The sequence below is a fragment of the Lissotriton helveticus genome, chromosome 12 (genome assembly GCF_964261635.1).
Source record: "Lissotriton helveticus chromosome 12, aLisHel1.1, whole genome shotgun sequence".
NCBI lineage: Eukaryota > Metazoa > Chordata > Amphibia > Caudata > Salamandridae > Lissotriton > Lissotriton helveticus.
In genome coordinates, this window is record NC_136073.1 from 87548305 (window position 1) to 87692483 (window position 144179).

The window sequence follows — 144179 nt, forward strand, 5'->3', positions numbered from 1 at the left end:
TCACCCCCAGTCACATATCTGGGTTTAATCAATCGTTATTTTGCTCACCAAGCCACCCCAGTTCAGACATGGCCATATGCAAATCAGTCTTGACCCTGTGCCCCATGGGAACAGCCCAGCCCGAACTGCCAAGCCATGTCTTCCCTGGACAGGAATCAAGCATCCTAGGACCGGTTTCTGGCTATCAGCCGTTTTCAGCCAGGATAGCTTGACTCCAGTGGCTTAGTGAGCATGTGTCCCACATCTGAGCATACCCTTCCCACATGGGGTGAACAGCAAAACACACAAGATGATGGACGGAATGTTGCACAATGGCAAACATTTACCCCCAGTCACATATCTAGGTTTAATCCATCGTTATTTTGCTCACCAAGCCACCCCAGTTCAGACATGGCCATATGCAAATCAGTCTTGACCCTGTGCCCCATGGGAACAGTCCAGCCCGAACTGCAAAGCCATGTCTTCCCTGGACAAGAATCAAGCATCCTAGGACCGGTTTCTGGCTATCAGCTGTCTTCAGCCAGAATAGCTTGACTCCAGTGGCTTAGTGAGGACGGGACCCACGTCTGGGCATACCCTTCCCACATAGGGTGAACAGCAAAACACACAAGATGATGGACGGAATGTTGCACAATGGCAAAACATTCACCCCCAGTCACAGACCTGGGTTTAATCCAGATCTGTGACTGGGGGTGAATGTTTTGCCATTGTGCAACATTCCGTCCATCAATTGTTGTTTTTGCATCTGTCACCCCGAGTAGGACGGGTATGCTCCGGCATCAGTCCCGTGCTCTCCATGCCACTGGAATCAAGCTATCCTGGCTGATGAAGGCTGATAGCCAGAAACCGTTCCTAGGATGCTTGATTCCGGTCCAGGGAAGACATGGCTTGGCAGTTTGGACTGGACTGCTCCCATGAGGCACAGGGTCAAGACTGATTTGCATATGGCCATGTCTGAACTGGGGTGGTGAGGTGAGCAAAATAACGATGGATTACACTCAGATCCGTGACTGGGGGTGAATGTTTTGCCATTGTGCAACATTCCATCTATCAATTGTTGCTTTTGCAGCTTGAAAAACCTTTACACATTTTACATGCCAGATACACCTTGGCTTATTTTTTGTTTTTTACCAAAATTCAACCACAATACATCACTACTGTTAGGTTGCAGTGTCTTCAATCAAAAATATCACTTTGGGCATTTTTTATGTTGTCAAAGTTTGAAAAGCCAGGTAATCAAGCCAACCAAAAACTATTTTGTAATATAGGGGCAGACCTATGATGACTCTTGAGTTATTGGAACCCACTGAAGTGGAGGAATAATAATTGGTCAATGAAGGACATATGGTCTTGGTTGGCAGACACAATGGGAACTTTCTCATACTAGTTTCCAGCCATGCTGCACTGTCATCCAAGTGCTGGTATACTAGCACTGTATAAAAGAACACATACACAACATTGGTGGGGGCACCCATGACCATGGCCATTCTCTAGATTTACTGTTTGAGCATGAGTAAGAAAATAAATACAAAATAGTTTACTTGGACATACAATCTTCACAGTAGAGTACCTGTCCTAAAACTAGTTCTCCTAGTCTTACAGTACCAGTCCACAAGACTGGAGAGGAACAGCGTACTGACAAAGCAGAAGAAAGCAAGCTACAGACAGACTAGTACAGACACGAGGCAGGCAACTACAGAAAGCTGAAATATAGAAAATAACTAGGATAACAACCAGGACAACAAGAATTTAACAAACACTAGATAGAAATAGAACAAAAAGGAGCTGGGGTATAAAAAGCCTTAGGAGACAGGCACAATAAAAGAAATTAAAAGGGAAAAGTATTCTAAATGTGGAGTGGTAAAAATGAGGCAAGTAATATTAAGAGTCGAGCTTACTGGGGCAAGCAGATCCGCTGGCATAGGCTGTGGCACTGGTGTTAGTGGTGGAGGAGGAAATTCCACCTGCTGCAGCTCTGGTGGTGGCACCCCCATCTACCTGACCCGCCTTTATGCTGCTAGCCGTCTTCTTGCACCTGGATGTTGATGCAAGAAATAAAGGAGATAAAATAAGAAACATTAGTGATATGATTAATAATCTCCCCAAAAGTATTTTAACAGGCAAAGTCAAGCACAGTAACATTGTACTTTTATATTTCATATTGCCTATACTATTACTAGTATCGAGTTGACCTATTCATAATTTCTTAACCCTAAGCCATAGTCAAAGAATTCCTAGATTTTGGGACTACTAATGCATTGCAACAAAAGATCTTTGCTTCTCATTCTGAATTTCAACCCCCTTTGATGGGCCAATGAACTCAGGGCCTCATTTACAATCTTGTGGCATAGGGCAGTGCCACAAGCCTTCCTTCTGCACTGCCCAACGTCAAAAGAAAAGGGCAGGAATGTGATGATCTATCAGATATGGCACATTCCTGTCCTTTCCCTTTCCTTCTGCCCCGAGTTCTTGTGCACACACAGGCGTACCTTCCCCCCCAGTAGTCGGCGCTCCCCGAGGCCATATCCACTGCCAGATTGCAAAAGGGGGGTTGACCCATGTAAGTCACTGGGACCTGGGTAATTAATGAAAAGAGCTGAAGGGGCCCCAGTAATCACACACAGAATTGGTAAGACGTTATTCTAAGCATTATAAAACCACAAGTAAATGAGCTGACATTGTTTTATTACAATGAAGCTGATCAAGACATATTTGATAACAATTAATTTGCAAATTAGATAAATTCTAGATATCAGTGCCCTGGGAGGGGGACAGGGAAAAGTGCAATGAGTGAGTGTAGGGAGGGTTACCTGACATATACACAGTGGCCAAAAGGGCCACACACTATTCTATACAAAAATGTTACAATTTTGTCGAGATAATGACCATAAGTTCTGTTCTTTTTTTTTTAAGTTTGAAGTTTATTAAGGCATAAAGAGAAAAAAAGACAGTACATGAAGAAACAGTCAGAAGTGATAAAAACAAGAAAACTCTCTTACATTACAATGGAATTGTTCATAGAAATAACGTAAAGTAGAACAATATATGTTAAGAAAATCAGAAATATTGAGGGTGAGGGAAAATCATTAGAACCATATATCTTAAAGGTGGCAAAAAGAAAACATAGCTTGTACCAACAAACTCATACATAGTAGGATAAAACAATCACGGTGGCTTTTGAACTTCGACATTACGTAATGGAGAAATGGGAGATGGTCTGGAAATCCTGGATAGATATTCGGTAAGGGGGATCCATAGAAGGTCACGTTTAATTGCTAGGGAAATAGGGGAAACGAAATTGGTGTCTAGACGATGGTTAAAACACACTGCGTTCCACCATGCAGTGAAGGAAACGTCGTTAGCCTGTTTCCAATGCGATGTAATATGATGAAAGGCTATGGCTATCAGGAGATCGAGTAGTTTGTGTTTATGGTGGGGTTCAGGAAGAACAGGGGAAAGGGAACCTAGAAAAATGTGAAGGATTGAAAAGGAAAGAGTGATGTTGAAAATTCTTTGAATTTGGGACCAAACTAAATGCCAGAACTGGAGAATGGGAGGGCAGTCAAAGAGCATGTGTTTCAAATCAGCTATAGGACAAGAACAGGACCAACAGGCGGAAGGGGTGTCCAAGGAGAAAGAAGACAGAATTAAGGGAGTATATAGTGTACGATTGTAAATAAAAAATAATGTTTGGGTAGTATTGGCAGCTCTAGATGTACTGTGAATTTTAGACCAAATTTTATCCCAAAAATTAGGAGGCCAATTTTGAGACAAGTCTTTCTCCCAAGCCAACTCAACCTTAGATTTAGTGCGTTCAGTCGAAGAGTGGAGAGCTTTATATAGAAAAGAAGCAGAGGGGGACTGGTCAAGGGCATTAGAGATGGAAAGGTGAGGTAGAGGAACAGAGTTGGTAGTGGGAAGGGAGGAGAGATATTGGACAAGGGAAGGGATCAGCGATAAATATTGTTTACGAGAAGAGGAAGGTAATGAAAATTGGGTTTGGAGAAGGTGAAAAGGAAGAGGACAAGTAGCAGAAAGAAGTTGAGAAATCCATTTTAAACCACGAGAGTGCCAAGACTTCCAATAAAGTGAGCGATTTCGAATTTGAAGGGACTTATTATGCCAAATAGGTTGGGTGTGAACAGAAGAAGCAGAAGGGTAGGAGGATAGCAAGTACGGCTGAAGAAGAGAACGTGTGTGAGAAATGATAGGAGATCGGAGAGAAGAGACATTAGAGGAAAAAGAAAGAACTTCGTTAAAGTCATAAGGATGGAGGAAGGATGATTCTAGAGTTAGCCAGAGTGGAGGATAATACGGAAGGTCTGAAGAAAGCCAACGAAAGGCTTGTTTTAAAGAGAAAGCAGTATGATACGATTTAAAATCGGGAAATTTGACCCCACCCAAAGATTTATCCTTCTTTAAAACAGAAAGAGCTATTCTAGATTTCTTACCCTTCCACAAAAACTTCAGCAGAATAGAATCTATTGACTTGAAGTAATGAGTAGGGATGTGAATAGGAGTCATAGAAATAGTGTAGAGGACCAAAGGAGTCAGCATCATCTTTATGGAATCTAAGCGTCCCCACCAAGAAAGAAAGAGAGGGTTCCAACGGTTGGTAGAAGTAGTGAGTTTAGTGGAGAGAGATTCTAAATTAAATTTGAGAGTGTCAGAGAGACGAGGGGCGAACCATACACCTAAATATTTAATCGTAGAAGGTTGCCAGGAAAAGCCAGAAGTGTCGAATAGATGCTTGAGGCATAACGGATTCAGGGGGAGGATTTCACATTTGTCCGTATTAAGTTTATATCCAGATACATTAGAGAAAGCAGATACTTGATTAAGGAAGGAAGGTAAAGTTGTGTGAGGATCTGAGCAGTAAAATAAAATATCATCAGCGTATACCGATAACTTAACTTGTTTTTGGGAATCATACTGAAAACCAGAAATATTCTCGTCTCGTCTAATTTTGGTTAAGAAGGGTTCTAAGGCCAGAATAAACAGAAGAGGAGATAGAGGACAACCTTGACGGACACCTCTGCGAAGAGGAAAATAATCAGAAGTGATACCGTTAGCAAAAATGGAGGCGTGGGGACTGGAATAAAGTAAGGAAATAAGAGAAATGAATTTGGGTGGAAAACCAAACCAACGAAGAGATTGGAACATAAAATCCCAGCCTATCCTATCGAAGGCTTTTTCGGCATCGAGAGAAATGGCAGCTAATGGAGAGGGAAGAGAGGCAGCTCTGCTCAAAATGTTAAAGAAAACACGAGAATTATCTGATGACAAGCGACCTTTAACAAATCCGGATTGTTCCGGACCGATAAGTTCTGGTAGTAGAGGGTCTAATCTAAGAGCTATAATTTTGGCGAAAATTTTATAATCAGTATTTACCAAGGAAATTGGGCGATAATTTTTACATAACGTATGATCTTAATCTGGTTTGGGTATGAGACAAATTAATGCTTCTTGAAAAGTACCGTGAGAAGAGCCAGATTGGACAAAGGATTGAAACAATAATAAAAGTTTAGGAAGGAGAAGAGAGGAGAAGTGGTTGTAAAACTCAATAGTAAACCCGTCCGGTCCTGGGGCTTTGCCTCTACGAAGGATCGAAACAGCTTGTGAAATTTCAGAGAAGGAAATGTCCAAATCTAATGATTGAAAATCAACATGAGAAGATTGAGGGGAAGGGATATTCTGGAAATAGGATAGAAGGTCATCAGGATCAGGGCTAGACTCAGGAGTATATAAAGTTTGGTAAAAAGAAACAAATTGAGCCAATATGTCCTTGTCTTTGAACAAGGAAACACCAGCAGGATCCAGTAAGGACTCTATCTTTGTTTTTTCCTTGCGTATTTTAAGGTAATTAGCTAGAAGTTTGCCCATTTTGTTTTGGCCTCCATAATAGCGGGAATTGCATTTAAGGAGAGAATTTGAAGCCGCATTAGTAGTAAACCTATTGAACTCAATTTTGGCAGAAATGAGTGCATGAAGAGATGATTCAGAGGTAGAATTATAATACGTATATTCTAGTTTCTTAATTCTATCCAAAAGTTGAGTTGATTTGGTAATCGACTGTTTTTTCTTTTGAGAAACAAAATTGATGATAAAGCCTCTAGCAGCTGCTTTGAAAGAGTCCCAAACTGTGACAAAGGAAGACCCAGGAAGGTGGTTTAGTGTAAAGAATTCAGAAGCAAAATCCATAAATTTAGTAGAGAAAATGGGGTCTAGGAGTAAAGAATTATTAAATCTCCAGCGTCCCGAATGAGGGGAGAAGGGAATAAGGTCAATATCTACGAAAACGGGGGCATGGTCTGAGATTAAAATGGAGCCAATATCTGAATGGGTGGTTAGTTGTGCCAGGGATTTGCTGAGGAAAAGGTAATCAATACGAGATTGAGAGTGGTGGGTGGGGGAATAAAACGTGTATTCTTTAAGGTCAGGGTTACATAATCTCCATATGTCAACTAGAGCAAAGTTCTGAATTGCAGTAATAAATTGGGAATGCATCTTGGAGGGGACAAACTTAACTTTGGAATTCCTGTCAAGAAAAGGGTCTAGAACTTGGTTGCAATCACCACCAAAAATAACATATTGTTCATTAAGAGTAACCAACTTGTCAGAAATAGCAGGCCAAAATAACTTATCAACACCTGTAGGAGCATAAACATTAAAGATAACGATAGGTATTTTATCAATGAGGAGATTAGAGATAACCCATCGGCCATTATCATCATGTTCGTGAGTTACAACTGAAACATTTAACTTTTTATGACATAAAACAACAGTACCATTTTTCTTACCTAAAGCAGGAGAGTGAAAAACATGTCCCACCCAGCAACGTTTAAGTTTAGTAGCTTCTGCGTCCGAAAGATGGGATTCTTGTAAAAGAGCTACATCGGCTTTAAGCCGTGCCAGGTGAGTGAGGACACGTTGACGTTTAATGGGGTTATTTAACCCCTTAACATTCCAAGTAACTACCCGGAATTTGTAACTTCAGTAAATTGATATGAGATAAAATACATTAAGAGATGAGCGATAGAATGAAGAGAATCATAATGAAAATGCGAAAAACAGGAAATGTAAGAGAAAGATAAGAAAGAGAGTGGAGATGAAACAGTAGAGGAAGAGAAGCGAAAAAGTTGAAATAAGGAAGAGAAAAAGAGAAGCAATAGAAAAAATAGAGCAAAGAGTATAGAAAGAAGTAACATCTTAACTAATAGCGAACAAGTCAAGGGAACTGAGGGATGACGACGCCAGAAGAGGACGACATCAACAACAGAGACTCACATCGTCGAACACCTGAGGAACCAGCGGAGGAACAAAATGAAGGGAAATACGGATACACCGGGATGAAGAGACACGAGGTTCGGATCTGTAAAAAGATAAAAATTAGAAGAAACATTAGAGATACAAACGGAGAGTAAGATAAAAAAGAACACAAGAACAATATCACAACAGAGGTAGGATATAAATAGGTAGGAGATATTCATTCAAATACAGGCATTAGAAACAAATAACTACAGGAAAACACAGAGGTATATAAAAATGAGAACACATGGCAAAATAAAGATGGTTAAACAGATCTTGCAGTGTCCATGTTGACGGCTTCGTGACGACGAAGGAACTCTTCAAGGACGAGCGGATCATCGAAAGTAGTTGTTCTGTCCTTGTATGTCACCTTGAAGAGGCATGGATGTAGCAGTCCATAACGGGCGCCAAGGGCTCTCAAACGTGGTCGTAAATCAAGGAACTGTTTTCGACGATCAGCTGTGACTTTAGCAACGTCTTGAGAAAGGTATAGCCTATGACCTTCCCATATGATTTGTTTTTTAGTCTTTGCTGCAGACAACACTTGAAGAAGATCAGTATACTGGAGGAACAGCATGATGACTCCGCGGGGCTTGGTGGAGACTTTAGGGCCAAGTCGGTGCGCACGTTGAATATTAAGAGAGGTGGAGGGAGGAAGACCCAAAATTTGTGGCAAAAATGTTTGGAAGAAAACTGTAGGGTTGGATCCCTCTGTAAGTTCCGGAAGATTATAAAGGCGAAGGTTATTCCTCCGGTTGCGATTTTCCAACTCTTCCGACTGTCTCTTCAAAAGAGAAATATCCTTTTCTAAGAGTGTAATTTTTGCGCAGGAAGACTGAAGTGTTTCTGTAGATTGTTCCACCAAGAGAACCCTCGACTCCAAAGTAGACCATTTGTCGTGAAGAAATTGTAAAGTTTTAGTTGTCTCAGCCATGAAGGGTTTGAGTGCACGAAGCTCCTCCAGAATAAGATCCATTGACGCAGAATGTGCTGAAGAATCTGGAGAAGGAGGGTGTGTTTTCAGACGTTTTATTGAAGCAGGTTGTTGAAGCTTACTGGTTGCAGTAGTTTTAGGAATTGCGCCGTGGACAGCAGATGGTTTGATGGGAACAGAGTCGTCCATAGTGTGTGGCGCAGAATCAGAGTCTGAGGAAAGTTGTGGTTTGGTCTTTGAAGCTGGAAGCTTGAGGTTACGAAGCTTCCCCATAAAGAACAGGGGAAGGAAGCGCAATGACACCACAACCAGCAAATGAGAAAAATGTTGTAAATGTGATGCAAGAAATATTCCTTATGGTGAAAAAAGCACCACGAAGAGTGATGAAATGCAGCAAAATGAGCGTCACCAAAACATATACGGTCTCCTCATAGAAACCAGGAAGAGCGTTGAGAGAGAGTATTACCTCATAACAGGGAGAAAACAAACTGAAGCGCTAATATGACTTAGGAAGGTCATAAAGTCCATGCGGAGCAAGGTGACATTTTGTTATGTAAATAAGGATGTCAAGCATGAGAAAGTAGCGCTAGTTAGGCTGAGAGAAAAGACAGTTCCGTTTCTTGTCAAAGAGGCAATAGACAAGCATCACAAGTGAAACGATAAGGTGTCGAGGAGACTAGTATGCCAAGAATTCGGTGTTTGAAAGTTCCGCATTATGCGCGCTGAGGTGAAAAAAGCGGCGTTTGTTGAAAGGGCAGGTTGCGCGGTGAAAATTGGTTAAGATGGCGGCCGCTGAAGAGCGAAGCGCGTCACAGGTGAAAGCAACTCACACCGCCGGTGTAGAGGAGAGCAGTTTAGTTCTCCCTGCTCACCTCATATTCCGACGGCAGAATCTGGCATCAGCGCTGTCCTTTGGCAAGGAAATGCGGAAAAAATCGCCGGCTCCGGTGAACGGCTGACGGAGCTCCGAGGTCAAGCCGCCATCTTGTACGGCGTTCAAGCCACGCCCCCCATAAGTTCTGTTCTGACTTCAAGACAAGATTTGTAATTAATCGAGATGCTCGTTTATGAACGGTGGAGGAAGAACTAACCTCTGAGGTGTGTGGTCTGGACACAGATAATGTACACAACGCACTTGATGATGGCGAAGGATTGGCACCAAGGAGAAGTATCTCACTAAATGAAAACGAGGGGAAATTACCACAGGTACTGAAGCTACCGTTTTGTCAATTAAATAGCTGGACTGCGAACTTACAATTATTTCAGAAGATTAATCGGAACGGGGTCCAAAATCCCAAATGGCCGCATGTTGTTAACAGGCTAGGCACACGAATGTGCGGGCATCAGAAAGATCGTTACTCTATGTTGGCGTTTCTGTGAATGTAAGATCACAGAGGGTAAGTAATTACAAACAATCAATATATATTACAGTCTAGTCTAGATACTAGGTTATTAGTTACACTTTTGAAGTCTGGTTGTCTTGAAGTCAGAACAGAACTTATGGTCATTATCTCGACAAAATTGTAACATTTTTGTATAGAATAGTGTGTGGCCCTTTTGGCCACTGTGTATATGTCACGTAACCCTCCCTACACTCACTCATTGCACTTTTCCCTGTCCCCCTCCCAGGGCACTGATATCTAGAATTTATCTAATTTGCAAATTAATTGTTATCAAATATGTGTTGATCAGCTTCATTGTAATAAAACAATGTCAGCTCATTTACTTGTGGTTTTATAATGCTTAGAATAACGTCTTACCAATTCTGTGTGTGATTACTGGGGCCCCTTCAGCTCTTTTCATATCCACTGCCAGTTCTGCTGCCAGCATGGATGGGAGGTGCTGCTGCACATAAAAAACTAGAGCAGCCACCTCCACCTCCAAGAAACTAGTTTGGGCTGCACCCCTTGGTGACGCCAATGACTGCAAGGTGTGCGGCTAACAGCTTCCCTATCGCCGCCACTCCCTTTCTCGCCTTGCTCTGCAATGGCACTGGGTTGGCCAGAAAATAACAACAACAAAAAATAGGCGAAGAAAAAATGAAAAAGTAAAGGGAACCTTAGAAAGCAGGATGCAGAGAGTAAAGTCCATTCCTCTCACTCCCAGGCAAAAAGCAGCAGACAGCAGTCCAACACAGCTAAGCAAACAGCAGAGTCATCCGGGCAGTACAACAGCTCTTCTTCCTGGCAGAATATCCTCAGTCCAGAAGTGGTCTGTGAATATGGTGTCAGAGGTCCAGTACTTATACCCATTTTAGCCTTTGAAGTAGGGAGACTTCAAAGAAAGGTCTTTGAGGTGCACAAGACCCTGCCCTTCCTGGCCCTGGCTCCAAACACACTACAGGGGGGTATGCATCTCTTTGTGTGAGAACAACAGCCCTATTCAGGTGCAAGTGTCAACTCCTACTACCACTCTAGCTCAGGAAGAGCCAGGCTGGAATGTTCCCATGAGGCACAGGGTCTAGACTGATTTACATATGGCTGGGTCTAAACTGGGGTGGCATGGTGTGCAAAAGGACGATGGATTTAACACAAATCTCTTGACTAGGGGTAAATGTTTGATTTGCTCTGAATTCCATCCATCAACTGTGTGTCTTTTGCTTTATAATCAGGATATTAAGAGCACACCTCAGCTGCTTTTGTGTATAACTATCTAGAGACAATTCACAGAGCCCAGCTGTGATCCTGACCCAAATATGTATTCTAGGGACAGGCAGAGGCACAGAATTGTTAAAGTCAGATAATGACAACTTTCTAAAAGTGGCATTTCATACCTGCAATTTATAAACCAACTTCACTTAAAGATGTGTTTTTAAATTAGGAGTTCAGGGACACCACACTCAAATTTTCTATCTGCTTCCATTTGGAATAAATGTGTGTAAAATGTTACACGGCATCTCCAGTGCTAACCTATGGGAGAGAAATATGCCACTCATGGTAAAACCAAACACTATTCCATTTAAGTTACAGAGCACATGCACTTTAGCACTGGTCAGCAGTGGTAAAGTGTCAAGAGTCCCAAAACTACTAAAAATGAAGTTCAAAACACAGTAAAAAACAGGAGGTCAGAAGCAAAAAGACTGGGGAAACCACTCCAAAGATACCTCTAACATTAAACCTGCATTCAATTCACTATGCTCTATTGCTAAGTCACAGTTTTACGGAGTCCATCAGCAGCCACAAAGGTTCCATCATTACATGCTCACACAACACTACAAAAGCAGCCTGGGATTTCTTTATGATTCAACAAACAGCGGGTAACAAGTTCTGTTACGCACTGTTGCTAAGTCATAGCAGTGAATTACTGGCTTTAGACTCCAATTATTCACACTAATATATCTTGAGAGCCATACATAACAGAATACTACACCATCAAAGCTCACAAAACATTGTCTATCATTTGTAGGTCATACATCATATCATTAAAAGTAGGATGATTGGAAAGTGAAGGTGTGGCACAGAAAAGTTTCTCTTTCTGCTTTTCAGCCATTGTTTGCCAAATTTTCCCCATGCACCCAGCTTTTACACTTAATCCGTTTTTTCACATACACAGGAGTTTGCTTGCTATTTTTTTTACATTTAGTGCAAAGCAATGTAGGCATTTTCATGCAACAACCGTGTGTGTTGTATGTAAAGCATTCTTGGCACAACCAAAGTACACATATGCAACACCAAATCGCACAACACAAAATGGACCACAGGCAGACACATAGCTTTATTACATGCATCACACAGGCCAGGCACACATATGTGCCTTCCTGGTGTACCTGGGCACCTGCATGCACTGGCTGTGCGGTGCATGCATGCATGTTTTGCTATGAATTTTGGCCGATTTTTGTTGCATGTGCATGCCTGACTGTGTCTAAGCAAGTGTGCTCTATGCACACAGATCACCCAAAGGGCTGTCAGTATTTGCATGCACTATAGGAAAACCAGTCTTGTGTTCAAATGGCATGTATGCCTGCATCTGTTGAGATATATAAGGCGAGTAGTGACATTTAGCAAATTTCAGAAAAAAATGATTTAAACTATTTTGTGTACTTTGTGCCTAAAGAACACTATTTTACTCAGACAATGTCTTGCTGACAGCTCTCTTCTGCTCAAACCAATCTCCTAACGGTAGGTATTTCGTGACTTTTCTGCACAATGTATGTCTCCATGTGAAAAAAAAGATAGCTGCAAATCACATTTGAGCTAAATGCTTAATTTCATGAATAGTGTGCAGTTTTCCAGAAATTTTGAAAAACTGGCTACTTTGTATACATACCTCTACTGTGTAATTCCATTTTCTAAAATCAATGGTCAGTTTATGTATAATTTATGTCAAAATATATATATACTTCCACATTTCTTGTAAGGTAGTATGTACCCTTGAACAATTATTGTTGTGTGTATTCATGCTGCTCGCGTAAACTCAACCTCAGACATGCCAGTGCTTAATTTGAGCCAATGGTTGCAAGATGGACCCGGTGACCCAAATTTTGGGGACTGGCCCATTTTTCTTCAAAAGACATTGATCCACAGCCAAGGATAGGCAAACATACAAAAGAGGGAATGACGGAGGAAGAGAAAGATTGAAAAACTGTATCACAATGAAAGGAAGGATGAAAAAGAAGCTGCCAGCTAAATGAAAGAGACAGGAAGCGTGGGGTGGCGGATGGAAGACTAGGCCTGCTCGGTTGTCGCATCGCCGAGATTCGGCAGCGACGGCCAGGGGTGTGTGAGCAAAAAGTTGGGCCCAGGAACTTATTCTTGTGCAAATGAAATACTTAGGCCATATGTAACATTTTTACAGCTGGGTCTTATACTTGCTCTGAAACACCAACCCCAGTTACCTCTACCCAAGCCAATCCTAGAAAAAACAAATGGTGAAATAAAATAAGTAACAGCCATTTGCAACACTTAATAACATGTTGCATGGAAACCTGTCAAACATAGCTTCAATCATAGTTTAGAGACGTGAGCGAACCTCCCAAAAGAATCCAGCATTCCGCATAGTCACTGTCACCAAGTTATGTGGAAAAAGCATTTAGTTCTTTAAAGCAATTTTCTTTTTTTCCAGTTACAGTTCTTTATTAATTTTCAAACAATTAGAGTACATGCCTGGCTGCTGCCTGCCTCCGCTCCCACGGGGACTAGGATTCACATAAAAGAGGCTGGTCTGGGTCACACCGCGCCTTCCAGCACTGAGGCACCCACATGCAACACACACAGAATAGCATTCATAAAACACGGAGACCGTCAGAGAAAACAAGCGGTGAGTAGCGTCGCGGACCCCTGAGGAAAACTGAAGGAACAGGCGTAGAGGGCGCTGGATCGAGAGCCACTGGCGGAGCAGGTGGGAGAGTCTGCTAATATCAGCGACGCCCTGAAACAGGCCATAGAGCCCTTCAAGGGCCTCGGAGAGCAGGCATGTTGAACCGACCCAGGCGCTCACATGACGCAGGCAAGGCATATTTGTGCCCTGGAACTAGCAAAGAACTAACAAAGAGCAGGGTTGACAGTATCCCAAACTAACTGAGAGATAAAGAAGACCCCCCCACACACACACACATCCAGATTCACCCCTAAACAGAAGACGTTACAGGAGCCTAAACCCACAGAGACACTTAGAAGCAGGCATGGAACCCAGTATCGACAGAGACACGAGTAGAGAGCAGACAGCACTGCCCTGACTTCAATGAAGACATTCACTCTGCGACATCATTGGAAGTGACACGGTCGCTCATCCTCGGTGTCCAGGACAATATGGCGCGTTAGGAGTGAGTATCGTAATAGACAAAACAGGTGTGACCTCCGTCTTCCTCTGCGGCCACCGTAGACGGTGCAGCACGGAGGACGCAGATTCAAACCCCACCGGCGGTGACCCCAGCGACCTCCCACTCAGAAACAGGAATATTCATTGCGGTGCCGTTTAGTGCAGGTAGGGAAATGTGTAAGGGTCTGAGAAATATACCTAAATGGTGCGCGCTGAAAACGGAATTGTGTCTTGGTGCTTTAGTAAAAGGTGTCAATGATGTTCGACCTCGAGAGGATGAACGTTGGAAGAGGTCCAGTGGAGATTTACGCTTGTGAATAATCATAGGCTACCACAATTTTTGCTGTAAAGCTAGGACCTAAAATATGATTCACAACAGTTTATGACAAGGCATGTAACAGTGGGTGCTGGGTGGTAGTGTTCTTAAAAGAGAGATGTCTTCAGTTGTATTCAAAATTGTAACAGGATTGAAGTTGGCTTCATATTGACTGGCAAACTGTGCTAGGCCCGGGGCATAGATGGGGATCTCCTGCCCTCTGATTTGTTTTTTCTTGCATTTTTTTGTCTCCAGTGTGGTGATATCCTGTCTGCATTTGTGGTATTGGCTCACATCTTGCGAACAAAAAGAGTGAGGATTCTATGCCAACAATCTGTTACTGTGAGGACATCAAGTTTATAGGTTTTCAGAGAATACCTCATTCATTAACTCTGTACAGCCAGGCAAATGCTGTTAGATCTACCTATAGTAAGAGCTAGGTTAAGATACTTGGATGAGGCAATGCAGCAAATTCTTGATCTGTAGATGGTGTGATGTTGGGCACAGTAAAAACAGTACAAAAAAATTAATGTAGCTATTGATGATAAATTAAATTGGAGGGCCTGAGCTGAAACAAAGGAAAGTTGTCTTAGCTGTGTAACATATGCCCTATGAAGGCTCAGCCTTTGATTAAGTAGGCCATTTACGTCATCCTCCAATAAAGGTATATCCTGCAAAGATTAATCTAGTTTTCACTAGTGAAACTCCTATTTCATTCTCTAAGGAGAATGTACCTATCAATAGTCCAGTGGTGCTTGGTTTACAAAAGATGCCAGGGATAAGGTGTAGTGAACTCCTCAAATTGATTTAATTGAGACTTGGCCACAAATATAGCCAGACTGGCTTGCTAAATTCCAGTCTATTCAGGTTCATAAAAAGTAAACAGAGCTTCTACAAACATGTAATTGTACTCAATCGAGGGGATGCTGTCAAGCGTTGGGCAATGCAATGGGAGAGGATGTGGCCGAACGGGTCACGGCGGTCGATCTCAAATGTGAGGAACCGGGTTTGAGTTTCGACAACGACGCTCAACATCCTGTGATTCTGGGCAAATAACTTAATAACTTAATCTCCCCTTGCCTAACAAAAATTAATGTGTCCTTATGTAACGTAACTGGTGCTCATGTAAAGCGCTCCGATACCTTCGGGATCAAGTTCGCGCTATTTAAAACTCCGGAAAAAAAAAGTTACAGAGAATTTTGCCAACAGTGTCTTTGCTAATTAGGAGTCTAAGACATGTTGCTGGGCTCTTCATTCTGGTATATTTCACTTTAGAGGATTGTTAAACAAGATGCAGACACAACAACCTGAATCCTTCTCAGTAATATTGAAGGCAAGCATATCTGATGTATTGCTCTTTGTTTCTCGGTAGGCATTAATGAACATTTGGTAGTTCCGCAAATGCTTATACATTTGGTGTGGATAAGACATGGCAATATTCCGCTTTTGGAGATGACAGGAGTATGTTATGTTATGTTATGTTTATTTTGGTAAAGCGCAAACAGCTGCCCCGGCAAAGAGGCGTCCCGGCGCTAGGGAACCTTGTAAACCTGCTAAGGAGAAAAGGGAACTGGGAACAGGGCCAAGCAAAGTGGGAACAAGTGAGTTTTGATAGCCTTTCTGAAGGCGGACAGACTGTTGATGGAGCGAATAAAAGGTGGAAGGGAGTTGGCATTATGTGGGCCAATATATCAACTGTAAAGATTGTTTACATTTCCGATTTGAACATCATGGCTCTAGGGGTACCAAAGAAGGGCGATCATGAATTTTAATTATAGATTGAGTCTGGATGCATTCATTGATTAGCGTGATGTCCCGTATTGTTCATTGTTTTAAGTTTTTTAAATTAGGATCTTTGAGGTATTACATTTTTTTTTATAAATGAGACTGTATTTCAGTGATTTATTTACTGATTGTGCGATTTGTTTTTAGTAATAATAAAATGTATATGGTTTTTAAAAACTTTTAATAAGCATAAGTAAAATAATAAAAATACAATCCATAATCTTAGGTAATTTTTTACGGAGACAGAATACTTGCATATAGAAAAGTAAAAGTGTGCCAAACAGTTGTGATTTCTGTAGCCAGCTCTATATTTAGATGCGGCTGTACAGTTTTAAGTATGTAGTAAGTTACATCCAATGTGTTGCATTTCCTATTTTGTGTTGCCCTAAATTGTCTCTAACATCTCTTCTAGCACACCACTGGATTTTTTTAGGAGTAATTTAGGCATCACAAAGAGTAAGTGAGGCACCTTAAGTAATTGCAGTTGCTTGCGAATCATCACCAAACTTACAGGTAGATTCATCAAGCATTTTTGCGAGCGCAAACGGTGCAAATCGCAAAATTCGGCCGTTTACGCCCGCAAAAATGGCATTTGGAATTCATCAATGGGTCATGAACTCGCAATTAGAAAAATCGCAAATAATTGCGATTTCTCAAATTGCGATCGCATTTAAGGAATCTCAATTAGAGATTCCTTAAATGCTATTCTTGAACCTTTGAAAAATTGCGAATTCGCTATTTTTTGCCGCGATTTACCGCGAAGTCTGACTTCGTGGTAAATAGCGAAAACTCAGAAAAATGCACTTTAGTGAATTTTTCGAAGTTGTATGTTACACACACACATGTCCTTGGGACATGTGTGTGCATAACACCAGCGTCCATTATCATTTCAGTGGTGCAACAGGGTGTTCTTTGGACACCCCTGCACCCTTGAAATCGCAAACTCAAAATGCGAATCGCTAATAGCGATTCGCACATTGATATGTCTTCCCATTCATTCCTATGAGCCTTTAGGCCCATAGGAATGAATGGGGAGTTATTCCTTATTTGCGATTAGCAATTAGCTAATCGCAAATAAGGAAGCTGTTGGAATCGCAAAATAAATTGCGATTTGTACATGAATCCCGTTTTGCGAGTCTGTAATAGCGATTCCTAAATAATCGCTATTACAGACTCGCAAAACGGGACTTTGATGAATCTAGGGGTTTGTCTGGCTGAGCGTTCTTCGTATTTACATTACATTCTACTAGGAACTCATGTTTTTTTTCTTGAGGTATAAAGTAAGACCTAACGAATAGAGGGAAGAGCACACTATGCCAGTGTTCATGTGTTTGTGCCTATTTCACTGCGTGTACCATGTCTAATTTACACAAGTGTCACATATAAGTGTGTCTTTGGCATATGTGAAACATATGCTTAAAAACTCCTTTGTGAATTGGACCCAAATGGAGTGTAGGTAGCCCTATGGGTGTTGCATGCTGTTAAAACGAGAGGAAATATTTTGATTTCTTTGATATTGAGACACACATTTCCCTAACATTTTGTATGTTGCAACATTTTGTTTCTTTCTAGTGCTGATGTTCCGATCTATAAAACAACAGAGAAATTAATAGCCCAACCCCTGCAGAAATGGCTGACAAAGGTCCAAGTTCACATTAGCAAATGATAGGGCTGCTGGCTGGAAGAATGTATATCAGCAGATACCTCCAGCCTTGCCTCAGTCTCTTCTGGGCCCTGGTGTCTTTGGCTGCAGCGCAGGATAATTTGCCCCAGTGCCATCTACAAAGATTCAGTGTGGGTGGCTTTTCCAGGGATGGAGATATCCTAATTGGTGGAATCTTCCCCATCCATGATGGCAGCTTGCACAAGGCTTTCACTTTCACAGAGGAACCTGCGAAACAGACGCCATGTGAGGAGTAAGTCCACTACCTATTGCACATAAATATATCCAAGGGTGTGGTGGTGTTTCTCACAAGCAGGCAACTTTAGTGTTGCTGGTGGTCATGCACGTGGCCAAACATTCTGTGGCACAGACATTCTTTATCTATCCCTAGGACTGCAATTTTCTGGAAGTCGTTTGTCTTTCTATTTCTGCTTCTGTGTGATGTCCTTGTTATTTATTGGTTTTGCAATATTGTAGAGCTTGTATATTGCCTTCCTGTTTTTTCAGACTATATGATATACCTCATGGTGATGCCATTGTCACCAGGTGTCTTGCAGCTTTACTTGCTGTGATGGCATCAATGATACTACAGTATTTGCCAGGTTTCCTCTGCTAAAGCTAAGTTTTCACCAACACAGAATGACGTGTTACATAAAGTTGTCACCTGCTCCAATCTGTGATCACGAGGGGCTCGCTTGGGTGGCTGGGGAATGTATGCACGTCTGTAAAGCTGCAGTCAACCTCAGTCTCTCAACTGGTCACTCACAAGCCACTGATGACCCTCAGGTAGGTGGTGAGTTGAAAACTAGAAGGGGAGGAATTACTGAAAATCCTGACTAATCAGCAATTGAAAATGATTGTAAAGCACGGAAACCTCAAGGTGTCTTTTCAGCCCTCCACCACTACCTGTCACTAAACATGCCTACTGACTGTCCCACCTCTGTCTTGAGTAAAATCCAAACTGGTGGTTGTTGTAAGGGAAGGATACATCGTTATACAAGGCTTGTTGCTTAATTAAAAGGACATTTAATAAGAACTACAGAGATAAGCTGATGTCCCATAAAAGCTAACCGGAAAACTGACCTGGCAAACAGCATACATAGAATACAAGTGACACAAGAATCTAAATGGAACATTCACATTAAATGGAAAGACCCTACACAGGTGATAGGTGAATACAACATATCCTCTTCACTTCACTTTTTAAGAAAACAATTTTATGTACAACCTATTAAAATAATGATAATAAAACAAGCAAGTTACATATCAATATAATAAAAAAAAATTCCATAACAAATAAGAACATCATGAATAATCACACAAGTAATCTTTTAAATAACCAGGAGGACGCCTGCATCTCTGGTTAAAATGATCTCTATTAGGATTTGGTAACACCTTGGTATTATCTTCTTTACCATGCTTAAGAAATCCTTTAGCTCCATGTCCCCCCTTTGGAGACATCATGGTATCTCCATCACTATCAATCCGATGAAGTTTTTGTCCCACATCCGCCTCAAGCTCTCTACCAATGATGTTATTCTTCTGGTATAAGGCAACCCTTCTTAAGTTCCAATGTTCTCCATTAAATAAGGTTACAAAACCATTATGAACAGATTTAACTTTAAATGGGCCCCTAAACTTTGTCAAACCACACCCGATGTGTCCCGGTTTAACCTTCACCAAATCATTTACCGATATTTTGCTAGTCCTTTCTTTGTTACCATCCACTAACGCACTATCATTTCTTAAATTCGTCAATCCAATGCAATCCTTCATCCATGCCGGCATGAGTTTAGTACCAGCAGAACGTCCCCGCATCATCTTGAACGGAACTTTCCCACAAATCCTATTCTCAGAGGTGCGGTAGGCCCACACCAAATCATCCACCATTTCTTTAACCACACCACCACTCAACACAGCCATTTGTATTGCACCTTTCACCATTCGATTTGCCCTCTCAATAATACCGTTCCCTTGTGGGTTATACGAAGAAGTCCTACAATGAACAGCACCACAATACTTCAAATACTTGACCATCTCATCAGATGTCAATTGTGTTCCATTGTCCGTTATCAGCTTCACTGGGAAACCCTCTTCCCTAAAAAATTCTGACATCAACCTAATAGTACACCTGGTAGTTATCTCTCTACAAAACTTCACAGTCAACCACTTTGAGGTAACATCGATCATCACAAGTGCAAATTTCAAATCTAAACCTAATCCATTAAACCGTCCTATAAAATCCATACACACCGTATGCCAGGCTATTCCTGGATCATCAATCTTTCCAAATGTAGCCTGACTACTACCCACTTTCAACCTTTTCTCACTTTCAAAACACTCCGAACACCTTTCAACCCACTCTGTGATCTGTTGATCCATTGTCGGCCACCAAAAATACTCCCTCACACGCTTTTTCGTAAGGGACTGACCAAGGTGCCCTTCATGTGCTAACTTGAACAGTGCAATTTTTAAGTCCTGTGGCGGAACAAACTTATCATCCTTCATTACAATATTTTCATCTTTATCTAAAATCGACAAGTCATCCAAGACCTTCAGGTATGGCCTAACAGAAACGGGAAGCGTGCTCTCTCGCCTCGTGCCCTTAACAATCAATTCTTTTACACACCTCATAACCTCGTCCTTTGCCATACCCTCATTCCACTGTGTCCTACCTATCGCACCCCGACATAACACCACAATCTCATCAACAGCCGCAACAGATCCCTCACATTGGGATAACTCCACACCAGATTTATCTACCTCATACCACGGCAGTGGTAACCTAGACAAACAATCCGCTTGTGCATTCTTCCATCCAGGAACATAATCAATCTTATAAATGAATTCCTGTATCCTTGCTGCCAATCTTGCCAACCTCGCAGAACCTTTCCCTGCACCACCAGGTGACAAGATCCTCAATAAGGGTTTATGGTCAGTTTGAAGTTTGAATTGAAAACCCCATAAGTACATTCTGAAGTACTCGCAACCCCAGACAGCTGCCAATGCCTCCCTTTCAATTATTGAATAATTCCGCTCAGAACTAGTAAGAGATCTCGATGCAAATGCTACTGTCTTAATCTCAGTGCAATGTTCTTGTGCTAAAACTGCCCCATACCGACTGCACTAGCATCTACATTCAGCACTGATTTCAATTTCGTGTCAAACAGAGTAAGTATGTTCGCTTCACATATCTCACGCTTAATTTCCTCGAAAACCTTTTCTTGCTCCTCTTCCCACTGGAACTTGCAACCCCTTCTTAACAATTTCCTTATCCCCTCGGTTTTATTTGCAAAGTTTCGTACGAATTTTGAATAATATTCTATCAGACCTAAGAACGATCTTATTTGGTCTCTATCAACAGGTGTAGGAGCCTTTCTTATGGATTCCAATAAATCTCTCTTCGGTCTTACACCATCTTCTGAAAGCATGTAACTCAGATATTCTACCTCCCTCACACCAAATAGACATTTTTCTTTCCTCAAGGTTAATCCTGCACTCTCTATTTTTTTAACACCTCATTCAAGATCATATTGTGTTGCTCCATTGTTTCCCCAAACAACAAAACATCGTCCTGAAAATACACAACATTGTCCAACCCCTTCAATACTGTACCCATCATATGCTGGAAAACTCCAGCTGCAGACGGTAATCCAAATGGCATCCGCCTAAATTGGAACACCCCTTCAGGAGTTATAAATGCAGTTAACTGTTTTGATTCTTCATGCAAGCTGATCTGATGGTACGCACTGCGTGAGTCTAATTTCGTAAAGAACTTTCCCCCCTTTAACATCAAAACCAATTCGTTGATATTCGGTAACGGAAAGTTATCTACAATTATATTCTGATTAAGCGTGCGTAAATCCACACAGAATCTGTATTTTCCGTCCGATTTGGTCGTGATAACCACTGGCAAAATCCAGTTCGATGTCTCAATTTGTTCGATCACACCTTGCTCTAACATCTCACACAAATTTTTTTTCCACTTCCTCTCTTGCTATTATGGGTACTTTCCTCACTTTGTGTTGCATTGGTACTGCATCCGGTTTAAGGACAATTTTGTGCACATTCTCCTTCAGTTCACCAATCTCCTCATTGAATAAACTAGTCATTCCTTCCACAATTGACTCAGTTGTCATCTCACTCACCACCATAACCTGGTCTTTTGCCCTGGGATTAATTATAATGTGTAAGTCGTACTGATGACCCCACCCCAAAATCGGTGGTCCTGATTGAGCTACATACACCTTCCCCTTCACTACTCTTCCTTTAAAAACAATGTCTGCTAACATATATCCAATTATATCTATTCTCTCTCCTTGGTAACCACTCGGATTAATATTTTTTGGTTCCAAAATTACATATGGCCAATTCCACTTAAACAAGTACTCTGGAATAATTGTCCAAAATGAACCCGAATCAAACATCAACTCAGTTTCCTTCCCATCAATAACAAACATAGCACTTGGTCTCTTCCTCCTCCCTGGCTCCATTTCCGACTCTTCATCACTTATGCACAATATTTTCCTATTTTCCTCAACACTGCACTCTGATACTTCACTCACACTCTCTCCTTGAACTACAGCTATTTTCGTTCTACCACATTTTATAGAAGTGGCCTTTCTTTCCACATTTCTTAAATTCCTTTTCAATAGCAAAACATTTCTTATAATCAGCTGTGTGATATGTGCTTCCACACCTGGTGCACTATCTTCCCATACTTCTATACTGATCTGAGTGGTTGAATACACTATATCTCTTACCACTTTTCTCACCCTTTTCTCCGCTCTTTTTACTTTCTACAACGGCTACCTCCTCTTCATTTTCCACACAAGACACATTCTCTTTCACCTTCTCCTTCTTCTCCATCTCCCTAATGCATGCATCCGACTCTTCCACCACCTTTGCTATTTCTATCGCACTTTGCAAAGAAGGGTTCTTTGCCGCCCACAATTTCTCCTGCATCTTCTTATTTCTGCATTGTACTATCAGCTGGTCCCTAATCATCTCATCTCTAATTGTTCCAAAGCTACATTTTATCGACAGCTCTCTCAAACGTGTCACACATTGGTCTACAGTTTCATCTTGTCTCTGTGGCTGTGTATAAAATGTGTGTCTTGCCATAACGATATTCACCTCCTTTGAATACTGTTTTTTAAGTCTAGCCTTAGCTTCAAGATATACATTCGAGATATTTCTCCCTTCAGCGTTCGTGCCAGTGGGTAAAAACTTAAATGCGCGCTGCCCCTCTTTCCCTAACGTGCTCAACAATAATGCCTTTTTCCTTGCTGCGCTGAAGTCTTTCCCATCCAATGCTTCTATGTAATTTTCGAATATCTCAATCCATTCGTCCCACTCTATCGGCGGATCTCCACTTTGTTGTAGGAATAATGGAGGTGTAATTACATTGAGATTCTCCATTTTGTTCTATTTCCCTTAATAGTCTTATAATACAACGAGATTAATTTTCTGGTCGTGTTACTCGCATTAGTTAGTTCTTTGTTTTTTCGGATATCACATCTGCTTACTGCCCGTTACAATATCCTGAATATAAATTGTTCACTGCGCTTTTAGTTTCGTGAAAGCAAAGTTAAGTTCTCCACACACCGTCAATCTTACCGATCTCACACGTTGTTTTTATGCAACCTTTCCTCTTGATTCCCTTTCTTGTAGGATTCCGTTGCTTTCTTTTCCTGCACCTCCGACTCGATCCAGCGTCGCCTGGCAACGCTTGTTATTTCAATATGGCCGCCATGTTGTGCGTAACACGTCACTCCGTAAACTCTGTTCAACGTTGTCCTCGTCACTGCGCCACTTCCGACCCTTCTTAGTGACGCTCTCGCCTTGCTCTGGCGCTTTTGGGTTCTACTCCTCGTCACTGTCCTCTCGCTCGAGAACACACTTATGCTCCAACCGACTCCCAAAGTTGCATCTTCCAAATCTTTCAAAGGTAAACCACTGTCTCCAACATTATTCTTCAATTGCTAAAAATGCTTTTAAAATGAGTCGCTCTTCCCTTCACACGTACCTTAAGCTTTTGTCACACGTTTTCTTTTCTTCAATTTCGTCAATTTTCAAACGTCCGTTTTTGTTAATTTCTTCCTTTGAAGTATAATGTCTTTCACTCTTGTGCCTTAATTTCCTTTCAGACACTCCTCTTCACTTTTCATCATATGCCACGCATTTTCCTTTATCTCCTTTCTTCTTTTTTCAATTTTCAGGCGTTGTTCCATCAGCTGGTTTCCTCTTAAAACACTCTGTGCTTATTTCCTCTGTTACCCATCGTCGCCATATGTTGTAAGGGAAGGATACATCGTTATACAAGGCTTGCTGCTTAATTAAAAGGATATTTAATAAGAACTACAGAGATAAGCTGATGTCCCATAAAAGCTAACAGGAAAACTGATCTGGCAAACAGCATACATAGAATACAAGTGACACAAGAATCTAAATGGAACATTCACATTAAAGGGAAAGACCCTACACAGGTGATAAGTGAATACAACAGTGGTCCTTGCCAAAACCAGAGAACATCCTTTCTCTGGGCTTTTCTTCATCCATCATGGCTCATCCTCTTCCCTCCAGGATTTGAAAGGGCGATACTGCTGGTAAACAGAGACACAAGTCTGCTCTATCTGCTGTTAATGCTGGGAGCTTTCCCTACAGTATTTGATTAGGGGGTGATGTGGAACTCCACAGCCAGCCCACTCCCCCAACCAGGATAATATTATCCCCCCCAAATGGGCCTTTCCACTACTGTATTTATTTTGCCAAGTGGTGGACCCATTAATAATTCCCAGCTAACAGGCAGTCCATAAGGGGATTTCAGCAATGTTTGACTCAGAGAAATATACTTTTACACTAATGTATTAAGGACATCATATATGCTGAAGCTGACATCAGGTATGCATTCCAGACCCAGCAAATGTTTAACAGATAGTAACTCTTATCCTTGTGCCATCCAAAGATACAGTTTAATGCCATGTTAAACCTCAAGTGCCCACAGTGAAAACCACTAAATATTGAAAACTTTACACCAAAAGAATGCTGCAGTTCCTTTGAGAACCAATTGAATTGTAAGAATTTAGATTGGGCCTACCTGCTGCACAGCTACCAGTGCCCTGATGCCAGGCTGAGTCTTCCTCGTTCATGCTACACCTGTGCACGTGCAAGTTAACACTAGTCATTGGAGCCTGATCCGTGACCTTTACTCCAGCTATCCACAACAGTTAACACTACAAGTTAAAAGTTCAAACTAGTTAATAAGAATGTTGTACAGTGAGTAAAACTCCATCAGGGAGTCTTACATCATGACAATCTACAAAAGCAATACAAAAATAAGGATTACCAGGATAGAAGCCACATCCCTTACCATGGGCAAGAGAGGAGAGCCTGACCAAGTGACCAGGTATTCATTTTTGACCAAATTTAAGAAAGCCCTAACCATTTGAGATTTGCAATGGGTGTGTACTTAGGCCTCTTCTGAACTTTAGGAAATGTTTTTCCAATCAAGCATTATCTTTTGTGGGAATTAGGAGAATGGAAGAGTGAGATAAAAGGGCAGGGATTGTCTGGTAGTGGATTACCGAGGCATCGGGTGGATTTAAGACCAGGCCGCTTTTGTGCTGACATTTATTTGCTCTGACAGCGGGCTTCAGAGCAGAGCCCTCGGCACCGGCACTCCTCCTTTTACAAATTAAACACTGTTTAAAATCATTCCAAATACAGCATGAAGAGTGTCGCTATTAGACCATCACTGCTGGGCCATCACAGTTGCAGGGAGATACAGAACAGGCCGGAAGAGGTCATTACACTTTTGATCTGAAAAACAGCACAGAACACCTGACATATGACAACAACCCCTATTCTCAGAAGAGGGACGCACCTCGTGGGAAATTGAGCAACATTACTCTTTTGCTCAAGATGGCATGAGTGAAATAAGAAAAAGGGATAACTATTTGTACTGATACTAGCTATTAGAACCCTCATTATGCGCTGGAAGTCGAGCAAACCCCCCACTATATCGCACTGGTGTACAGAGATGAAACGATGGAGTATTGCAGAAGGTGCAGCACTGCGCAGAGAGGAAGTAAGAGGGTTACATAAGGTACCGATATCGCTAGAATGGGAGGCTATGTTGGAGGGGTTGAAAGCGTCCAATGTAGACCAGGCTGACTGACAAGTTTCCGAAATGTTGCAAAATTTATTGACCATGCCTTAAACTCAGGTGAATTAAGCGTGAAGTTGTATGTATACATATGTGAGATACAAGTTACTGTAATGATAACAATGGTTCTACCTCTGTATTACAGCTCAGGAACTGCAATGGGAAAGTTGAGGGTGGGGGGAGTTAAGGGGATTAGCTTAAAAATGGAGAAATGTCATTATGTCATATAACATACGAACACAGGTATAAAATGCACCACTATAATGTATATGTATTGTAATTCACTGTTAGAGTTACTATGGCAATGTTGCCTTTGTATGTATATTTGACCAAAGATTGTAATTGCCACGAACACGAGGACAGTACCAAAACAATGCGATACCTGTAGTATGATCCAACTAACACCTAATAAAATCTGTTAAAAAAAAACAAAAAAAAAAAACTATATGTACTGATACTCCCCAAAGCGACAATATGGAAATAGCAAGGAAAGATCTTGGACATGAAACAGGAGACGAAACAATGAAGTATCTGGATACACTCCTCCAAAAGTAAGCAGTACTTATCCTCAGAATAGAGCCGAAGTCTTTCAATATCAAAGGGATCGCTCAGAGCCCTACACAGAAAAAATGGGTAGCGCTCCACAGTTCACATAAACAAAAATGACTGTACTCGAGAAGTAATAGGAGAAGCTGATTGACTTGTAACTAGTTGACAAGTGCTCTGCAATTTGTAGGAGGGTGTATATCAATGTAATTGTGAGGCTGGATTCCTCTTAGGACAAAGCCATTTAGACCACTGATCTCTCTTAAAAGCAAGAAGGCTTAGGGTTCCAGGTAACCAGTTTTCAAGAGACTAAGGGGCTGATTACGATTGCGGAGGTCTTACGACCGCCGCACTCATGGTGCAGCAGAGGCAGTACACCATCTGCCAAATTACGACTTTCAAAGTTGTGCTGGCGGTGGACCACCTTCTACGCCAGGGAACCTCCATTCTCTGGCGGTGGCTCAGCAGAGGCCCAATGTAACATGCTGAGTGGGACACGCACAGTGCTGCTGATCATGTTACGAGTTCCTCCACTACCAGCCATTTCATGGAGGGCTCCCCGCCATGAAAAGGCAGGGGCTGGAGGAAGACAGGGGGACCTCTAGGGCCCCAACACCCCCCTCCATGGGGATGCATTCAAAGGGGCACAACCTTTTGGCTTGCACCCCCAGTTCCAGCATGGCATGGACATCACTGTCGATGCCGTGCTGGAACATTGCTGCCGTTCCCATTGCAGTGCCTGTTTTTTCTGTCACCACCAAGGGAATAGCAAAGAGACTGTCTGCCTGCGCGATAAAAACTCATAAACAGGCAGGCGGTCTTTGTGCAGCTTTGATGCAGCAACACTGGCACAACTTACCCAAAGTTGTAATCAGCCCCTATGTCTGCCAGAGAACATGGACCCTACCCAAGACGCATTAACACTTTTGGTCGCAACGAGTGAGCAGTCAAATCTTACCTCAAGGGAAGGGGGAAATGAGAGACAAAAGCCAAGTTACAACACAACTCAATTATCATAGTTGCAATGAATTTATATAGCAATTCTAATAATATTTCACTTATATTAAACATATGTGCGGAATAAACAGCCACCAGTAATTAAACAGTGAGAGTGGTAATCTTATCTAAAACCTGGTAACAGTTAAAGAAGGTAATGATATACTGCACTGCAATAATACCAGGAACCATGGAAGAGGAATTGGGGACGTGGTTGTTGTGTGTGGGCAGCACTTATCCGACATCTTGTAAACTCCACATTACATAGAAGTAAATAGCTTACAGATAGCCCTAATAAATGGTGTACTCATTGTTGGAGCAGCCCTTTGTTGTGGCTAACTTGTTTAAATGTTTGTGAAGTGTTACATTAACCATGACTGCATATAATGCTTGCACACATTATATTTAGTAAAACAAGTAAACACGAAAGGGCTTTATACTGTCCCAAGTCACTGCCCCCTCCACTGGATGCGACTGGGCACCCCAAAATCTATGATCAAGCTCCATCAGCCAGGGACCTGACATAGGGGATCAGGGAATGATGCCCTTTGGGACTAAGTGATGAGGCGACCGATGTAGTCTATTTCCTCACAGGGCTCACTGGGGGTGACACTGAAGAATACTAAGCAGCAGGGCGAGGAGTCCCTATGCACTAGAGAGCCCCAAAAATGCTGCAAAATCGAACCACTCAGGGCACCTTTTTGATGAGAGGGCACATTCGATAAGTGTGTTGGGAGCTTTCAACCTTCCAATAACACCAGATCCCAAAATATCCATTACAATTTCTCCAGTCTTAAAAACCCTGGAATGCTGATTTATAGATTGCGTACGTGTATGATTTATCTGGTCTTTTATGTGGCAGAAGACCTTTAGGTCTTCTAGGAACCCCTGCCAGGATGCTTTTCTATCTTCTACGTGATTTACAGAAATATTCTGACTCATAATGCTGAATGGAAACTTAGCTCTATTGGATTATATAATGTTGTCAATAATCATGTCCTTTTTAATGCAGTAAACTTGATTACATAATGACATGTTGAACTGGATCCAGTCTCTACTTTCAAAGCACAACCAGGGCATCCACAAACCATCTTTTACGAGTGTCTCTGTTCCTCACATCTCTGTGTTACCACATGGTTCATTTCTCTTGCACATTTTCTGGAGAGCTGAATTTCATTTGCTAACTGCTATCTGCAGAATTATTGAACCTTTCAATTTACACTTAAGCCAAACTGTGGCTCACTCAATCAATGCCACTTAGTGCCAGTCGTCCCCGAGCCTGTTTAGTTAGTTTTAATTAAGCCATTCACTGTTAGATCCTTAATCCTTGGGCAGTGGAGATGCTTGCCTGTCAAATGCCAATTTGCCAGGTTGTTTTTCTTACAGGTGCTAACTTTTCTTTGGACAGACTGATGCCTCGACTAAGGATTGTGTTTTTGCTACAACGGAACTCCAAAAATAATTTCTAATCAGCATCACCATTTCCCTGAAAGCTCCAGACACACATTCATCCGTCAGTGGGGCCCATAACACTGCACATTTACTCTGTTCACTTAATTCGGCTTCAAGGATTGGTGAAACAAAAAGGAGTAATACTGTAACATTTTGCGGAGTGTCTAAACCTATTTAACCAGTTATTATTTACACCTACAGTTTTATACGATTTACCATGGTTTTAACAAACATGAATTTTATTCAGACACACCACCATAGTGGCAATGGATCTGCTAGAAAGAAAATGAGGCGTAGGAAAAATTATAAGACCAGCTTTAATATTCCATTTTCCTAATTTTATTAAAAGCAAAACTTTAATATGTCTGACATTTAGGCATTAATTAATTCGTTATTCAGTAAATCTTAAACTTTATTTCAGAATGATGATTTTATTTAGAGCTCAGAAAATAGTCATTTATTTAGAAATCAGTTAAAAGTTTAGCAAAGAAGAGATAGTTCCAAATTCATTCTCTCCTAACATCCCTAACTAACACCCTCATCTTATCCTTCAGTCCTGCAAAGCAAACAAGAAATAAATCAAAGTATCTTACATGCAGGAATCGAACTGCAATCCGACAGCACTTTGAGATGAAATCGAAAGAGCAACCCTCTCTAAGCAAAATCAGGGGTTTTTATACACTAATTTCCTAACTTAATCTATCTAAAAAGTATCTAACATCACCAACTCAGGTTCTGATTGGACAAATTTGGGATGGGTGAGCATCTTCTCACTATTACAACATCATATTCACGGTGAATCAGCAGTTTAATAAAGGGGTATTGTTTAGGACAGTCTTTGGCCTGGTCACTTCCTTGACTTGTAACTTCACGTTTCTTTCCCACGTTCAGAACACTTGAGTGTCCATGTCTTGGCAACCATCCTGACTTCCAGGGCACAGTAGCCTTGAACTTCCCATCCGAGCACAGGCAGTTCACTCTCACTTGCAGGCTTTGGGTGCGCATGCGCAGTCCAGCACTTGCTCGCAGTTTACCAGAGCAGCCATGTTTTCACTAGGCCTCAGAGGCCACTTTTGGAACTATCATAGAAACAAACACAAATTCTTGTTAAATATGGAACTAAAGCCCTTCTGTTTACCACCCACCGCACTAATGTTTCCCCATTAGTTATTACCCAGCAAGTAAGCCACATAAATGCGTTTCATACATACATATCCTATGACTTTCTTGCACAATAACGTGTACAATAAGCACATTCATATTGCGTTTATTTATATTTAAGCTGTGCATTAGTTCACATCACAATAACAGTACAAATTAGTTAATTATATTGCTTCATGCAGGCAAAATTAGTATTCCCACGTGTGCATTTGTGTGCATCTTATACTATTGTTGGTTATTTCACCACAACACACCATTATCCATTTAAAACTTCAGCGGCAAAACAGGAATGTGTTCAATGATTGATTCTCACCTCTGTATTGTTTGTTGTCCGAGAGGCATATTAAGCTTTAATTATTTTGCAATTTTATATAGCGTGGACATGGCCCATAGGCATCAGAGCACTTTACAATAAAGCAGGATGTATTAATAATTAATAGAAGACATACAGGTAACTTTAAAGGTGGAGAGCAACCCCTGGTATCATTCCTGTGAGGCACAGAGCTAATTTGTTTTAGTAAAACATAGCAGTGACAAGCAGGTGGTACAAAATGGGTGCTTACCAAAAGGCAGAGTGTTTCAATAATAAATAGAAAATATAGATATAATATTAAAGGTGGAGAGAACACCAGGTTGGCCTCCCCATGAGGTAGAGTGCTTTGCATGTATACATTGTAAAACAGAGTGGTGATAATTAGGTAGTACAGTACCTCGAGCTCGGCAACCATAGTTCATGCAGGTTAGGCCAAGTGTCGTTCAAAAATAAGGGCTTTGCGGTCTTTTTTTTGAAGGTGATACAACATGTGGTCAGGCCGAGACCACTTAAGCAAATGTGCTTGTGCTTTGTAGATTGCGTAATGATGGCCTGTGGTTCTTGGGGCAAAATGTACTGACTTTTGGCACAAGTCAGTACAGCATCCAAAGTTGCTTCACTGCATTGCATTCAAAGGGAGAGAGAAATATAGTAATATGAACTATCCTAAGATAGAAACCCTCTAGACCTACATTTTTCTTACATGTGGCTTACAAACAACTCACATTCGGGGCACACCAAAAGATATTCCACTACACATAGAACAAGAAAAAAATGTTCATTTATATATTTTTTATTTTAAGAATTTGTATTTTTATCAAAAAGTATTTTTGTTTGTATATTTGTAAACATTGATAGATCCATACACAGCTTTATGATACAAATTTTACACAAAAACCAAAAGTAAAGATACAAAACAGCACAATTCAATTATTCTATACACAAATCAATTGTATCAACAAATACAGGCTCACAAACATCCCCATACATGCACACCTCTTATTCTTCTACATGCGCATCACTTGCACTCACTACAAACATACGTGTACGATACAGACGCCAGAGACGGAAGTAGGGCACCGCCCTTGAAAGGTCGGCAGTCCGCAGCCTCCTCACAAGCCGCAAAGGCAAGAGGAGGCCACGCACCATCGCAAGAGGGAGTACTATCAAAACACACAGAGCGACAGCAATAAAAGCTCATCATCCCTCACCAGCCTGGAAGTAATTAAAAATCTGCGATACAGATAGATTTACCAGCAGGTTGCAGAGAGTACAGAAGTAAAGATGCGCATGGTACCTATTACAGTATAGCATAACGCTGAGCAAAATCCAAACCCAGCATGGCCCTTGGAGACTGTAATCTGCACCGTTTTGTCGGACCATAGGACTTTAAGCCCCCCCACAGAAGATTAAGAATTCCTTATGATCCTCTCCTCCATCCAGCCCGCAGTATCTCTTCGAAACAATGGGTCCTGAAGAAGGTGGCAAAGAAAGAAAAAGTAGCCACTGAAACGTGCGTTGGCCGGTTTGTGTGTCACACCCTAGCTCTCAGCACAGCATTGGAGGGCTGAGTTTCTCACCCCCATGGTTCCATCTGTGTATGCAGTGTCGTTCTGGGGTGCGTAGTATGTTTGTAGTGAGTGCAAGTGATGCTCATGTAGAAGAATAAGAGTCGTGTATGTATGGGGAGGGTTGTGCCCTCTGCCATGACCGACTCCAACAAAAATGTGGTGTGAAGATGCACCTAAAAGAAGTCTGGGCTTTTTCTAAGGTTGTGAAAGTATACACACATTTCGACAATTCTTTGATAAAAGAGACTCCAAACAGATTGCCTCCCTCAATCGAGCCTGCCTCCAAGGTCAAATGCTTCCCCAGCTTAGGGTCAGTTTTTATCAATAGGGATTTGCGGTGTTCCATAGAGAGCACACAGTTCACGTTCTCTAGCAGGATGATGGCCCTCTGGGTCCAACTGTAGTGTAGTTACTGTATTCCCAATAGGCTCTGCACATTGGAATAATATATCCTATAGATTTAGATGTAGGGCTGAGGTCGACTAGGTCTCTATCGAATATATTAGACTTAATAGTGAGTGCCAGCTAGCTCAGTGGTCACTTAAAACTTTCTCGAATACACAAGAAGGGATTAGTTTCTGACAACCGCATACACATGACAACTTTGTTTCCCAAGAATAAGAAATGTACCTCTAGAGTCACGGAAACAATAGATAAGGATTTTGCTCAGTCATTCGTGCATGCTTCGTTTCTACAGAGTTGTAGAGAAATAGAGAGACAGGCGTTTTTCAATAAAAGGATTTATTGAACAGTCTTCTTTCTCATACAGAAGAAATGAACTGCTACAATCGTAATGCAGGCTGCAAAGTATAATGCGTACAGCAAGAACAATATTATGAAATAATACTGTAAGAGCATTGTATGGTTTCTAAGCCATATAAAAATACATACATAAATAACAATGACTAAAAATACTCAACTGGTGTTTCTAAAATACGCATACCCCGATGCACCTAACCTAAGTCTAGTACGTGGGAAGAAGTAAGTATTGTGTAGCCTAGGTTTAGTTTTCTTTTGCCAAGAATCTATCCAAGATTTCTCTTAGGTTCTAATCAGCTCCATACCTAATTTTAGAATGAAGGAGGCCTGGTATCTCTGTCTCGGGACTCGATTTCCCAATACCCCACAAGAGGTGTTGGGAACCATCTCCAATGGGAGGTGGACCTCCGGAAGGTCTCCAATGCCTCCAAAATCACCATCACCATCTGAAGTTTTGGGCGAGTCCCTGCCTTCTCCATGGGAGCAGTGAAGGAGGGGCCCCCTAGCAGGTCTCGCTGGGTGGAGGTGAAGGGCAGGGACTCCATGAACGCCTTCTTGAGCTGATCAAAAGCATCTAGGTCAATGCTGCTATCCACTCCGCGCTTGCCTTTGCTGTCAGGGTTCAGTGTAGGCTGCCATTGAGGTATCGGGGCATGAGGCCCTGCAGGTCGTTCTCTCTGGTCAAGGGGTCTGAGGCACTCAGCCTGTAATTCTTGAATTCTCTTGTCCAGGGGTGCCACTACCTGGGAGACTGCCCTAAAGAAGGACACAACCATTATCTGACAGAGGTCCTCATCAGTAGGTTAATATTGGACTTCATCCTCTTCAAAGTAATCCCCATATTCCTCCATTATGCTATGCCAAATGAAGATAGTGGGGTTAATAGGGTATAAATGTACTATGGTGACCCAGGAATTAAGGATAAGGGCTAAAGGCCTGGGGACCAACACTCCCTTGTAACTTAAAGGGATTTACAAACGTAAAAACCACCTGGGCGAGTCCCCACTTGTCAGCAATTTATCTTACCCACAGTGTAGGTGTTACTCACCAGTCGATGGCTCTCCGACAAAGCCCAGACTTAATTAGGCAATATATCTTCATCCTGTCAGACTTCACACACACTCTTCTGGACTCTCTTCACTCTCACTGACCTGTGTCGGGTAAAAGTGACGAGCCGGGAGGGTCAGATTTGCAGGGCGTATAATCGAGAGAGTGGGCAATCCCCTAGCGGTTAGATGACGGCGCAGTGCGTAGAGCCTGAGAGAAGGTTACCCTGATTGTGAAAGATCATTAGGATCATTCCCTTATTTGCATTGCGGGGCAGGCACAATACGGCTGCAATTAACAAGATCGATATGTGGATAACTCTAGCAACACAATCAATTCACACTGCAATTAAAACCAAATCATAACACAGTAAGATGAAACACTTATCTGTGGCTGTTTTAGCAGCAAAAAAGAGGGGGGTTAGAGCCTCTACAGACACTATTGAAGGATTGAAGCTGTTATGATTGGTGGACATACTTTGTTTTTTATTCCCATGGTTTGATGGATGGGAAATGTAGTGCTTTATGAATCTCTTAAAATGGCTGCTGGTGAAAATAAAGCATAGAAAGTAAAGCCTAATCCTTGCCTCTGGACCTATCATAGAATTTGAGTTAAATGTACAAGGTGTTGTCCCAAGCTCGGGATATAAAGAGTCTAAAACATAAATTGTATTCTCTCAATACATTTTCCAGATTAATCTCTGATTATTACCAGTGGTTTCAAGCCATGGTCTTCGCCATCGAAGAGATTAACAATCACTCCAAGCTCTTACCCAACATTACTCTGGGCTTCAGAATCTTTGACTCCTGCATGATGATACAACATGCGCTCAAGGGCACCCTATGGATGCTGACGGGGCTAGAGGAACCAATCCCAAACTACCAGTGCTGGAGGACACGCCCACCTGTCGCCATTATAGGAGAGACAACATCATCAATTTCAGTTGTGATGGCTCGTATCCTTGGTCTGTACCATCACCCTCAGGTAAGATACAGTGAGAGCAAATTAATAAGAATCAGAGCTCAGACGGAAAGTGTGTTACTGAAACAAACCCTGGGTCATCCACTCTATTGTTACCTACAGCTAATAGAAACAAAGGGTCAGACGAAGAGGGCTGTAACTGAGCATATGTAAACAAAGAAAAACATTTTCTGTCTGCTCCATGGGGCGATAGCCGCCACACCATGCACATTTTTTTTAAGGAAAACCTCTTGTAACTTAGCTCAATTTTGTTTATTTTTCATCAAATCTATCTTATGTGGATATGGCCAATAAGTGGTAAAGATCAGGTTCTTCTGGACCTACTTTGGTCAGCATTGACCTAGAAGCTGTCCAAGGCAGATCAGTGCCCGGCCTCCAGGAACCCCTTCAGAATGAAGGACACAGCCTGTACATTGCCAAATATAACATACATTGTCAATGCTTGTTGATTTAGATTCATTCAGCCTGCTATCAACTGGCTCTTGCTTGAGAACTATAAACATGTCCATCCAGGGGTGTGGAACTATGGGGTCCTATATAAAACCCAGAAATTATTTGTTCAAAAGAGGGATTGGACTTTCACCTATGGCAGACAAAAGGGTCTATTTTCTCCAGAAAACATGCTACAGAACTGCCTAGATGCTGGTATTGCTACGTTTTATTCAAATCTTTACTGAGTACAGAGACGTATCCCTGTTATAAAGGGTAAACATTTTAGAATTTCTCTTTATTACTTGCTGCAGTGGCATTACAACCAAGTTTCCCATGTCCATGTTCCAATAGTTGATCCAGTTCAGGTTTTTTCTTTGCATTCACCCAATTATTAATTCAGGATAACAAGTAACAAGCTAAGAAAAAAATCTGGACTGGACCAATTGTCCCACCTGGACTTGGGAAAAAAGGGAGCTCTGCATTTGAGTACCTTCAACAGCTTCAAAGCTATCTGTTTTGCTGTACTGATTTGTAAGGTGCAGCTTACAGCACATAGTGGTTCTTGGTGCTATGAAACAACCATACGGAGCTGGGAGAAAGCTGGGAATGTTTTACCTAAACAAAAAGGTCTTGGAGGCTTTTCTAAAACCCTCAAGAAATCTGCAAAATATGTATTACTAACATGAAGTCAGGCTAGTGGAAACTAATCCGAACTCCCTAAAATGATCAAACCTTATGCAGCAAAAGTCACTGTATCTCTGCGTGCCTTATTGCTCTTATCTGCAAAAACAACAAGGTTATGGATGACATGCTTGAATTGATCACAACAATTGGCAGTTGCTCGGGCTGCATTCCAATCCATCATTTTTGACTGACCATGCTACCTCTGTTTGGGCCCAGCAATATGCAAATCAGTCTTGACCAGGTCCTTCCTGAACCAGAACACAAGCAATTCAGGGCCAATTCAAAATAACTATAGCTCGTGATGCAGCCTGAGTAATTAACAGTGACTGAGATTAATGCAAGTATTCCATCACTCACTTTTATTGTATACTTTAGTGTGTCACCCTTAGTGGGATGGGAATGCCCAGACGTCGGTCCCATGCACAGTGTCACTTGAACCAAGCTGTACCCAGCTGATGAGCCCATGACTAGGGTGAAACCGGTCCCTGATTGCTTGTTTTCAGGCTGAGGGAGGGTCTGGCTTGGCAGTTCGAGTGAACTGTTCTGAATGGAGCAGGATCAAGACTGATTTGCATATGGTTGGGTCAAATTTGAGGTGCCATGGTGTGCAAAATAATGATGGGTTGGAATGCGGCCTGATTAATTATAAGTGGCTGAGATTATTTTAATAATTCCATACATCACATTTTTGTAAAATTCCGCTTATCTGGAAAAATAGAAATGTTCAGATATAGGTTAAGCACCCATATTAAGTACTGCAATCAACATTTATAATTGTATATACTTGTTATGAAATGCCATTCACAATAGAAAAATGGTGCATTTGTGTGGAATTTGGGGAGAGAAGTCAAGTTTTAGTTTTAAATCCAGATCCTGTGCTCCCAACCAAGTAACCAAAAGCAGCACTTATCTAATACATCTGTATTACATATGTTATTTTGCTTCCAGATCAGTTATTCTGCATCAAGTTCACTACTCAGTGATCGCAATCAGTTCCCTTCCTTCTTTCGGACCATCCCCAGTGATGACTTCCAGGCCCAAGGGCTGGCCCAACTACTAATACATTTTGGCTGGACCTGGATCGGCCTTCTGGCTGAAGACAGCGATTATGGCCAACAAGGTGCCCACATTGTACAAGAAGAGCTTACCCTGGCAGGGGCTTGTGTTGCCTTCTTTGAGACCATCCCTACAAATAGAGTTAAAAGTAACACCTATCACATTGCCTGGGTAATCAAAAACTCAACCGCCAATGTTATTGTCATCTTCTCCACGGACTATGTCATGATACCACTGTTGGATGAGTTGGTGCGGCAGAGAGTAACTGGGAAGACTTGGATTTCCACTGATGGCTGGACAACCTCTACTGTGCTTGCAGATGAAAAGTACTCAGAAATCCTTAGTGGTACCCTCGGATTTGATATCAACAGTGGACAAGTACATAACTTAGGGGAGTATTTCACCAACATTAATCCTTTAAACTCTCCAGATTACTTTTATATCAGACAGTTCTGGGAAGTTGTGTTTGGCTGCAAGTGGCTGGACCCAGAAGTGCCACTAAACATGCAAAATAATAACACAACTGCAGTGTGCACCGGGAATGAGAAGTTGGACAGTGTCTATGGGAATCTTAATGAATTTACAACCTTCCGGATCATATACAACATCTACACAGCGGTTCATGCTACTGCAAATGCGCTGCAGGATATGATGTCATGCAGATCAGGAAGTGTACCCTTCAATATTGGAATTTGTGTAGACAGTGGCGATTTTCAACCATGGCAGGTAATAATCGGGATTGCCTGTATATTCTGTATTTTCATTGTATATAGTGACTTGCGACTATGCATTGAGGCATTGTGCACTTTGAATCAGGTGAACTCATTTCCTCATCTGATGGGTGCTGGCCTATGGTAGAGATAGTTTATTAATTGGAGTTTGCCAAAATCCAGAGATGATGAGTTGCATAACTGGCACCCTACATTTTTGTTCCAGTAGGACTCCCCTGAGCTTACTCCATTAGCGCATATCATTGTTTATAGACTGCCTAGTCACGAATTACACACACTATAGCAGAAGTCCCGGAGAAGGATATAATATGCACATCCCCACTTCTCAAAATGATCTGTTCTGGTATCCTTCCCTGCTTCAGGACCCCAACTGTCCATTACTCTACCTTGGACCTGGAACTGCAGATAGACCACAGCAAGTATGTTCTATTCCTGCCTCTGCTCAATATCAAGAATGTTTCTCTCTTTTGATGTGACAGTGAATGTATACTATGATTACTGAATGGATTACTGGAGTGTTTACATGATAGCAATAATAGTGGCAGCATGTTCAAAAAATTAAATTTCCTTCACAGAAAGAGGTGAAGTAGCACAGAGATATGATCATGGACCAAAAAATGCATGATATAATTTCCACTGAACCTGGTAATTTGAAACAAGGAAAGAACATCCATTGCAAGAATGATTATTTTAGTAAGTGTTGGACTTGGCCCCTTTTTGCAGGGTCATCCCTGAACTTTTTGCCTTCCTCCTAATCGTTTTTCTGACCTGGTGTTGGTGGTTTTAGGACTCTGGACACTTTAGCACTGCTGTGCATTGTAAAGTGTGTGTGCTCTCTATTGTAAACATGGTAAGATTGGTCAACACCTGTTTGGCATATTTAATTTACCTGTCAGTCCCCAGTAAAGTGGTATCTCAGATACCCAGGGACAGGAAATTAAATGCTACTAGTGGGCTTGCAGCACTGATTGCGCCACTCACCAAAGTAGCCTTTCAAACCTGTCTCAGGCCTCTGCCATCGCAGGGCCTGTGCGAGCAGTGTTACTGCCGCTGTGACGTGGCCCCTAAAGTGTGTGCCATGTCTGTGACCCTCCCTTTTACTGCATGTCAGTCACCCCTAAGGTAAGCCCTAGCTAGCCCTATGGGCAGGGTGCATTGTAGGTAAAAAGTAGGAGATGTACCTTAAGTGTGTGTCATGTCCTGGTAGTGACAAACAGCCATTCGGGTTTCTCACTGCTGTGAGGCTGCATCTTGCATAGGAATGCATTGGGGATTCCCTGATAAGTGTTTTAGTGGTGATTACAGATAAGAGAGGAGCAGCGTGGTCAAGTTTGGTATGTTTGGAATAGTGATAATAAATGCTGCGTAATGGTGAGCACAGATTTATGATCACTATTTTAGAAATGCCAGTTTTAGAAGTTGGCACTTCTGTGTGCTATGTGTCTGCCTGCCTGATGTGTATTGCATGTTTGGCCCAGGAGTGACAGGGGCTGGTGAGGTGTGTGGCTCCAGGGAGGGCAGGGTGAGTCAGCGCTAGGCTGAATAGGAGAGCTGCATTTGGAGTAGTGGAAGGAGTAGTCCCCTGACTCTGAATAGGTCTGTACCTGCCTTGGTGAATGCTGGCTCTGCCTCCTTGTGGCGAGTCTGATGACAGAGCCCCCACCTGACAAAGGGGAGTAAAAGAACTGTACACAAAGTGCTCCACTACCCCTTAGAACCAGTTGAGACTGGTTCCCCAAGCCCTGTGCCAGGCCAGAACAAAGGAAAATCTAGTATATATACTGGGGTAGTGACTCCATGAAAGGTGTGCTGCTTTATGGTGCTTGCTGGTCCCCAGGAGGAACCACAACGAGGGACTGCCCCTCTAATAGACGGCCCTGTGAGCTGGCCTGCCTTGGCCCAGCTGTGCCCCTTGAAATTTCTGGCACCTAGCGCCTCGCGAGCGCTACCTCTTTCCAGCTGTTCCAGGATGAGAGGAGGGCTGGTGCCCTGCAGCGAAGTGCTGCGAGGTCTGCAAGGGGAATCCTGGCATGGGGACTCCCCCGTGCTGCTGGAAGGTCAAGCGGGAGGCTACCCGCATTTTTGATGCCCATTCGGAGCTGGAGCCCACCCAGCATTGCTGATGCCTTCTGGAGGCTAGCGCAATCGGCTGAGAATTCGCTCTGCATGCAGCTGCCGAAGGTCAGGCAAGCTGCCTGGTTGTTGGCGGGCCGACCGGCAGGAAGGAAGTAACTGGATATCAGGCAGAGCGTGCCTGGAGGAAGGTGGGCCCCCATGGACCAGTGGGAGCCCGACGTGTGGCCAGAAGAGTGGGAGCCTGGGGGGCTCCATCTCGTGGAGCAGAAGCCAGGCAGGAGCCTAACCCACGCTGGCAAGCAGGGACAAGACGACAAAGATTCACCCATGAGTAGAGGGCCGGGAGAGGAGCACCATCAGTGCCATGGACGCCCACTAAGTAATTAGCCTGAGGAGCCCCGGTGAGGGGGGCTCCATGAAGCATTGTTGGTGCCAGGAGTGGCACCGAACAGCCCCGGTGAGTGGGGGCTGAACTCAGAGCATTGTTGGTGCTCTTAGGGCAAGGTGGGTGCCAGTGTTCCTGCTCTGCCACAGCTGCACCGCGAGAGCACGGGCAGCTGCACCAAAGGGGCAGTTGTATTTAGAATTCCCGGAGTGGGGCTTCCAAGGCACAGTCGGTGCCAGTGCTTGTTCTCCACAGCTGCACAGTAGGAGTGCGGGCACCTACAACGTGAGGTCAATTTTGTTTTAGGAGTCCCAGAGTGGGGCTTCAGAGGCACAGTTGTGCCAAAGCCAATTTCCTTAGCTGCACCGCAGGAGCACGGGCAGCTGCAACAATGGGGCATTTCTTTTGTTTCTTGAGAAGGAGGGGGTGAGATGCACCCCACGCCCCAGTGCATCCTGCACATTGTTTTTGTTGCCAAGGCAACCAGAGGCCCCCAGATAGAGCCCTGACTTTTTGGGACAGAGGGCATTTGTGCCCCAAAAAAATGGCCAGTTACCCCTACGCTATCCAACGCTTTCCCTACTGTTTCACTCTCTGGAGTTGAAATAGTAATTTTTACCCCTATGCTATCCAACGCTTTCCCTACTGTTGCACTCTCTGGAGCGGGAATAGTAATTTTTACCCCTACGCTATCCAACACTTTCCCTCCTGTTGCATTTTCTCTTTTGTCTTACACTATCTAACGTTTTCATTACTGTAGTTTTTTTTGTACTTTGAATAGTAGTTTTATTTATTTAGCTATTTAATATTTTTGTTATTATTTTAGATAATGTAGTATATAATTAATTAAAAAAATTTCGAAAATATATTTCATTTTTTTAAGTTATTAAACATAATTATTTACTTTTTATTTATGTTATTGTTTTATGCATGTAGATGTATTTGTAATTGATAATATTTTTTAATGTATACGTTATTAAAATAATTATTACAACTTAATATTCAGTAAGTATATAATATATATTTTATGTATATGTTTAATTAATGTTTTATTATTGTATATGTATTATGTATTAATTTTAAACATTAATAAATATTTTCAACTATGTTTATTTTGTTTATAAGTATTATTTACTTTATTTATTTATTTATTTATTTTAACAGAAAAATCCGATATTTTTAATTACGATATTTTTAACATCCATATTTTGGTTTCAATATTTTTGTACTTACCATGTTGTAGATAGGATGTCGATATTCTTGCCTTCGATATTCCTGCATCGATATTTCTGTAGGTCGATATTTTGTAGGTCGTTATTATGTCAGTGATCCCATCTAAACATTTGTACCTGTCCCTAATTAATGCCTAACCCTGCATTATCCCGGGGAAGGTAGACATTGGAATTCTCCTAAAATTGGGAAGGGTACTGAGAAGGGTTGCGGTGCCTTACTGCAGATCGTCACTGAGATTACAATTATGTAATTACAATTCCTATTGAATTGTGCAGATGCCTCTTGGCCACACAGCCACAAATGTGGGTGCAAGTGAAGTGTTGCTTGTGGTTCGCTCTGAGGGGTGCTGCTCAGCATGCCTTGACATTCATATACCCTTATTCCATCAATTTGGCTGAAGATCTGTGAATAGGCTGAGTAATTGTTGCAACTATGTCATTGTTCTGTTTCCTGCTGCTCCTAGTGTATATCTATACATTTCCTTAGACTTTCTTTGAATACCTCCTATTATCTGGAAAACAGCAAAGATCAGGCAGTTCTAGCAATGAGACTAAGCAAGAGCAAAAGAATCCTGAGCATACAGAACTCTTAGCAAGTATTGTAGAATACAGAGAATTTGTATTTAAGCGAAACTTGAAGAATAAAAGTAGTAAATATTGTTGGAAATTATGATCGTTTATGTGGTATTCCCCAAGATATGCTTTCCTTCTTTGGTGACCCCATTATTGTTGGCCATAGGACATTTCACACTTTACTCCTGCTAATCACTGCTAAAGTGATTGTGCCCTACGTTTTAGGCATGGTGAAATTAACATTAACCTAATTGGCACAGTTAATATACTTAGAAGTGCCTAGTATATGGTACTACATGTACCCAGGACCTGTAAACTAAATGCTACTACTGGGCTGCACCACTCATTGTGTCACCCACTAAAAGTAGCACAGTAAAGCATGACTTCAGGCCTGTCCCTGCAGTCTTAATGTGCAGCATTAAACTTCCACTTCAGCCTGGCAAATGTAATCCTTTCCAGTCTTAAATGTTCAATTCCAGTCCTTTTAGTCACCTCTAACACACACCCTAAAAGCTCATAGGGCAGGGTGCAAGATTAGTAGGCATGTATAGTTAATTATTACTAGGTCTGGGCATAAAATTTCCCTGGCAGAGTTTGTGTAGTTCGGCAACTCTGAGTTCCGCACAGAATGCAGAGTTACCAATGAACTCCGCACTCCACAATGGAGCTCTTTTTTGTTAGCACGCTTGAAATTTCCTTTCACAAATGCGTGAGTGACTTGCCTGGTCTCCCAATCACCCACAAGATTTCCAGATCTGTTTGGTGAGTGCCACAAGATTTTCTAGCCGGCTGCATGCTCTTGTGAGATTTTGCGGTCGCCAATACTTCATTCAGGCGTGCCAGCTACCTCTGGAGAATTTGTTCTGATGTACGCAATCCTGAACGCAGAGGATCTACTGCAGCTGCAGTCTGGGGAAGATTCTCCCCTCAAGAACATCAAAATATAGCTGAAATGATGGTGGAGTCAAAATCCTCGTCAAATGGACCTTTGGTATTGTTTTTTTGTGTGAGGAGTCCTTTTTCTTTTTTTGCTTGTTTCCAACTGGAAGGAAATGCCCCAGTGTCTCCAACATCCTGTTCCTCTCCAGCAGGCTCCTCCCAGTGCTTTGTCATCTCCTGGTCACTTTTCATTTGGATTTGGACCTGAAAGGATTAATCTTTGATGTTTCACAAGTAAGTTGAAAAACTGGTGTTTTTTGTTTTATTGGGGACATTCACCTGAATTTACTTTTAATCAATTTAAAAATGTATTGTGGTGGGTTGCCTGCAGTTTCAGTAGGGGCCTAGTTATTTCTTTGCAAGTACTATTTCTTCTTTTATAAAGGAAAAATGTTGCACAGTTCACTACATTTTCTACATTTTTTTAAATACATTTGCAATATTGAGTTAATTTGCATAGTTTGCCAATGGGCCTTCCAGTCAGTAGGCCCAGTGCTAGTCACTGGTGCATAAAACAATTACTGTGGTGTCAGTTGCATCGAACCATAATATAGGACATGGATGGATTTGGAATAAAATGCAAAAATAGTTTTTTGTGGTATTTCACATTTTTTTTTCCTTCAAACAATGTATAGGGTGGGGTAATGTCTTTAGAGGATGTGTGTTGTTGTAACTTGTAAACATGATTTGCCCTGTTCATTTTCATTTTTGCTATTGTTGAATTAACACTGTATAATCTTTGCCATGCCTCCTTTGTCTGGCCGGGGTGTGAGTGTGTTGCCAAAGGCCACCATGTGTCTTCGTTCCCCATGTGGCCAGAGGCCATTTTGTATAGTCAATGTCATAAGCCTGCATGTGTTCTTTGTTTTCCAGTCCTCCTGCTTGTTGTGACCATGTGGCTGGTTGGCATTTTGTGTGGCCAGCCAGTGTGCTTTTGCCAAAAGCCTACATGTCTTCTCTTTGTTCCCCATACGTTCTTGCTTTCTGTTTGACGATGAGGTTGGTGGCTATTTTGTGTAGGCAGTCAGAATGCTTTTGTCATAGGCCTGCATGAGTTCTATGGTTTCCAGGCCTCCTGCTTGTTGTTGTGACCATGAGCTTTAGCCATAGGGCTGCATGCCCCCTCTCTTCATTCCCCATGCCTCCTTGCTTGCTGTTTTAACATGTGGCTGGTGGCCATTTTGCATGGGCATCCAGAGTGTTTTTGACATAGGCCTGCATCTGTTGTTCATTTATCATTATGATGTGGCCATGCCTCCTTGCTTGCTGGTTCACCATGTGGTCATCGTTGGCCATTTTGTGTAGGCAGCCAATGTGCTTTTGCCATTGTCCTGCATGTCTTCTCTTTGATCCCAATGCTTTCTTCCTCAGTGTTGTTGTCGTTGATGACCATGTGGCAATAGCTGGCAGCCATTTTGTGTGTCCTGCCAGAGTGGCCCTTTGCGATATGCATGCATGGATGGTTGAGCAGTGAAATAGCAGTCTAATAAATGAAAAATATAATATTGAGGATTATTTCACTTATTTATTATTTGTTTATTTTAATTTTTTCAAATTTAGTTTTTAATGTAAATTGAATTTGTATTTTTTAATTTTTATTATTTGTAAATTGTATTATTTTTGTAATTTTTTTAATGTTTTAAAATGTTTTAGCTTTTTTTAATTTGAACGTTGTTTCTATTTTTAGACTTTATTTTAACCATTTTCATTTCACCTGGCATCAATGAATTAACCCCATGTCTGCTATGGGTGCACAACATTCATTGTGTAAGGATTTTTCCATTCTCATTTGTCAGCTGCACCTCCATGCGTGCCACATACCACATGATGCATATAAAGCAACCAGTTTATCTGTATGTTTGTTTGTTGTTACTGTTGCTCTTTCTTATCCTTACTTAGTGTACACCATGAAAGTTTATGTTGGTGTGGTTTTCTGTTTTACGAATGGATATACTGTATTGTTAATTATTTATAATAGTAACCAGTGACCCCACTAAATGATATTGTTTGTTTGCACTAATATTTGAACTGCAACATTGCCACATTTCACTGATAATCATCTAGCATCTTTGCTTTTAGGTGCACAAGAGAAGAGATATCACCACCGTACTGCCAGACAGAAGGCCTGTGCGCTAGATGACACATGACCACACATGACAGACATCTCTTTAACCTGTGAAGCTAAGTGCCACTGCTAACTGACCACTTCAAGATGGCCCATAAGAAAGTGGCTAGTGAGTAGAAGAAGAAGATTATCACCACTGGTATGTTGACCCAGAAATTTTTCAGGAAATAAAACTGTGCCTGCTGCTCCATCCTCCGGAGGGCATGCTGGGAGCAGCACCCCACATCAGCGGACCCACCTCAACCTAGGCCCAAGTCCAGGGTCGGTTTGGGATCCTAATCTGGCCCAGGCACTGACGAAAAAAGTGGCCCACATTCATGGGGTGTGGCCCACAATCACAGGGCGTGGCCTACATTTGCTTGCCGTGGCCCATGTTCATGGTGCATGGCCCACATTTGCGGGCGTGCCCTTTCATGAAACACACAAGGAATGTAAGTGGGAGGATATTGTTCTTGGGAAGGACACAGGGCCAAGGTGACAATGTCCTACAAGCTGAGCAACTGAAAAACAGCGAGGCCCCTTTCCATTACAAAATTATTCCCCAGCCCTCCAGCGCAGGAGCACCTGAAAAACAGCGAGTCCCCTTTCTATTACGACATTTTCCCCCAGCCCTCCAGTGCCGGAGCACATGAAAAACAGCTAGGGCCCTTTCTATTACAAAATTATTCCCCAGCCCTCCAGCACAGGAGCACCTGAAAAACAGCAAGGCCCCTTTAAATTACAAAATTATTCCCCAGCTCTCCAGCACAGGAGCACCTGAAAAACAGCAAGGTCACTTTCTATTAAAAAATGATTCCCCATCCCTCCAGGGCAAGAGCACCTGAAAAACAGCGAGGCCCCTTTCTATTGCAAAATTATTCCCCAGTCCTCCAGCGTAGGAGCACCTGAAAAACAGCAGGCTCCTTTCTCTTAAAAAATTATTCCCAGCCCTCCAGCACAGGAGCACCTGAAAAACAGAGAGGCCCGTTCTCTTAAAATATTATTTCACAGCCCTCCAATGCAGGAGCGCCTGAAAAACAGAGAGGCCCCAGCTATTTGTAAATTACTCAGCCCTCACCAGCCCTTCAGTGCCTCAGGGCTATGGCATGGCAGGAGAGGGGATAAAGCAAAAAACACAGCTGCTGGGCCATCCATAGGAGTGGGGGGGAGGCTAAGATGGTGTGAGTTGCAACATCACCTGGCCCTCACAGCGAGACCCATTCTTCCTCACCCACTATGCCCTGAATGAGATGGGCTGTGGGCGAGGTGTTAATGCAAACACTGTTTCTGGGCTGAGTGGGCCCCAGCGGGGACGAGGTGAAAATGGCCCAGAGGCCTGAGAAACACCTGGCCCCCAGGGAGGCCGATTCTGGTAAACAATCACCCCTCCCCAGCCCACCATCAGCATGATTGCTTGGCAGGGCACGGGGTCAAGGGGAGGCCAAGCTGATCATCGCTGAACGGCCGCCCAGCGAAGCTGCTTTCATCTCCCTGTCAGTGCTCTCAGTGGACTGGGAGTGGGGAAATAAACAGCCCCACAGAGTGCACTGAGGCATGCCTGAGTGCCAACGGTGCCAATCCGCCCCTGCCCAAGCCCCTGTCTGTCACAGATCCAGCAAGTCTAATCAAGGCAAGGCCAACAAGCATTGACATTGAAGTTGACTCGCTATAGCAAAGTAGTACCCAATTGTTGCAGGAAACTGAGAGAAGTGGACAACAACTACAGCTGCAACCACCAATAGAAGTTCCTCCTGAAGTAGGAGCAATTTAGGAAGTTGAGCTTCATGCTGAGGACGTAGAGGATCCATTGACTTCCAGATCTCTAGCAAGAAAAATGAAGGTTACTACACACTCCTCTTCTCCAAGCCCAACTTTTGATGATCCAGACACCACTTGGATTCCACCTCAGTCTGAGAGTAAGACACACCACGAGAGGCTAGGGAAAATGAAAGTTCCTGAAAGCCCTAGACTTATAGATGCAGATGTAGAGGAGGAGGTTTATGATGAGCCAGTCATCATGGATATTAGCCCAGCCCCAGTGGAGACTAACGTTACCCCATCCCAACTTGCTGTGAGGGATTTGGCATCATAGATACCACTACCACCACCTCCACCAGCTGCCAAATTTGCAAAGTCCCAGCTGTGACCTACATCCACAAACACCTCAATAAAAGTTGGTACTTCAGAGAGTCGAATGTCAAAACGCCCACCTACCACCAGTTCATACGACATTGGCAGTGGCATCTGCATCAGAAAGTTGACCTACCCCATTTGGGGCTTCTTTATGGTTAGCAAAGACGGAGGTGAACATTGCCATATGCTCCATTTGTGGAGCAATGTTTAGTCGCACAAAGCTTGGTACAAACTATGGTACCGGAGGCAAAACATTTAAGAACATACCATATGATCCAGTGGGAGTCGCACCTTAGCAGCCAAAAAGGGGTTTTGATGAAGGGGGTGAAAGGCTGAACAGGGAATCCAATCTGATCACTGTGGAAGGTGAAGAAGAGGAAGACATTTTCATTCCGCCAAGCAGCTCTGTCCCCAGCCGTGGAGTAGTTTTGCCCACATCAGCAACATCGCAATGGCACAAGATTCGGGTCGAGTCACCAAGGTAAGAGAGTACAATGACTGCCCCGCCGAAACGCACATTGAGCCTACCAACGTCTGCTCTCAAGTAGTCACCTGAATCAGTGGCACTAAAAAAGAAAAAAATCCAGGCTACTATTCCTGCCATGTTTAAGAAGGAGGGGCAGTATGAACACAACCACCTAATGGCACGTTTGTACAACACAAAGCTGGTTAAAATGTTAGCGCCTGACCTCCTCATTTTTCTTTTGTGGAAAGGGTGGGGTTTCTTGAATTTGTGGGACCCATCTGCCTGAAATGGATGGTTCCCAGCTGGTCCTGTTTTGCCAGAGTTGCTGTAACAGTGCTACATCACGATGTGCTGGGATTGCTTGGACAAGCTTTCCAGCAGAGTGCTCTTCACACTATCCACCTGATGGCAGACATGTGGACCAGCTGCCAAGCCACTGATTACATGTGCATCACTGCACACTGTATTTATTTTGCAGGGGTTAGAGAAAAGACATCTGCAGGTGTTGACACTGCTGAGATGTTTAATGGCGCTCAGAAGCATGCCATGCTCACCATGGACAAATTCCATAATGCTGCAAACATTTTGGAAGACTTTAACAACAAGGTCTTCGAATGGCTGGGACCAAGAGGGCTTAACATTGGATTTGTTGCCAAGGACAGTGGATGTAATATAGTTAAGGCCATGGCCGATTATGGCAATTTCTGGGTCCTGTGTTTGGCGCACTGCATTAACATCATTGTACAGGACTTTCTCATAAAATAATACCAAGTAAGAAACTTACTGTCCACCTGCAGAAGAATCGTCACTCATTTCAGCCATTCATTTAAAGCCTGGAAACATCTGAGGGTCATTCCGCATGATAATAGAATGCCAGTTAAAGAACTTATACCGGAGGGGCCAACACGTTGGACCTTGACTTATTACATGCCTGAACATCTGTTTGAGCAGTACAGACCGATCAATGAATATGTCACGCAAAGAGGGGATGTAACTGTGAAAGGCATTATGATTGAAATAGACAATGGGGCCTAGTCAAATACCTGACATAGTTGCTGATTCCTTTTGAGGTGTTCATATGGCAAGTCAACTAGGAGGACAGTACCATGGGCCATGTTATCCCATTGTTTCACATACTACATGAACATCTAAAGGAGGTGTCTGCAATGTACGCGGGTTTGGAGGAAAAAAGATGCATATGAGTTGATGGAGAGATTAGTCCTTTGTTTATCTGTTAATGCGAGGGTGCAAAAAGACATTCTGTCATCCAAACATTACACCCGTCCCACAGTTCGTTATCCAACCTGCAAACCATTATTGCCCACTTTCATTCCTTTTACAGACTGGGATGTTTCAATATACAAAACATGAATAGCTGAGCAAGCCGGTGAGCTAGCAAAGAATTGCCAACAATTAGAGGCCTGCTCTTCCAGGGCACAAGTTCTGTGGGGCAGCCTTCAAGTTCAGAGCCCGAGGGCAGTACTGTTGGGTCACAGAATCCAAAACCAACAACAAGAACACCATCAACAACAAGAACAAGAGCATCAGCCCCAAAATCTGCAAATGAAAGATTTCTACTGGCAGGGCTTACGTCCAGTGCAGAGGCAAAGGCAAAAGAGGGCAAGCAAGGTGTCACACCAATGACCATTGAGCAGATGGTCCATGCCTCTCTGGATGACCGAATAGAGGTCTACCTTAATAAAAACCCATTGGTGTATTGGAATGGGAAAAGGCACCAATGGACAATGCTCAGACGACTGGCAATAAACTATCTGGGCTGGGTGTGTGTGTTCAGTGCTGCCTGGATCACATTTGAAGCTAAGTGGTGGTTGGGTGAGGGACCTGTTGTTGAAGATAACGGGAGATGGACATTTAGTCATGAATGATCATCACATTATGCATGTGCTGTTCGGCTACATATTATTTTTATGATTCATAATGATGAGTTGATGATCATGACAGTTGTGAGTTTGATCAGCCCGATACCGATAGTTACATGCGGCCAGTTTTGTGTGATTTTTGATTGCTGTAAAATTGCCCTCAACTAATTGTTCACACACCATGCATAAAATGAATGACTATTCTTCTCTTCTCTCCTGCACTGCCTCTGAGTCTTCTCAGTGCACACCTTATGAAGTTTAATTTCTTTCTTTCTCCTTGATTTTACAATACCATTTTTGGCTTTTAATCCACATGCCCTCTTACCCTGTACCAATCTGGAAAAGCGACATAACACACACGCTTAACTTATCGGACCACAGGCGCCGGGCACCAAAGATCGACAATACTTAACAAAGAAGGGAGGTAGAGTATAAAGTAGGATTCCTACTCCACGGGCACTGATAATTAAACAAGAAGAATCCTACTACCTGTGTAAAAAGGAAAAGGAGGGTGGAACACTCAGTGTTGTGTAAAATACCCCTCACACACCAACAGGCCCCTTGGTGTCATGCTTCATCATCGGGGTCTTCGCACCCCGCTAAGGGGATGCGGCACGCTTCGACCTGCAACTACGCGGGAGCGTTGACAATTCAGACTATGTGTGGTGTGTGTTGAGTGCAAGTGAAGGGTTTGGATGTGAGTGGGAGGTGTAGTGATAAGTTTTAAAAAGTACCTGGCTAGTGGGTGAAATAAAAACTTTATTAAATACCCCTGGCTGGTGCTGTTAAAAAAAGTGCAAAAGAACGAGGTTTTCGGTCTTAATTAGGGACAGAACCTCTGGTGTGCGTCGACATGTTTCGGTACGGGTGTACCTTCTTCAGGACGGGGCACAACTCCCAACCCTACTCACGTTTTTCTAAAGAAAATGGGTTTTATTTTGTTTTTTAAAAAAGTGATTACACTCATTAAAGACGGCTACAATGTGCCTACAGCGGTTCTCTGGTACATGTAATTACATGTCCTGAAAAAAGAAAAAAACATTAGGTTTGGTTACCATATAGGGTTGGCTCAGACAGGTGCAGTCACCTGGAGCCCCAAACAGTTCATTAAACCTGTAAAGGAAAAAAGGACATACAAAACACAACACATACAAACATATAAGGCACACTAAGGGTTTTTGTCTTTTTGTTTTTTGACATACTTGTGGTCTTGGTTGGCTATTACCTCATGAGCAAGTCCTGGGCATCAAGGTAGGTAGGTGGATCCACAATCTATAAGAATAGAGGAGTGGATTCAGTGTTGTTGTTTTTACTCACTTTTTAACTCCTTCTGAGGCCCGGTTTCGTTTAGAAAAATACTCACGAAATCCGCCTATATTGGCCTCCTTCTACCACCTTGTGCTGCTCCGCCGTGAATGGAGTGTGGATGAGCTAGGCGGTATATAAAGGGGATTAAGGTGTGTTTTCATTGGCTAATAGGCGGAAATGGTAAATGACCATGTATGGAGGATACCTGTGTGGCCGCCCCCTCCACGCATGTGGTCAAGTCACATGTTGCATGTAAACCTCTGTTATTCGTTTATTACCGGGTTCTGGTAAGTCCAAATATGGACTTTCCGCTCGTTATCCACTCACTGGCTGTTACCGTGACTCGCGCTGATCAGGAGCCCATGCGATGTAGCTGCCGCGTAGTTGTCTTCCCTTCGCGCATGTGCACTGCCGGTGCTCCGGTACTCTCTAGCGCATGCGCAAGAGCCGAATGTCGACTGAATATGCGCGTTAATGTTAGGAAATCGGCGCTAGTCACTAAGGATGATTTGTCTTCATTTTGCCAAGGTATATCCTCATTCTTGGTGCACCTGGTCGATGATTTGTCAAATCATTTAAATAAAGAAATAAAAGCATTGGTTTCAGTTTGCAAAAGCCATGTCTGCTTATAATTTTTCAAGGATTCTGTGTAGATGTATTCAATACTGTAACGACATAGTATCAGTACAGAGAGTGCTACATGTGATGGCCCAACGATTCAACGTTGATGGTAAAAGGAGAGGGTTCTTAGGCTTACACTAATTGGTCCTCGCTTGTTGCGGGGGTTATCCGGAGACTTGGCTCCACGGTATGTCATCATTAAGTCCCGTGATATGAGTTGCCAAACGGAACACCCAACGTTGTTCCTTTTGGAACAGGCCTGTTTCCGACGGTAATCGTTCGATGACAGTCCAGCGTAGATCGTTGATGCAGTGCTGGTACGACAAGAAATGTGATGCCATCTTGGTTGTTGTTTTCTTACAGCGTATGTTACTTTTGTGTTCCCCTATCCTTATCTTGACGGGTCGAGTGGTCATGCCCACATATTCCAGTCCACATGGGCAGTTTATTATGTAGATCACATTCTTCGTATTGCAGTTTGAAAATTGGCGTTGTTCCCATCTCGTGCCATTTCTGAAGGTTAGATTTTTGCTCTTCTGGGTTTGATGGCAACAACTGCAATCTCCACATGGGAAATGACCCTGTATGCCAGTAACATTGTGTCTCGCCGTCTTGTTTTCCTGTGGTCTAGTGTGGACCACTATGTCCTTTATGTTTTTGCCCCTCCGATGTGCATGCATCGGTTTCTCAAAGCTTAAATCTCCACAGTTCAATATACCCCAATGTTTATCAATGACCTTTGACACCTGGTTGGATATGGTAGAGTAGGTTGTCACACAGATTGGCCTTTTATTTGTTTCTTTTTCGTGGAGATTTTCTTGTATAAGTGCCTCCCTGTGATTGTTTTTTGCACGCTTCATCGCTTTTTCGATGGTTCTGGTGGGATACTGCCTCTGAATGAGTTTAGTTTTTAAGTCTTTCGCTTGTCGGTTGAATTCACTCAGTTCTGTGCAGTTCCTCCGCAGTCTCAGAAATTGCCCATAGGGCAGGTTCTCCCTTAGATGTCTGGGGTGGAAACTGTCGTAGCGTAGCAGACAATTTCTGGAGGTCGGCTTGAAGTGGGTGGTGCTTTTCAGCCTCCCGTCCTCACTGTAAATGTTCAGATCTAGGAAGACCATCGATGTATTTGAAACGGTACTACTGAATTTTAGATATTTGTTCTGGTTATTCAGCCAGGTTACAAAATTCAAAGCACTGTTGACATTGCCGTTCCAGATGATAAAAATGTCATCAATGTACCGTCTCCAGGTGCCAATCTGTAAACGGTAAGGGTTGCTTCCATGTAGAATCTTTTGTTCCTCCAAGTGGTAGACGTATAGTCCTGCCAAGCTTGGAGCAAAAGTACTTCCCATACTTGTTCCATGGGTTTGTAGATATAGTGTCTCCTTGTACTGAAAAAAATTGTCTTTCAGGGCCATGGTGATACACTCTAGGACCAGGTTTCTTGGTGTCTGGTATTTCCAAGTGTGGCTGAAGAGTACTTCCTCAATGATCTCTAGTGTCTCTTCATGGGGCAGGCTTGTGTACAAGCTCTCCACGTCGAGGCTTACCAAGAGCTGTGTGGTTGGATCAAAAGTTGTGGCTTCCAGGAGTTGTAGGACAGATTTGGTGTCCTTCAGGTACGTATTTGTTGCTTGTACCATCGGTCTAAGAAAGGCGTCTGAGAATTTTGATAGAGGCTCCAGGATAGACCTAATCCCAGAGACTATTGGTCTTCCGGGTGGGTTGTCGATGTTCTTATGTATCTTAGGGATACAATAAAAGTATGGTATCCTAGGGGTGGGTTGTTGCAGGAAATCAGCTTCCTTCTTACTGATCCAGTCATGGGCTAGTCCTTCCTCCACCATACCTCCAATCCTAGTTCGAAGTCGTTCTGTTGGATCACTTTCCAATATTTTATAGTTCCGTTCGTCGGACAGAAGACGTAGGCATTCTTCGTCATATTTCTCAAGGGTTTGTAATACTATTGCTCCCCCTTTATCAGCAGGTTTGATAACGAGCTCCCGGTTGGCAGTTAAATCTCGGAGGGCTTGCTGTTCTTCTCCACTGGTATTATGGAAGACCTTCCTCCCTTGTGTGTCCAATTTGTTGACCTCTGTGATCACTGCCTTCTCAAAGGTTAGAATCTCTACGGGGACGCCTGAGTCTGGAGGGGTGAAGGTAGATTTTAGCCTCAGACCCGTGTCTGTCTTCTCTTCTGGTAACGGTTTGTCCTTGAAAAAAGCCTGTAGTTTCAGTTTCCTGAAGAAGTCTTGGAGTTCCACGTTGAGTTTGAAAACATCCGGTTTTTGAGTGGGTACATACCCCAATCCTTTGTTCAGGATTTTCTTCTGCATCACTGTTAACGTGATGGGTGTGAGGTTTACTACTAGGTCCCCCTCTTGCTGGTTGATGGTTGGTTGGGTAGTGATCCCGTCATGCTCCGAGTTGTTCGGGCATTGGGCGGCCACACAGGTATCCTCCATACATGGTCATTTACCATTTCCGCCTATTAGCCAATGAAAACACACCTTAATCCCCTTTATATACCGCCTAGCTCATCCACACTCCATTCACGGCGGAGCAGCACAAGGTGGTAGAAGGAGGCCAATATAGGCGGATTTCGTGAGTATTTTTCTAAACGAAACCGGGCCTCAGAAGGAGTTAAAAAGTGAGTAAAAACAACAACACTGAATCCACTCCTCTATTCTTATAGATTGTGGATCCACCTACCTACCTTGATGCCCAGGACTTGCTCATGAGGTAATAGCCAACCAAGACCACAAGTATGTCAAAAAACAAAAAGACAAAAACCCTTAGTGTGCCTTATATGTTTGTATATGTTGTGTTTTGTATGTCCTTTTTTCCTTTACAGGTTTAATGAACTGTTTGGGGCTCCAGGTGACTGCACCTGTCTGAGCCAACCCTATATGGTAACCAAACCTAATGGTTTTTTCTTTTTTCAGGACATGTAATTACATGTACCAGAGAACCGCTGTAGGCACATTGTAGCCGTCTTTAATGAGTGTAATCACTTTTTTAAAAAACAAAATAAAACCCATTTTCTTTAGAAAAACGTGAGTAGGGTTGGGAGTTGTGCCCCGTCCTGAAGAAGGTACACCCGTACCGAAACATGTCGACGCACACCAGAGGTTCTGTCCCTAATTAAGACCGAAAACCTCGTTCTTTTGCACTTTTTTTAACAGCACCAGCCAGGGGTATTTAATAAAGTTTTTATTTCACCCACTAGCCAGGTACTTTTTAAAACTTATCACTACACCTCCCACTCACATCCAAACCCTTCACTTGCACTCAACACACACCACACATAGTCTGAATTGTCAACGCTCCCGCGTAGTTGCAGGTCGAAGCGTGCCGCATCCCCTTAGCGGGGTGCGAAGACCCCGATGATGAAGCATGACACCAAGGGGCCTGTTGGTGTGTGAGGGGTATTTTACACAACACTGAGTGTTCCACCCTCCTTTTCCTTTTTACACAGGTAGTAGGAATCTTCTTGTTTAATTATCAGTGCCCGTGGAGTAGGAATCCTACTTTATACTCTACCTCCCTTCTTTGTTAAGTATAGTCTATAGGCAGCGCGCAGCTGTGGGAGCCTTTTCCCTACAGACATACCTTACAACACACACATAAAAAGACACACACTTAGGTATAAAAAAAGAAGCCAGCGGTCCACCCATAATGGAAGATGAACATGGCCTCACTTTTGCTGAGGACGAGATTGATAAGATTCTAGCAGACAGCAACCTTTTTGAGGGCTTGTGCAATCAGGATACAGGCCCACAAACCAACGATTGGAATGAACTGGTGAACCTCAGACGCAACCAAATAAAAGCAGCACTGCACGGGCTATTCATGACCCAATACCTGCGTAACAAAATGGCACCACCAGGCCTGATTGTAAAGAACGAACCACTGATTTTTCAACACAATATGATTTTCAAGAAAGAGTGGTCATTAATCTCTTGGCATTGTTCAAGAGATTGGTTAGTCCTTATAATCAAAACAGCTGCCAGGATTACACATGAACTCAAAATCGAAATAAATAAAATTGAGGTCCAATTGAAAACATATATGTCAACCGAAGACCTAAAAACCAGACTCGAAGAACTTAATCAACAAATGACCGACTTCGAGTTTAACCTAAAACAGAGCAAAACCAACAAATTGACTAAAGATGTGGCGAAGTTCACTCCTGAGAGTGCATATCCTTACACTAAAGCGGATTACGTTGCAAAAAACAACTACAGCGACGCTGACAGCGACACTTCAGACACTGGCTCGTCAGGTTCCAATTCGAGTGGCAACAAAGGCAACAGACAACGTAGAGGAGGATGGCGACAGAGACGCCAACAGTTCCCCAGACAAAGAGGATGGCGGGGATACCAACCACAAAACCATTTCCAACAGTTCATGGGTCCACCACAATTCAACCCCTTCCAGTTTGGACCAGTGTGGAACCAGGAATACAATGATGGTTATTACGGGCAACAACAACCCTATGGAGGGCAACAGCAGCCTTTTTTAGGGGCACGCCAGAACGCACGGGGGAGGAACCGGAAAGGGAACAATGTAGTGTGGGAAGACCAGGAGCAGCCCAATGCCCGAACAACTCGGAGCATGACGGGATCACTACCCAACCAACCATCAACCAGCAAGAGGGGGACCTAGTAGTAAACCTCACACCCATCACGTTAACAGTGATGCAGAAGAAAATCCTGAACAAAGGATTGGGGTATGTACCCACTCAAAAACCGGATGTTTTCAAACTCAACGTGGAACTCCAAGACTTCTTCAGGAAACTGAAACTACAGGCTTTTTTCAAGGACAAACCGTTACCAGAAGAGAAGACAGACACGGGTCTGAGGCTAAAATCTACCTTCACCCCTCCAGACTCAGGCGTCCCCGTAGAGATTCTAACCTTTGAGAAGGCAGTGATCACAGAGGTCAACAAATTGGACACACAAGGGAGGAAGGTCTTCCATAATACCAGTGGAGAAGAACAGCAAGCCCTCCGAGATTTAACTGCCAACCGGGAGCTCGTTATCAAACCTACTGATAAAGGGGGAGCAATAGTATTACAAACCCTTGAGAAATATGACGAAGAATGCCTACGTCTTCTGTCCGACGAACGGAACTATAAAATATTGGAAAGTGATCCAACAGAACGACTTCGAACTAGGATTGGAGGTATGGTGGAGGAAGGACTAGCCCATGACTGGATCTGTAAGAAGGAAGCTGATTTCCTGCAACAACCCACCCCTAGGATACCATACTTTTATTGTATCCCTAAGATACATAAGAACATCGGCAACCCACCCGGAAGACCAATAGTCTCTGGGATTAGGTCTATCCTGGAGCCTCTATCAAAATTCTCAGACGCCTTTCTTAGACCGATGGTACAAGCAACAAATACGTACCTGAAGGACACCAAATCTGTCCTACAACTCCTGGAAGCCACAACTTTTGATCCAACCACACAGCTCTTGGTAAGCCTCGACGTGGAGAGCTTGTACACAAGCCTGCCCCATGAAGAGACACTAGAGATCATTGAGGAAGTACTCTTCAGCCACACTTGGAAATACCAGACACCAAGAAACCTGGTCCTAGAGTGTATCACCATGGCCCTGAAAGACAATTTTTTTCAGTACAAGGAGACACTATATCTACAAACCCATGGAACAAGTATGGGAAGTACTTTTGCTCCAAGCTTGGCAGGACTATACGTCTACCACTTGGAGGAACAAAAGATTCTACATGGAAGCAACCCTTACCGTTTACAGATTGGCACCTGGAGACGGTACATTGATGACATTTTTATCATCTGGAACGGCAATGTCAACAGTGCTTTGAATTTTGTAACCTGGCTGAATAACCAGAACAAATATCTAAAATTCACTAGTACCGTTTCAAATACATCGATGGTCTTCCTAGATCTGAACATTTACAGTGAGGACGGGAGGCTGAAAAGCACCACCCACTTCAAGCCGACCTCCAGAAATTGTCTGCTACGCTACGACAGTTTCCACCCCAGACATCTAAGGGAGAACCTGCCCTATGGGCAATTTCTGAGACTGCGGAGGAACTGCACAGAACTGAGTGAATTCAACCGACAAGCGAAAGACTTAAAAACTAAACTCATTCAGAGGCAGTATCCCACCAGAACCATCGAAAAAGCGATGAAGCGTGCAAAAAACAATCACAGGGAGGCACTTATACAAGAAAATCTCCACGAAAAAGAAACAAATAAAAGGCCAATCTGTGTGACAACCTACTCTACCATATCCAACCAGGTGTCAAAGGTCATTGATAAACATTGGGGTATATTGAACTGTGGAGATTTAAGCATTGAGAAACCGATGCATGCACATCGGAGGGGCAAAAACATAAAGGACATAGTGGTCCACACTAGACCACAGGAAAACAAGACGGCAAGACACAATGTTACTGGCATACAGGGTCATTTCCCATGTGGAGATTGCAGTTGTTGCCATCAAACCCAGAAGAGCAAAAATCTAACCTTCAGAAATGGCACGAGATGGGAACAACGCCAATTTTCAAACTGCAATACGAAGAATGTGATCTACATAATAAACTGCCCATGTGGACTGGAATATGTGGGCATGACCACTCGACCCGTCAAGATAAGGATAGGGGAACACAAAAGTAACATACGCTGTAAGAAAACAACAACCAAGATGGCATCACATTTCTTGTCGTACCAGCACTGCATCAACGATCTACGCTGGACTGTCATCGAACGATTACCGTCGGAAACAGGCCTGTTCCAAAAGGAACAACGTTGGGTGTTCCGTTTGGCAACTCATATCACGGGACTTAATGATGACATACCGTGGAGCCAAGTCTCCGGATAACCCCCGCAACAAGCGAGGACCAATTAGTGTAAGCCTAAGAACCCTCTCCTTTTACCATCAACGTTGAATCGTTGGGCCATCACATGTAGCACTCTCTGTACTGATACTATGTCGTTACAGTATTGAATACATCTACACAGAATCCTTGAAAAATTATAAGCAGACATGGCTTTTGCAAACTGAAACCAATGCTTTTATTTCTTTATTTAAATGATTTGACAAATCATCGACCAGGTGCACCAAGAATGAGGATATACCTTGGCAAAATGAAGACAAATCATCCTCAGTGACTAGCGCCGATTTCCTAACATTAACGCGCATATTCAGTCGACATTCGGCTCTTGCGCATGCGCTAGAGAGTACCGGAGCACCGGCAGTGCACATGCGCGAAGGGAAGACAACTACGCGGCAGCTACATCGCATGGGCTCCTGATCAGCGCGAGTCACGGTAACAGCCAGTGAGTGGATAACGAGCGGAAAGTCCATATTTGGACTTACCAGAACCCGGTAATAAACGAATAACAGAGGTTTACATGCAACATGTGACTTGACCACATGCGTGGAGGGGGCGGCCACACAGGTATCCTCCATACATGGTCATTTACCATTTCCGCCTATTAGCCAATGAAAACACACCTTAATCCCCTTTATATACCGCCTAGCTCATCCACACTCCATTCACGGCGGAGCAGCACAAGGTGGTAGAAGGAGGCCAATATAGGCGGATTTCGTGAGTATTTTTCTAAACGAAACCGGGCCTCAGAAGGAGTTAAAAAGTGAGTAAAAACAACAACACTGAATCCACTCCTCTATTCTTATAGATTGTGGATCCACCTACCTACCTTGATGCCCAGGACTTGCTCATGAGGTAATAGCCAACCAAGACCACAAGTATGTCAAAAAACAAAAAGACAAAAACCCTTAGTGTGCCTTATATGTTTGTATGTGTTGTGTTTTGTATGTCCTTTTTTCCTTTACAGGTTTAATGAACTGTTTGGGGCTCCAGGTGACTGCACCTGTCTGAGCCAACCCTATATGGTAACCAAACCTAATGGTTTTTTCTTTTTTCAGGACATGTAATTACATGTACCAGAGAACCGCTGTAGGCACATTGTAGCCGTCTTTAATGAGTGTAATCACTTTTTTAAAAAACAAAATAAAACCCATTTTCTTTAGAAAAACGTGAGTAGGGTTGGGAGTTGTGCCCCGTCCTGAAGAAGGTACACCCGTACCGAAACATGTCGACGCACACCAGAGGTTCTGTCCCTAATTAAGACCGAAAACCTCGTTCTTTTGCACTTTTTTTAACAGCACCAGCCAGGGGTATTTAATAAAGTTTTTATTTCACCCACTAGCCAGGTACTTTTTAAAACTTATCACTACACCTCCCACTCACATCCAAACCCTTCACTTGCACTCAACACACACCACACATAGTCTGAATTGTCAACGCTCCCGCGTAGTCGCAGGTCGAAGCGTGCCGCATCCCCTTAGCGGGGTGCGAAGACCCCGATGATGAAGCATGACACCAAGGGGCCTGTTGGTGTGTGAGGGGTATTTTACACAACACTGAGTGTTCCACCCTCCTTTTCCTTTTTACACAGGTAGTAGGATTCTTCTTGTTTAATTACCAAAGATCGACAGACAGTCCAAAAGGAATGCATTGCAGATGCAACTCCCAATTTGCCAATACAGTATTATTTTTCCTTTTAATAATTATTAGAACTGTGTGTGTTGTTCACTTGACCCCTACATAATTTGTAATATATTTGCTATCTTTCAAAGTGTGGTAACACCGTACATTTATATATAATATAACTTGGGTCTCTCTGGGGGAAGGCAGACAGTGTTGTTTGCTTTACCTGTACTCATTCTTTCCTTTTCCTCCCATAGCAGATCTATGATGGTTGGCTGCTCTTTGCCTAGAACCTTTTTCCAAATCCCCCTTCCCATCCATTTATCGAACCTCTAACTCTCTTCCCCCAGGCTGTGTGATTTATTGAAGTGTGACTTAATAATTTACAACATTAATTGATGAAACACCTGGTGGGGCAGATGTAGTGAAAGCAACAACAACTCAGTGCAGGATCTTGAGCTCTAAGTGAAGCCCACTGGCCACATTTACCCACCCACACATAAAAACAGTGTGCAATAGTTTCAGAGGAACATCATTGCCAGCACCATCATTCAGGCACAGTGTTGCTTTGAAGCTTACCCCTGTCCACTTCAGAACTCGAGTCCACATCATTTAGTAACTTTTACTAGCTCACCATTGTTCTGAATAATTACATTTAATATTGCCTATTTATATTTTTCTATTGTCTCTCTTCTTGTGTACTAGTAGTCGAGTCTGGTGACTGTCTCCATTTTGTTTTAAAGCTTGCATATAATAATATATAACTGGTATTAACTCAGTTTTTATTTCAATGTAGTTAGTTACCTTAGATGAATAGTCCTTATCCTACAGCTTGAGTTCACCTAGAAGGCAGTAGAACCTGGTTCTGATGCCTTCACTCTGTTAATGAGCTAGCATGCTACTACTCCACCACTATGGCCATTTGGGAAACCATGCAGCCCTCACTTAATCTTTTCAGGTAAGAGAACTGTGGTTCATCATTGTTTTACTACAATATTAATATAAAATGGAAAATCACCCCACCACACACCTTAGGGGTTAATATAGTTGCAGACTGCAGAGACTAAGAGGAAAGAGTAGTAGGAAAAGGGAGGGTACAGTATAACTAATCTGTTGTTATACACTATGAGCAGATTTTAACGCCTTAACTGCGCCGGATTTTTCTGCCGCGGTGTGGGCATTCTAAAGAGTGGGCGGGGCTGCAACGGCCAACAATCCATGCTCTGGGGAGGGTGCATGGAAGTGGTTAAAAACAGGCTGTGGCAAAGGCAGCAGTGTCAAGTAAAACAGCCCAAAAAAGATTTTAATCATAATGTAAAACTATGAAATATTTGTTCCCCTAACAATATAAATATGCTTTTCTGTTTCTATTTTTTGTAAAAAAATAGCGGTTATCAGTGGTTACATATTTTTGCGCCATTAAAAACAACAGAAACAGTGTTTTCCTAGTGATTGTGGAATGTTTTGCTTTTGATATTGCTTCCTTTTTGCACTGATAGTGCATGTGTATAGGCAGTGTGTGTACAAGATTTATGACGTCCAAATACATTTTTACAAATCAAAATTATTGATTATGGTAGTACACAATACTTTACTTATTTAGAGAGTCTTTTGTCATGTGCGCTCGCTCTTTCCTTCCCATGTAAAAGTTTATCTGCGAAAAGGCCCTCTCAAATTGGCACTTGAGAGCGGCAACGCCAAAACAGCCAGTATACAATATGCCAACTATGGCCACTGACATAGGTTTCCATGTATGTATGTATTGGATTTATAAAGCGCAGTAATCACCCACGAAGGGGTATCTCTGTGCAATCTTAGCGGGGAAGTCAGATGACCATGTGCAGATAGAAATTACACTCTGAATAGTGCAGTTTTAAGGAGTTTCCTAAAGTGGAAGAGATTGGAGCATTTATGGCGGTCCATAGGTAGAGATGTTTCAAAATTTCAAGGCCAGATGGACAACAGTTTTGCCACCTGTCCTAGGTTTCTTGAATCATGGAACCACTAACAGCCTTTTCCCTTCCGACCTAAGATGACGATTGGGACTGTAGACTGCATTTTTTTGACAGATAGCTGGGGCTCTTGCCATACAGAGCTTTATGAGCGAGGCAGCCAAGCTTGAAATTAATTCTTCGATGGATAGGGAGCCAGTGAAGCTGTTTTAATAAAGGGCCTGCCGAGGTACGAGGAGGTTTGTTTAGAGTAGTTAGCGCTGTTTCCCTCGGTAACAGCGTCCCTTCAATGCACTCAGAAGAACGCGCTCTTTGATTACTTTAATAAAGATTTCTTGAAATTGATTTGTACGTGATCTTTTTATTTTTTTTCAATGTTTTTCATGTTCCACATTATTCATTCATAATGTATTCTTTCTTGTCAGCCCAATGCATTTCGGGCGTTCGCCCTTCATCAGGGGCCTTAATTCTGAAAGCAACCAAGTAAGGTACACATTTAATATGTAAAAGTACGGATGCTGATAATTGTTAACTAACATCATGCATTAAATAATGTTTGTCGATTTTATCATGCAAAGAACGAATATCAGGCTGGATTTTGGTTAACAAATGAATCTCGGTGAAGGAAAACAAAAAGGAAAATGTTAAATTTCAGAAAATTGTGAAAAATTGAAGATAGAGAAAAGGTGGTCAGTTCAGTGAAAAAGTGCCAAATGAGAACGTGGTTATCCAGACTAGGTACACCTATATGTGTGTGAAAACAATGTACGCTGTGATTAACAATAGCGTGTGACTCATGCGCTTGTGCATGTTGGATAAACCTGGTCAATCCATTCAATCTGACCTGTTACTGATGCGTAAGGATGCGTTCAGTGCTGTATAAAGATCGTAGCTACCGTCTGTAAAAGAAGTAAAGACGTGATGAGACTAATTCGATTAAAATGACCTGATCACGAGGTTTGTTTAGAGCCAGGCGCGCAGCCACGATTTGAACAATCTGCAGTCTGATGAGAAGGGACTCATTAGCAGATGCCAGCAGACCATTGCAGTAGTCCAAGCGGCCAATAATCATTGAACTGAGCAAACCGCTGCTCAATATCCTCAGAGTCTTTATCAAAGGTCCGAAGTAGCTGGGTATCGTCAGCGTAAGAGAAAGTGGTAAAACTTGCTTTCTGATAACCTTGGCCAGGGGGGCTGCATAGATATTACATAAAATTGGGCTTAGACAGGAGTCATGGGGCACCCCCTTAGTAAGTTTCAAGGTTTGTGAATGGAAAGGGCCCAAGTTGATGGTCTGAGTGCGCATAGGTTTCCATGACAATACTGGTGTACCTGAAGATTACGATTCTCTGGGACAGGTTCTGCAACTTATCCATTGAACTAGGTGCATATGCCCTCAGTTAATGAAGTGGTCAAAAAATGAAGCAGTACTTTTCAAAGTCTGGAGAAACTTCCTCTAAATGGAAGAAATCTAGAATTTGTGAGGAGTATCTCAGTGAGGCTTCATAAAGTTCAAATTCCATTGTTGGTGAAGGCATCATGCACTGTAAAATAAAATTTCCTGAATTGCTTCTCACCATTTCTTTGTTTACCAAGTAGCAAGAATTCTAACTTGGAACATGTTGCAGTGCCAAAGTCACTAAAAGTGTCGTCCAGCCTACTCTAAAGGAGATGTTTCGCATTTACACCAATTACGATCAACACTTGGTAGACAAGGGTGTTTTCAGACTCTGGTTTTTTGATTATGTCCACTACAGCAGTCATGTTTTCCTGTAACAAATCAAAGAATGCAGTTGAGTGTACCTTTTTAAACATCACTAGCAATATTCTAACAAAGATCCTCATATTTCTTGCCTTTGGCATTATCACTAAGCAAATATTCTGTAAACAGCTGCCACATGGATAATATAGCATTCATGGTCTCTAGGACTGAGACCCACTGGCTAAATGACACAGTTGGATGACTCTTTCTTTGATGCCACATAAAGCACAAAATGAGAAATATTTGCATTTCATTCCAGCGCATAACAAAACTGTGCACCAGAATGGACTACAAAGTCAATAGCATTCTTCATTTACTCTGAAGATTGTAAAAATGCTTTCAGCATAACATCTAGCAAGTGGCAAGGATCTCTTACAGGGAAAAACTTCAGCTTAGGTATCGATTTTGACAGGTCATCACACAAAATGTTCATATACATAGCTGCATTACTGCAAATACAAACAATATCATTCCAATCTTTGTTTAACTTGGTAAAAACTTTTTGCAGCAGTATTCCAAGTTACTCTTTTCACATATACCTTTCACTACACCTTGCATTGAATGTTTAAAGACTATGGTGTTTAGCAGTCACCTACTATCAACATTGACTCGCTAGAAAAAGGCGATGATGTATTATTTATAATCCAGCCATTTTACCTATTAGTGAAAGAGTCAAACGTAGCCAAAATATCAAATATGATTTTGATAGTTCCTGTTTCGCTACACTTTATAAAAAAATGTAATACGTTCCTAAATATGGTTCGAAACCCGGCATCTTTAGACCTAAGACCACAAAACTGAAAAAAAAGCAAAAGGAAGATGAAAAAATATTTTAGTGACATCCCTAAACAACAAAACTCAAGCTGAATAATGTTAACCCAATCTTTCTTGCTGCTGCATTGTATAACAAAGTTACATTGTATTGGCCCCTCATGAAGAATTAAAAATGACCCTTTTACTTACCTTTTCCTTTCTTTGAATGGCATTTAGTTTGTGGATGTGAAGAATTTTTTCCTTTTGGTGGGTTTTTATCAGTTATTATAGGTCTAAGCCTAACACAGGATATCTTAAATATACACAAAACCCACAATTGGGCCCCCTCTCTCCCCGTCACCAACCAATGTCTCAAGAGAAAGTTGTGTCCAAAGTAACTAAAGAAAGTTTCAAAATGATATTGTCCATAAAACAATCAAAATGTCTCAATTCCCTCATCCCCACCTTCTCCCCACAACAAGTTCAACCTACCAAACAAATTATTAAGACAGGGGCAGAAGAGGACACTACTGGCGGGCTAGGAGCTTCTTCATGTGCCCCTCCATTCTTTCCTGCCTGACTTCCATGCGCACCACCTCTGCATGATGCAGCGCTAAAATGTGCAGAAAGAGGGAGGGCAGCAGTGATGGAATGGCGGTAGGCGGCTTACATCAGACTGCTGTACTGGTGGACTGGAAGAACTGGGATCTGGCTGGAGCCCAGGGCATCTGCTGCACCTACTGCCGCTGCCTCCTCCTCCAATCCCACCAGCCACTGGCATTCTGCTCTGATGTCCTCCAGTTTCTTCTACCGTGTCTGGGTTGCTATCTCCTGCCTGTTAGGACCATCAGAAGTAGCTATATCAAGATGGACAAAAGACAAATGGCAAGCAATACTCTTAGCAGAACACATACCATTATTGATTTGCTCACTTTTTAAAGGGACTTAAAGACCCATTTGTTTCCAAGGGTAGTGTAGTTCATGTAATAGATGGTTCTGGATCGGTCTCAGCGCCAGGATGCCCTTTGGGTGACAGTTGCGCTTAACAAGCAATAAAATACATACATACATTATTGGTATGCAGCGTTTAGAACGCAAGCATTACCACGGAATACCTTTACAACGCGGGTGTAACAACGAAAGTTGTTACCACGCATTGCGCTGGGGGGCGCTCAAGGATAGTAAATGATTTAATTTACTATCCCAACACCTTCCCTACTATCCACGGGGACTGGTGTTGGAATAGTAAATTAAATTAATCAATTTTGCGCCCCCCAGCGCAATGCGTGGTAACAACTTTCGTTGTTACGAACGCGTTGTAAAGGTACGCGTTGTCAATGTATGCGTTCTAACGTCATACATCCACAATTATTTAGTGGCACAGTAGCAGTACATTTGCTGGTATCCTTGCACCATTCAATTTTGATGTGCTTAGAGTTTCAGATTATGCACTATGGAGTACACAAGTATGAGTCTCTTTCTTGTTGAGGTAAATTAATAGAGGCATGCTAGCCAGCTGGTGCCCTTGTTATGCTCGCATTACGTTGCTACTGTCTGCAGCAGAGGGGCAGCTGTACTGGACAATTATCTTATTCCTATCATGTCTATGCTCTTTTAAATGCCTTTCAATTTCACCCTGACTACAAGGCAGATGAATACCATGAATGATATACGTCACAAGAGGTACTATAAACTCAATCATGCAGACTTCCTCCTGTATGCCCATTAGTAGACGGTTGAAAAAGAAAGGCACTAGAGTACATGGTAAGGATTAAGGGACAGGATATTGCCTTTGGGACATTCATCACAGTCTATCCAATCCGCAAATGTCAGGGTACTTACCCTTAGTTCCACATTACACCCTGGCCTCACTCTCCATCACCACACTTTGAAATTACATTTTTCCAACAAAATAGATTTGTTTGTCAGTAAGGAAAATAATTATAAACCTACTATACTACGGGTAAGTGAGAGGGATTAGGACATTTCATTGATCATCACGACCAAGTGCCTAAGCATTTACTAGTAGTGAGTCACTATGTTTGGCAAAGGTTGAAAGGGAAAAAGTTTAACAGATGTATTCTATTATGGAACCCATAATAAAATATCTCACTTGGCCAGCAAAAAGTGGTGCACACAAAGAATAACAAAATACAACCACAAACATCACTACAATTCAGTTACAGTATCCTCTATCAAAGAATATAAGGTTGGGTATTTTGTTGGTGGCTAAGACCTCTCTCTGTCAGAGATTGCGTGATATGTGGATATGTGATGCAACAGGTTACACCATGCTTCGCCCATCCCCAACAGCGAGCGGCGAGCACTGGTGGAATCAAACCGAGCTATTTTACCTCACTTCTGCTGTGGGGAAATTACCTCCCCTCGATCCTTGACCTGAGACCTGCCCAAGATGCATGTGTCCTCTGGGGCAGTGAAAAGCGAGGAGCTAGTGTGGCAAGCCATAGTCAGCAGCTGTGGGAGAGCACACTTAGCCTCCTGCGGAAACAGTGTGGTTAGATCCCGGTACAGCCTGTGGGAGTGCTAGGGAGACGTCACTCGCATGGTTTCTGGAGCAATCAGCACTTGTAAGGACAAGAGCGCTGCTCACCCAGTCCCAAAACCTTTTTAAGGGGTCCTTTTTGTCCATTTGACTTCTGAGGTGATCCTGAGGTGATTCTGACCTCTAGCTTGATGGAGTGGTGATCTATCAACAACCTGCCACCAGTGAAAATCGCATCAAACAATCACATCAACGATTGAGGAGAAAGGACAACACCAACAAAGGTGAGCCTTTGCAGCCACTGCAGCCAATGTACCAATGAGGTAAATAATCCCAGCCTGAGGGAAAAGGCAGGCTAAACCACATTTTTAGTGCTCCAAGACCTAAACCCCCTGCCATAAGCGCGGCCTTTTGACTGCCACTCCCAGAATAGCGTAATACTTTTGAAAGGGAAGGGCATAGGTGCTTAGGGGGATGAGTTGCATGGGGCCAGATTCTGTTGCCTCTTTGGCCGGCTGCTTGGCCCCTAAATGAAAAATCCATCGGAAAATTTCCAGAACATTCAGCAAAGTTGAAGAGCCTCGGAGGCATCTTACTCAAGAATTTTGGAACCCGGGCAGTAAAACCCCATGAGATGAAAGAAATAAGCAATATACAGTAAAAAAGCAAATCAAGTCAATACCAACCTGCGCACATGTATCTCCACACAGGTATAACTCCAAGCTCACCAGCATCTGCATGAGATGGCAAAATGCCAGAAAGACAAGATGCTGTAATCTCGAGGAGGAGGTGGAGGGAAACAGAAAATGTGGCCAAACAATGGAAAGTGCGTGGAGGAACCAATAATTATAATATCGACCCTACTAAAACACAAGCACAACATTAAATATTATATAACCCCATAAAGTATGAAGCCATAAGATATGAGGCCCTCAGAGCAGTTGCCCAGAAGTAATGACCTTAATGGATGTATACAAGGCAGTGAGGATCAAATAAGAACACCACCACCACCAATTCCATTAACACCGGAAATAATTATGGCAGAAAAGGGGTCAATGATAGGAATACTAAACCCAGACATACCAGTGAGAATAGAAGGGAAGAGCAATAAACCAGAGGAAACCCCAATTGGGATTGAAAAGAAAATTGGGTTTGAGACTGCATTTGTAAGGAAAACAATCATGAGCCCCCAGTTCTTGCCTCCTCAATCAGTCTAATTAATATGACGGGCAGTATCAATGAGATAAGAGCACAAAACTTCCAGTCAACACCGAACTTTAAAGAAATCCGGCCCAGCCCCAGGCCAATACTAGGCTCATTTTCACCAGACAACCTTAATCAGTACATACTTGAAAAGGAAGATGAAAAAAGCTAGTCCCCCAAATGCAAGATAATACAGCCCAGCCTCATTAGTCAAGATGATGAAGCCCTCATTGTTGGAAAAGCTAGGTTGGAAGAGGGTGGTAATCTGTCCACCGGAGCTATTAAGAATCTCTTAACAGTCACTAATAATGGTCTGAGTACAATGGCCAATGCAGCCTGCCTGCAGGCAGATAAACTGGACTTTCAAATAACTGTACTTCAAATAGTGGCAAGCCAAATTTCAGGAATAGATAGCAAATTAGATCAATTGAATTCCCTAATATGCAAAACACAGAATTCAACAGAGCTGATGCAAAAACAGAAGTCATGGCACTGTAATCCTATCTTGAAGAAATCGGAAACACTACCAGATGTAAAGAACTCCCTAATTGAAGAACTAAGAAAGGAGGCAAGGGTCAAATACTTAGAAGCATGATACCACCTAAATAGCAGCAAATACAGAATGACAATATGTCAAACCAAAAAAATAAGAGCCTCCACAGTTAAGGAAAAAAGATTAGGCAGAACAAACAGAGAGAAAAAGAGATATAATTACTGAGGAGAATATAGAGGCATGCCATCAAAAAGCTAACAACATAATTGGAGACATGGAGAAAATAATAGAACAAGCCTGTGACCAACAATAGAGCAGTAATAAAAAGAAATGCAAACAGGTTACGACCCATAAGTATAAAAGGACGGCCCTAAATCCATCTTGCAGTTCTGAATCCCTGGATGCAATTAACAGCCCAACAGGACCCGCCTCTGGAAGCCTTCCCCTTTTGAGAATAAATAAGAAGAAATTGAAAAAAGTGAATAAGGGCAATGCATGAAGAGAAGGATTCCTGCTATAATTGCTCCAAAATGGAAAGAATGATTGTAAGGGAAAAATGGAGCAAGACCCAATACGAGTAAGAAGCCCAACAGCCACCATCCGAAGGGGAAGCAAGGTAACACAAATTGTCGGGAGACATGAAAGCACAAGGGAAAAACAACATAAAGACTTACACAAAGAATAGGAAGCAAATAAGCCACTGGAAGAGCCACCCCTCAGCAAAATAGCAATGAAGAAGAACAGTTAAGAGCAATGACTGCTGCAGAGAGGGGTTGTAAAACCTAACCTTGGGACTCAAACAATAGTAGGCCAAGTAAAGAAAGGTGGTCAAAATTTAACAAAACAAAAATATGAGGTACTGATCAGCTCCAAGGAAAAAAAAAGAAAATGTCGCACAACTTCGAATCTCCATAGAAGCTGCCTCTCAATCTTCTCCTGAGAAGAAATCAGTGGAAGAATGGACCGTCTTGACGGAATGTAGCAACAACCAAGACCACGTATCAAAAGGATTAAATAAAGGAAAGGGTGGCAAAGAGCCCAAACAAGACTCAAGAGGTAGCAGTCCAAGTAAATTTTAGTGATTTAACAACAGCAAATCTAAATTCTAGGGCTGGTAATTTCCCTTGGGAACCAAGAAAAGCACATCACAAATGCGGAATTACACAGAGGGGGTGAATCGATTACTGTTACTCCTACCCCAGGAACAACAGCGGGAGGAAGTGTTCAACGTAAGAACTCAAGCCTATGATCTGGGTGAGGGAGACAGGGGCTCTTCAGTCAGGCCATTAATGCAGGTTAAAGTGAAGCTGAATGAGAAGACTAAAATGAGATCACAAGACCTAAAGGGTATAGTATACCCCTAGTACATCTCACAAGGAAAATAGGACACTCTCAATTGAGGAAACATCTTAAAGTTGTGCTTGCATAAACCAGGTCTAGGGAAAATCACTAGCGATGATATTGATGATGTGGCCTTCCTCCCCCTGATACGGGCGATACAAATGAGACAACCAAAGTAACTTTCTCCAACGCAGAAATTGCAAGTGCCCTCAAATGGAACAAAAAACAACTGGGAAATTGGGGAATTCAAATTTAGAGAAGCAGCAACATCAAAGTATCTTAAAAGAAAGGATAGATGAGATCCACAGGAATAAGCACCAAAGGGTGGATAATTTCTATATGACAAGTGCAAGAGCCAGCTCCATTGTACGAGAACCAAGAATATTCACTAAGGGAAGGAAGTCTGCAAATAATGACGGGGAATGGAGGGGAATGGAGGGGGCAACAGTCGGTGCACTATCAAACAATAGAACTCACTTGACTGGACATGGCCTCCACATGCACTCAGTTCAACTTCCTAGTAAACATCCACTAAACAATGCAAAAGAAGCCCCAACCCCAAACTTAAAGATCTGCTCATGGATAAAATATAAACGATAAGTGAACTAAGGCATTTTGATCTCATTGCATTACAAGAAACCTGGGCCCTTGGATCATTACCTTTACCGAACTTCACAGCCTATGATGCAAAGGCAACAGCATCTAAAGTAGGGGACCATGCATTAGAAGGGTGGCAATCTACGTAAAAAACAACTTGGCAGCGCAAGTGAATTCATTAATTAAAGGGCCAGGGGACTATATCTTCTGAAAAATGTCAATCACAAGTCCTGGCAGAGCAACCCCGGAATCTGCAACAGTCGTTTTAGGTTGTATCTATTTTTACCTGGCCAGGGTAAAATGGGAAGTAATGCTGAGCACATTGCTTCAATCCATAACTAGACTTTCAGCAGAGTATCCGGGCACTATGTGGATAATAATGGGAGATTTCAACGCACACCTCATGGCCCAGGAAATATGCACTCCATCTATGGTAAGCTTGGATGATCAAATTTGGGCTATACAGGAGGAGATAAGAAGTCAATATCAAAGGATTGACAAACATGGTGTGAGGGTGGATAAACGTACCAAAGGATTGTGAACGAAGTGAAAGCAAGCAACAAATAGTGACACGGAAATGTAACCTAAATAATGTAATGCATAAGATTACCAAAGATCAAAGCAGGAATGTAAACCTACGGACAAAGATTACTACAATCTGCTTGGAATACAGAAAAGCCAGATATGCACACAAGAAGGAAAAAGAAGAACAGCAATGGAAAAATGTGTTTGAAATTTTAAAACCAAAGGCTCAAAGAAAATTCTGGATCTGGATGAATAAATGTTTTAAGCCAAACTTTCAATCAAAAGTCACAAACATCACTCCCACAACATGGTAAATGTATATTTAAGCCTTTTATACTGAACCCAGTAATACTGAAGACCCCTGTAATAACAACTCGATTGACAAAAAAACTCATTAAACTATCAAGTCCAAAAATGTGATGGAGGATCACTGGAGATGCTAGGCAAGAGCATTGCAAAAATAATTTGAACTCAAGTAGCACAGGTTATAAAACAGATGCATTTAGGAGGGGTACCTGGCCCAAAATGAATCTCAGCAAGGGTGTACAAAGGAGAAACCCAGAGGTGGGCTGCAATAATGCCTCCCCTGTTCTGGGAATGCAGTTTGGGAGGAAGCATACTGGAGACATGGCGAGGATCACTCCTAGTCCCAATACACAAAAAGAGCTCCCAAGCAAACCTGAAGAATTACCAATTAATAGCCCTGTTGGATGTAGAGGGAAAGTGCTATGCTGGTATCTTATACCAAGAGTTGATGGGTTGGGCTGAATACCAAATTCTCAAACAGGATCCAAAAAAATCTGCAGCATTGAAGATAGTCTTATCTGTATTTTCTCATATGATAGAGGACACACTCACAAGAAAAGGGAGGACTCTATACTAAGGATTCATTGACTTCCAAACGGCATTTGACAGTGTGTCACGGCCAAGGCTGTGGGGAAAATTAAAGAACTGGGGCATACCAGAAACCCTACTGAAAGCAATCACTGCCTCATACTTGGATACCTGGATAAAAATAAGGGTCACAAATGGTTGGGCCATCACACATAAAATTGAAACCAATAATGGATTAAAACAAGGGTGCATTTTGGCACCTATACTTTTTAATCTGTACCTAGCAGACCTCCCAGATCACCTATTATGTGAAAGATCATTTCCACCAAAACTATCAGGTGTTAGAATATAGGCCTTACAATACGCAGACAATACCTTGTTGTTAGACCAAAGTTTGGTGTGTCTTTAGAGGCTACTGACGGTACTTACAGCATATTAAAAGGCAAATTACCTGAAAATAAACATAGGGAAAACTAAGGTAATGATAATTACCAGGTAGCTGCAAGAATAGGATCTTGGTTTATTGAGAGGAAAGCCGTTGAAGTAGTGACTACTTACAAATACCTTGGAATTCGGCTTGATCATAGGGGTAGGCAAACAGCACACCAGGGAGAGGCGAACGCTTTAGCAGGGGCATTTTGGTAAGTGAAAATATCTATGGGCACATCAGACATATCGCCCCTTATGAAGGTAATGGGTAGTGCATTTTTACCAGCAGTAGCATATGGAGCAATGATATTTAGAAACAAAATGACAACTTGGCTGGATAGAGCTCAATCAGCTTGCTACCACAGGGTGTTCTTGTTGCCGTCCTGCACAGCCCACGTACAAATTCAAATAGAATTCAAATTGACATTATAGAAATGGATACAAAAAACCAGGTTTTTGACCTATTTGCTTAAAGACTAAACAGGCGCAGGTGAATACTCTAAGAAGTCAAATTTGGACAATAGTAAACAATTCAGAGACAAAGTGGCACAAGAACCTAGTGCACTCTTTAGAGAGACTGGAGGCACAAGAAATCTGGTCAAGTAGTTTGCCATTTGCAGTGATGGCGAAGCTGCTAAATAAGCAAGCAAAAGCACTATCAGATGAACAAGACGCACTTCGGGCGGCGGGGGTCGCACTTCGAGGGCAAAGGGTGGCCTATGTCCAAGGGGGCCCACCAAGCTCAGCGTACAGCGGGGATCCCAGCTGATCTTGCACGTGAGATACGCGCACGCCGGAGCACAGTTCCGGGACCGGAGCTGCCCTCATACCTTCTAAAAAAGCAGAGGATGCCACGTGATTCTTGCCGAGTGAATTGGATGGAAGCAAGGTCTAGCTCCCAAACTCTGTGGCTTTTGGTCCGAGGCGTTTGCAACACAGAATTCTCATGTTGATGATGGAAGGAGGAGGCTATGGGATCTCACAAGTAAGCGTAGAGCTCTGCTGCCCGACGAGCACTGAGAAGACCCGTCCTGAGGAAAACATGCCCGCTTGCACCGTCACACAGCAGAAACGTCCTGCAGGAGGAAGGATCGCTCATTGGATCAGCGGCCTCTCCCTCGCTGATACTATATTCGGAACTGGAGCAGTGCTAGAGACCCGCGGAGTGACAACGCACGAGTACTGCCAGCGGGTAATTGCCGAAGCTACCCACGACGTTATATTAGATGTGGTCACAACTCGCCCATAAAGCCACCACTTTGCATAATGGAGCGGATGATGCAGCAGTCAAAATAAGTGCGTGTACAACTAGCTTTCTTTCATAAGTCTGTCCAAACCTGCCATTGTGTGCCATCAATGCCTCGGCAGTCCTGGAGAATTGTGTCATGTGGGTGCTTTTGTGTGTGCGTCTGTGCGTGTATGAGGGTGTGTGTACAGACACACCTGTGTGTGCGCGCCTGTGCGTGTATGAAAGACTATGTTCACATTTATGTGTGCTTGTGCATGGTTGTGCGTGTGATGGTGTGGACATGTACTTGGGTGTTTTTGTGCTAGAGCATGTGATTCTATGTGTGCTTGTGTTTGTCCTCGCAGATGTTTCTGTATGTGTTCTTATGTCTGTACATGTGATGGTGTGTGCATGTACTTGAGTTTTTTTGTACTAGAGCATGGGATTCTATGTGTGCATGTGCGTGTGGATGTTTCTGTATGTATGCTTGTGTGCGCCCTCTGTTCGCGTATAAGAGTGTGTGTGCACATTTGTGTGTGCTTGTGCATGTCTGTGCATGTGATGGTGTGTGTGTGTGCATGTACCTGTGTGTACGTCCTTGGGTATTTTTGTTCTGGAGAATGTGATGGTATGTGTGCTTGTGTTTTGTTGGTAGTTTCTGTATGTGTGCTTGTGTGTGTGTGCGTCTGTGCATGTATGAGAGTGTGAGCGCATTAGTGTGTGCTTGTGCATGTCTGTGCATGTGATGGTGTTTGCGTGTGCATGTACTTGGGTGTTTTTGTACTAGAGCATGGGATTTTATTGGTGCTTGTGTTTTTGGATGTTTCTGTATATGTGCTTGTGTATGTGCGTATGTGCGCATATGAGAGTGTGTGCTTGTGCACGTCTGTGCGTGTGATGGTGTGTGCTCGCTGGATTTGTTATTCTCTGGCGGCCACTGTCCTGGATATTGACTCTAACTGCCAGATGCCTGACCTTAGGATGGCCACCAGTGTACCAGTGTACAGTACGGTCCCCTGCCTGACCCCAAGATGGCTTCCATAGTGGTCCCCCCACATTGTTTTACTTCCCTGGAACAACAATTGGACATTGATCAGCCCGTGAACCTATCCCCTAACCTGCTTATACATCAGGACTTGGAACCTGCAGAACTTACCCCAGACTGTAGAGACCAAGCGATTTGGTGGATGCCCGGTGGAGCTACCATATAGCTAAAGAGGAGATGGGTTGTGACCCCCCCCCCCTTGTCATCACCTACCCAGTTGGACCTTGGGCAGGTTTTCCCCTTGTCTCTATGTCCTATCTTCCTCCTACCCCTTTACCCTATCCCCTTACTCTTCTTTGCGCCATTCACCTTGTCCCCTATGTTCTTTAAATGCTTTTCTTGATACTTGTGTAACTTTTAACTGATGTAACTTGCAACATTATTGGTCCTCATGTAAAGCACTCTGTTTCCTTCGAGTCTAGCCAGCGCTATATAATATCTCATTAATTAAATATGTTCCATTTAGTACTCTTTCTCTCTTTGTCTACTTCCCTAGCTCCTATTCCCTCTCCCCTGAATCTCTCACCTTGCCTGCTAGTCTGCCTAGCCCCCTGTCCTTTGTGCCCTTTGACTAAACACTCGTTCTCCCCTTGTTGGGGAAAGATCCAATATTTATACTCTGGAGTCTCAGTAAACCCGCTGAGAGTGTCCACTGCACCAAGGGAGCCACTCACAGCTGAGGTATGGTATGGCACCCCTTGCCAAAGAACTCCTTCTCCCCTTTTTGGGGAAGGATCCAGAATGTAGGCCTTGGAGTCTCAGAGACCCCTCTCAGAGAGTCCAGTGCGTAAAGGGAGCCTCCTGCAACAGAGATAGAGAAGTGATAACACTTCCCCTGGGATCACAGCTTACTGGACTTTGGACGTTGCTTTGACTCGTCTACTGGTTTGTGTCCCTGTCGCCCCTCCCCTCCTCCTTCCATGCTGTGTCCTTCACCCTCCCCTTCTCTTTCCCGCCTTCATTACCTGTCTACTTCCCCAGCGCCTACCCCCTCCCCTGAATCTTTTTTCTTGCCTGCTTTTCCCCTTACGTATTTGTGCTCTTTGTTTATCTCGACCTTAAAAGTAACTATGTTGCCATGCTTTAATAACTGTGTGACCTTTGTAACAATGTAACCTGTAACTATAATCTGATGCTCTTGTAAAGCGCTCTGATACCTCCGGGTCTAGCCAGCGCTATATAAAATCTATAAAATAATAAATGAATAATAGTAGTGAAAAGCCTGTGGCATGGCAGCTGGGCTATACAACTATATGCTCCTGGGGCTCTACTGCAGTATCTTTTGACCCCCTTAAATCTAATGATGAAGTGACAGCTAAAAGGTCTGCACTTCAGCCTAGTTCCGCTGAAGGGGTATTTGTATGGAAGGAAAAACCTGGAGAAGAAGGAAAAGGAATGCCGACTCTGCAGAAAGGGGGACCAATCATTGATCCATGTACTCTGCATATACAAGGAACTGATCCTGCTGAGAAAATTTTGGTTGTATCCAATTTGGCGTATTTTAAATATTCAAACCTGCCAAGGAGCGCTGGAGGAGTGTTTGAGATGTAACTCTGTGCAATTGACAGCTCGCACTATGAAATTTATGACAGCGGTAACAACGTTAATTAATCTGAAGAATTGTTAAAAGTACCAATATCAAAAAGATTTTGAAAGTTATATTTCAATTGTGGATTGAGATTTTAACAAAAATGTTTTTTGATACTAACAAAGTAATGGTATCATGGCAATGTTTTTAATATAAAAACAATCTATATGAATTTCTCTTTACATGATTTCAAATGATTTTATGTAATTGAGCATTAAAATAAATCTATCTATCTTTGTTGGTGGACATTTTTGAAAAGCTTCAAGACAAACAATGACTTTTTGTAATGGAGTGGCAGAGTTATTAATGAATCTAAGTATTTGAAAAGTAATAAAAGGATGGACAACTGGACATATGGTTTTGGTTGGCAAATGCAATGGGGCTGTCCTCCTGATACTTCCTTCCAGCCATGGTACATGGTCATCAACCACTGCTGCTAACACATACAGAACCTTTAGGATGGGGTGTCCAACGTGACCATGGCCACTGTTTACTGTTTGAGCATGAACAAGTAAAAGAAAGCCTTCTCATCTCAACAAGCATGCATAGAATACCTTACTTGGACAGGCAATCTTCACAACTGAGTAGTAGCACATGACAAATGGGTTCTCTGAGTTCTACAGTAACAACACTGGGCAGTTCACAAAGTGTATAAGGGGAGAGGGAAAACTGACTGACAAAGCAGAAGAAAGGAAGCTACAGACAGACTAGTAAAGAAACCGTTTGAAGTAAAGTACAGAAACTTGAGATATAGAAAATAAGTAAATAGGATAATATAGGGATAGCAATAATTTAGTCCATACTTAATATAATAAAGAGAGAGCCCAAACCTTTGAGGCGGGTAATCTCAGGAACCACAGCACCAATCACAACACCCAATACAGCGTTGGAAAGGGCAGTTGCAGCAGAAGGACCTAGGCTATGCAGACGCCCACCATATACATTTAAAAGGTAAAATAACCGTGCCAGCAAAGTAGTCCCTTGTGGGCGTGTCTGCGTTGTGCTGTGGGCGTGTACTGGGGGCGTGACAAATGCTGGGGGCGTGTGGTACATTCCGCCCTTCATGCCATGTCTCATATCGTGTGCTAATCCCACCCTGCTCCCTTTAAATACCCCTTCACCCCATAATCATAATCCACCCTTACTCCTTAAAATACCCCAACACCCTTAAACACTAACCCATCTTAACCCTATAAATATACCCTATACCCCAAAACCCAAACCTATCCATGAACCCTAAAAATACCCCTGTACCCCAAAACCCAAACCTAGCCCTGAACCCTAAAATACCACTGTACCTCGAACCCAAAACCTACCCCTGAACCCTAAAATGCCCCTGTACCCCAAAACCCAAACCTAGCCCTGAACCCTTAAAATACCCCTGTGCCCCAAAACCCAAACCTACCCCTGAACCCTAAAATTACCCCTGTACCCCAAAACCCAAACCTAGCCCTGAATCCTAAAAATAACCCTGTGCCCCAAAACCCAAACCTATCCCTGAACCCTAAAATACCCCTGTACCCCAAACCCCAAACCTAGCCCTGAACCCTAAAAATACCCCTGTACCTCAAAACATAAACCTAGCCCTGAACCCTTAAAATACCCCTGTACCCCAAAACCCAAACCTACCCCTGAACCCTAAATATACCCCTATACCTCACAACCCAAACCTAGCCCTGAACCCTAAAAATACCCCTGTACCCCAAAACCCATACCTATCCCTAAACCCTAAAACGACCCCTGTACCCCATAACCCAAAACTATATACCTCAGTACCCCAAAACATATACCCCATACCCATACTTACCTTATCCAAACATTTAAAAAAACCATGCTTTTACCATTCATGCATTTACAGCGAATTTCGTTGTAAATGTATGCGTGGTAAAAGCATATAAAATGTAATGCCTTGCGTTATAATGGCATTGCGGAGTCATGGCACTTTCGTAATGAAAGTATGCGGAGTGATTGTATGCGGAAAGAAAGTTGCGGAATAATGGGTGTTTACCCTCCCCCAGTAACTACATTGGTGGCACGGCGGCCCACATCTCCAGCAACATACTCATATTTTTTCACCATCCATTTGAAAAATGCACAGGTCTCTCTCATTTATGGCCAGCACCGACATACACTTTTAGACACACCTCCCGCCACAAGTTCTAGAATTGCAAACTTTAGAGCTGGGGAGCTACGTTCGAATCTCGGCATCAGCTCAACATCCTGTGATTCCAGGCAAATCGCTTTGTCTCTCCGTGCCTACCACAAATGAATGTGTTCTTCTTTAATGTAAATTGTGCTCATGCCATGTTGTCGAGTTAGCGCTATATAATATTGCAATGAAAAATAAGGTAGGGAAACTTGAGTTCACACACTACTGAACGCGCACTCTTAAGTGCATCAGCAGTGCACTGTGAATCGGAGCGTTTCACAGGCCTGTCACAAATAAGAAATCCTATCAAAACGAAATCCTACAAAACAATATATTACTGGCCGGCAGCAATTCATACCCGGACAACGTCCGGACAGGCTGCTAGTAACAAATAGATGTACCAGGATTTGGAATTTTTTTCGGAAACGGGTAGAAAAAATTTAAAATAAGGAGCGGTAAAAGTGAAATAAATAAATATCAATGCACACAACAAGAAGACTTACTGGGGCCAGCAGAGCCATCGGCCGAGGAACTTTGGAAGGGACCTTCAGCGACCTCACCCGCCTCATCCCTCTTCTTGCCACTGGATGCTGATGTTAGACATAAATAAAAAAAAAGATCGGTGGTCAATAAGTAATCTCTCCAAAAATATTTTTGGGCAGTAAAATGCAATCACAATAACATTGAACTTTTCTAAATCAGATCGACTAGTAGTTTTGTGGAACGCCCTCTTCCAAATTTCCTAAACATACCCAACTCCTTTCCAAATTTACCAAACTATATTTTGGAATTACTAATAAATTGCAACAAATGATGCTTGCTTCTCATCTCATTCACAATCTCTAAACCCCCTTTGATGAGTCAATTCACTAAGTCAGCATTTTTCTTTCAATGCATAGATGGGCGCATACATACACATCACTGGGTAATTGCTTGACACTGTAAAAGCTAAAGTATCTGCATTAATTATTTAACAATTACCCCAAGCGAGCGCCCACAAGTACAATTAGGTAGTGCTGAGCAGCTGTCTAGAATAACAATCACATAATATTTGTAAACTTAACATACCTGAGTGTGAGCAGCATGCTTTCTATTTAGGAAAAAGATATTAGCATAGAACACAAGTAATAATATGAATAATTACTCACTGAGCCCCACAACCTCAACCTCTAGCAGGTCCAGCAGGTCCTGGTCTCAGGCCAGAATGTCGGACCACTGGCGCATCAGCTGTTGCTGGGTTCGTCAGACCCCAGAGCAATGGTACACTGTCTGGCGCACCCTCACTCAGTGCTGCTGTCAGTTGGCTGCCCTCTTGTTTGAGCTACATGGACACAATAAGGTTCAGAGTCCTCTCCCCCTCAAGCTGCTGAAGGAGATCTGACTTCCAGAAAAGTTTCCAAGTCTGAATGTAGAGGATTTCATCTGGACCAGAGCAACAACAAACCATTGATGTTGAGGTCTTCATGGGCACAGAAATCAGCCTTGCAGCTCAAAGCTTTCACAACTTTGTCAACAACTGCACCAGGATACCGCTCTTCGGCAACATGGCATTATCAAGCTCCATTTTGGAACCAGCTTTCAGCTTGACTTGTCGACAACCATTTTTGATTAATAAACGTTTCTATGCCCAAAGGTAAGCTTTCCACCAGGAAAAGCCTAGTCACTGAATCTGACTAGCAATCCATTGTGGTTGGCCTTAAGTTTTGATTTTGACATGGAGTAGCATGACCACATGGCCATGGTTGGCACTTTGCGCTTTCTAAATCAAAATTTAAAAAACTCATATCTCTGGTTCTAATTATCGGTAGTCGGTTTACTTATGAAAGTCCACTTTATGGTTCTATTTTTCTAACTTAAGGCCTCATTAGGATGGCGGACGGACCTGCGTCCGTCCGCCACCCCAGAGGAGGAGGGACCGTCCGCAGGGGCAGCGGGGTCCCTCCATGCAAATTAGGATGTGACCGCCACCCTGGAGGTCACATCCTGTATTTTTAACATTGCGGCGGGTGCTGCTTGAAGCAGCACCCGCCGCAATGTTAAAAATGCAAGCAGTAGATTTGCATGCACAAAGCGGCAGGCACCGCGCGGTGCCTGCCGCTTCGTGCATGCAAATGCATGGGGGTACCATAGGTACCCCCCCATGTGCACCCCCACCCCCCTCTTCACCCTGGGGGCCCGCAACGGGCCCCCAAAGAAAAGACCGCATGCCTTTTAGTGGTGGCATTGCCGCCGCGGAAAGGCATGTCCCTAAGCAAATCATAATATGGCTGGCGGTGTCTGATAGACACCGCCACCATATTAGAGCTATTCCGCCGCGGTCTCGCGGCGGACGGTCTTGCCGTCCGCAGATGACACCCCCGCCATCCTAATCTGGCGGGGGTCATTTCTCTCGATGCAGTGGTGAATCCGCATTCTCCAGGCCGGCGGTGGCTTCCGCCGGCCCGGAGGATGCGGATTCACCGCAATCGTAATCGGGCCCTTAATTTTGGAATTTCTTGTGTTGTGTTTTCACTTTATTACTGTTTGAGTACTGCATAAATACTTTACACTTTGCTTTTAAGTTAAGCCTGACTGTTTTGTGCCAAGCTAGGAAAGTGTTAAGCACAGGTTTATTTTAGGGACATTATTTGGTCACCCTGACCAGGATTGTGATATTGTGATTATTATTTGAGTAGATGTTCATCCCCCTCAACTAAATATTAACATTTCTTTCAAATATAATCTGTCTTTAGAAATGTTTTATTACCACACTAAGGTCATTGTGAGGACAATGCAATTACAATCTTTTGTTTGAAAATGCTTTGCTTTGTTAGCAGTGCTATGCAATCTATGAATAAACATATTGGATTTGGCTGTGAGACTCAGGTAACCAGGCTTTGAGGTCATACTGCAGCGTTTACGAATGTGGCCTTACCCATTTTAGAAGACGCTTCGTGCCACAAATGTATTGATATCAACCATAGTGCCTCCTGTTAAGAACACATTTCAGTTCCAAGCAGAAATTGACTTTATTCTGGTCTGAACCTCTGTTTGCTTGTTGGATCTCAGTTAAACCATTATGTCGGTGACCTTGAAGTCTATTCGTATCATCTGAACAGAGTTAAAGTCACTGAGCCATATTCACAAATAAATTCAGATAACTATAGGTGGAGATAATCTCACACTTCTTCCTGCAGTACTTTTATGACTTTATACTATTTGCAAAACATTCCCAAGACTACTCCCGGAAAGCTGTTCATGATGATCCTCTTTCAGATATGCAAGAGTAGGGGGTCAGCAGACACAATCATCTGAAAAAATACAGAGGAGTAATGTTAAATGCAATGATGTAAGGATGGTAATTTTCCAACCCCACTCAGTTTCCTTGAATTACTCCCCTCAAGAAGGACAGCACTTGGCTTAGATATGGATGACAAATCTCATCATACATTTAGGCACATAAGTTTGTGCCTAAATATTCAGCACTTTGACAACTTTCTTGGACTTTACAAAAAATGTCTGTACTTTTCCACGAGTGTTCAATTACTTGGGAAGTATTCCCACCCTGAAGCACTCTGTAAAATGCATTGTTCAAACAGAAAATTAAGTCCTTCTGCTGACATTTTTCATGTGAATAAACCCATTTATGATTGCTAATCAATATTTTGCCGGGCATTATGTGGCTCACACTAGCTGATTTAAATCACAATTGTTGATATTGGAAAATTCACAAAGGACATAAAAAGGTGCCTCAGAACATTTTGGACGCTCAAAAAATTGCAAGGACCTAAAATCTCTCCTGCTTTTCTCACCCACAGGTGCTACACTGTATCAGAAATGTGCATCTGCAGAGAAAAGGCATCACAGAAGTGTTCTTTGATAAACATGGTAACCCCCCACCACGGTACGACATTGTGAACTGGCAGAAGTGGTCCCAGGGCACTGTGTGGCATAGAAAGGTGGGGGAATATGATGGCAGTGCCCCTGCTGGAGAGACCCTGCTCTTTAATGTCAGTGCCCTCCTGTGGACAAAAGGAAGCAGAGAGGTAGGGTAAAGGTTAGTTAGAATATTCTTGCATGCAATGAAACATTTGCTAAACTAGACAAACCCATAATGATCTGTTGAGAGGAGTTTCCACTTACCATTTTGCAACATAGAAAATCTGAACTACAATCCATCATATATTAGACTGACCTGTGTATGACAGTGTAAGACATGGCAACTCATTTTGGGAATGCTCTTCACTTTGATTCTTTGGAGGGTGATTTATAAAAAAAATATGCTGGAGTCCTTGGAGCTCTCAGATCCTTATCTCTAGATTGGCTGTGCTGGTAATTAAGGGTGGGATCAAATGAACAAGAAGATAGGTACCATTTTATTTGGTAGCTTAATCGGTCATAACTCTTGGGTGAATGACTGCAATTTCTCTAGGATGACACCATATAAGGGTGCAGCCTGCATGATGGTGGCAGGTACATAATCTCTGATAGCTCCAGTGAATCCCACGACATCTTGCCTTTCTAGGAATCACCTCCTGAGGGAGATCACAATACTAGGACCCTGTACAGGAAGCTAGAGTGGACCATGCTTGTGAGACCCAGGGAGCAGCTCATTGGGCTTAATTAGATGAATTAGTATAAGTCCTCCTGCCCAATGTGACAGCCACAGTTAAGATTGCAGGGTCCCCATCCAACTCTAAAGCCAGCTGCTGGAGACATGATTACATGTCTTGGGGGATGAGAGCACACAGAAATGTCACTAGCATTGAAGAAGAGCCTGACAGTGGCTTTATTGTCACCATTGTCACCGTTGGTGCCAAGGGATGAATGAAATTGACCTGAGCCCTGGATCACGGAGCTTCTGAGGCTCCCCTCTCCCCATACTATGAGTACCACAGTGGGAGGGGATAGCTATGGTCCCTTTGTTCTCACTCCCACAGCAAGACCACTTGAGTTTCACCAGGCAGAATTCCTTAGAAGGTGTGGGAGAATAGGTAAAGAGCATCCCTTATGAGTAAAGCTCTGGCTACTACTCCGCTTCTCAATACTTTGACAGTAATGCTGCCTGTAGAATGCAAGGGATGCTATTTGTTGGGGAACTAAAGAGTAACAGTGAACTACTCCCCGAATGGGGGAACTGTTATCCCTTATCCTTCATGGACACCTGATGCAGTTTTACACAGCCACTATCTCATGAGATAAGGCATTGGACTCAATGTGTTTCAGGAATGTTATTTATTCTGTGTGGTGTACCTCTAGATTTTTCCTTTATCTGTATTTGCTGGCCATAGAACACTGTGCACTTTTCCCCTGTTAATCATTAGTAAAGGGCCAATGCTCCCCAAGGTAACATGGTTGAATTGGCATAACTTTGATTGGCATATTGAACTCACTTATAAATCTGTAGTCACCTATAAGTCTCTAGTATATGGTATATGATATATGGTTCCATAGAGGCAAATTGGGATTTAAAAGTAAATTTAACACTTAGCAAAAAGTTAAGAAATCCCTTTAAATTTAATTGTTGGACTTTTTGTAACATTAATTTAAAGTCCTAGGTAGGTTTTCTTATAAATGCTAAGAAAAAAAAACACTTTTAGAAAGTCATATTTCCCTGCCTAAAGCTCTGAAGGGTCATTTTCATGTGCTGTGTCAGGCTATGCCTGCGTTGTTTGTGCTGCCTGGTTACATCCCCTGTCTTCTCAGATCCAGTCCATCCTCTTCCTCCTGTTATTATGATCCTCCCACTACCCCATACTCCTTTTCCTTTTGTAAAGCACTCCATGGCCCACACTGACATGGCTCTTTTAATTTTGGCCTCCTTCCTACAGTCATTGTCCTTTTAATTTAGGCCTTCTTCCTACAGTTCTGGAAACCCTGCTTAACCCCATGGCCTTGGGGAGTGGCTACCATCTAGGGCATGGTCTTGTAAGAAAGCCTCGCCCCTACATATTCAAACTTCTTTCAGGCTTCCAAAGAAAAGAGCTTATTGATCCTGCGAACCTGTTTATTTTTTACCCTTATTACTACTTACAAGATCCTGCAGGTACTCTATTGTGGCATCTACCCTCTGCCCTGACATATATAGTCAACGTTTTCTGCCCAAGGAGATCACCTCCAAGGAAAACAAAAGAAACAGTAATTTATCGCATGGTAAGGTGAAATACCACACACTTTTACTTGCCAGGAAAAAAAGGCAGCTTTCTGAAAAAAGGCTTGTCGGACAATGGAAGGCTGAGTTATTTTTAGGTATTAAGGTTAGATGCAGCTGCTAAAGACATTCACAATGAAAGGCCACAGCAATTAAGCCAGAAGAGAAGAACTAAAAAGATCCTGAAGGCAAGGTGTCCCACTGAACTTTAAGAACTGGCAGGACACGTCGAGATGCCAACAACAGAGGTAACTGATTAAAAGGGAACACACACTTATATAGTATTGTTTAGCTAACCCTGAGGCTAATTCACGTCTTGTGTCTTTTAGGGAATAACAAACACAGACCCTCATTTGAGAGGGAGATACATGATTATCAGCCTTGCTACTTGCTGACACACCACTACAAAATAAGTCATCAGGAGTAGGGGTGGGAAGAACTCTCAGTTTTACTCCACAGACTCCCACAGACTTAAATAGAAGATTCCACAGAGGTCTGCCAACACGTGGAAAATATGCAGCTTGTGCTGCAATTTGGTACTGGTAATGTGCATGAGCGCATGGCCATTGAAGTAGAATTTTTTGCCTCTTAAGTATTAAATCTACTCGAGCAGCATCAAATCTACTCAAGCAACAGCCCTCTGACCATGACCAGGAACAACCGCCCTCAAAGAAAATCATGCTAAGGAATGCCAAATCTTGCTTGCGTTCACCAGCTCACATTTTCTGGTGCCTCACAGGAGAAAAAATCAGTCACACAGTGAATAGCAGAATTTGTTCAGAACTCCTTGTTAAAGAGGAACATGGAGAGACCAAAATTCTGTCTATTCCTTGAGCAATATAAAACATTCCACCCACCCCGAATTAGGAGCCCCAACACTACATCCCTCATAGAGACGAGGTACACAATCAGGAGGGATCCTGAGCACCACTAACCATGTGACCTTGGAGATCGGCGACCAATGTAGTCAGACAACACCCATGAATGAGGAGTAAAACTTCTCCTGGAGCACAGACAAAGGACTGGAAATGGGCAGGAGTTTCTGTTCCTCTGGCAGGATGACCATTTAGGTAGTGCCCAGGAATGTAATTAACTTCAATTAGGGCATCCCCTTTCAAGAAGGATATCAGATGACACCTGCATTGCCCTTATTTATTCCTCCAGCCAATCAGACTCCAATCCCAGTAAGGAGGAAGCTGCCCCCCATAATACTTTTAAGTGACCACAAAGGAGGGGTTGTTCATTTCCCAGGCCACACCGCTCCACTTGGGGAGAAGGGTTTCACCATCTTAGAATCCTGCAGAGAGGGGCACTGTTGTATTGTCTGCAGTGGAGCACACAGGAAAAACTGCAAAGGTGGGCAGGGTGGCTCTGTGGAACTTTTACCCCACCCACAAACTAGTGTTAGAAATAAATGTGGTAGCCCCAATATCGTCTTCATAACACTTCTAAAACTGAGGAAGATCAGAAGACCTGAGATGAGCCTTAAAGGACTGAACCTGTTTTGTCCTTGACAAAGAAGTGGACTCCACAGATCATAAGACTGGCCACCTGGTCAAGCTACACGAAGACAACAAGCTACAAGAGGTCTTTCCTGAAGATTTCCAACTGACCAGTGCCAGCTTGACCAGGCCTGATTCCTTCTGTTGACCTCTGCTGGAGTGAGTCTTAAACCCAAGTGCTGATCCTGAGGTCCGGGTACTCGGGCTAGGTCTAGCTAGGTTTCTCCTACCACCACTGATAACCTGAGACTTAACAACTATTTGGCTTTAAAGACCTCCAAAGAACTGGGGCAAACCTGCCCACTGATCTGACCTATGTGCTTTGCTGCTTGGATGAAGATTCAGGTTTCTCAGGTTTGAAGTTTCCACTGAAGCAAATCTGATTTAGCGGGATATCGTCGGGAGTGGATCCGGCCTAGTGGAGCCCTCTTTGGACATAGCCTGCAGCCTTATACCACTGGAGGAATTTGAGCTCCAAAAACATGACTAAATACAAAAGAATAAATATTAACCAGGTGAAGTATCCAAAAGTAGTCGGTAGGTGAGGGACTTTTCCTGATGCTGAAATTCCACTTTCTCCTAATCAGTACTTTCTCACAAAAAAAACAACATCTTTACTAACACTTCATCCCTTGGTTATCTTACCTTGTGGAGCCCTCCTCAATCACAGGCTGTTGCTGTGCCCCAGTGAAGATTTCAGACTTACATTTTGGGACTAAGTTCCAAGATAAAATCTCCGAACGAGTCATACCTGGTTTCTGTATCCGAGCCATGCTTCTTTGCAATCAGCCTGAAATCATGCCTATGTCCTGGTCAACTACGACCAGTTGACCAAGTTTCATGGTTAATGCTGGTGCCTCACAGGAGAAAAAATCTGTCACACAGTGAATAGCAGAATTTGTTCAGAACTCCTTGTTAAAGAGGAACATGGAGAGACCAAAATTCTGTCTATTCCTTGAGCAATATAAAACATTCCACCCACCCCAAATTAGGAGCCCCAACACTACATCCCTCATAGAGACGAGATACACAATCAGGAGGGATCCTGAGCACCACTAACCATGTGACCTTGGAGATCGGCGACCAATGTAGTCGGACAACACCCATGAATGAGGAGTAAAACTTCTCCTGGAGCACAGACAAAGGACTGGGAATGTGCAGGAGTTTCTGTTCCTCTGGCAGGATGACCATTTAGGTTATGCCCAGGAATGTAATTAACTTCAATAAGGGCATCCCCTTTCAAGAAGGATATCAGATGACACCTGCATTGCCCTTATTTTTTCCTCCAGCCAATCAGACTTCAATCCCAGTAAGGAGGAAGCTGCCCCCCCATAAATACTTTTAAGTGACCACAAAGGAGGGGTTGTTCATTTCTCAGGCCACACCGCTCCACTTGGGGAGAAGGGTTTCACCATCTTAGAATCCTGCAGTGAGGGGCACTGTTGTATTGCCTGCAGTGGAGCACACAGGAAAAACTGCAAAGGTGGGCAGGGTGGCTCTGTGGAACTTTTACCCCACCCACAAACTAGTGTTAGAAATAAATGTGGTAGCCCCAATATCGTCTTCATAACACTTCTAAAACTGAGGAAGATCAGAAGAATACTTAACCTGATGTCAGAGACCTGAGATGAGCCTTAAAGGACTGAACCTGTTTTGTCCTTGACAAAGAAGTGGACTCCACAGATCATAAGACTGGCCACCTGGTCAAGCTACATGAAGACAACAAGCTACAAGAGGTCTTTCCTGAAGATTTCCAACTGACCAGTGCCAGCTTGACCAGGCCTGATTCCTTCTGTTGACCTCTGCTGGAGTGAGTCTTAAACCCAAGTGCTTATCCTGAGGTCCGGGTACTCGGGCTAGGTCTAGCTAGGTTTCTCCTACCACCACTGATAACCTGAGACTTAACAACTATTTGGCTTTAAAGACCTCCAAAGAACTGGGGCAAACCTGCCCACTGATCTGACCTATGTGCTTTGCTGCTTGGATGAAGATTCAGGTTTCTCAGGTTTGAAGTTTCCACTGAAGCAAATCTGATTTAGCGGGATATCGTCGGGAGTGGATCCGGCCTAGTGGAGCCCTCTTTGGACATAGCCTGCAGCCTTATACCACTGGAGGAATTTGAGCTCCAAAAACATGACTAAATACAAAAGAATAAATATTAACCAGGTGAAGTATCCAAAAGTAGTCGGTAGGTGAGGGACTTTTCCTGATGCTGAAATTCCACTTTCTCCTAATCAGTACTTTGCCACCAAAAAACCAACATCTTTACTAACACTTCATCCCTTGGTTATCTTACCTTGTGGAGCCCTCCTCAATCACAGCCTGTTGCTGTGCCCCAGTGAAGATTTCAGACTTACATTTTTGAGACTAAGTTCCAAGATAAAATCTCCGAACGAGTCATACCTGGTTTCTGTATCCGAGCCATGCTTCTTTGCAATCAGCCTGAAATCATGCCTATGTCCTGGTCAACTACGACCAGTTGACCAAGTTTCACGGTTAATGCTTTTTGGTGCTATTTGTATTTAAAAATCCTAAATTTCATATCACACTCCTGTGATTTTTCTTTTGAATTTTTCTTGTGTTATGCTTTGACTTTGATACTGTTTTGGTACTGCATTATTAATGTACACATTGCCTCTAAGTTAAGTCTGCTGCTGTGTGCCATAGCTACTAGGGTGGTAAGCTCAGGTTAATTGTGTAACTTTAGTGGTTCACCCTTACAAGGATTGTCTTTGTTGGTTAACGTGGGTAGTCACCCACCTTGACTAAAAACCATAATATCTTACAACATAGGAATCTGAAGAACAACTTTTTAACTTTGTGACCAAGGGACACAGAGACCACCTTTGACTCTGGGATTTGTAGTGTCATGATTAATCTGGGCTTGGCTGGCGGCACTTTTTGCCTGGCGTCTTGCTGTAAGATTTATTCCACTTGATGTGAGCAAGAGCCTTGGAAAAACAGATTTCAGAATTATCTTCTTTTTCGCTGGTCCCTACTATTCAATCTCTGGACCTGTAAAACTCAGAATTTGCCGGATAGATGCACCAGTACTATTGATTTCCATGCTGGTAATGGAATGGGGATTTTTGGTACAACAGATCTGCTGTAGACTGGCTCTGATAGTATTCAGAGACTAGATCGTACCCTATTGGCAGCTCAGAAGGGTTCCATCCTGAAAAGCAAGATTGACAGAGATTGACACTGAAGACTGGATGTTTGGCTCCTCACTGCACATCAAAGCAAAATCACTAAAAATACGGTTGTGTTAGCAAAGGCATTGGACACATTATTTAGATAGCATATGTACACATTTTGATTAAAACATTAATAAGGTACTCATTGCCTTTATCTTTCAACTTTTTTTAATTGTATTTACTGATTCCTGCATTTACTCCTATCTGCTGTGGGATGTCCCCTTGTGCTTGACTCTTGTAACATAAATTAAGGTAAGGTAAGATAAGACTTTATTATTCAGGTAATGCTAATCAACAACTTACAATACATCACAATATGATCACCAGTTAAAACATCATCAATAAATAACATCATAAAATCTGTCTTCAATCAGTTGGTATCCTCAAGATTTACAGCATTTGCCCTCAAAGGAGAAATCGTTAACCCGAGTCGTATGTCATATAATAATGATCTTATTATAAACAAAATGGAATCCACTAGGTGGAAGGCGGTTGTTACCACAATGGTGGGGAGCAACCAGTGTTGTTAAAATACCCCTCACACACCAACAGGCCCCTTGGTGTCATGCTTCATCATCGGGGTCTTCGCAAACCTCTACGGGATGCGGCGTGCTACGACTTCACGACTACGCAGGAGCACTTTTCTTGTGAACTATGTGTTTGGTGTGTGTGAGTACAAAATGTGAGTGGTGAGGTGAAGGTGAAAAGTTAAAAAATACCTGGCACGTGAGTACTGAAAAAATGTTTATTAAGTCTCCGGCTGGTATTGTTAAAAGAGTGCTAGAGTGGTTGTGGTCTACTGATTAGGGTAACCCAACCATGTTAGTGCGTCGACATGTTTCGGAGTTTAAAGAACTCCTTCTTCAGGATGAGGATATGCACTACTTATCCCCACCTTACTCACATGTGTGTAGATTTTAAAGTGTGCTCTACAAAAATAAGATAAGGTGAAAATGTACCTATCTATGTTTAATGTAAGGTCCGTTGCGCCCAATTGGCGATTAAAGACACCTGTAAACAGAAAAATCAAGTAAAACAGGGTAATACATGTTTTTTAGTCTCATACTGTGTAAATACACAGAAGGGTAACAAGGAACAAAAGTGAAGGTCCAGGAACCCTAAAAAAAGGAAAAAAACAGAAAAAACGAACAACATATAAACTGAGACACACATTCAAGCACAGTATCTGATAAGCCCTTTAAGGGTGTAGTTTCTGACACAGATGTGTTGCTTACTTATGAAAAGAGGTCAAATGGCCTCATGAGCCACAGCGTGTTGGGGGGTCCGTTCTACCCGTTATGGCAACCTGTGAGGTATTCAAGGAAATGGATCAAAATATTGTAATCCCTCGATTTTGATGAAAGTTTACACACCATATCCATACATTCATACACACTCACGGTTACTCCCAGGGCTGTCTGGCTTCCTACCCCTCCACGCGGCTCCGACGAGTAAATTGTATGGTGAGGAGCGGGCTTTTTATAGTCTAACTAGCTCCAATTAGCCGCTGATTGAAAGCGGAAAAAGCCCATAACTGGACCTGACCCTTAGTCTCCATGCCGCTTCTGCGCGCATCGGGTAGGGCGTTCCCGTGCAAACGCGCATGTGCGGTAGAGCGGTGAGGGACAGGCGCGCATGCGCATCACCTCAGTATGTAAATGACAGCCTTGATGCAGTGTATTCCGCTTCGCGCCTGCGCGAATGGACGCCGTGTCTGTCTCCGCTCTAAGTGATTGCCTCAGAGATCGAAAAATGTATATATTAAAAAATCGAGTTGCAGAAATGGTTTAGGACTCGATTGGGGTTATTGGCACCATGCATAAATCGCCTACAAATTCAAGGATATAGATAAACCCTCGGTATGTAAAGGACATTAGGGGAGCTTTCAAAATTACTGTCAAAATTACTTAAAGCCTGAAGCAGCGAAATGACAATGTCAAAAAAATTAATTAATAAAAACTACAAAATACATAATACATAATTACATTATTCTGGAGGATTTTGATCACAGAAGCCCTTTGAGCTGTAGGTACAGTTATTACTGCAGATACGGTTTATACAGCATAAATGTTAGTGAGGATGTTCACCTAGGTAATGAGTTTTGGGGAAAAAAAAACTCATGCAGTTGGATATCAGGGGTTACCAGTTACTGAAGTGGGTGGCTATCAGTTATTTGGTGTACTTGGCAAAGTAGTGGTTTTTTTTTTAGCGTAATTGGCTCCATGGAATGGAGTCGTTCAACCCAGTCACGTCTGAGCCCAGACGAAACACCCATCTTTGCAACAGCCGTAATGTGGTGTATCTCATCACATGCCCTTGTGGAAAAGAGTATGTGGGAATGACCACACGTGCAGTGAAAACTAGAATTAATGAACACAAGAGCAATGTGAGATGCAAAAAACAGACAACGAAAATGGCATCCCATTTCCTAGAAGCACAGCACTGTGTAAATGACATACATTGGACTGTTATTGAGCAATTGCCATCAGAAAGAGGCTTATTTGAGAAAGAACAAAGATGGGTGTTTCGTCTGGGCTCAGACGTGACTGGGTTGAACGACTCCATTCCATGGAGCCAATTACGCTAAAAAAAAAACCACTACTTTGCCAAGTACGCCAAATAACTGATAGCCACCCACTTCAGTAACTGGTAACCCCTGATATCCAACTGCATGAGTTTTTTTTTCCCAAAACTCATTACCTAGGTGAACATCCTCACTAACATTTATGCTGTATAAACCGTATCTGCAGTAATAACTGTACCTACAGCTCCAAGGGCTTCTGTGATCAAAATCCTCCAGAATAATGTAATTATGTATTATGTATTTTGTAGTTTTTATTAATTAATTTTTTTGACATTGTCATTTCGCTGCTTCAGGCTTTAAGTAATTTTGACAGTAATTTTGAAAGCTCCCCTAATGTCCTTTACATACCGAGGGTTTAACTATATCCTTGAATTTGTAGGCGATTTATGCATGGTGCCAATAACCCCAATCGAGTCCTAAACCATTTCTGCAACTCGATTTTTTAATATATACATTTTTCGATCTCTGAGGCAATCACTTAGAGCGGAGACAGACACGGCGTCCATTCGCGCAGGCGCGAAGCGGAATACACTGCATCAAGGCTGTCATTTACATACTGAGGTGATGCGCATGCGCGCCTGTCCCTCACCGCTCTACCGCACATGCGCGTTTGCACGGGAACGCCCTACCCGATGCGCGCAGAAGCAGCATGGAGACTAAGGGTCAGGTCCAGTTATGGGCTTTTTCCGCTTTCAATCAGCGGCTAATTGGAGCTAGTTAGACTATAAAAAGCCCACTCCTCACCATACAATTTACTCGTCGGAGCCGCGTGGAGGGGTAGGAAGCCAGACAGCCCTGGGAGTAACCGTGAGTGTGTATGAATGTATGGATATGGTGTGTAAACTTTCATCAAAATCGAGGGATTACAATATTTTGATCCATTTCCTTGAATACCTCACAGGTTGCCATAACGGGTAGAACGGACCCCCCAACACGCTGTGGCTCATGAGGCCATTTGACCTCTTTTCATAAGTAAGCAACACATCTGTGTCAGAAACTACACCCTTAAAGGGCTTATCAGATACTGTGCTTGAATGTGTGTCTCAGTTTATATGTTGTTAGTTTTTTCTGTTTTTTTCCTTTTTTTAGGGTTCCTGGACCTTCACTTTTGTTCCTTGTTACCCTTCTGTGTATTTACACAGTATGAGACTAAAAAACATGTATTACCCTGTTTTACTTGATTTTTCTGTTTACAGGTGTCTTTAATCGCCAATTGGGCGCAACGGACCTTACATTAAACATAGATAGGTACATTTTCACCTTATCTTATTTTTGTAGAGCACACTTTAAAATCTACACACATTTGAGTAAGGTGGGGATAAGTAGTGCATATCCTCGTCCTGAAGAAGGAGTTCTTTAAACTCCGAAACATGTCGACGCACTAACATGGTTGGGTTACCCTAATCAGTAGACCACAACCACTCTAGCACTCTTTTAACAATACCAGCCGGAGACTTAATAAAAAAAATTTCGGTACTCACGTGCCAGGTATTTTTTAACTTTTCACCTTCACCTCACCACTCACATTTTGTACTCACACACACCAAACACATAGTTCGCAAGAAAAGTGCTCCTGCGTAGTCGTGAAGTCGTAGCACGCCGCATCCCGTAGAGGTTTGCGAAGACCCCGATGATGAAGCATGACACCAAGGGGCCTGTTGGTGTGTGAGGGGTATTTTAACAACACTGGTTGCTCCCCACCATTGTGGTAACAACCACCTTCCACCTAGTGGATTCCATTTTGTTTATATTAATTGCTAGGGGAGACAGAATCCACTACTCCCTCTCCCTCCCTCTTCTGTTAATGATTATATAATAATGATCTGCAACTGTAAACCGCCAGCTAACGAATATAGGGCCATATTATCAAGAAAGGGCGATACATTATCGCCGCTTTTATCAGCAGGAAACTGCCGCTAAAGCAGCGATAATGGGCTTGATAATATGCCTTTGTGAATTCCCATAGAAGCCCAGGTTATGGTTTCTAATGTGTCGCCCTTTCTTGATAATATGGCCCATAATCCAAATAACTTTGCCCGTTTAAGTGTTAGAAAAAAGTGCTTCAATATTCAGGTATTTCAGAGCATGGACCTTGTTGTTCCAGTTCAGTATAATTGCATTTTAAGTATACAAGAACTAAAACCAGCCCCCATAGGCACATGGGAGACATTCCAGCAAGATACAGATCAAAGTGAAGCTGAGGCAGTAAGAAACCTTGTTTTAGGCCATTTCTTGTTGGAATTGTTTGAAATCATCATACCATTACCCAATCTGACTCCTGTCCAGATATATGTGTACAGTAATTAGATAGCTATTATGAGAAGAGGAGGAATTTCTCAGTTCAACAGCTTGGACCACAATATGTTTCTCTGCACCACATCAAAAGCTGAATGAAAATCTATGTGGCATAGGTGTAGTTTTGAAAAGCAGTACCTTGCATGTTAGAATAATAAAGCCAGCATCTGAATGTTGGTAGTTGTACTAATTCCCTTAATGAACCCCATATGCTTCTTCTGCAAGAATAAACTGGTATTGACCCAGTCTGTTAGTTCAGCTAGCTGACATTTTGCAAAAAAAGTTGCCTCCCCATCCATTACAGAAATTAACCTGTAGTTGGAATGTGAGGATTGACTGGTTTTATAAATTGGAGCCGGTAGAGACTCTCACCAGCTATCTGGAAATTCTTGATTGTGAAGGATATACTCCAATAAGGTGACCAGTTTATCTGCCCAAAATGGCAGCGTATACTTGAAAATGGCCTGTGGAAATCCAATAGGGCCGGGGGCAACATCTTGGCGAATCCTGAAAATTATTTTCCACATGTCTCCTGTGGCTTTGAGTGAGACTTCCCCCTCCCAGTTTATAAATCTACTTTTGAGCACCCTTTGTTGATGATGCACCCCATGCATTTTCTCTAAGTTAGCTGGCAAGAAGGCTTCAGAGATAAATGAGGTAGAGGCAGACACCCTTGGCCCTATTGATTGATCCACCAAAATTCTCTGCTTCATTTCGTTTGGAGGCAGAGAAGATTTTACACCAATATAGGTCTACCTCATATTTAACTGAGTCCCAAATTGCTTTTTTACATAATGATCTTAATTTAGTAAGGATCTCACTATGTGTGCTCAGGTTTGGATTATTCCTCTGTACCCGTAAGGCATGGTTCAGCCTTTTTTTTGCATGTTACAAGTTGAGCAGAAATTCTTCTGGGCTGGGATCGTACCAGGGCTGAGGCTATTCCCACCTTATTGGTACCAGCTTGACTCCCCAGTAGTACATTTAACCCAGGTTTTGAGGTTGACTACATCTTTTTTTTCCTTTGAAGTCTGGAATGATGTTTTACTTTGTCAATGGTATCTATGGCCCACTGCAGCTTCTTGTAGTTGGTCATAGAAAGATAACCAATATCTGGTTGAACTTGTTCATGCAAGGAACAGGCAGATTTATTTGGATCATTTGCTTTCCAGCCTGCTTCCCAGTGTATATTAAGCCACCCTATATAATAAAGGGAGTGGCACTACGGTGAAGTCAATAACTGAATGTGAAGTTGCTGAGTGATGGTTTATGTGTGCCAGAATATTAACTTCAAACTGGCCATTCAAGATTATCAGACCCAGATGCTCCTTATTACTTATAAATTGTCTCTCACTAGCATCCTTCCTCTGTTTAAGGGGTTGGAACTTTGGAACATGTCAAATCTGATCAAACGTTTCCACTACTTGATCCCTGGGTACCACCTGGAGCAAGTTCATGTTAAAATTGCCAGTCATAAAAATAATATACAGGTTTATTATAGATTGGGCAGTCATAAAATCCAATAAAATATCAATGGTTTCTTTTTTTTTTGCCAGGGAGAGATGAATATAAACATTTATAATCAGCAAAGGAAGCTCACTAGATGAAGTATAGTCTCATCCATGGTGGTCAATATTATTCTCCTCTATTCTGGCATTTAGATCAACTGCTACATGTAAGGCAAGGCCTCCGGCAAGGCAGGAGTTTATATTTGTTTTGACCACCGTTTTTCCGAAAGGCAAGTGTGCTGGAAGATCTTTGACGTCTTGGGCCCAAGTTTCTTGCAGGATCACCACATGAAATACTTTGATGTAAGTTAAATTATCCTCATCCACAGTATTTTTCAAGACTCCCTCTATATTCCAGAAACAAAATGAAAGAGACTCCTTTAAGGGGTTGGCAACTGAGTGGTTTGTCTGTCAGTTGTTTGTGTTCTTATGTGAGGCAGATAGCAGGGCACTCGGAAGCCAAGACCAGTCCGTTGCTGCAAGTTGTGATTGATGTGCAGACTGGGCCACTGTACCTTGACCATTTATGTTGACCTCAAGGACACTTGACCCGATGGGGTCAACCTTGATCTGAGACTGGGGATGAGTGTCTGAAAAGTTTCAGAGCTCCATCCATCATCTGCATGTGTTTGCTTTGTTCGCCCTAAGTTGGCAGGGTATGCCCAGACGTGGGTCCCTTGCTCACATTGCTCACGTGGAGAAGCGTGGCTCAATGGTTAGAGCGGCAGACCCTGATGCAGAGGTTTGGCCCGGGACCAGGGTTCAATTCCCGCCTCGGCGGCTCTTGGACTCAATTTCCCCGGACCTGATAATTCTCATCTCTGTGTCTAATCTAATCATGGGTCCCACTCGGACTCTGGGCAATAGCTTGCTTAATCTCCACAACGGCCCCAGCAGCGCTTGGATGCCTGGCTTCACCTTGGGGGTGCCCAGGAGTGGACATTTCACAGGAAAGCCAGGATGGGTTCCACAGCGGTATGAATACAGCGCTACGAGGCCTCCGGGTAGAAGTGCGCTATATAAATACAATACATTTACATTGCCACTGGATTCAAGCTAGCCTTGCTAAGGAAAAGAACTTATCTGTCTGCTGAGCAGCGAAGAAAGAGGAAGTGCTGTTCCTTGATGTTGTTTATATGGGACTGCGTCTATGGTTATTTTGATCCGTGAAAATACTCATGGGATTTGTAGACTTTTGTTGTCATTGGTTATGGCTGCTGAGCAATAAAATGAGAAAGAGATAAGCATAATCTGAGCCTCGGGTCAAGACATAGAATTTATCCATGACTATTATGATGAGGGTTTATCCTCTCCCCAACAGGAAGGTGTTCTCCCCCATGGAGGAATATTGATCCCAGGGATTGGCTTCTGTATTTTCAAAACTAGTTACTGTTGTGGCCTGTTTGTTTGTTGAACCAATTCCCCCTCCTGTATTCCATTCAAATTCTGCTAGAGCCTGCTCTTGTTGCATCACTGGGTCCGTCAGACTCATCTCACCCTGACAGGGAGGAATACCAGTCTTAGAGTTTGAGACAAATTGCAGCCAAAATGGGGTTAAGCTGTTTGAGGGTTCCTTAATGACTTCTTTAGGAGTAGAATTTACCTTGTCTTTGGCAGTATTTGCCTCACCAGTCTGGGCCACTTCATCTCCCGTATTGCCAACTGGCTCTTTTGACTTAACTGGCAGTCTAAAAATGGAGTAGACTTGACCAGTATGTTGAGACTTTGCTTTACCCCAGTCAGTTGCAGCTTTTTTGTTATGGGTTTTCCTAAGCCTCTTACACTGTCTTTTTGTAAACTGAACAGGCACAGCAGGTAAAATTGACAGTGTAACAGGCATTATTTTGATCTCACTAGGCCCCAAGTTTTTGTTTGAAAGTAATTGGTGCTTATTCCTCTCGTCACAACCGAATTCTCCAGTGTGCTAACTGGAGAAAGGCCATGTGGCCGAGTTACCCTGTTGATCCGAGCCCCCGGTCACTCAAGTACAAAGTAGTTTATTGTGTTGATTATTTAAAATCTTACAATAAAAGCTATATTCATGTATAAGAACAGTTAAAATATCATTGCGGTCACTCAGTTGTACAGTATTACTGTATTACCAGCAGGGCCAGACTGGGAACCACAACCGACCCTGGCAAAGTGCTCGGCCGGCCACCCTCCCCACTCTGTGTGTGCCGCCGAGCTATTTCCCGGGGCCGGTTTTCGGCCGATTTTGGTACAGGGCCGATTTTGCAGCTACACTGCAAAAACGGCCCTGTAACAAAACGGCCTCCAGGGGCCCAAAACCAGCCCCCACCCGTGCGGTGCACAGGGGGATTGCCCGGTGCCCGCCATGGACAGTCCGGCCCTAATTACCAGATGCTTTTGTAGTAGGCATTTTATAAATCGAAATGGCCTTAGTTGGTTGACTATCACCTGAGGGCTGTCTGCTGGAAGTCCTTCAAGTCCTCACATTATGAAGGGGTAAATCCTGTTATAGATCTTTACAAGTTTCTTTAGCGGGATTATTTGCCATACACATTACTGCAGTGTAGGCGTCGGTTCTCAACTGCTGTTTGATATCAGTTAAAAATTGATTCTAGAATGCCCGGAAGGCATTTGTCAAGTACAGGGCTGCACAGGACGAACAAGATGAGCTTCAGCTTGGGACCTCTGTATCAATTAATTAACTCATGAATTGTTTAGTCTATTGCAGTGACATAGATAGCCAATGTCTTAAAAACATCCACCTGTAGATCTAATTTACTTTACTGATATGTTAAAGCTATGACTACTGCTTGGAATGAATGAAGCAAGACATCCCATGCTTTATCATCTCCGCCTTGCAGCAGAGGTGATTTACTGAACAAGGTATCTGCATGGAGTGAGATATTTTGACTCACTGATAAATTGTTGCCTTCCAAGGGCCTCCTTTCCCCCTGTGCTGCCACAGTCTCAGCCTGAGACCAGGGAAGGCCTCGTCTACCTGCTTCTCAGACAATGTTCTATTTCTTGGCCGGCCTGGGGATGCTACACTCTTGCCTATTTGCAGTGCTGTTTCCCAAGCAGCCTCAACTAGGACGGGTTCCTTACCGGGCATTGCTGTGGAAGGAGCTTTATTGTTGTTATTATAGGGAAAATGATGTACCTCACCTGCTACCCTAATTTCCCTGTTTTTTCCATTGCTTCATTAGGCTCCAAGATGTGGTTAACAGGCTATGGGCAGTTAGCAATATGGACATCTGCCTTTATGAAATTAGGCGAAAGAGGATGCAGGTCTAAGGCTTCCAATTGAAGGACCTTTTGCCTGGGATCACCTCTTTTCTCATACTTCTATACTCTTTTTTGTCCAGTCCTCCCACTGGAAAGCAGTCTTTTTCTTTAATACCACAGGGGTGTAGCCCTCTGCTGCCCACAGTTACTTTTGTCCCCATTTCAAGGACACCAGGTGATATCGGTTGTAGACCATTTGGCATCTTTATTATAAGAAAACAGGGTTTCCATTGCATCCTTTAATAAAAAGCCACAATTAGATTGAAATTCCACTAGTGATGCTTGACTGACGAACGCCGGCTCTGGCGGAGGAAGGTGGCACCCCTCCCCCTTGTTATGCAGTGACTGTCATAGGCACTACTGGATGTGAGTAACAAGGACCCCCTGACAAATTGGTGAAACAATTCCTAGGACAGGGTAAATATACAGTAGAAAATAAATTCCTAGGAAACCTAACTTGTATAATAAATACACCAATATTAATGGACTCAGTGTAAAAGATCAAATGTGTACAATATTATTTAGATGAAATTATTTAATCTTCAAATATCATATCCATGTTAACACAATCATTATTTTAAAATACCAATTTAGTGACATGAAAAAACATATGTATTCAAAACATAATTGATTTTCATAAAAATACGATAAAAACACCCAAAAATGTGACAGAGGTTAAGTTTTCTAAGCGCGTTTCGGCGTGATATGTGCCTTTGTCAGGAATTGCCACAACTTAATATTTAGGCGACTGGTAGATGGCTCGGGAATGGATAAGAATGGCGTGCCAAGTTTCTTATCTTTTATATATTAACATTTTTGAGTTCTAAGACTCCCAATTATTTCCTGAGGGGCTTTGTTTTATAATAATTGTTTATTATGTTCAAATACGACGGAAGTTTTATTTTGTTAATTCTGATGTGGATTAAAATTCTCTCTCACTGTTCTTACTTGATTTGTACACGTTGTAATTTATCTGATTTAAAGTTAATATTGCGATCAAAATGGATCAGGGGAGTCCACATGAATGTAGAACACCTGTGAGATGAAGTATAACTTCTTTTTATTAGTACTTCTTTGTGTCGGGGTGCCGTGCTGAATGGCTATAGGCTTCTCCTTAATCGCGTTTCTGGCACCCGACACAAAGAAGTACTAATAAAAAGAAGTAATACTTCATTTCACGGGGCTTCGCCATTCATGTGGACTGCCCTGATCCATTTTGATCGCAATTTTATATCAGATACATTACTACGTGTACATATCAAGTGTGAAAAGCGAGAGAGAATTTTAATTCACAATTGAATTAACTAAATCTAAATTTATTGTGCAAATTTGATCTTATACACTCAATATTGGTGTATTTATTATACCGTTAGGTTGCCTAGGAATGTATTTTCTACTGCTTATTTTCTACTGTATAGGCACTACTGGAGCCATTGCAACATTGTTGGAGTTCCCCCTTCTCTTTCCAGAGCATCTGGTGATTGCTTGATATTCTTAGGCATTGGTAAATTACTTGCAGCTTGTTTTGGCATGCAGAACTGAAAAGCAGGAAAACTAGCACTTGAGACTTTGCCAAAGTTCCTGGGCTCTGGCCCAGCCCCAACCCATGTCACCAAGCCCAATGCTAGAAAGACCCTCAAGCTCCCAGCACCAGCAGATACCTTGAGCAAGTGGCCAATACCCACTTTGGACTGGGGGGAGGTGTCAAGGGATTGAAAGGAGAAAAGGAACCACTAAGGCCCCTGCTCCAACTTGAGATAACAAATATAGGTATGCAGTATATAGCAGAATGTAGGGCAGGGGCAGCATTGAGGAACAAGCAGCAGGGGGCAATAAGCAGCTGGGGGGCTGTGTTAAAATGATGGGATGCCGGACCGGACCTCCGAAGGTGCAAGCCGAACTGGACTAAAGCCGGCCACTTCCGCACCAATGAAGAGAGCTGTGGCGCTAGCCTTACCTGCCATCAATGCCGCCAACTCCACTCGTAGGGGCAGATTTATGTTGGACTTGTGTCACTTTTGCACCGCTGTTGCGTCACTTCTGTGACGCAGCGGCGGCGTAAACCCTGAGCCACGTTGCGACATACTTACATCGTGACGCATCTATGGAGATGCGTCATGGTGTAAGGCCCTGCGCCACATGAAACCTGCGTCAGGTTTCATGTGGGCGTTTCCACGCGGGGGTGCGTTCCATCGCAGGAACGCCCCTGAAAAGTGACTGAGACACTTTCCCAACGCTGATGCGTCAAAACCCTGCGCCTGCTTGAAGCAGGCGTAAGGCTTGCCGCACCATGTTACAGATAGGGCAAGTTGGAAATGTGCTGGAGTTGCGTGCCGCACGCAACACTTCTTCAGCCCTGCGCCAACTTCACGCCCTAGATACGACACGCATTTGTTTATTCCTACGCCATGGTGCGCCACATTGTAAATGCGGTGCATCATGGTTGGTGCAAGGATAAACTTGCGTGCCACATCTATCCTGGCGCATCTCTGCTGATTTGCAGAGATGCGTCAGGCAACATAAATCTACCCCTAGTCTCCAGTCTCCTGCCTGCACTCAGGACCCGCGCGGCCCCCACTCCAACTGGCCAAGATCTGATAGGGGAGGCTGGCGATGGAGCTGCAGAGCCACAGAGACCATGGGTAGCCTTTCCCGATGCATATGCCCGAATGCTCCAATGCCCATCTCCAACTCACGGCTGCTTGCATGATGTCACCAAGGAACTAGGAAAAACCATAAGGAAAAAATCAAAGGTAATTACAGGAACTTCTGAATACCTCTTTCAGAAAAATTGACTGAAGAGTGTTGTGAAGGCTCAGCTATAGTGACTTGGTTTCTAGTCTCTTCCTCCTCTAAGCTACTAGTGGCGTCTTCACAGAGGTCAACCATTTATCAGCTTGAAATACTGTCAAGCTCTTGTTTCATTCATGGAATTTACTATCTGAGATCTTAGAATCTTTAATGCATGGTTTTCCTGAATTTAAGACAAGGAAAGTACTTTGTGTTCCTTAAAATAAAGAAAGCCAAGGCAATCACATGCAATATTAAATCCACATTTCTTTTTAATGAAATTCTATTTGATCACATTTCTCAAATAACTCTCATATTTTCATATGCAATTCATGGGTATTTGGTTCTGGATGAGCAATTCATTGGTATTTCTGCATGAACATTATTTGGTGTTATCAGAACCTGATAGAAATGTTTGACATGAATAGTATTTGGATATCCATAGTCTTCCACAGTTCATTTCATACTTTTTATAAGAGCAAAGACATTTTACTCATCCACTCTCATGCTGTCTCCAGGTTCCAGTGTCCGTCTGCAGCCCTAGCTGCCCAGGGGGATTCAGAAAAGCTGCCATACAAGGGAAGCCCATTTGCTGCTTTCAATGTGTTCCATGTCCTCAGGGAGAAATGTCCAACCAAACTGGTAAGTATTGCACATCATCAGGGGATAACATTGCTATGAAGGTATCTATGGAGCTCTTCATGAGGCACACTGACTTTCTATTCCAGATTCTGTTGAGTGCTTCAAATGCCCATGGGACCAGTGGCCCAATGAAAAACAAGACAAATGCAGAATGAAGACCATAGAGTTTCTACTCTATGAAGAGCCTTTGGGAACTACTTTAGCTACGTGCAGCATTTTCTTTTCTGCACTCCCTATATCCATCCTGGCAATCTTCATTTACAGCAAGAATACTCCCATTGTGAGAGCAAACAATCGCTCCATCAGCTACCTCTTGCTATTGTCTCTTACTCTCTGCTTCCTATCATCTTTGATTTTCATTGGCCATCCCTCAAACGAGAAATGTCTCATCCGACAGGCTGCTTTTGGCATAATATTTGCTTTTTGTGTGTCTTGCATCCTAGCAAAAACCATCATGGTGGTAATTGCCTTCAATGCAACTAAGCCCAACAGCCAACTTAGGATATGGGTTAGACCTCTTTTATCATATATGGTCATCAGTGTCTGTACACTAATTCAGGTTCTTCAATGTGCCTCTTGGTTGATTCTGTCTCCTCCTTTCCCCGAGTATAACATACACACTAAGCCTGGAACTGTCATTGCTGAGTGTAATGACGGATCACAAATTGCCTTTTGGTTCATGCTTGGATATCTTGGACTACTAGCCACCATCAGTTTCATGGTTGCCTTCCTAGCTAGAAAACTGCCTGACAGCTTCAATGAGGCAAAGTTCATCACTTTTAGCATGCTCGCCTTCCTCAGTGTTTGGCTGTCTTTTATTCCAGCCTATCTCAGCACCCGGGGCAAGTACATGGTGGCCATGGAGGTTTTTGCCATTTTGGCTTCCAGCTTTGGACTGGTTTCCTGTGTATTTTTCCCCAAGTGTTATATCATACTGCTGAAATCTGAGATGAACACAAAGGGTTATCTAATGGGTCGGGGAGCAAGTCTAACCAAGAAGGTAAAACACATCTAGTTGGTGATTCTTCCATATTTCCAATAAGTTCAGAAGAAAAAACTCTGAATAAGAGGTGTACAGATTTAGTTGAGGTGATGCAGATTCACAGTGTTCAGTGGTGATGTTACATTAATGACATGGAAGAATGAGGAGAAGGGGGAACTATTGCAAAATATGGAGAATTTCAAGATTATGTTTTATGCAATAACATATAGACATTTCTGCTCTCTAACTATATTGTGTGACTAGTAAACATGTCAATACATTTATTCTCAAATATTTGTATGTCATTCTCATTTAGATTTAAACATAAAGCAGCTGACATGGTTTCTAAATCTTTTATTCCATATTTTATCATATGGTGTTTGTTTGCTATGCCTGATGTGTTCACATGGTTTTTAGGGCTATTGCAAGCCGGACGACCGTAACACATGGAATGGTGAGTGGGTGCATCATTATTACTCAGCTTCAGTTGTGCGTATGTGATTTAGTTACAGTAAAATGTAAATATTCTGCATGAATGTTAGTGCTAGTGAGAGGCAATCTAGAGAAATTCAGTCAGAATCCTCTTTTTGCGGGGATTCTGCACATACATAGAACTACGCGCAGGAAACCAGGACCTCGGTGTATGGGGGTTGAACCTTCCTACCACCTTAGTACCCAAAATCCCAAAACCAACTAGCTGTAGTGTCTCATTCGTTCTCCTACATCATCACAAAGCTACAAATGATTAGACAACCCAGAAAACAACACTCCCAACTCTCTCAGGAATCAAGGTAGCAAGACGTACCCTTTTGCTCACTCACTCGTACTTGTTCACAATGAGAATTGTCAGAGTCAGGATTATAGTTCAAAATGTTTATTTTAATTATTGTGCTCTATAATGCAGTATACAAGCCACTACCAGCAGCAAAATGCATAAACTTAAAACAGCCTTTTTACAATTCCATAAAATATAAAAGGGGATGTCATCATATACAGACAGTGGAAAAAGGAAAATAAGGCATAATCACCCTCCCCTTGGTAAGTTGAATGTTATTATTTAAAGGAAGATCTCTGGGCTTTGTCAACAGAACCCATGCCTTAGTGCTTAGATAGAAGTTTTACATCCTAGGAAGTGCATAGCTTTTCTCCATGGAAAGGTGAGTTTGAACAACATGCATCCCCGTAATATCAAAGCACGAGTTTCCAAAGGTGCAGATGTGTTAGCATGTTTTGTCCAGGTGCAGGGGACTGACCAGAACAGATTAACAAGGGGCATTGTTTATCGACCTTGCACATCGTGTTCAGACTAAACTCCAGAAACTACAGAAACAGGCAGAGAACCCAGACAGCTGACAGTTCTCATTTGAAAGGCACATTGTCTTGTGGATGTGGTGGATGTGAGGATAAAAGTTATTCAAGAAAGGTGAAATCCTTAACCTGAAAAACCTAACACCAAAGAAGACTTTGAAATTATGGGTGTTAATAGCAATCTACAAGCCATTATGGCACAATCTTTCCTGAGCATATTGAATAAACTGCCTTATGATAGAAACCATGGCAAAGTCAACAGGTCAGACTAATTTAGGCAGTTGTGCATCTTGTTGAAAGTCATTTCTATTGTTTGATTATATGTTTGGATGCACAAAGGTAAAGAACCACTATGTACATAGATAATACCCAGAAACTCCTACACACAAACATACATACATAGACTCACATGCAAGGAGAATGTCTGCCCCGTGTTGCTCGGAAGAGAGAAAGCAGAAATGCTCCATCTTTACAAATATATGGCGCATTTATGCTCTCTCCTTGTTCTGGTGTACTGTGTGCTGCCTAGCATCAATGCAGGCATTATAGTGCAAGGGTGGCTGCAATACAAGTAGGATTGCTTTTGATCAGGAAGGGACACATTCCTGCACATAAACATTCCTTAGAGGCATTTTCATCTTTCTATGTGTGCTGTAGAATGGGAAAGGGGTAGAATTTTGATGCATTCACAGGTTTACTAGCTTTAGTAAATTTGAGAATGTGCCAAAATCCATGGGTGGATGCATCAGAACCCTCATAGTCCACCCATAGAAAACGTCTTAGCTTGAAATATAATGTAATGCAGCACAAGCTGCTGCGTTGTCTTACATTTCTTTACAAAGCCACACAAGGTAACACAGATATCTCCTTGTGTGGCTTTGTAAAAATTACTGAAGCCTTTGTATTGTCCTTCCGTTGCCTAGGGCAAAACAAGGATAATACAGAGGCTTGATATATTCAGGCGACATAGACTTCAAGCATGAGAAGGTGGCTGAGGTTGTGTACAGTATTGGCTTAATGATGGATGTGATGGATATGATTGCATGACTGGAGGATGCAACTGTGAGTGGATGAATAAATGAAAGCTGGTTGTGTGAAAGTGACTGGGTATGGTATTATGGTTATAGTGTTGGATGACAGTGGAAGGTGAATGCAAGGGGATGGGTGAATGGATGATTTAATCTGGGTATATGTGTGGAGGGGTGGGTGAGTGCCTGTGGATGGGAGTATAAATAGACGATTGCATTAGTATAAAACTGTGAGAAGATCACTGTAAATGGGTGGATCCATAAGTATGGTTAGATTTCTGCAAGGATGTGGTAGCATGAAAGTTGTGAATCATTTGACATTACAATGATCTTCTAATGATCAATCAGAAATTTATGAGAAAAATTCCAAATCTTCTCTGACACTAGGTTTAACAAACATACGCTTAGCGCTTTACTACCACAGCCTTGCCTGGACAGTATTCCAAGCCTTATTGAATAATGGCTGCCTGCTTGGACTATCAGGCATGTCCTGTGCATCTGCTCCTATATTGTCCACACTAAAGTATACAAAGAAGTGTTGGATAGAATGCTTGAAGTAATCTCAACCACTGGTAGTTATTTGGGGCTGCATCCCAATTTATCTTTATTTGCGCACCACACCACTTAAGTTTGGCCTCTAGTATATGCAAATCAGTCTTGAACCTGCTCCAATGGGAACAGTCAGGCTTAAACTTCCAATCCATGTCCTCCCTGAACGGGAACACAAGCAAGCCAAAACCAGTTTCCCCCTAGTTTGTGGCTCCTCAGCCAGGTATAGATTGACTCAAGTGACACAATCTGCATGGGAACAACGTCTGGGCATACCTGTCTCTCTTAGCATGACACACTACAGTATATGCAACTCAGTCTAAAGCCCAGTCGGTTATACATGGTAATTTATCAAGGATGAGGATAAGCAACAAAGGCCACTGGGAGAAAATGGCCTCAGATTATAAATAAATTGCTTAAATGCAACTTAAATAGGATGATGGTTCATATTTTCTTTAACTATTTATGAGCCCAATACGCAACCAATCTTTTTCAAACTTTATGTGTGATTATGTGGCCCGCTGCACGATTCATGAATAGCAATGTGACTGGCAATATGGGTGAGTGAGTGGCTGTGTGAGTGGCTGTGTGGATGGGTGAGTGGCTGTGAGAGTATCTGTATGGGTGAGTGAGTGGATGTGACTAGCTGCATGGGTGAGTGAGTGCATGTGCAAGCAGCTTAATTGGGAAAGTGAGGGGTATGTGAGTGGCTATATGGGTGAGTATGTTGATTCATGAGTGGCTGTATGGGTAGGCGAGTGGCGGTTAGAGTGTGTGTATGGATGAGTGATTGACTGTAAGTATGGGCGCAAAATCCGTTCCGCTAGCGAAATTTTTGAATTTTGGCAATTTCGTGATCCGCGAATCTCGCAAAATTGCCGAAAATTCGCAAATTCGCTCACGGGCGGATTTTTTTTTTTTTTAGCATCTTCGTGGATAATGCAGGCAGGATTCATTCTTGGCACAATGTTCCTGTCACAAAAATTAAACCTCAACAGGAAGCACTTACAGAATGATATAAATAAAGCAGGTGCCCGAGTTGAAGCTCAAATTCAGTCACGCATTATAATCAGCCCAAACAACTAGTGAGCACGGTTGAGGCTAGGCAGGTGTGCTTCCTCCCCATATCTCTACCGCCTACAATTAGATGTAATCCTTGATGGAGGTCTGCATCCACGAGTTTCTCGAGCGCAATCCCCTTGTATTTCCTGTGAATAGGAGGCTGCTTTCTCCTCATCTGGTGATCGGTCTCTGACCCTTTATAAACAAGAGGCATGTGAACTCACATAGAAGCCCCGCCATACACACACTAGTGTATGCAACGTCTTCGCGCCCTTTCCTCACAATGATGGACAGCTCACTCGAGGGACCTCGGCGCCCAAACAACTAGTGAGCACGGTCGAGGCTAGGCAGGTGTGCTTCCTCCCCATATCTCTACCGCCTACAATTAGATGTAGTCCTTGATGGAGGTCTGCATCCACGAGTTTCTCGAAGCGCAATCCCCTTGTACTTCCTGTGAACAGGAGGCTGTTTTCTGCTCATCTGGTGATCGGTCTCTGACACTTTATAAACAAGAGGCATGTGAACTCACAATGATGGACAGCTCACTCGAAGGACCTCGTGCCTTTCGTCACAGTGGCAAAGTTACAGACACACGTGTCACAAATGGCAAAAAAATCTGCGAGTTCGCGGGAAAATCCGCAAACTCGCAGAGTTTTTTGCCATTTTGTGTCTCAGTCGAGTGGGAATAGTAATTTCTACCCCTACGCAATCCAACACTTTCCCTACTGTTATACTCTTTGGATTGGGAATAGTAATGTTTGCCTCTCCGCTATCCAACACTTTCCCTACTGTTGCTCTCACTGTAGAGGGAATAGTATTTTTTACCCTTCCACTATCCAACCATTTTCACTACTTTTACACTCTTTGGATTTCAAATAGTACTTTTTGCCCCTCCGCTATTCAACACTTTCCCAACTGGTGCACTCACTGGAGTGGGAATAGTACATTTAATTACTCTGCTATCAAACACTTTGAATACTGCTTCACTGACTATATTGTGAAATGTAAGTTTAAATATATTTTAATGGTTTAATGTTTTAATTTATCATATAATTGTTTTATATTTTCAATCATTGATATATATTTTTATTTCTTATATAATTTACCATGAATTAAAAATAATAGCTTAATAATTATTTTAAAGTAAATATATATGTATAAATCATTATTTTTGTGTGTTTAACTTTTTTTATTAAGTTTATTTGTTCTATTTTATTAAAATGTATATTAAATGTATTTTATTTTGTTTAAAATTAAATTTAATATTGAATATATATATATATATATATTTTTTATATTTTTATAAAAGTCGATATTTTATACATCTATATTTTTCGATGTTTTAGTCAATATTTTTGTACATACCTGTTTAAGTATAGGAGTCAATATTTTCGTTGTTTATATTTTTTCATCAATATTTTTTACATCAATATTTTTGACATCGATGTTGTGTCAGTGAACCTAAAGCAAGCATTTCAAACACAAAAGCACTGTATCCATGATGGATACAATGGGCTAATTCTCTCATTGTAACAGTATAGACTACAAATTTGATTCTACATTAAAAACACAAGCATTTCTGCAGTACGAACAAAAATATAATCTACCGAATTAAATATTGGCTCTAGATCAGTATGAATACATCATTTACACTGACCGATCTGCCCAGCTTGCTCTAGGAAGTAAACAGCAATACAGTGCAGCATGTGTGAATGTAAAGGGACGTATGTAGGATGGCAAGTTCTGTCCTAGCATTATGCAGACTCAGTCTCTAGAAGATTGCACGGCACAGCTGGCAGAACTAAAAGCCCCTATACTGGCACTAAAAAATATGGATCGGGAATTCCCCACACTCATTGTGTGCGATTTGTTTTATTGAGTCCAGTCATACAATAAATATCTTCACTGTTGGGGCCAGAATGTGTTTAGAGATTCCAAACGGTGCATAATAAAACACAAATTGCTGTGGAAAGAAGTGGCAGAGCTGAAAAAAGGCTTGCCGAGGGCTCATGTTATTCACACATAGAGTCACCAGCGCTTTGGCATGCATGTTGAAGTGATTTCTTTGGCAGATGAAGCAGCCAAGGTGACAGTGCGAACTGCTGCGGTTGCTTCAATCACTTGTTCTAGTACGAGAATAGACTGACAGATGATGATAGCTGTGAACGTTACCCACAACATCAGCTCATCCTTGCCAAAAGGTTTTACACGCAAAGTACACCTACAAGTTAGATGTGCAAAACATTCCATATGCTCAAATTCCAGGAGAGGGGATGGAGTAATACCAAACATGGATAGCAGGTGAGGTTTAATTCTAGCTGCGCACACGGGTCTGGCCTCAGCACACGCAGGTAATACTGCAATGGTTTCACTACTGAAACAATGTTATTGGTGGCCAGACCTTACCAAACAGATCAAGGGCTTTGTCCTGAAGTGCAACATCTGTCAGCAGATCAGCAGATGAAAGGCTCCACCATAGCATTTTCATTGCAGACACTACTGATTACAGACAGACCTCTCGCCTCTGTCTATTTGGACCACTGCAGGCCCCTTACAATCAGATGAGCTTACAAGTACATCTTGGTGTTAGTGTATTCATGCTCTAGATTCTTGTGGGTTTAGCCTCAGTGCTCGGCTGACACTCAAACTATTATAAATGATTTGCGAGTCTTCATAGGGACATACGCAATTGGCACATTACATAAAGATTGTGGCCCTACGTTTAGCTCACAGGTTTGCAAAGAAGCCATGGAAGGTTTGGGTGTGGTCTTGCATTACTCCTCTCCATATCATCCCAAGGGGATTTAGATTGTGGGGAGAAAAGAACAGGACTTAAAACAATCCTTAACAGGTAGGCTATTAGGCGTGGTGGCAGTTGGGTCAATCACCTATATGGGGTCCAGAGGGTACTTAATAACATGCCAAGAAGTACCCTAGGGGGCCATACTCCATATGAAGCCCTATTTGGGACTAGAACGTGGGTACCCAACCTCTATTATGGCAGCGCAGTGGCGGATGAAAAACCGTTTGACATTATTGATCGTTTGGCTGTTTTACAGCAACTCAATGTATTCTGGGCATTATAAAGCAAAGTCCAAGTAAAATGCCCCACCACTGGGAACGTGAAAGCTGTTCCGGCAAGACCTTCCTTGGTCCCGAAGATTGGGGACCTGGTCTGGCTGTGGAAGGAACAAGAGCAGTACTTCTACCGACTCTTGCCGGCAAGGAAGAAAAGAGATTTGTCTCCTTTGAACGGATCAAACCACACTATGTGGCTGATACTGAATAGTAGGCCGTGTGGGCTCCTGGGTAGCCGTTGATCGACTCTCGCTACCATACAGGAAGCTCAGACAGAAAGAATTATAACTTTTGAAGATTCTACTCTAGAAAGTGAAGGAGTTACCAACAATGGAATGGAACTCGTGCATGTTGAAAGTAAACAGCAACAAAATACAAATGAAACACAGATCTCAATTCGGGATAAAACTGACATCATCTATCTATCACCAAAGATAGATCGAACTGAGTCAGGCTACATCATCAATTTTTATACTTTTTCTCCGGATCCAAGTGAACCGGAATCACCATCAGCTTCTGTTTCCAACAAACAACAACTCTGTGATTTCTACCATTGGCTGAAAAAGACTTACCTTAGTTTTCCCTGGCCACTGCTCTGGATTGCAATTGGTCTACTTTTCCTAGTCCTTTGCATAGGTGTATTAATAAGTTTAGTGACTGTCTTTTTCCTGCTCCTGAACGGACATTAGCTCCCAGAATGCTCGGCAGTACAAAATGTGAACTTGGTTCTGAAACCGCATGCATCATCACACCCTGAAAAAAGAGACCTGTCCTTAGTGAAAATTACAGCAGTTGCAGTTACAGAGGAATAGTCTGGGATAGCGTTTCATATGATATCTATGGTCCAACTGAAATTTTTAAAATACTACACTTGTTTAAAGTTTCTTCAAGTGATATCATCACCTCCAGTACTTTCTCTGATGATTAGGACTTTGAAACCGTAAATACTATACTGTCTGATTTAGAACAATCTGCTGCATTTTTTGCACAAAGCAAGTATCCCACATAATATTTTCTCTTACCTCCAATGGGAACATTGCCCAACACTGCCAAAAGTTAATTCAACAACTTTTGCACAAAAGTGTGTATATTTTAATGAGTTTAACAGTTCAGACCTGAGATCTTCTTTTTATTATAAGCTTGCGACTACGCCTGCAAAGAAATATATGCTCCCTAACCCCAAACAGAGATACTCTGCTTCCTTTATTTCCCAGCTGTCTTTACGGGGTTTTGACTTATGTAGGGACAGCATAGACACAAAATCTGTCTGGGGGACTAAAGGTTGGCACGTTCAGGGAACTGAGACCCTATCATACCCCAGCAATCTATCTTCCTGAACAACTCAGTGCAACAGACTTCCTGTTTTGAGCTAGCCAAGATCAATGACTTGAATACACCTCAGGTTCCCTCACTACACACTTTGAGGGGTGGCAAAAATATACACAACATAGTGAGGATACACTAGATGACATTCTACATGGTGGTTCGTACGATTCATCAGACCTCAATTGGAAGGGATGGTTGGTTTGGCCTATCGACACAAATAGGTGTCAGTCAAGATTCATGGGTACCATTGAAGGGGTTAGTATACATAGGCCTGACCATAGTTATGAACAAACAGAACACTCAGGGGTGGCGACATCTTACAGTATTGGGAAGCGATGCCTAGAGTGGCTAGAAACCTCAACACTGTGCCAGGTGAAACAACACTTGTCCTTACTCTCAGATCACAAGGATCTTTGGGAATTTTCGTAATGGTCCCCAGAAGCCACTTCAAAAGCGCTTCATATATGCTATTTACAACAAAGTACGTAAAATCTCTCAACAAGAGGCTGCTGAGAGATTGCGTGAGATTGAATGGGTTAACCTAGAAAAGGCTTTGGCAGTGGTCGACAGCGGCAAGACCACACTGACAAATGCAAAAAGAACTATTGATGGACAGAATGCAGAACAATGTCATACATTTCCCCCAGTCAGAGATCTGGGCCTAAATCCATCGTTTTTTTGCTCACCATGCCATTCCAGTTTGGACCCGGCCATATGCAAATCAGTTTTGGACCTGCGCCCAATGGCAATAGTCCAGCCCGAGCTGCCAGGCCAGATCCTCGCTGGACTGGAAACAAGCATCCTAGGACCAGTTTGGGGGTTTCACCCCTCTTCAGCCAGGATAGTTTGATTCCAGTGGCATGGAGAGCATGGGACTCACTTCTGAGCATACCCGTCCCACTTGGGGTGACAAATGCAAAAAGTACTATTGATGGACAGAATGCAGAACAATGTCATACATTCACCCCAGTACAGAGATCTGGGCCTAAATTCATAATTTTTTTGCTCACCATGCCATTCCAGTTTGGACCCAGCCATATGCAAATCAGTCTTGACCCTGCACCCAATGGGAACAGTCCAGCCCGAACTGCCAGGCCAGGTCCTCTCTGGACTGGAAACATGCATCCTAGGACCGGTTTCGGGGTTTCACCCCTCTTCAGCCAGGATAGCTTGATTCCAGTGGCATGGAGAGCACAGGACTCATGTCTGAGCATACCCGTCCCACTCAGGGTGACAAATGCAAAAAGAACTATTGATGGACAGAATGCAGAATAATGTCATACATTACCCCCAGTACATAGATCTAGGCCTAAATCCATTGTTTTTTTGCTCACCATGCCATTGCAGTTTGGACCCAGCCATATGCAAATCAGTCTTGACCCTGCGTCCAATGGGAACAGTCCAGCCCGAACTGCCAGGCCAGGTCCTCTCTGGACTGGAAACAAGCATCCTAGGACCGGTTTCGGGGTTTCACCCCTCTTCAGCCAGGATAGCTTGATTCCAGTGGCATGGAGAGCATGGGACTCACGACAAATGCAAAAAGAACTATTGATTGACAGAATGCAGAACAATGTCATACAAATCCATCATTTCCATCCACTCTGCTTCCTTTATTTCCCAGCCGTCATTACATGGTTTCGATTTATGGAGGGACAGCATATACGCTATTTACAACGAAGTACGTAAAATCTCTCAGCAAGAGGCTGCTGAGAGATTGCATGAGATTGAATGGGTTATCCTAGAAACGGCTTTGGCAGTGGTCGACAATGGCATGACCACACTGACATCCAGGATTTATTCATTGGGCAACATTGTGTCTTCTGCAATAGATATGATAGAACAGGATTTGTCTATTCTTCAACATGGACAATCACAATTGCAATCCATTCTAATATTGGGCTGGACGCAACGCTCATTGGGCTTTGGTCACATGCCCTGGTGGTATTTCAACAGTAAGTCTCTGTTTTCTGCATACAATCTAACAGAAAGACTGACAACAATGGCATGAAGAGATGCAAAATAAACAATGCTACACATTAAAAAGGGCAATACTATCTACAGTATCATGAGGTAGGCAGGTATGAAGTGTTGGGAAAGGGCTACATACATGACTCTCTGGAGTTACCGTACAGATTTAGATGTAGGAATGGGGACACTGAAGTTTTTCTCAGCGGTTCAGACTGTAAAACTGCTTTAAGTGGGTCTCGAGTTTGCTTCACTGAGCCCGTAATGCTTTGGTTGAAAACTTATCATGACACTTGAAAGGATCGCCAGCTGCCTTGATTCATCCGGTGTTCAAGCTACTTTCAAATGGAAGCTATTTGATGTTCAATGATCAAGGTTTTTGTCGGATGGTACCAGGCATAGCATATCTGGTTACAGTAAGTTCCAGGGTTACTTGCTGTATGCAAGTATTGTTTCCACCGAACCACACAGTTAGGGAGGCAACGCTATGGCCTTCATTGGATGTTTCCCTTATACAGTTTGATTCTCTAAGCAGACTGAAAACCATGCTGTTACAGAAAGATGTGGCCTTAACCTCAGCCTGAGATAATTTTGATCTCCAGGTTGTAAGGTCTGTGGCTGTGATACAGGCAATAGTACGAACGAACTTCCCGCTCCATTTTGGAGAAATGGTACATCGTATCTTTAACATGTCTGATACGAGTGGGATAGTACACCTATTTAAGAGCATAGGTTCCTGACTATTGAGCACCTTTCAGGCAATCTTTGGAGTTATTCTATCAATTATACACTCCGTATTGGGAAGCAATTTTGGAAGGCTTCTGCGAGTTCTAGTACTTGTAGTGGGTATTTTTGTTTTCATTTTCCTGCTATGCAGTGGACGGCCCAGATTCCAAAGTGATAAAAAAGCACTCCTGGGGCAACTTTATCGTGAATGCATGGCACTCCATCTGGGTGCACCTTGGCTTCGGGAGCTAAGTGAGCATTTGTTTCTTTCATTCAGATCAGGCTGGGTTGACTGCATCTTGCATGTGCTCTGTTTCCTGTTCTGCGAATACAAATGCATGTTGGACATATGTCTGACCCTTCCATCGGTTGGGCCACTGGGTGAATGTACTACTGGACCCCTTAAAGGCCCGTAAGACAGTGTCCTCAGCCTATTCCAATGTTGATGACGGCATTCTTAGACACTCCAATGGATGCTTAAGCTCCTGCTGGTACGGACACCAGCTCGACAACCATCACACAGGTTTCAAGTGTTTCCTCGGCGGCTGCTGCAGGAGCTGAAGATGATCACCTTTGTTCCATTGACCTGATACAAGAGGTGTTACAGGGACTATTGTCTGTGAATGCCAGCGACAGTGATGTTGAGTCTCCCACACAGGACACATAAACATTTGGCTCTCTGTGTGATGGGAATAATTCAGCCTTTTTCCAATTCAAAACAAATTGGAATTCAAAAACATCTTTTTTGTTTTATTTTTCTCCTGCTGTCACTGGGCACCATGGCTTTTGGTGTGCTCAGTTGGTCTAACTGTATATTGACTATTTAGAGGACTTGCAAAACATTTACACGTGTACCATGTTTTGAGATGTTTTTACACATGTTTTTATAACAATGTTTTATGCTTTTATGACAGGCACATTTTAGCATTAGTTAATCTTATGGTCCTTCAGATGAGTAGTGGGTTTTATGAGCCCTAATGTACGCCAATATAGGCCTAGGTAGCTGCATGACCTTTTACCTACATTTGTCTTACCTTGCTCTACATAATGGCTTTGCCCTGACATTTGCCTATTTATGTGCCAAATAAATGTCATGTGGTTTTCTCTGAAAACTAGCCTAATTTATTATGCATGCGGATTCTTAGTATCGGATCTTAATCCCCTGCCAGAACATACACAGCAGGATTACCGTCTCCTATATACCAACTCTATACAAAAGTCACCTGCACTGTCATCCTTGAACGACAGACCCACAGCACCATTACATATCTAGACATATCCACTGAGGGTACCTTTCGGGTATGAAAGACCCACACCTTCCACCGGGCAAGGAAAGGAGAAGCTTCCATGCTGACACAAGATGCTGGGATTCCTACCCACAGAACCTAAAGCATGCAGTGGTCTGACATCCCTTGTGGGATGTCCAACTCGAGACCAAGACGGGGTCCTTCATTCTCACCCAGCAGGTAATGGGGTTGTCTCTTTCCTAGGGGACTCTTGGCTTTACAACCACATACATGCTAGGTACATTTAGGTATACTTAAATAGGGTTAGCATCTTAGGAGTATGCTTGATTACTGCCATGTCTATATGCCTGCATATATTCACTGTGTTGGCACCATGTTGAATTCTATCTTTTGTTAACTCTGCTGGTGCTTGTAATCGTATACATATGCTTCTGCCTAATGGTTGTCGCTGTGGCCACAACAAAGGGTGCCGCTAGGATGTAAATCATACCACCACTCTGTATCCTAGCCTTGCAACCCTATTTAACATTACACCACAGGCTTTCGTTGACAGGCAGGCTTGTTTTTGATCTCAACCCCGCCTGTCACTTGGTTTTTTCAATCTCTAGGACTGGTTCCCGTTTGTTCGCTTATGGATTAATCTCTGCACTGTATATAATTGCAATTTATTTGAATTATTATACATTTGTGATTGTCTTTTGGTGTGTCTAACCAATCTTTTGTTTGATTCTTTGTTGTAAATTTGTAAATGTGTGCATTTGTAGATACTGTATATATGAACCTTTTGAATTGACAGTGGTTTTGTTTGTGCTTGTGTTTCAAAAAATTGCTGATAAATGTAAAAAAGAAAAATAAACTTGTTTGGAAAATTAAATCCAGTGGTCACACGGTATAGATTGACTGTGTGTCTGGTGAATTGTTTCACGAATAATCCTGTCCAGCCACCCTGTTCTGTTTTTCCTATTGTTGAGATCCGGGTTGGTCAGATGTAGGATCCAATACCTTTACTGTTTCACAGTAATGGTTGTCGCAGCACAAGTATTTTATACTCAAATGACGCTGGTTCAATAAGTGCTTAATGAAAATGTCCCCACCGTTTATTCTGTGTATCCCTCTGAGAACAAGTGAGCGCGAGTAACTGAGTGAGAAGTACAGTACTGTTTCCATGATGCCTGAAGGTTTATGGGTTGTCATGTTCAATAGTTGCCAGAAAATATTCGCTCCTTGGTAAGGTTACGGGGTGTATGGTAGCACCGTGAGCTAGCTGGTCAAAAGGCCAACATATCCTTTGGGGTGTCTGGAATCAGTCTGGATACCAATCCCTCAGCTTATGTTATCTAAAAGCACAGATCCTATATAGATATATAGGAACTACACAACAGCAATATGAGTGAGTTTGTATTAATTGCTGTATGGATGAGTCAGAAAGTGTGTAAGTGACTGTATGGGTCAGACAGTATGTGTGTTAATTGCTGTATGGATGAATGAGTGGCTGTATGGGTATGTGATTCCCTGTATGGGTGAGCGAGTGATTATGTGAGTGACTGAATGGGTGAGTGAGTGGCTGTGCTACTGACTTTATGGGTGAGTGAGTAGGTGTGTGAACAGCTGTATGGGTTAGTGAGTGGGTGTATGAGAGGTTGTATAGGGTGACTTGTTATGTCAGTGACTGTATGGCTGAGTGCTTGTGTGAGTATCTGTATGGGTGAGAAAGTGTGTGTCTGAGTCTCTGTATGAGTGAGTTAGTGTGTATGTTAGTAGCTGTATGGGTGAGTGAGGGAGTTGGTTTGTCAGTGACTTCATGGGTGAGTGAGTATATGTGTGAGTGGGTTTACGGATGAGTGACTATCTGTGTTAATAGCTGTATGCGTGAGTTCATATGTGTGTTAGTAGCTATATGGGTGAGTGAGTGTGTGTGTTAGTACCCATATGAGTGAGTGTGATAATGGCTGTATGGGTGAGTCAATGGATATGTCAGTGGCTGTATGGGTGAGTGAGAGCGTGTGTTAGTAGCTGTATTGGTGAGTGTATGGATGTGTCAGTGACTGTATGGGTAAATGAGTGGGTATGTGAGTGGTTGTATGGATGAGTGAATGTCTCACTGATTAGATGGGTGAGTGACTAGGTATGTCAGTGACTGTATGGGTGAGTTACTGGGTGTGTGAGTGGCTATATTGGTGAATTAGTGGATGTGTGGACAGCTGTGGATGTGTCAGGGGCTACATGGGTGAGTGAGTGGTTGTGTGAGTGCATGTATTGGTATGGGTCTGTGTGTGTTAGTGACTGCATTGGTGTGTGTCTGGATGTCTCAGTAGCTGTACCACTATCTGCCTCAGTGTGTATAACAGAATTTAAGTTTGTCCAAGAGCACAGTGAGAAATAATTATTAAATATAAACAAAACAGTAGACATTTTCTTATGCTGCAATGATATCTGATATTACATTTAAGCTTTTCATTTTCCTATTTTTACTGTTCTCAGCTTTCTTTCTTGGACACCATGAGTGATGTAGTGTGTAAAGATGTATCCTTGAACAGTGGGGAAAAACATTCATATGCATTGTTGAAACCCCCCCAGAACTGCACAGTATGTCACTACAAATAATCAACATTATGGCGTCGATTCCGATCCGGGATTAAAATCCGTGTTACGATTCGTATTCGTACCCGTTTACGTACAAATACTAAAAACCTGTCCGAACTGCGAAGTACGATTCGAAATCCGCAAATACGTACGAAAATCTGCGAACCGTACGAAGCACAAACGAAAAACCGTGCGAAATGTCGTCGGAACTTCAACCTTACGATTTGTAAACATGCCGTACGAACTAACAAGTACGATCCGGACCAGGAACCAAGTACGCGATTTGTACGGGCAAACGGTGTCCCGCATGAAGCACGATTCGATGATTCGTACGGAAAACATCGCGTATGAGCGAGCCGCACTAACAAATACGAGGCGCACACCCCACTATCACGCGTACACGTACCCCCGGTGACGAAACACAAGCCTAACTGACAGACGCACTAACAAATATGAGGCGCACACCCCACTATCAAGCGTACACGTACCCCCGGTGACGAAACACTAGCCTAACTGACAGATGCACTAACAAATACGAGGCGCACACCCCACTATCAAGCGTACACATACCCCCGGTGACGAAAGACGAGCCTAACTGACAGACGCACTAACAAATATGAGGCGCACACCCCACTATCAAGCGCACACGTACCCCCGGTGACGAAACACGAGCCTAACTGACAGACACACTTACAAATATGAGGCGCACACCCCACTATCAAGCGTACACGTACCCCCAGTGACGAAACACGAGCCTAACTGACAGACGCACTAACAAATACGAGGCGCATACCCCACTATCAAGCGTACACGTACCCCCAGTGACGAAACACAAGCCTAACTGACAGACGCACTAACAAATACGAGGCGCACACCCCACTATCAAGCGTACATGTACCCCCGGTGACGAAACACGAGCCTAACTGACAGACGCACTAACAAATACGAGGCGCACACCACACTATCAAGCGTACACGTAACCCTGGTGACGAAACACGAGCCTAACTGACAGATGCACTAACAAATACGAGGCGCACACCCCACTATCAAGCGTACACGTACCCCCGGTGATGAAACACGAGCCTAACTGACAGACGCACTAACAAATACGAGGCGCACAGCCCAATAAAGAAAGCTACAGTCTACACAGCATAGGAAAACAATGTCCTTGGAACATACAAACAAACAAACAGAGGGCCCAAGTCACAAACACCCTTTATGACACACCCACCAGAAATTCAAAAAAAGCCACACCCACAAAAGGACCAATAAAAGGGCCCACACATACAACCCATCATCCTTTGCAACATACCTATTCTTGCTACGACACAACCATCACACCAACAACTGCAGCCACACACCTTCACACATACACCCTATCTTATTCACACACACCACCCCCTTCACAATCAGACCCACACACCCTCATCCATACACACCATCACCCTCCCAATCACATACACCCCACACCATAACCACACCAAAGGGTCCAAAGTTCACTAACCCGGAGATGGAGATCCTTACAGATGAGGTCATCCGAGTCTATCCACAGCTGTTTGGCACATTGGTCAGACCGACCAGCATAGCTGAAAAGACACGCTTGTGGGAGAGGATAGTCGAGAAGGTGAATGCTGTTGCACCCATCAGGCGCACCAGTGCGGTCTGCCAGAACAGGTGGTACGATCTGTGGAGGATGGTCAAGCGCAAGATGGATGAGGACTATGCCAACGCTCATCACACTGGAGGTGGACCTCCCCGCAGACCTGCACAATACCAGCCCTGGGAGGAGAAAGTCGTGGCCATGCTACCACCGGTGGGAGTTCACGGAATTGAAGGAGCAGTTGAGCCTGGTGAGTATACAAACAACTCATGTAACATGTGTGGACTCCCAGCAGTGTGGGGGGGGGGTATTGTGGGGGTGGGGCCATGACTCCCAGCAGTGTCCAACAGTAGGGGGGTGTTGGGCCATGACTTCCAGCAGTGTCCAACAGTAGGGGGATGGGGGGTGTGGGGGTGTGTGTGGGGGGGTTTCGGGGGGGATGGGGCCATGACTTCCAGCAGTGCCCAACAGTAGGGGGTGTGGGGGTGGGGGTTGGGGGGCGGGGCCATGACTTCCAGCAGTGCCCAACAGTAGGGGGGTGTGGGGTTGTGTGTTGGGGTGGGGCCATGACTCCCAGCAGTGTCCAACAGTAGGGGGGTGGGGGTGTTGGGCCATCACTTCCAGCAGTGTCCAACAGTAGGGGTGTGTGGGGGTGTGGGGGTGTGTGGGGGGGTGGGGCCATGACTTCCAGCAGTGCCCAACAGTAGGGGGTGTGGGGGGGTGTGGGGTTGTGTGTTGGGGGGTGGGGCCATGACTTCCCGCAGTGCCCAACAGTAGGGGGGTGTGGGGGTGTGTGGGGTGGGTGTTGGGGGGGTGGGGCCATGACTTCCAGCAGTGCCCAACAGTAGGGGGGTGGGGGGTGTGTTGGGGTGGGGCCATGCCTTCCAGCAGTGCCCAACAGTAGGGGGTTGTGGGGGGTGTGTTTGGGGTTTGGGTGGTGTGTGGCCATGACTCCCTGCAGTGGCCAAGAGTAGGGGGGGTGTAAGGGGAGTTGCAGAAGGCTACAAGGGGGAGGGTGAGAGAGTGCAAGATGTATGGTAGGAGTCAGCACTCAACCCATATGGGCCAGGTACACACCCATGCACCATGTTCAATGCACAGAGAGTGTGAAAGTACTGACAAGATAGCTGACCCTGGGCCCTGTTGTAGGCAGCACATGGCCCTCCTGTGACCAGTGCAAACACTTACACCAGGACAAGTGAAGATATCTTGCACAGGAACTCACAAACACCATAATGGCAGCATGCTACATGGGGGGACAGACACACCACGAGGGACGCCCACTTGTCAATCACACTCAAACTACTACCATGGCCTGTCACACACACCCCTTACAGAAACTGAGTCCCTGGGGACAGACAATGGAGTGCACCATTGTCACAATTGTCATGTGACTAAACCCCAAAAATAATGATCTGAGGACGTATGCAAACAAAAAAAGCACAGTGCAGAATCACAAGTCCATTGTGTCTCTCACACAGTGCTGTTGCCACAGCTTGGTGATGCTGTGGATGCACCCAAGTAGCACCATGGACATGAGTATTGACAAGGTTATGCGTCATAGAGTAGTGGCACATCCTAAAGCCCTGTGCCTGAAGAGGGTGTACTGCTCCTAAGGGGTTGGCAGTGGGTGTCTGTGTTGGCCCTGCAAACCCTCTCTAAAGTAGCATTATGACATCAGCTAAAATCAAATCAGTCGCCATCATAAACATGCAGCATAAAAACCCTGTGCATGCTTGCACCAGTAATAATTATTCAGACTGCATTGTGCAGATTGGGCCACACAGACCACATCTTGAACTGTGTGGTGCTGGGCACAAAAGCCACAGCAATGGCTGTGACATTCATCAAAAGACAGTACCCAACGTGTCAAGCACCCCTGATCACATGTCAATCTCAGCCCACAACATACACATACACAAGTGACCAATTTCGATAATACAAAGCAGGGGGAACATTGATAACGACTATGTATATTACATTTGGATGTTGCATGATAGTGCATTAACACTGTTCCTCTCTCACACCCACAGGGGAACGTGCGGAAAATACCCCCAACCAGGGGGGAGAAGGATCCCAGTCCCAGGCTCAGCATGGCAGTGACCCCACCGTAACAGAAGCTTCTCAACACACCGTGGATGACCCCAACCAACCAGGCCCCTCTGGATCCCAAAACCCTGCAGCAGCTGGAACAGATACACCTGTGCCAACCACCACACCCATTCCCGCCACATCCCAGCAGACAGCTCGGAGCCCTGCCCATGATACACAGGGTCACTGACATAACCTCGACAGACCGAATATCGACTGTACAAAATATCGACGAAAAATTATCGACTACAAAATTATCGATTGCCTATACTTAAACAACAAAACACAAAAATATCGAAACCACATTATCGACTAAAAAAAACAACGACTACTACAATATCGACTAACAACATTATCGATTTCTAAAACATCGATTATCACATCTTTAAATGAAAAACGGACAAAATATCGAATACAAAAATATAGATAGCACATTTATCGTTTTTTTTAAATATCGAAATTACTACATCCTTGAATAAATCACTGTATTATCTTAAAATTTAGTCATACTATTCATATTTATTCACTAATTGTTTCTAAAAAGCTATAAAACATACTATATATTTTCCTAACATTTATAACACAAAATAAATACAAACATACATTTTATAATACATAAACTATGTTTCGAACAACTAAACATTTCTTACTGCAAATTATATATATTCCTCCACTTTAAAAATATAAAGATAACATTACCTATACAAAATAAGGCCTTACACATTAAATAAACGTTAATTGGCGTCACCCATATAACGAAAGCAATTAGTATAACAGGTTAAAAAATTCAAACCCACGATTTAAAACAGACTATCAATTTAAACAACCAATCCTACTTCAGAAACTATTAGACTAATACTATATAAACAAGATTACAGCAAACTAAAAATGCAGCCTAAATCTCCTAACTAAAGGAAGACGAAACTCTGCAGGATTTCTGAAAGAAAACGTATTGACTTCAACATAAAGACAGCTACACCTATATAAAGTAAGTACTACTACATTATTTTCCATCGAAAATGTAACTCTCAAACCTCACACCTATGTTTAAAAGCCAAATACCTAAAATATATGTTTTTTTTTGACTATTTATCCTACAGACAAAAAGAAAATACAGAAGACCTAGACAACACCTGGACATCAAAAGTTAAATATAAATGAGTAAGTATATAATTTAAATGTAACTTCGACATTTAATAGATAGGTAACTAAATAGAAACTAGCTAAAAACCTCTACCAAAATATCATAAATAGTTCTAAAATATTTGTACACATTTTCTCAACTTCCACAGGTACAAAAATATATACACAGAAAATAACAGTTTGAAGAACATCAACACCTGAAAAGAGGGAAGCACCGCTTACAGCGCATATATCGCATCGCGCTGACATTGCATCGCGGCTGTTACATCGTGCACGACATCACATCGCATGTCATGAGGACGCATGCAAGTGCATCGCATTTCCTTATACATCGTGAACCATTACATCGGAATAACCATTACATCGGAATTTTGGGTTTCTTTAGCGGGAATTTGGTTTCTTTACCGGGCATTTGTTTATCGGCCATTTCTTTATTTTGTTTATTTAAAACAGTGGACTTTACAGCGCAAACAGATATGAAATACCGGCATATTTAAAACATTTTGTTTATTTAATTTACCAGCCATTTCTTTATTTTGTTTATTTAAAACAGTGGACTTTACAGCGCAAACAGATATGAAATACCGGCATATTTAAAACATTTTGTTTATTTAAAACAGTGGGAGGTAGATATGATATTGCAATAGGCAATCTCGCAAACAGATATGAAATACCGGCATATTTAAAACATTTTGTTTATTTAATTTACCGGCCATTTCTTTATTTTGTTTATTTAAAACAGTGGACTTTACAGCGCAAACAGATATGAAATACCGGCATATTTAAAACATTTTGTTTATTTAAAACAGTGGGAGGCAGATATGATATTGCAATAAGCAATCTCGGCAAGATACCGGGAAGGGGCATTTGTTTATTTAAGACACTTTTGCGAGCAGAAACTTTACAGCGCAAACAGATATGAAATACCGGCATATGCCAGCAGAATCAGATTTACAGTGGGAGGCAGATATGATATTGCCATAAGCAATCTCGGCAAGATACCGGGAAGGGGCATTTGTTTATTTAAGACACTTTTGCGAGCAGAAACTTTACAGCTCAAACAGATATGAAATACCGGCATATGCCAGCAGAATCAGATTTACAGTGGGAGGCAGATATTATATTGCAATGTGTAACTGCAACACCATGTGGCAATTACAGCGTCAATAAATACAACAACATGTGGTCTGACGGATAGGTAGCCAGACTTTGGTGCTGTCAGACAAGGTTCGAGCCTCCAATCATCCACTCAAGATGATATAAGAGCAGAATTGTGTTCATAAAATGGCAATTGAAGATACATTGCATTATTAAACACTAGAGTTCATTTCATCAGAGCATATGCAAGTGGAATTGTGCCCATATGCGCAATTGTGTTCATAAAATTGAAATTGTCTTTATTAAAGTTAATTGAACCTCAATAACATGTGAAGCAGATATGATAAATTCTTTTCTTTAAAGCTTTCATTGTGTTCATTTGGAACAAAAAAAATGCTACGCAATTGAGGTCATTTCTTTCAGCCTGGAATTGGGGCAAGGTGTGCTACATCCACTCATCTCAAGATACTAACGATGGGCGGGTGGATGGATGGATGGGTGGGTGGGATGGGTGGATGGATGGGTGATGGTGGATTAATGGATGGATGGGTGGGTGGGTGCTGGGGGATGGATGGGCGGGTGGGTTGGATGATTGGATGGGTCATGGTGGATTAATGGATGGCTGGGTGGGTGGGTGGGTGGGTGGGTGGGATGGGTGGATGGGTGGATGGGTGGATGGGGATGGGTGGATGGGTCATGGTGGATTAATGGATGGATGGGTTGGTGGGATGGGTGGATGGGCGAGTGGATTGGTGGGATGGGTGGATGGATGGGTGATGGTGGATGAATGGATGGATGGGCGGGTGGGTTGGTGGGATGGGTGGATGGATGGATGATGGTGGATTAATGGATGGATGGGATGGGTGGATGGATGGGTGGATGGATGGATCGGTGGGTGTATATGTATTTTTTTTTTACTTTCAGCCATGTAGCACAGTTTGTGTACAACATGGCTACATACCTTTGGGATTGTCAATGGCTCTTGTAAGCGACACTTATTGGCTTTGCCAATGCTCCTGGATCGGTGGGTGTATATGTATTTTTTTTTACTTTCAGCCATGTAGCACAGTTTGTGTACAACATGGCTACATACCTTTGGGATTGTTAATGGCTCTTGTAAGCGACACTTATTGGCTTTGCCAATGCTCCGGGGGAGGGGGGAGGACAATTACGCAGACCACAAAGAATCAAGGAAATTTTAGTGACTAAGCCACCCAATCGTAAGCAATGGGTGGGCTCTAAGTTCCCTGTAAGTAAATACAATGTCTCACAAGTAACAGCGCATGCACTGCCTCAGGCAAACTGAAAAGAGAGCCTGTGGCCGAAATGGTCTAACCCACTGCCCCATTTCGTTTGATATGGGGAGGGGAGGGGGGTGTAAGGTTAATTTGAATGACAGCTGAAATGAGTAAGGCTGGACCAGAACCCCTCTGTATATATGTATGTTTCTGTATTACATGTTTGTGATGCATGACACAGGCGAGACAGGTAAGCCAAAGCCAGCCCTAAAATAATGTCTGGTCCTGGCATGCCAAATGTTGCTCTGAATCATGTTTTTTAAATGATGTACTCTGTGTTTCAGAAAACCCTATGGAGAGCTGAAGAAGCTGAGACCAATACCCGGTTGGCACATGTTTTGAAACTCCTTTTGATTCCTTGGTTAACAGTTGCGAACTGGGTAAACAGTTTGACTTTATCTGGCAATGTAAAGAATGCCCTTGAAACCCTGGTATGTGCCAATTTAAGAACTTAATGGAAACCATGCTACTTAATCCTTACTTTGACTACGTATTAAAGATTTAAGCGTTTGTGGGGTTATGAAGAATGGCAGCTGTTAAAAACAAGATTTAATTCAGTGGCGTAGAAAGTACTATGGATTTGATCAGCTCAGTTGTCTAATGTGACTGGAATGCACTGTAACTGTACCTTATTAGGAATAGATGTACCTTTCCCGGCCTAGCTGCGGGGCACAATCTCACACAGACTGAGCAGTTCTAAGCTAAAATTTATTGTGAAAAGTGCGTCTGGCTGTGCATCGTAGTCTATTCCAAACGTACTTGACCTTCCATATGTTCCTTTGGACGTCTCGTATTTTCATTTTCCTAGTTTCTGATGTGTTGCGTGGTTTTCTGTCGAATCTGCACTTGTTTTATTTTCCCTCCTTTTACATGCCCCTCTACTGTGCAGTTCATGTTTCCATCATAGCTCGCCTTTGATGTCTTCTTTTTCATCATTAGTTTAAAGTGTCCAGCCTCCCAGAGGAGCCCAACTAGTACTTAACACAATTATCCGATGCTGCGCACAAGCAGGCCATGGGGCAGATGGGACTGGTTTGCTTTTATCTATGAGACGTGTTCCTAGAAGAAAACATATGAAGCAAAAAAATATGGGTCAAGAATAGCAAGGGAGATCAGTAACCTAACACTACATTACGTTTCCAGCGAAGCACAGTGGAATCTCGCGGGAAACGCAGCTGCGACGTTTGCAGAGTGACACGTGACAGAGCCTAGAAGTGGCATACGAAGAAAGAGCGGATTGTTGAAGGCATGACACAGCCTCATGCCATTCAGCACTTGTGCACATTCTCAATGCAGTCATCTCAGATCAAAAACATCCTCCCCAGGGTAAGAGGTCATGACCGGCTTCACCCAGGCATAGTCCTGTTTTTTTCTTTACTTTTTCTCTTTCCTCGGGTTTAAATAAAAGATGTTATTTTTTATGAGAATGAGACTGCACCTTATGAACGCCGGGTGCCGTTGCTTGGAGGGTAGATAACTCTGTGAAACATCGCGTTGTCATGTCGCGCGATGTAATGTCGCCGATGTGAGACGCGATCCTAGGCCACGGCCGCATTTGCGTTGCAACGACGTGCGATGACGAAATGGCCGATGTAAGTGTCATTGCGATGTATTGGCCACGATGCGAACGGCCGCGAGGAGTTGGATTGCGATGGATCGTCATACAACCCTGAAAAGAACTACTTGAAATCATAAAAAGATTTACAGGTAAATCAGAAATGTGTTAAACTGTATTATTAGAATACAACATTATTTTTTGAACAAATGTAATGACATTCTCTTTTAATTACCTCCTAGCACTACAATACAAGCATGACTGAAGGAGCTAAATTCATTTATTCACAAAAAGGGAAAATGCTTCTTTGTTACATGGGATATGTCTACACTCAAGAAAAACAAAAAGATTTGAAAGTTTTTTGGAAGTGTACGAAATATTATGCCAACAAATGTTATGGTCGAGCTATAACTCAGGAGACAACTGTTACTTATACTAAGGAACATAATCACCCACCCAATGTAACAGAAATAGAGATTAGACAAATGCTAGATTCCCTTAAAGAAGCTAGTACTAGTACTGATCAACCAACAACTGCTATTCTAAAACACCATTTAAGTGTACTTCCCCAACATGCTTCTAGCCAATTACCATCTATCGATTCCCTAAAAAAAACTATAGCTAGAAAAAAAAGAGCAACATGCACTACTCCTCCCACACCAAAAACTTTTGAAGAAGTGCAAATTCCCCCTGAACTCTCTGTAACTCACAATAAAGAAGATTTTATACTCTATGACAACAAATGTAAAGATAAAAGAATTATACTGTTTGCCACAGCAAACAACATGACTAAACTTACCCAATGCCAAACTTGGATGATGGATGGTACTTTTTCTGTATGTCCCAAACCTTTTTATCAATTATACACTATCCATGGTCACTTCCAAAATGCTAATATTCCATTCCTTTATGCCCTTCTACCAAACAAACAGCAAGCTACCTATCAAGAAATACTAACTGAAGTCAAACAACATGCTAACAACTATTTTCCACAAAAAATTATCATTGACTTTGAAAAAGCTATGATAAACACCATCCTTAAAACATACCCACACACAGCAATACAAGGTTGCTATTATCATTTTAACCAATGTATCTGGCGACATCTACAACAATCTACCTTGAGTATCCAATACGCCACTGATAGCACTTTTGCTTATCAAATAAAAAAACTCATCGCCCTAGCCTATGTTCCACTGACAGATGTAACTGAGCACTATAACTTGTTAATAGACAGCCCCTACTATAAAAGAAACTTAGAAAGACTAAGCCCTATGCTTGACTACTTCGAAGACACATGGGTAGGAAGGCTACACAGATCAGGCCATAGAAGACAACCCAAATACCAAATAGCTTGGTGGAATGTCTACCTTAGCACACTAAATAAGGAAGCAAAAACCAACAATGCAGTTGAAGGATGGCACAATGCCTTCCAAGCAACTACAGGCCGAGGAACACCTACCCGTCACAAATTCATACAATCCTTACAAAAAGAACAGAGTTACCAGGAGCTCGGAATGGAGCAATCAGTAACTTTGATCGGACCAAAACTTACCAAAGAAAGGAAAAAAATGTATAACACACTCCAAAGTCAAGTTACCCTCTATCCAACTAGCAAAGGACTAGACTATCTATCAATGATTGCAAAAACAATTCTTTAAAACATAACATAACTATACACGTGACATTAAGCTTTTTTTTTTAAAATCCTTAATTTTTACATGTAACAATTTGCAATTAAATTATCAAATACATAATATTAACATATATAAAATGTATTTAGATAATGTATTTACAAAATGTTACATACAACGTAACTAAAGCAAAAATTAAAACAGTTTCCCCACCCATAAAAAGTTTACTAAAAAATTACCTTATTGTTGCACCTTCAAACGTAATCCAATTCCAAGCAATCCATACGACACCATAGCAAAAACCCATTCAATCCATGGAAGCCCAAAAAAAAATGCAAAAATACAAGCAAATCCATAGCGACTCCTCTCCAATGTAATACACACGATATACCATTGAAAACCCGAAAATAGTAATTAGTTACAATAAATGCTCCTGCAAAACGTGAAAACCAAAACATTTGTGTGCTAAAATAAGAGTATATAATACTCGTCACACAACTCTGATCGAAAAAGAAGGACCTCCTCAAAAACAGTAAAACGCGACGATAACCTTGAAAAAATAAAATACATACCCACCCACACAAAAACACCCATACATATATAAAAAGACATATTTATACACCAAACATATTATCTTTGTAACATTTAAACATATTAGCTCACGTCACACACCTACAACTAAAACGCGGTAAAAATTAAATATCGTACACTCTACCTAAAACCGAAAACACAATCTTCTCTTAATAACCCGATGTACATAAACTTAAACACACCACGCATACACTAACACTAACTTCATTAACTTATAAAATACAATAAAAACAAACTTACCCTCTCTAACGCGAAGCAGCATCCAACCGCGATCTGTTGAAGCACCAAGTAAGCCTAAATAACATTACGCGGTTAAAAAGTAGTCCCTGTATACAGCAAAAACCTAATTAATTTCTATATTTCAACACTTTAAAAAAATACACTGAGTATTACATTAAGTGTAAATAATTATTTAAATTGTAGAAAATTATTTCTTAAATATTCATTACTTTCAAATAATTATTCAACTGTTATCTGTTACTTTAAATAATATGTTATTATTTATATATACATGTTGAAAATAATCTATATGTTAAACAAATGTGAATATATAACCTTGTTACAAATAATTTGTTTATAAAAATAGCTCATATTAGTTTAAACATTATGGGCTCCATTATGATGTCGGGCGGATCGCCACCGCCATGGTGGCGGTGGCGATCCGCCCGACAGAAATGCCCGCCCGCCACCCTTTTCCCCCCCGCCACATTACAATGGCGGGGGGGCCCGCAGCGGAGCCAAACACCGGCCGCCACTTTACCGCCCCGGTCGCCTTGCGGCCGGGGTGGGAAACGAGTTACATGCAGGCGGTGTTTATCAGACACCGCCTGCAATATTACAATGGGAATTTTTCAATGCCTTTCCGTGGCGGCAATGCCGCCACGGAAAGGCATGCGGTGTTCACTCCGGGGGCCCCCTGTGGGCCCCCAGAGTAAAGGCCAAAGGGGGGTGGCACACGGGGGGTACCTATGGTACCCCCCTGCATTTGCATAATGAAAGCGGCAGGCACCGCGCGGTGCCTGCCGCTTTCGTCATGCAAATGCTGCAAAGCATTTTCAGCATTGTGGCGGGCGGTGCAGAGTGCACCGCCCGCCACAATGATGGGAATACAGGATGCGCCCGCCACTGTGGCGGGCGCATCCTAATGCTGCAAACGGGACCCCCGCCCTCATGGCGGCCGGTCCCTAGTACCGTGAGGATGGCGGGCGGGCAAAGTCCGCCCGCCATCCTAATGGGGCCCTATGTATGTATTAAAAAATGTATTTGTGTGTTTATCTATGTTAAAATTAATATTATAAATATGTTAAATATTCATAATATTAATTTGTAAAATAAATATGATAACTTTGTAAAAAACAAAAATGTTACTGTTATAAAACAAATATACATATTTATCTATGACAATATATTCAATGTCTATGTGAATAACATAATTGTTATTAAATGAAAAGTACATATTACCAATTTGTTTCTTTAATTAATTTAATTACAATATATGTGAATAAACATATAAATATTTAAATATCATTTATTTGTTAAAAACATATATATGCACTTCATATATTTTTTTGGATAATAAAAACTGTTTACTTACAATTTTCAATAGAAATAAAAAAGACATCTCTACTTATAATTTATTTAGTATATGTTAAACTGTTTTTCATTTATTCCATTTAACCCTGTGTATGTTTCCTTCTTTATTATTCTATATGATTATTAATTGCATATGACATTTTCTATTTAAAAATGCATTTTAAAGTTTAATAAATGTAAAAATGTATTTATCTTTTAACTACTACAATAACAATAATTATCATTAATACAAATTTTTAAATGTAATTTTAAAACTTTATTATAGTATCCTATCAATAATAGTTATTTGTATTAAAAAATGTTCTTATTTACACAGCACCAATTATAAACTCACAAAACCATACTACACATTAAAACCATACAAATTACAATTCCCACTTCACCAATTGTAAACTCATGGAAGGTGCTGGACACTGAACCCATACTAATTACTATTCCCACTCCACCAAGTATAACATCAGGGAAGGTGCTGGACACTGAACCCATACAAATTACTATTCCAACTCCACCAAGTATAAACGTAATTTTTACCCTGTACCCCTGTACCCAAAAACCCCAAACTGACCCTGAACCCTAAAAATACCCCTTTACCCAAAAACTGAAAACTTACCCTGAACCCTAAAAATACCCCTTTACCCAAAAACTGAAAACTGAACCTGAACACTAAAAATACCCCTTTACCCAAAAACTGAAAACTGACCCTGAACCCAAAAAATACCCCTTTATCCAAAAACTGAAAACTGACCCTCAACCCTAAAAATACCCCATTCCTCAAAAACTGAAAACTGACCCTGAACCCTAAAAATACACCTTTACCCATAAACTGAAAACTGACCCTGAACCCTAAAAATACCCCTTTACCCAAAAACTGAAAACTGACCCTGAACCCTAAAAATACCCCTTTACCCAAAATCTGAAAACTGACCCTGAACCCTAAAAATACCCCTTTACCCAAAAACTGAAATTGACCCTGAACCCTAAAAAAAACCCTTAACCCAAAAACTGAAAACTGACCCTGAACACTAAAAATACCCCTTAACCCAAAAACTGAAAACTGACCCTGAACACTAAAAAAAACCCTTTACCCAAAAACTGAAAACTGACCCTGAACCCTAAAAATACCCCTTTACCCAAAAACTGAAAACTGACCCTGAACCCTAAAAATACCCCTTTACCCAAAAACTGAAAACTGACCCTGAACCCTAAAAATACCCCTTTACCCAAAAACCCAAAACTGACCCTGAACCCTAAAAATACCCCTTTACCCAAAAACCCAAAACTGACCCTGAACGCTAGAAAAACCCCTTTACCCAAAAACCCAAACCTATAACATTTTTAATAAAAATTATATACTTACAAATACTTACGTTGTAATGGTATGCGTTGTAAAAGTACCTGCGTTCTAAAAAAATTCGTTGTAAATACATGCGTTATAAGGGTATTTGCGTAGTAAAATTTTCGTTGTAATGGTAGTGCGTAGTAAAAGTTGCGTGGTAAACGTTGTATACCTTTAAAAAATATTATTATTTCCTTCTTTATTATTAAATTACTTCCCACTCTATTCCCCTATAAACCCACAACCCGCTACAGGAAATTAAAAATGTAATTTTACATAATTAGCAATTTATCAATAAAATTAAATTAATTACCAATTAAATTATAAATAATCAACAAATATTTTTTATATAACAATTAATTAAATATTACTAACAATTAATAAATTTACATATTTAATGATTGATAATAAAATTACTTCCCACCCTATTCCCCTATAAACCCACAACCCGCTACATGACATACATTATTTAAATTAACATAATTACCAACTAATCAATTTAATTAAATGATGTACAAATTAATTTTTATATAATTAATTTTTTTTTTATTTAATTAACTTTTAATTAAATATTACTACCAAATCATAAATTTACATATTTAATTAGTTATAATTAAATTACTTCCCACCATATTCCCCTATAAACCCACAACACGCTACATCACATAAATATTTTAAATTAGCATAATTAGCAATTAATCAATTAAATTAAATTAATTAACAATTACATTTTATATAATTGAAAACTATTATTTAATTAACAATTATTTTAATATTACTACCAATTATTAAATTTACATATTTAATTAATTATAATTAAATTACTTCCCACCCTATTCCCCTAAGAACCCACAACCCGCTACATGACATAAATTATTTAAATTACCATAATTACCAATTAATCATTTAACTTAAATTAATTAGCCATTAAATTTAATATAATTTAAAAATATTATTTAATTAACAATTAATTAAATATTACTACCAATTAATACATTTACATATTTAATTAATTATAATTAAATTACTTCCCACCCTATTCCCCTAAAAACCCACTACCCGCTCCTAGAAATTATTATACTATTTGAATACATCTTTATATTTATTAATTTTTAATAAAATTTTTTTCAATATAAATACATAAAAAAATATCATATATTTAATCATGACTGTCGATAACACAACTTTCGATATTCTTAAAACCGATATTTTGACTTTCGATATTTTTTAACTACTAAAAATAACGATATTTTTTACTATCGATATTACTTACTCGATATTTTTTCAATCGATATTTTTAAACATACATGAAAATCGATAATAAATACATCAATATTACTTACCTCGATATTAATGCCATCTCGATATTCTGGAGTCGATATTATGTCCAGTCGAAAATAAAAACTCGATATTTAGACCACACTCCGATACACAACAGAGCCTGTCTGCAAATGAGGGACATCGTTCGCCGGGCACCCATGAGGTGGCAGATGACACCTCCACTGCCAGCACTCATGGGTCCCGTCGACATGATGTGCCCACAAGCGTCGGACCGGCTCGCGTTGGCAGGGGTGGTGGGAGTGGCGCTAGGCGGAGGCGGGAACCTGACCAGCCAGCTGCAGGGCCCGATATGTCTGAACTACGAGACATCATGGATGAATACCGGCGGGACACCAGGGAGTTCAGTCTGGTAGTGGAAGCCCTCAACAAAATGACAGAGCAGCAGGCCCAGCTACATGCCAGTCAAGAACGACACCAGGGACGGATGGAGGCAAGACTGGATGAGCTAGTGACGGCGCATCAGGAAATTAACCAATCGCTCCGTCTGATCGCTGTCAACATTCAGCACCCTCCCTGTGTCACGAGGCCAGAAACATCTAGGCAAATATCAACAACAGGCACAGGGAGGGAGGAGGAGGCGGAATTGTCAGACGGAGATTCCCATGCTTCGCCAAGGCCTGCACGTGAGGGTCCCCCAAGGAAGGTTGGTCGTCCACGGTCAAGACGTGGAGAGGCATAGGGCCAGGAACAACTCCCAGGTCACCTGGTCTGGCATCTTGCCTTTGTGTGCAACAGCATCACCCTATTGACTTTAACTCTCTCCCACATGGACTTGCTGGTCGCAGTGTGGCCAATGATGCCAAGCACTGTGGCCTGGACTCAGTTGACCCATACTGTAAGGCATCAGATCTCCGCTGTGAACTTTGGATTCCCCCCTTCTTGTATAGCACCTACTCACGTTACACGCACAAGACTAAAAAATAAATCTCACTTGCACTAAAAGCATTGATGTCTTTGTATGTACTCAGATACTAATACATTTGTGAGGTGAAATGTCTTCAAATGCCACCCTCTCCTGCAAACTATTGCCATCAACACTCATGGATTTTAGTTAGGCAGTGGAAATACATAGGTCACAAGATAGCCGAAATTGCATACATGGATTGCAAGACTCACCCGTGATGGTTACTAACTGCAGAAGATGGGGTTTGCTTGAAATACTGCAATGACAGACAGTCATACAAGAGTGTGTGAGGAGTCAAGAGCATGGCAAATATGCTAGGTCTCCACAGAGGGGGCACCAGGATCTGTCTAATTAGGAATGAAAACTAGCAGCCACATGCTGTTGTACTGTGGATGTGAAGATTGATGGCCTGGCCGAGGGTGCCAACAGGGACTCTGTTCAATAGGGTGTTAGATGTCAGACGTCCATATCATTTATTTTGCCAGGATCTGTGGAGTGCCGACTGAGTGTGGCTGATGAGTATGAAGGTGAAAGTGCATTTGACTGTGGGACCATTTTAGGTATCTCAGGCGGATGGTCATGTGGCAGCAGCTGGGTATGTTGGGGATGAGGTGTGTGCATGCACCCGGCATTTCCACAAGTACTCTGTAAGTCACGTTCTTGGTCCTGTGTAGAGGAAGTTGCTGTAGTAGGGCTGGCTGGTGTTGTGGACGTTAAGCAGGCAGAACACCACCTTGCCAACATACATCACCATAGACATACCTGAAGGAAATTACAAATCCCGCTAACACCACACCAACAGAGTGGTAGTAGGACTTCCCATCATCCACATTAATAATCCCACACTCACAACCAACAACAACGACACCCTCCACATCGCCTAAAACATGCTTCTACTGATCCACACAAACAACACCCTCTGAGGAACACTCATCTAAAGAACACGTGGAGTCCAAGCACTATTCACCAACTCCATTGCTCACCTCATCAGCAAGCATGTCCTCGCATACACGGACTACATCCTCCTTGTGGAAATTTACTGTCACCGTAATGATAACTATGACGTAAACTCCACCGCACTGATGGCCATCCTTGCCAACCTTGGATTACGACAACTTAGATGAAATATAAACCAAGAGTCTAGCAATATTGATGTATGTATTTAAAACAATTATTTGTAAACTATTCAAAAAATGAAGTTGAGATTAAAGAGTTCTTTTTTTTAAAACATAGTTATTCTTGTTTAGTAAAAAAACATAATTTCTTTTATAACATTGCAATCAATATAAAGAGGACTTTATTCTAGGCACTGCATTCCCATCATCAACACTACATTAATTATTTCTTCATTAGAAGTAGACTAGGTGCTGTGGCTTAGCTGTTTTTTTAAATGTATTTATTTGTAATTTTTGTATAGCTCGAACATGACCCAAGTGGGTATCAGAGCGCTTTACATAAGGATGACGAAGAAAAAGGAACATAGGGGCATATTACCAACGTTAAGCGATATTTATCGCTAACGATGCTTAGCAACGAATTTTTTAACGCTAAGCATCGTCAGGAATTATCGCAGATAAACCTTGCTATTATCAAGGTTTATCGCAAATGCGATAAAAAACGGCCGCAATGCATGAATATCGCTGAAAAGTCAGCGATATTCATGCATTACCGAGCTAATGCTCTTAGCCATGTTATCCACCTCCCATTGGATAACATGGCTAAGAACTGCTCAGGGCAGGTGTTAGTTTTTGGAGATATTCGCGCTTAGCGCGAATATCTCCAAAAGTTGGTAATAGGAGATAGCGATGTTAGCGACTGTTTCCAGTCGCTAACATCTTGGCACGCCCACTTTGCATGTCATTAGTGATAAATATCACTGACATGCAAAGTGGGGCACAAGATGGTCGCTATCTCCTACTAGCTGTCGCTAACTGGTGTTAGCGACAGCTAGGTAATAGGGAGATAATTTTAACTCCGCTTTCTTGGCTTTTAAAGCCAAAAAAGCGGAGATAAACCCCCTTGATAATATGCCCCATAGTTCAAAGACATAACAAGTTACAAGTAGGTCAATGTGTCACAAGCGTAAATATTACAAAGAGGAGGGAAATAGGTAGAAGGCAATTGCAGCAGGAAATTTAGGACAATATACAACAAGACCAAAAGGGACATTATGGCAGGCAACAATGGGTCGCAACAGATGGCATGCAATAGTTAGGATAATCAAGAGTAGCAACGTTTCTAGATTGGTGCCTTGTTCATTAGTAGGTCTTTCATTTCCCTTTTGAAAGCAAAGGTGGATGGAATAAGCCTTGTCTCCACTGGAAGGGCGTTCCAGATTCTCAGGGCAATGTCTGAGAATGTACGGTTGTAGGTTTTAAGCTTATTGAATTTCTTTGGCTTGAGCAGTAAGGTGCCTGTGCCCCTTGTGTGCAGGGATCAACCAGAGAGTTCCAGTTTATTTGCCAGATAGAGTGGGGTATTGAAGTGAAGAGCTCTATGGGTCATACAAGCAATCTGTAATTGGATCCTTGCCTCAACGTGAAGCCAGTTGAGTGATTTCAGGTCCAGCGAGATGTGGTTGGTTTTCTTAGAACCCGTCATGCGTCTCATAGCTGCATTTAGCGAAAATCTGATAGGGCTAAACTGAGTTTCGGCAGTCCGCATAAAGTAGCACTGCCATATTCGAGTCTGGAGATGACCCGTGCTTGCACTGCCGATTTGAAGTCCCCATGGGGCAGGTAGGGTTTGAGTTTTCTTAGGATGCACAACTGGAAATTCGCTCCTTTGGTAGATGCTCTGATGTGCTCTTGCATGTTTAGGTTTTTATCAAGCAGAATTCCTAGTGATTTTGTGGAGTCAATGAGGTGAGGTGTGCAATTGAGCGCGGTGAGATTAGAGAGATATTTCACAACAGTGGGGGTTTGTCTAGCTGGTGCAATGAGGAGGAATTCCGCCTTGAAGGAATTTAGTTTGAGGTGGTTGGAGATAAGCCAGTTTAGGGTTTTGAGCAGGGTTCCGTTGAGAGCATTGACGTCTTCGAGGGAGGATATTTTCATGTATAGTTGGGTGTCTCGGCGTACATGTGATATTGGATGTTTGAGGCTTTAAGAATAACTGTCAGTGGTTCCAGGAAGAGGTTAAAGAGTGTGGGGGAGAGTGAGGACCCTTGGGGAACACCCAGCATCCAAAGACTGGGGTTGGATAGTGACTGATTGGATTTGACTCTTTGAGCTCTATTGTTGAGGTAAGAGGCAAACCTTTAAAGGACCGTGCCAGATAGACCCATTCTGCATTCAAGGAGGTGGAGAAGATTGTCATGCTTGACAGTGTCGAATGAAGATGAGAGATCGAGAAGAATTAGTAGGCTGGCTTCATTCTGGTCCAGTAAAGTGAGAGGGTCATCCACTATGTGAGTGATGGCTGTTTCGGTGCTGTGGCCAGGGCAGAAACCCGATTGAAATTGGTTGAGGAGCTGGAATTGTTCAATGTGTCTACGCAGTTGCTCATGAACACATTTCTCTAGTAGTTTAGCCAAGGTAGGAATGTTTGTGATTGGTCTGTAATTATTCAGGTCTTCAGGGTCAGCCGAGGTTTTTTTTAGGATGGGTAGCACTAGGCCCTCCTTCAGGCAGTCCAGGATCTCACCTTGCCGGAGAGAGGCGTTGATAATCATGGACCAGAGCGGTGTTAAATAGCCTATCATTTCATTATAGAAGTTGGGAGGTAGGGGGTCGTTGAAGTGGTTTGAAGGTTTAATGGTCAAGAGTGTGTAGAGGATGGTAGTGTCATCGAGGGGAGTGGACAGGCTCCAAGAGGCATTGTTTGTGAGAGAGATAACAGCCTGGTTGGGCGATGGCCTGGAGAGGGAGGAGGCAGGAAGGGGTGAGAGTGAGAGTGCAGCCAACCTTAGGTCAGATTAGATCTTGTTCAACTTTTCTAGGAAGAAGTCAGCAACCGCTTCGCAGGTTGGCTGTGAATGAGCAGATTGTTGAAAATGTGTGGGTGCGTTGCTGGATTGTGTTTTAATCAGCTCAAATAGTCGTTTCGGGCGATTTCTTGCTTTGTCAAGTTGGGCTTTGAAGAAGGAGAGTTTCGTGGTTCTGATGAGTTTGTTGTATCTACTTCTTTTGAGTCTAAGGATTTTTAGCAGATCAGTGGAGGGAGTGGATCTCCAGGAGCGTTCAGCTAGTCTGAGGTTACGTCTGTTCTCGTTTAGGTTGTCGTTGAACCAAGGTTTGGAATCCTTGGCGGGAATTCTTTTTAGCTGAAGGGGGGCCACAGCATTCAGCGCCTTGAGCATGGCATTGTTATAGTGCAAAGTGAGGTTGTGCATGTCGGTCATGTTTGCAGGTAGTGGTAGGGAGACATTGCAGTGTGCTATGAGCTCATTAGCGCTAGTGTTGAGAAGCGATCTCTTCCAGGGTTTTAATTTTAGTGGTTGTGATCTGTTGGGTTTCCAGCATTCAAGGATACGGTAGTTGATAATATGATGGTCCGACCAGTCACAGGGAAGAATAGATTCTGGAAGAATGGTGTTGGGGTTGGAGATGATTAGATCCAATGTCGAGCCTAAGTTGTGGGTGGGGTTGTTGCAGAATTGAGATAGGGAGAGGTCTGTTAAGAAGTTCTTGAGAGTGTTAACCACATGATCATGTGGGTCATTCCAGTGAAGGTTGAAGTCACCAAGGAAGATCTGTGGGCAGTGGCGGCCCAGGTTGGAGGAGATGGTTTCCATAGTTTGTTCAATTAGAGGGAGGTTATCACCAGGGGGGTGCTAGAAGATGTGCAGGGAGCATAGTTGTCTGTGGGGACTAGTGATGTCTATTCCTAAGTATTCACAGGAGGAGAAATTAGCTGAGGAGAATTGTTTGGCTGTGAGAGAGTTGCGGAAGATGCAGGCTATGCCCCCACCAATTTTCTTGACGCGGTCAAGTCTGATAAAATTGTGGCTGGGAGGGACTAGTATGTCAAGGATAGGCCCAGATGAGTCGTTGAGCCATGTTTCTGTGAGGACAAGCAGGTCCAGTGAAATTAAATGAAATGAAATGAAAAGGAGTTTTGTACAGCGCGGCTGCTGCCCAAGGGCGTCCAAGCGCTGAGTAAAGATAACAGAACTCTGAGGGGAGGGGGGAGGGATCCAAGTGGGGGGCTAATTACTGAAAAGATGTGTTTTTAGCTCTTTACGGAAGGATGACAAGATAGGGTTAGACCTAAGTGAAAAGGGAAGGGAGTTCCATAATTTAGCAGCGTTAAGCGCGAAGAACCTACCTCCTGCTCTGGACCTTTTTACTCTGGAAACTGCAGCAAGGAATGCGTTCTCTGAGCGAAGTGACTTGCCGGGACAGTAGGGAGTCAGAAGAGTGTGGTTGATCTCAGGTCTGGCTCTGTGGAAGGCTTGGTGCGATATGCACAGAGTCTTAAATTTTATTCTATCCCTGACCGGGAGCCAGTGCAGTGACCTGATCCCTGGTTTAGCCGATTCTCTGCGTGGAATTTGGAGAAGCGTGCGAGCTGCGCAATTCTGTGTGCGCTGGAGTTTCTGCAGCACGTAGTCAGGGGCTCCTAGGTAAAGGGCATTGTTGAAATCGAGTCGGGATTGACTGAGGCCCAGTTCATAGGCAAGGATAAGATCTGCAAGGTCTGCAGCATATTTAACCGCTGATCTGCAGTTAAATAACATACAGTTCAGGTGCGGTTTGTGCAGGCTGTCAGTGAGCGATGGGTGTATGAAGGGGATCTGCTTGAGAATATTAGTGTTAAGGGCATTGGTGTTGAGTCTGGGAGCTCTGTAAGGGTTGGATGTGATGCTTTGGATTGGTTCCGAGACAAATTTCATAGGAGGGATCTGGCTGGGGTAGGTAGAGGGGTTGCTTGTGCTGATCTAGAGAGGACTGAGTTGAGTGAGTGTGGCGAGGTGTATGATCTGAGGAGGGAGATGATATCTGGCTCAGAAAGAGGATTTAAGGACCCAGAGGGTCTAGATGGGGCATTCGGGAAGGGGGTGGTGTTCCAGTTCTGGCCTGAGGGAATATCTGGTACTGAGAGAGGGTTCATGGTCCTGGAGGTTCTAGCAGGGGGGTTAGGATAGGGGTTGGTAGTCCAGTTCTGGGCTGGGGGTTTCGACAGAGACCTATGTGGGGTCTCCTGAGAGCTCTTGTTGGAGGGGAGATCAAGTGCCAGCTCTTCGGTTGACTCAATGAGGTTTTGAATGACAATTTTGAGAGATAGAAGTACTTGGTTTATTTCCTTGAGTTTAACAGCGGGTTCTGAATGAGGATTATGTATAACGTGGAGGGTAGGAGGAGGAATAGACAGTGGGTGGGCAGGGGGCTGGATGAGGGGTGAGGACAGCAGGAGGGGAGGTCTCTTTGTGATGAGCCGGAGTGCAAGGAGAGCGTGCAGTGGGAAGGAGGTTGGGAGTAGGGGGGTTGTGAGAAATACCACTGTGAAGTAGAGGAGTGTCAGAAGAGATGACAATGGGATTGAGGTTGCGAAAAGGGGGATTGGGAGGTTTCCCAGTGCCCTGTAAGGGATTGCCAGGATAGTGGGCCATGGGAGAGAATTTCGGGGAACGGGGGATAGCAGAAAGGAGGTTAGGGGAGGTGTCCTGTAAGGGATTGCCAAGAGAGTGGGCCATGGGAGTGAGGTTCGGGGAAAGGGTGAAAAGAGGTTAGGGGAGGGAAAGTTAGGGGTAGGGAGGTTAGACGAGTTTAAGTTGCAGTGCGGCGGTGCCGTCTGTTGAGTGAGGGAGTGACGAAGGGGGGAAATGCTGGGTGACGGGGAGGTGCCAGAGAGGAGGGCGGCGGCGCCGGGAATATGCTGTGCTCCTGCGTTGGGGGCAGGTGAATAGATTGAACGGTGGAAGTTGGGTGCAATTGGGGAGCCTCAGGTAGGAGGAGGTAAGGTCATGTTTGTGTTGGTAAAGGTATGATGGGCAGTCCCCAGGTTGAGCTCCCTAGGGGAGGGATCAGTATCTTCTAGAGACGGGGGAAGGGCACTCCTGCTTCTAGGTTGAGCAGGAGAAACATTAGTGACCAGAGAACCTTTAAGCAGGGCAAAACAGTCATCAAAGATGTCAAGGTTGTGGTCGGAGGCCTGAATTAGAATCGTCCCATTGTTGTAGATGGATATTGTAGCATTTGCTCTAAATTTGGGAGACGACGTAGCCAATAGTCTAAGTCCATGAGGGAATTTTTTAGTCGAGGAGACATTGAGTGAGGAGTGGAACATCGACCTCCACTGGGCTCTTCTTTTAGTGTAGAAGATCAGGTCAAAGTGATAGTACCTTTTTTTGGACAGATGTAGGGGTCAGAAATAAGGGTTTCGGGATTAGCTTTGAGGAGACTGTGTTTCAAAGCTTTTGTTGAATTTTTGGAGAGGCTGATCGGATAATTAATTGTGTAGGTATTGGTGCCAAATTGTTCTAGTCTGGAGTCCATTTTGGACTGGGGAAGGGTGGTCGTGAGGGTGCTCTCTTTGGAAGGGTGTATAGCAGAAAGGTCAGGGAGGGAAAGAGACCCCAGGGATCCAGTTGGGGTGCGCGGAATACTATTATAACCAAGGGTTGCTACTTTATGCTGGAAGCGGCAATGAAAGTAGTTGAACAAAAGGGTAGGTCTAGTTAGCAGTAATCCGGCGTCTGTAAGAGCAGGTCACTACCAGTTTTAGAGAGAGACAGATAATGTAGACAAGCAGTAGTTCTAGAGATACAATGATGACCAGGGGGCGGACTTTAGGCTTCACATGTGTCCAGGGAGCCGCCTATTGAAGAATTTAGTGATCTGCTGAGTAATGGTCATATGTTAGGACTCGTTATGGAATTCCTGAAAGTGTGTGATGGGAGTTAAGATAACAACCATGGAATAGTACTGATGAGCAGGTGGTATCCATTAATAACCATCAGGAAAATGCAGAAAATGGACATGTGCTAAGTCATGTGCAAAGGTCTGGATGCCTGGTGCTGGGGTCGTGAGAGTATGTTCAGCTATCTCACAACTCACAACTGCGCAGGGAGCATCCAATGTAGAGGGGCACTTGGTCCAGATTTAGAACTCCTGAGAAGGGAGCGGCCATTTTAGAGGGGAGCCAGAATAGTGAAGATGGAGTCCTGCCAATAGGCCCCTTTAGTATTACAAAGCCTTCAGTCATTGTTGGGAGATTGGGAGCAAGTAGTCTTTCCAAAGCCATTCAAACATCAGACAGGCGTGTAACTAAGGGCACTTACTGCTGTAAGCGTAAAAGGTTAGGAACAGCAGCCCGCATGATTCAGCATCATCCACTACATTCCTCTGAATGGGGAACTCTGTGAGCAGCCAGCCGCAGGGGCGTCCAGGTGCCACAGAGATTTAAGCCGATGTCCTTGTGCTCTGTAGTTCCAATATGTAGCGGTCTGCAGCCAGCCTGCAGCCTCTGATGCCCAGCGGACAGCCCGATCGCAGTCAGAAAAATGTGTGAGCGGTCGAGATCATCAGCGTTGCAGGCGGAGGGGGCTGAGTGCAGCAAACAGGCTTCAGCGCCGAAGACAAAAACAAACAAACAGCCGGAGGAGCGTCCGGATTTAGCAGCCCACAGGATTCAGCAGCCCACAAGCTTCCTCCCTTAAACAAAAAAACAGCCACAGGAACGTCCGAGGGGTATCCGAGACTTCCATTGGTGTCCATGAATCAGAAAGTTACTTTCAGTAGGGGCCAGCATCCAGCTTGCGGCCTCCGGTGACCAGCGGGGGGCCCGATCACCATTTCTTCTTGCCGCTTTCTTCAGCATGATTGGGGCGGGGAGCGGGCAGTGTGGGGGGGGGGGGCGATCAGGAGTAGACCTAAGCCACAGGCAATAAATAGGGCCGCTGGAGGTACCAGCCGTGGCAGTCTCTTGAGGGCCGCTGCGGAGAGGGGGATGTTTAGTAAACAGGAGGTCCTGAGTTCAGATCTCAGCAGCGCCTTGCTTTTCTTACTGTTAAATAACAAATAATTTTCGTTAAGTCCTGTTATACAATTAAAGTAGAAAAGTCTGATTCATCTTACTGTTGAAAAGATCACCTTAAAACTAATAAAAACTTAAAGTGTTGCCAAGATCATAGAACCAATACTGTGATTGTAAAATGCAAAGGTATATCAATGAGTAAGAATTAGTTGAAACATAAAACAAGATTCTAGCAATATTGATGTTTGTAAAACAATTATTTGTAAACTATTAAAAAAATGAAATTGAAATTAAGAAGTGTTCTTTTTTTAAAACATAGTTAGTCTTGTTTAGTGATAAAAAATAATTTCTTGTATAACATTGCAATCGATATAAAGAGTACTTTATTCTAGGCACTGAATTCCCATCATCAACACTACATTAATTATTTCTTTACTATAAGTAAAGTAGGTGCTGTGGCTTAGTGGTTAATGCGCCTGTTTCGTAGACAGGAAAACCTGTGTTCAAATCTCAGTAGCACCTTTTTATTGGCTTCATACTTGTAAGAATGATTTTCATCAAGCACATGTTTAATCCAATTTCAAAAGAATAGTCTGGTTCTGTGAACATTCGGTAATGTTCATCTTAAATTGAAATTAAAAACTTTGTATTGTGAAGATTTTCAAAGCAATGTCTTGAATGAAAAATGGAAAATAAAATAAAAAAGAGCTAGATAGAGATAAAGGATCATTATAGAGTTGAATTCAATTAATGCATTCTTGAACCAGGCGTAATTCAAAATTCTATGAATAGGGTAAGTGATAAATTAATGAGGTGATTTTAAATAAGTTTAGTGTCCCTGTCTAAAATGTTTTCATTATAGAGGTCCGTGAACTTAGAAAAGATAATGAAAATGAAAATGCACTATTCTCTTGAAAACCATAAACTAAACTGTCCATTAAAGCAATGAGAAGGTGGTGCTGTGGCTTAGCTGGTTAAAGCACCTGTCTACAGGAGATCTTGAGTTCAAAGCTCAGCAGCACCTTACCTTGCT

The 144179-nt window shown here is 42.7% G+C and overlaps 1 protein-coding gene across 1 annotated transcript; it reads left to right on the forward strand.

The window, feature by feature from the left end:
- The first annotated feature begins 17786 nt into the window (after positions 1-17786).
- LOC144797893 (extracellular calcium-sensing receptor-like) lies at positions 17787-103204 on the forward strand. The gene is made up of 7 exons (XM_078668696.1): positions 17787-18016; positions 34468-34759; positions 36821-37654; positions 82084-82316; positions 95212-95221; positions 102066-102189; positions 102276-103204. Exons 1-7 carry the CDS (start codon positions 17787-17789, stop codon positions 103202-103204), a joined length of 2652 nt encoding a protein of 883 aa, XP_078524822.1.
- Positions 103205-144179: the final 40975 nt, after the last annotated feature.

What these genes read in the sequence shown, in the direction of transcription:
- LOC144797893 (XM_078668696.1), top strand. Translation starts at nt 17,787, where the DNA reads ATGTATATCAGCAGATACCTCCAGCCTTGCCTCAGTCTCTTCTGGGCC. An exon ending in AAACAGACGCCATGTGAGGA is followed by an intron (nt 18,017 to 34,467) that starts GTAAGTCCACTA and finishes TACATTTTCCAG; the next exon opens with ATTAATCTCTGATTATTACC. An exon ending in GCGATTTTCAACCATGGCAG is followed by an intron (nt 37,655 to 82,083) that starts GTAATAATCGGG and finishes TCTCACCCACAG; the next exon opens with GTGCTACACTGTATCAGAAA.